The sequence below is a fragment of the Ylistrum balloti genome, unplaced genomic scaffold (genome assembly GCF_031769215.1).
Source record: "Ylistrum balloti isolate Yb309-2 unplaced genomic scaffold, AGI_CSIRO_Ybal_v1 Utg369656, whole genome shotgun sequence".
NCBI classification, from domain to species: domain Eukaryota; kingdom Metazoa; phylum Mollusca; class Bivalvia; order Pectinida; family Pectinidae; genus Ylistrum; species Ylistrum balloti.
In genome coordinates this window covers 291,114-435,292 of record NW_026781909.1, presented here as the reverse complement: position 1 = coordinate 435,292, position 144,179 = coordinate 291,114, and the positions used below count along the sequence as shown (strand labels likewise).

General features: G+C 36.4%; 6 protein-coding genes across 6 annotated transcripts; 2 read left to right on the top strand and 4 right to left on the bottom strand.

Annotated features, from left to right (window-relative positions):
* The first annotated feature begins 25,663 nt into the window (after positions 1 to 25,663).
* LOC132557793 (uncharacterized) lies at positions 25,664 to 41,219 on the top strand. Its single transcript, XM_060222324.1, has 6 exons — positions 25,664 to 25,739; positions 26,218 to 26,327; positions 26,705 to 26,863; positions 27,580 to 27,676; positions 28,496 to 29,992; positions 32,631 to 41,219. The coding sequence occupies exons 1-6, from the start codon at positions 25,664 to 25,666 to the stop codon at positions 39,770 to 39,772; spliced, it is 9,081 nt and encodes a 3,026-aa protein (XP_060078307.1). The 3' UTR covers positions 39,773 to 41,219.
* Positions 41,220 to 43,071: 1,852 nt separating this feature from the next.
* Positions 43,072 to 48,521, bottom strand: LOC132557660 (NADH dehydrogenase [ubiquinone] 1 beta subcomplex subunit 5, mitochondrial-like). The gene is made up of 6 exons (XM_060222183.1): positions 48,360 to 48,521; positions 48,029 to 48,114; positions 47,492 to 47,558; positions 47,290 to 47,351; positions 46,384 to 46,490; positions 43,072 to 43,337 (listed from the first exon to the last, which is right to left on the bottom strand). The coding sequence occupies exons 1-6, from the start codon at positions 48,463 to 48,465 to the stop codon at positions 43,202 to 43,204; spliced, it is 564 nt and encodes a 187-aa protein (XP_060078166.1). The 5' UTR covers positions 48,466 to 48,521; the 3' UTR covers positions 43,072 to 43,201.
* A 238-nt stretch (positions 48,522 to 48,759) lies between these two features.
* On the top strand, positions 48,760 to 58,201 carry LOC132557573 (sperm-associated antigen 7 homolog). The gene is made up of 7 exons (XM_060222076.1): positions 48,760 to 48,843; positions 51,231 to 51,298; positions 52,188 to 52,276; positions 52,785 to 52,869; positions 53,749 to 53,838; positions 55,666 to 55,822; positions 56,453 to 58,201. The coding sequence occupies exons 1-7, from the start codon at positions 48,765 to 48,767 to the stop codon at positions 56,617 to 56,619; spliced, it is 735 nt and encodes a 244-aa protein (XP_060078059.1). The 5' UTR covers positions 48,760 to 48,764; the 3' UTR covers positions 56,620 to 58,201.
* Positions 58,202 to 60,735: 2,534 nt separating this feature from the next.
* LOC132557554 (uncharacterized) lies at positions 60,736 to 74,084 on the bottom strand. The gene is made up of 3 exons (XM_060222054.1): positions 73,491 to 74,084; positions 65,265 to 65,533; positions 60,736 to 64,635 (listed from the first exon to the last, which is right to left on the bottom strand). Exons 1-3 carry the CDS (start codon positions 73,584 to 73,586, stop codon positions 61,068 to 61,070), a joined length of 3,933 nt encoding a protein of 1,310 aa, XP_060078037.1. The 5' UTR covers positions 73,587 to 74,084; the 3' UTR covers positions 60,736 to 61,067.
* A 7,335-nt stretch (positions 74,085 to 81,419) lies between these two features.
* On the bottom strand, positions 81,420 to 98,240 carry LOC132557487 (cyclin-dependent kinase 11B-like). Its single transcript, XM_060221981.1, has 17 exons — positions 98,223 to 98,240; positions 96,167 to 96,349; positions 95,201 to 95,358; positions 94,528 to 94,699; positions 94,136 to 94,251; positions 93,564 to 93,698; positions 93,017 to 93,220; positions 92,425 to 92,517; positions 91,412 to 91,678; positions 90,500 to 90,621; positions 90,097 to 90,202; positions 89,508 to 89,629; positions 88,341 to 88,448; positions 87,473 to 87,589; positions 86,964 to 87,112; positions 83,734 to 83,923; positions 81,420 to 83,016 (listed from the first exon to the last, which is right to left on the bottom strand). The coding sequence occupies exons 2-17, from the start codon at positions 96,343 to 96,345 to the stop codon at positions 82,912 to 82,914; spliced, it is 2,343 nt and encodes a 780-aa protein (XP_060077964.1). The 5' UTR covers positions 96,346 to 96,349; positions 98,223 to 98,240; the 3' UTR covers positions 81,420 to 82,911.
* Positions 98,241 to 111,385: 13,145 nt separating this feature from the next.
* On the bottom strand, positions 111,386 to 132,192 carry LOC132557957 (sodium- and chloride-dependent neutral and basic amino acid transporter B(0+)-like). The gene is made up of 15 exons (XM_060222488.1): positions 132,145 to 132,192; positions 122,283 to 122,469; positions 119,850 to 119,981; positions 118,678 to 118,805; positions 117,757 to 117,962; positions 117,071 to 117,209; positions 115,903 to 116,037; positions 115,472 to 115,575; positions 114,692 to 114,816; positions 114,131 to 114,243; positions 113,756 to 113,884; positions 113,288 to 113,387; positions 112,501 to 112,607; positions 111,965 to 112,135; positions 111,386 to 111,514 (listed from the first exon to the last, which is right to left on the bottom strand). Exons 1-15 carry the CDS (start codon positions 132,190 to 132,192, stop codon positions 111,386 to 111,388), a joined length of 1,953 nt encoding a protein of 650 aa, XP_060078471.1.
* Positions 132,193 to 144,179: the final 11,987 nt, after the last annotated feature.

The following is a 144,179-nucleotide window of genomic DNA, read 5'->3' as shown; positions in this document are numbered from 1 at the left end:
AATAGTACCTATATATAAACACTACGTTCAGTAGTAAGTTAGGGAATTGACCTTGTATTAAAGAGGAGACTATAAAATTAATAAATTGTGTCTTATTGGATCTTTTTAAAAAAGGTCTACAAAGTAGATTTTAAATAATGGTAAGATTTACATCCAACAGGACCTAGACCAATTAAAAGTTACTGATGTAGATTGAATTCTTATTACTTTTAATGTTTTAAGTGCTTTCTTTATTGGTTTAAGAAAAAACAAGCACAGTCAAAAAGCTCTGTAATCCCTTCACTATTTTAAAGTAAATAGTGGCCTGTTAAAAAAAAGTTAAGATTATTAAGATGCTGCTAATGCAAAATGTTCTCTCACTTGTATTAGTATCATTGATATTTATCAGTGTTGATGTTGTAATCTAATGTTATAAATTTCCGTGATATTTGTGGAATTACATACTGCAAGAACTGTCTACATCTAGATAAATAGATAGCGTTGTCTCCTTTGATTTAAACATCCTGATCAAGAATTACAGAGATTTGTTACAGAAATGTCAACCAAGTAGAAATTCAAATCTGTGGTAAAAAGAAAATCAGAATTAAGTACAATTTCGATCTCTTGGATAGATTAAATATTCTGCAGTGGGTTTTTTCAGATTTGACCAAACCCCTAAGTTTCACACAAAAGGTTAGATAAACTTGTAAACAAAAGCAAGTGGATGTATATATAAAAAAGGAAAAATTGTGAGAATGTCGTTGAACTGACATTCGTCAGAGACAACGCCTTGTTATAGGAAGAGTCATGGATACGGAAAACCAGTAACCTACCAATCAAAAATTGGGATAAATTTGGACAGAAAAGCATCAAAGGAAAGAAACAGAAATACTGTTTTGTTTAGCCTGGACTGTGGGTGAGCTAGAAATAGAGACAATGTTCACTGGTGAAGTCTGTACCAGAAGCCTGATTAGATTGTAATTGGCTTCACAACTCATCACTGTAATTACGTCAATTTTTACATGGAGGCTATTTGTTGATACTATCATCATACACTACTAATAACTAAGGCAGATGTTTTACAAATATCATATCAGGAGTAATTACTGAATTGATACTGTCTAAGGCTACTGTTGGTCAAGATCATGGCCATCAGATTTACCTGATACAGAGGTCACACAGATGGGTGCATGGAGGTCAACAATTTGACTAATGGAACTAATGCTTGGTCAAGGTCACAAGTGATTGTTGAAGGTCAAATACTTCAATACTGAAAGTTCAAACATTCGTTCACTAAAAATAAAAAAAGAACAAAAAAATCACTCAAAGTCAGATAAGTGATAGCTGTAATTTGATTTGCTGTTGAGGTGAAACTATAGTGTCAATTTGATTTCAAACGATTGTTTAAATACGATAAAAAAATGGAGTTGTGATATTTGATGATGGTATGTTAGTTACAAGTTTGTGGGCAGAAGAATTAAACAAAATGATTACATGGAATTCATTGATGGAGTTGATAACACAACTGTTAAATTCTAACGGAGAATTAATCAGGATGTCAAACACTGCATTGTTGAATATTGTACTGTTGAATACACAGATTTACTATCAATCACAGTTTGGTATGTGTTTGTCTGTAGCTGCTGTATTGTGCCATATGTAGGGGGCATCTTTGGGTGAGATTAAGGGATTTTTAACCATGTTTTAGCTGAAAATCACATTGAAATTCTCAGAATGTGCTCTATGATAAAGGAAAATCTCTTTCACTTTCGCTTTCTCCAAAAGTAAGAAATTTTCCAGTAATGTATTTGACCCAGAATTATCACTGCATATGTATGATGAGTTCAGGAGTTAATTTCAATCCTAAGCCAAGGTCATATAAAGTATGGATTTTCCTGTCTACTAAACTGACCCAGAACATGGATGGCATTCCCAGTCAGATACTTTCTAAATTTTCAGATCTAACAAGAAAATTATTTAATGTGCTTATGGTTGCAAAATAAAGAGCTTTACATCACTGAATTGATTCGTACTTGAGTGACAATGGTGTTCACAGAGGATTGGCTACTCAGCAGCCAAGGTCATACAACAATGGTGTGCATTGATTGGTGGGCACTCATCAGCCAAGGTCATACAACAATGGTGTGTATTGATTGGTGGGCACTCATCAGCCAAGGTCATGTGGCAATGGTGTGTATTGATTGGTGGGCACTCATCAGCCAAGGTCATACAACAATGGTGTGTATTGATTGGTGGGCACTCATCAGCCAAGGTCATACAACAATGGTGTGTATTGATTGATGGGCACTCATCAGCCAAGGTCATGTGGGAATGGTGTGCATTGATTGGTGGGCACTCATCAGCCAAGGTAATGTGGTAATGGTGTGTAGTGATTGGTGGGCACTCATCAGCCAAGGTCATGTGGAAATGGTGTGTATTGATTGGTGGGCACTCATCAGCCAAGGTCATGTGGGAATGGTGTGCATTGATTGGTGGGCACTCATCAGCCAAGGTAATGTGGTAATGGTGTGTAGTGATTGGTGGGCACTCATCAGCCAAGGTCATGTGGCAATGGTGTGTAGTGATTGGTGGGCACTCATCAGCCAAGGTCATGTGGAAATGGTGTGTATTGATTGGTGGGCACTCATCAGCCAAGGTCATGTGGCAATGGTGTGTATTGATTGGTGGGCACTCATCAGCCAAGGTCATGTGGCAATGGTGTGTATTGATTGGTGGGCACTCATCAGCCAAGGTCATACAACAGTGGTGGGCATTGATTGATGGGCACTCATCAGCCAAGGTCATGTGGCAATGGTGTGTATTGATTGGTGGGCACTCATCAGCCAAGGTCATACAACAATGGTGGGCATTGATTGATGGGCACTCATCAGCCAAGGTCATGTGGCAATGGTGTGTATTGATTGGTGGGCACTCATCAGCCAAGGTCATACAACAGTGGTGGGCATTGATTGATGGGCACTCATCAGCCAAGGTCATGTGGCAATGGTGTGTATTGATTGGTGGGCACTCATCAGCCAAGGTCATGTGGGAATGGTGTGTATTGATTGGTGGGCACTCATCAGCCAAGGTCATGTGGCAATGGTGTGTATTGATTGGTGGGCACTCATCAGCCAAGGTCATGTGGGAATGGTGTGCATTGATTGGTGGGCACTCATCAGCCAAGGTCATGTGGCAATGGTGTGTAGTGATTGGTGGGCACTCATCAGCCAAGGTCATGTGGCAATGGTGTGTATTGATTGGTGGGCACTCATCAGCCAAGGTCATGTGGGAATGGTGTGCATTGATTGGTGGGCACTCATCAGCCAAGGTCATGTGGCAATGGTGTGTATTGATTGGTGGGCACTCAGCAGCCAAGGTCATGTGGCAATGGTGTGTATTGATTGGTGGGCACTCATCAGCCAAGGTCATGTGGCAATGTTGTGTATTGATTGGTGGGCACTCAGCAGCCAAGGTCATGTGGAAATGGTGTGTATTGATTGGTGGGCACTCATCAGCCAAGGTCATGTGGAAATGGTGTGTATTGATTGGTGGGCACTCATCAGCCAAGGTCATGTGGCAATGGTGTGTATTGATTGGTGGGCACTCATCAGCCAAGGTCATGTGGCAATGGTGTGTATTGATTGGTGGGCACTTATCAGCCAAGGTCATGTGGCAATGGTGTGTATTGATTGGTGGGCACTTATCAGCCAAGGTCATGTGGCAATGGTGTGCATTGATTGGTGGGCACTTATCAGCCAAGGTCATACAACAGTGGTGGGCATTGATTGGTGGGCACTCATCAGCCAAGGTCATGTGGCAATGGTGTGTATTGATTGGTGGGCACTTATCAGCCAAGGTCATGTGGCAATGGTGTGCATTGATTGGTGGGCACTTATCAGCCAAGGTCATTTGGCAATGATGTGAAATATGATTGGCCACTCGTTAGCCAATGTCATGCGACAGTGGTGTGTATTGATTGGTGGGCACTCATCAGCCAAGGTCAAGTGGCAATGGTGTGAAATGATGATCAACTGCTCTTCAGCCATGGTCATGTGACATAAATGTGTATAGATAATTGGCTACCTATCATGGCCATTCATCGTCATGTGACCATGGTGCATACAATAGAGGATGTAAAATGTTTGTGAATACACGATCAAAATTTCAGATAGCACATTTCCGCATTTTTGCAAATTTTACATGATGAATTAGCATGCCACAATTATTGCTAAATACAACATACAGAAAATACAATTATGTTTTACTTCAATAGTTTCACTTTAAAAATGGACTAAAATCTGATTAATGTATTTAATGAATGTTATGGATCACTACAATACACGTATCATTATTTCTTTCAGTAGGTATGACATTGACAAGTATAACCTACTAACATGGTTATGGGTAGAATTAAATATTTAATGAAGGTTAATCTGAATCACTGTCACTAATGTATTCTACAACTGATTACTGGAGACATGTAGACATGTTAGGTTGACTGTTCTGTGTATTGATCAGGTTTAAGTAACATCATTCTAGCTGCTATTGTCAAATCTTTACTATATTGCACCAACTTTGTTTATTTTTTGGCGAGGATGATGGCAAAAGAATTCATAAAAAAATGCAAAATGAAGGAGTTGATAAATCACATATTACTTACCAGTAGTTCTCAATATGCTGTATGATATTACTAGACTTATCAATATGCAAATGAGAAAGAACACTATGGACTTGATTGCTATTGATCTATAGAGACTGGGGAGGGGGTGATTCTGATGACAGCGCAGAGAACTGCTTCAGAAATACCATTCTATCTACAATCAAACCTGTCTATAAAGGTCACTCAAGGAGCGAAGAGTAGACAGATTACCTCAGAGGCTCAGTCACTGTGAATTGTAATATGTTGAGACTGAAATGAATGGCCTTGATATTAGGCCAATAATCTTTTTATAGAGGTAGCTTAAGGCAGGTTTGAACTTTTTCAAGTTTTAAAAATTTTGATTCTCATACAATTCCTTTTCATCGGAAAATGATGTTTGTTGTTACTTTTGATACACCCCCCCCCCTCCTGCCAACCTGTACTCACATCATTCTCCATTTAGCCAAGGGGAAATAAGTACTAAGTAATCAGTCTGTGTGTCTGTGCTTGCATGCAATGCTTGTGTACAGGATATCTCATGATTTTCTTCATATTTACACCTTAGCATCACATCATGAAGTACTACACCTGATCATGTTTAGTGGTTATCAGTCTAGGTTAAAGGTCAGCTGTCACCCTTTACCTCTATGGAGGGATGTTGTCTGTTTTTAAACAGTTCTTATCCCCTAATTGGAGGTTGATTAATGGTCAACAAATTGTCATAATTTTGATGGCTGCCATTTTGAAACATTAATGCTATTCCTCCTGATCAAAAAGTTTAACCAAAACATAATTACTTTGCTAATGAGTTTTAACTGTTCCACAGATACCTGTAATCAGACAGGTACTTTGGCCTGTGCCACATTCAAAATGGCCACCATTGCTGTCATCTTGAAGACCTTGTAAGATTATCAGATGTTGAATTTAATTTTGAAATGCCTAATATGTTGACACTAAAATCTGATGAGGAAATCATGTTTGACAAGGGATGAATATAGTCGAACATTGTAGGAATTACACGGTCATACATGTACATTCATATATTGGCAGACAAGCTATTTAAAAAAAGACCAATTAATACAAGTGAAGCATTTTATCCGAATTGTGCACAAATCATCAAGTACTAAGTGCACATGACTCTGTGCAGCTTAATTTAATGCTCTGATGTAAAATATAAAAACAATGTAGAATCTGGAGCTTAACTTGGAACAAGGGAATAAACGTCTAACAACTTGCAGTACTGATGTCTGGCAGGTCTTGGCTGATACATGTATCTAATTTCTGTTTTGATAGCATGTATCCTATTTGACATATGTAAATTCAGGACTCTTGTCTCCTTTATGTACAGGTCTTCCAGCATCTGTACGAGCCAAGGAGTCATATATAGAAATGAAATCAGTGTAGAACAATTTATATTTAGATGAATGACCTAGAATCAGTTCAGTGACCTTGATGCTGTTTAAGATGTAGTTAAATTCACACTGCATAAGGATGGTAAGCTGCTAATATTATGTTAATGATGTCCTATAGCTAGCTTTACCTCCATCAAGTCTGTGTTGTAAATCAATAGTACAGAGTCTGGTTTTATTTGTTTGGTGTGAAATAAGGTGTATAAAGCAGGGACAACTTGCCTCTGTGGTGTGTCACAGAAAGGAGGTTGAGGACACGTCCTGAAGTAGTAATCCTGATTATAAGATGAAATGTTCATTGTGTACTGGGTTATATTACTGGGTACAGTTGATGATCCTGTTTTGCTATATTGTATAACCGTTTTCCAGTAGATGTATCGTGTACCCTGCCATATACTGGTTTTTGCTTTTCCATTTTGATTTTATTCCATAATTCATAACTCTTGAACCATGTTTTGCTTTTTGATATTTCATTCTTTAGTGTTTTTCTAAGAGTCTATTATTTCCTTTATGGTCTAAAGATGTAGTGTAACAAGGTATTTAGATAGGGGAATCTTTGAAACTGGGATTCTTTTATGTCTTTATAGTCAAAATCTTTGGTCGAGGTTGGGGCAAGTCAAAATACTTGGTTGAGGTCGGGGCGTGTCAAAAAGTTTCGGCTGAGGTTGGGACGTGTCAAAACTTTTGGTTGAGTTTGGGGCATGTCAAAATCCTTGGTCGAGGTTGGAGGGTGTCAAAAATTTTGATCGAGGTAGGGACATCTCAAAAATTTTGGTCAAGATTGGGGCGTGTCAAAAATTTTGGTCAAGGTTGGGGCATGTCAAAAGTTTTGGTTGAGGTTGAGATGTGTCAAAAGTTTTGGTTTAGGTTGGGGCGTGTCAAAAGTTTCGGCTGAGGTTGGGGTGTGTCAAAAATTTTGGTCAAGGTTGGGGAGTGTCAAAAGATTTGGTTTAGGTTGGGGCGTGTCAAAAGTTTCGGCTGAGGTTGGGGTGTGTCAAAAATTTTGGTCAAGGCTGGGGAGTGTCAAAAGTTTTGGCTGAGGTTGAGATGTGTCAAAAGTTTTGGTTTAGGTTGGGGTGTGTCAAAAAATTTGGTCAAGGTTGGGGAGTGTCAAAAGTTTCGGCTGAGGTTGGGGCGTGTCAGAAATTTTGGTTGAGGTTGAGGTGTGTGGTATTACCTGTATATGGGGCGGGGTTGGGGGTTGGTACTCATTCAGGGGTCATGGAAAACACTGACAGCTTGATTTTACTAGAGCTTGACAGGTGCCATCTGAATAAACTAGTCTTCCTTTTGAAGATGAAGTGATAATTTTCAGATAAATCCGTCGTAATCAAATTTGCATACCATTAAATTCATACAGCTCGTGTTCAGTAATAAGTCTATCTGTATCTATTAACATCCAGTAGCATTTAAAAGCCCAACATCCTACAAAATACTGGGCGTAACTCATTTCATTATGAAAAGTAGCAAATTTGTTAACAAAATTTCGAACTGGCACAAAAGATGTTGAGATAGTGATATTTTCTCATGTATCTGGCTTTCTAGCAAACCTGGTAGTCAGATTCATTTTACTGTTGTTTCCATGGTCTAAGGCATTATACCTTACCTGTCATGTTCTCTCCTGCCCTAGCATGTGCAGATTAAATGTTAGACAAAAAAGGTCTTCCTGAAATACTCGAATGATGTACCTTTAGGTCAGTATTATCTGCTTTTCCCCCAAAAGAATTAATGCCACTGCATTATCAGGTAATAAGCATACCATCCCACAAAATACTGTTAGTGTCTACCTGGAATACAGGTAAGTTATTTCAAATTTCATTGAACTATTAACTATTTAATCAAAGTTCAGCAAGAATACATGTAATGTCATGATATTTAAATTTTTACTCTGCCAGCATAAGAAACAGGAAATAACAAGATTTAGTTTTTATATGCAATAAAAAAGCCAGAATTATAAAAATGCCAGACGCAGAACTGTAAAATGGTATAAAAAGCTTAATTTTGTCCCAACATTTTAAAACAGTAACAGATTTTAAATACAGAATATCAAATCAATGATTGTTTTGTTTAAACTTTGATTTATTTGGGGGAAAATAAGTTTGTAATTTTCAAGACAAACACAGAGGATATGGGAACCAAAAAAAATGGAAATCGGTTTCCTTTAAAAAAATGTATGAGCTGTCAGAACTGATATGGTAAAAACAATGTACATAAAAAGAGTACACATTTTTATCCTGAAGAATTAGAGATGTACTAATTAACATATATATACCTATATTAAAAAAAGAATTAAACACCATATGTTCAGCTTTGAAAGGAAGTATTAAGATTGTTAAATAATTGCTGCAGAATGGGATGATCATAGTGATCCCATATACAGAATGATATAGAAGGTAACAAACTTAATCCACGTGATAGTGAGGCAGCCCTGTGTGTTCTGTGTGTGGTAAATACCATATCTATAGCACCTGTACTACTGGGCCGATGCCTATATATAGAGATGAAGACCTAAATCAATATGGAACACCCTGTCCCTCATTGCAATTGGCTGGCTTAAGGTTTTGCTGATACATGATTTCCCCTGTAGCATCTGTTGGCTTCACCTGCATGTATCCTATAAGCTCCTGTTAAATACCATTAAACTTTAATTGTGTAAATGTAATAGGTCTCTCATGATGGTCGTTATAAACCTGATATAAATATGTGTATTGACTTTCTGCTTAGATTGTACAAACAGATTCGTTCACCAATTCAGGGTCAAGAATGCTTCACATTATCCAGCATAACCTTGTTTACAAGAATCGCGAGACTCATTCACATGAATTTAAAAACACTACAGTGAAGAACTGTAGATTGTTATTGAGCTATTTTGTGTATTTTTTGTAAATGTTGTGTTCATGTACAACAGTATAGTGAATAAGCTGAAGTAGCTTGGGTTACACATGTATGATAATTCATTTAGTTATGACCTACCAGAATGTGGTACTATATTGAAAATGTATCAAGCTTGATGATGAACATGACTGAAGTGTCAGTCATTGATGTTCATTACCACTATATTATTATTAAAACCCAGTATCTCTGTGTCGTCGCATAAGATCTCAGTTTAATGTCATTGAAATTTTGATTTTACGCCTTTGCTGTGAAACCATCTGTATAGAGTAGTGTTGAGATTAAATTGATGTACAATGTTATGGACTACAGCTATATTTGACCTATTGTTATACTGTGTTGTACAGCTAGTACTACAGGTACATGGTGTATGACGCGCTTGCTTTGTGTGGTGTGAGCTACATAGCCGTTTGTACCTGGTACACTATGAGTAAGTTGACTGGTAGGATGGGGTCATAGTCACTCTGGCTTATCTGATCCGATGGAAACACTGACCACTGGACAAACAATTGATTTAAAGGTGACCAAGGAATGATCATTGATAGGACAAGGAATAACATTGTGACTGACATTAAAAAAAAACTTTCAGTGAAAACTATTACAACGGGAAGGGAGGTAACTCCTACTGTGACTACCACCATATACACATGACTATACATGTATATACTGTCGTTTACATCATTGCACACATGCCAGATTACCTTTATTGATTCTGCCTTTAAGGAAAACATAGGCCACCAGCTGTTGTTAAAATGATAAAAAAAAATCCTCTTCATAAATAGCCAAGTGTTACCCTGGCAGAACAAGTGAAGTTACGTAACATCACCTGAAAATGATCTGTTCCCTTTTTGAACTTCTTTACACAAATCTTGAAATGCCCATGTATCCTGTTAATACTAAACATATGTAGCAGTTTGGAAAGAGAACACCTAATATTATTTGGCTGTTACATTATACTTTTTTCAATTTAACTCTTGCTGTTTATTGACAATTGATAATGGTGTCTTTGAAATGAAACCTGTCCTTATATGAGACCAGCTGTGTTATAAGGTGACCTGTCTGTCTCCATTAATGATGAACCACCTGTCAGGAGAGAGACGTAATCAGCCCTACTGGTGATGTGACCAGACTACTGCTCCATGTTTGCAGATTTGAGTATTGCATTAACAGAAATGTGAATCATAGCCAGCCTGACTTGCCTCCCACTACTGTATATGTGAACGTATTTCCATAGAAGATAACTTCCAGATTTGACTGTTTTTTTACAGTCATATGAAGAAGGTTATTCAGTGTAGTTTTATTTCTAACAATTAAATCTTTTACATGATCATTGATCCAAAAGTTTCTGAAAATCTTCTATTATTTCTGATTTGTTTTGGTATAGCTATTGTTTGTTAATGAATGTTAAGTTTATCCAGAACCAGCAAGCCGAGGAGTACTCTAATGCACTTGCATATTTATTAATTTTTCTGTAGTTTGAACTTCATTGTTTATCTAATTGTCAATTTCATCAAACTTTCACTCAGTCACCGCCTCTGGTGCAAATAAATCCACATCTTTGGGTCAACATTGAGGTCTTTGTGATGGAAATTTATTTAAAATTCATAATAATTAAATCGGGAAGGCTTTTTGATGTAGTAAATTGGTTATAAAATTGGCTGACAGTGTGGTCACTGTTCTGGTATATTTGCAATAATGTTTTTATAACTTTAACCTGAATTACCTCATTAACCTAGAATTTATATAAGAATGAATATTATTGACAAAGGGCACCTTTGTTATGCATAATATGAATTTCATATATATATATTATATTATTTATTATAAAACATGAGAAAATATTAAGGCACTGATGATCTGTTATGAGAAATTACAATCGATCATTGATGATTGGGGTTCAATGATTTGATGTTTTATTATATCCTATCCTTGTCCCATCGCCAGTAACTGAAATTTTTTTCTTTTTCTACTTATGTTTTTCCTCAATAGTCCTAAAACTTGACGCATTTTGTTAAAACCATCATCTCAGGTAGGTTTCCTCTTGTCCTCTTACTCTTCAAGGTCAAACGGAGGTCACTGTTAATGTAAGTTTGACATCAAATAACATTAAGTGGAAACTATGATATCTGTTATAATTGGTGAGTGATATTTCTAAATATTTTCAATTTCTAAATATGTTTTGTTATTCTTTTTTAGAAAAATTCATTGAGCAAAGGTATTCATTATATTTGTGATGCAATATGAAAGCCCATCCTTTTTACTATGTGGGGGTGGAGGGAAATTTATTTAAGGAAAACTCACTTAAAGTTAGAAACAAGTTGGTAATTAGACAAGCCAGGATTACTGTGAAGACCTGTCCAATGTTCTCTGCCTAGAGCATATTCAGCATACTGAATCAGGAAATCTTCGTCGAATGATTGGGATCTAGTGTATACAGAGACATGTCAATATCACCGTATCATTATGTGCTAAAATCAATGGGACCTACCATTGTATCATGTACCGACTGCTGTAGATGTTGGCAGTTCGTACATGGTTCATGTACGTGGCTTTGAGTCTAGGTGATTACTGGATTGTGTGTGTATTATATTACATTGCTATTATGTAACCAGAGCTGATTATGTCAGTATATTTACTGTTATTTTTATGCATTTTTCCATGTTTATGTACATATATGATGTTAACGGTTGAAATCTGCATTTTAAGATAATTATAACTAGGTGACTCTGTATGAAAAGTACATTATATTTTTAGAGACACAAAAAGTAGAAAACTTTAATAATTCAGGAGATGGTAGCCATTTCCCATAGAGCTCTTACGGTGAATCCAACATTGATAGGTTATACACTGAGTTGAATGCCCAGATCAGTCAGCCATAGTGGGCATTTCCCCTATCAACTTACCATTAGGCAGGGTCATTCTACAGTTACAACATGGGTTAACAGACAGCAGGAAATATTGGTTTAGACATGAATGGAAGTATCATCATTGTAACACTATCATGGTCTGTCACAGATCTATCAATGCTAGGCCAATTTCAATCATAGATGTATCATTTCCTGTTTATAAGTGTAAAACTGGATAAAAATTGTGATTCATTAATGTTGGAAAAAATGCTTAACTGGCTTTTTGAAAAGTATTTGTAGCAAATAATGTTTATCATAAATTGTTTTTATAGATCCCTTACATTTGTTATCAATATATATGTTACTGAAAAATGGATGTTGATCTGAACCTAAATAGTTTAAATCTCAGGATACTGCTCGGCCCAATTCCAGGAAAGTGCTGGATTAAAAGTTGGATAATGAGTTACACCGTATTACTGTAAAATAATCCCACAGGCAACACAAAGTTTCAAAGTGCTTGTCCAGGAATGTTGATCTTTGAAGGCAGCAGGATTGAGGATCCATCACAAGTGTTAGCTCAGGCTTATCTTTACAGTATGTTATGTATATAGACAAGGCTACAGAGTCTTTAAAAATGTATTGACAATGTTATAGAGTTTTACTACAGGTTTGGGCAGAGCTACAGTATCTGACCACAAGTTTGGAGAAGGCAACAGAATCTTTACACAAGTCTACAGTACCTTAACTCAAGTATAGTCAATGCTAACTGATTCTTAAAACAAGTTTGAACAAGGATATAGAATCTAACAGGCTGTAAAACAAAAACAAGGACAAAATCGAAACAGGCAGATTGTGTGGTCAATAGCTGTGCGAGTTGCCTTACGATGGTGGAATATTTTGTGGTTTTGTCTAAAGCGACAAGAAAGAATAATGTATGAATACTTATCCCACCTATTGTTATTTTGTTACACATGAAAATCTAAAAAATCAAATGACAGGGTGTCACTTTGTAATATGATATGATGTTGTATAGAAGCTCCAGAGCTATTTGTAACGCTGGGTTCCATTTGAAGAATTAAATGAGAATGGGGATGTGTTTGCTTTAAGTATTATGCTATCTTCAGATTAAGTCAAGCTAGATATAGTTATAGTAAAACTTTCGTATAGATTAGACGTAGCAATCTGATCCAGAAATGTTTACTGATGTAATTTACATGGATTGACCCTAATTAACCAGGAGTACAGTAGTGGGGAAACAATTGGATCAGAGCACGTGGAATCAAAATAGGAAAGTTGGAAATTAATTGGATGTGGTCACATTACAGGAAGGTGACTGGGTAGGTGTCAGGAGGTACATGTATATAACAAAGTTCTAATGACAAGATGGGAAATTTTCAGAGGGAAACATTTCAGAGCTGAAGGGGGAAAAAAGAATTGAGATTTGGATTCCTAAAAGAAGAGACAGTTTTAAAAGGAAATTGATTTATATTTCAAAGAGGAAAAAAATAAATGGAAAAGTAAATTGGAAAAGTTCTGAAGGAAAGAGGGCTAAAGGGACGAAAAGGGATTCAGAAGGGACTTGAAATAGCTGAAGGTATTAAAAGTAAAGCTTGTATTTATATGTAAATGCTTTGAGTATCAGAATGTTTCACTTGAACATGAATGCTTAGTGGTACTGATCACATAGAAACCTCTGTCTTTGTAGGATCAAAACTCTTTGCTAGTAATTTTTAGTATTGGATTTTGCCAAGGTTGATGCCTGTGTGTGTGGTGATATTGATTTACATAGTAATGCCTATAAGGATGTGCTACCTTGTAACAGGCTTTGGGTGTTCGTTCTAGAGGCAAGGGGGGAGCTTTGTAGATCAATGTCTATACCAATCCAAGCACCTGTAGGTTATAGTCCATCAGTGTTGAATGGTGGATTGTATGAATGGTCAAGAGGAACCAAATTCTCTATAACAGGAGATATTGAGGGGTTCTGTACTGTTTGGATTATAAACTGCAACAATTTTTTTATACGTGCAACTTTATACCATTGCAATTTACATGTAGACAAAAAAACTTGGGAGAATGAAAAAAAATTCAGATAATGAAAACAAAAGTTTTTATGCAACTTGCTCACTATAAACATTAATTTCAAATCACTCCTGGAAATTGTCTGTATAAGAATTACCCAGGTATAAGCATATTGATACTGCATTTTTAAGAGTACCTGCCCAGCTTGTGTTTGTGACGGAAACAGATCATGTCGCACCATCACTTATGTACTTGGTGAATTGAAAAATGCAAGAAAAATAACAATCTCATGGATTTCATTAATCACACCGTTTACATATGTTTAAACCTACTGGTAATTTGTCTGTCAAGGGTAGAAACTTTTGTGGATATCACATTAATTTACAGGTAATGCTTTCATCAGAAGTCTTTATCTAATTTGTTCTCATAGTTAGCCTGTAACCAAAACAAGGCGGCGACTATATGCTCTCACGAAAGTTTTGAGGAGTATAGCAACAAAAGTTTCCGCAGAATAAACAGGAAGTATAGGAGGTTGCTTTTGTCCCAGTGTCATTGTAACAGAAGACAACCCCTATACTAGATTATTTTCCTTTAATATCATCTGAACAAGTTTTCTAAGTAAAGGGAAGTACTTTTGTCTCAACCTACGAACCTTGTACAGTCAAATTTTTATATTTGTATCCAAAAATATGGTAGGTAATCATAATGATGTGCTTTTGGAAAGTTCAGATCCAATGAGATAGATATAACAGCACAAATGCTGGAGAATTATTATAAACTGAAATATCATTAGTGAAACTATCTAGAAAACTAATAACTAACTTTCAGATCAGTTGATATTCAAAATCCTCATTTGAAGTACTTTAGGTGTAAAATTGTGATTCCTGTGCATGTCCTGAAGAGGCCCAGAGTAGGGTAAAACTGTTTGACAAATAGATGATCTGATCAACCTCCCCTTCCTCTGTTGTGACTGACTTCTGTTTACTTAGAATTGTAAGTGAGGCTTTTAGTGTAGGTCAGGAGACTTATTTCAATATCTATGTTGGAGTAATAACAGATCCCAGATTGAGACCCCGAAGTTATATTCCAGTTGAAACCTGTACTTTGATAAGGCTACCTTGAACGCTGGAGTGATAATAGATGTGCAGAGGGACAGACAGATACATGGGGTTGGATAAACAGACAATGAGACATACCCATCTGTACATGCACCCTGTATATTTACCATAACTGATTAAAAAAGGGACAGACTGGTGCATGATTATATATGGATTACTGAGAGTAGGAGTGTTTGATAATGGCGATTTGGAAAGAAACAGATACCTGTGATTACTGAAAGTTGGAGAAAGGGACAGACATGTGTTTACTGAAAGTTCGAAACATAAACAGACATCTTTGTTTACTGAAATTTGGAGAGATGGACAGACATCTGTAATAACTGAAAGTTGGTGAGATTGACAGACATTTCTGATTACTGAAAGTTGGAGAGATGGACAGACAGGTTTGGTTGCTAAGAGTTGGGGAGATGGACAGACAGATGTGGTTGCTAAGAGTTGGGGAGATGGACAGACAGATGTGATTACTGAGAAATGGATTGACAGTTATGAATGAATAATGGATAACTGAAAGACATAGAGATGGACAGACAGTTGTGATTACTGAGAAATGGATTGACAGTTATGAATGAATAATGGATAACTGAAAGACATAGAGATGGACAGACAGTTGTGATTACTGAGAAATGGATTGACAGTTATGGATGAATAATGGATAACTGAAAGACATAGAGATGGACAGACAGTTGTGGATGACAAAATATGATGTAGATAGGTGAACATATGTTTACATGTAGAAACTCAGACATGCTCTCAAACAGATGGATTGTTCATTATACATTACATACACCACATACCAAACCTTAGGTAAAACAGGACAGACAAGGTGGAAAGCTACCTATGCAGATGAGCACTAGTTAACATGACACGGTATATGAGGAAGTGATGATGAATTTTCTTTAGTGTTTCAGCACATTAAAGATATGATTGACACCACTGAGACACCACTGATGTTTATTAAGACTCTGTTTAGCAACAAGAGAAAGTATAGGATTTTAAAATGCTTGTCAATTTGATTGATTTTGTTTTGTATACGCATGGATACCCAGGCTATATGATATATAAACTGGGAAGTGACTGTGTTTATATTTTTATATACTGATATATATAGCCAGCCTGTTGTTCCATGGCTGTGTGTTGTTCAATGGGCGTGTATATAAAACTGTTACTGAAGCTCTGTTGGTTTGCTCCGACTCCCATTTCTGTGCAGTATGGTTGTCTTGATGACCGACAAAACAAACTCTTATCAGAAATACTTTAAAGAAATTCAGAGCTCAAATTATATTAGTTACAGAAGTGTCATAACCACAAAGTGAACAGGAATGAACAAACACTGTTTTTATTTTAAAAAAATTAGAAAAAGTAAATATTTAAAAAATTTTATTGATGATTTGACAAGCTAACATGGATGTTTCTAAAGGACTTGCCCAAGGTATAGGTATCTTGTATGTACATAGTGATGTTAGCAAGGCGAACAGGTTCACCTGAGGCAGGTGTGACGTTGTACTCTACCTGTAACAAACGGTGAACACACCTGATAAATACACCTGGTGTATAGCTGTGTAGGTACAGACCGACCTTATCCTCCCATAGTCATATAACGGATCATGATAAATAGCAAAGAGTATATCATTTTCTCTCAGTGTTTTTAAATAAGCAGGTCTTCTAGCTATAATATTTCATCATTAAAATCTAATGTCTAAAGCATTTATTGAATCCTGAACATTTTCGAGGCCTAGCTTATATTCCTGTATAATATCATTTCTCACATAGAAATGTTTAAGACGAGTATTGATTACTTCCAATCTAACATTTGAAAGGACGTGACATTTAAGGATGCTAATTTATGCTTTAATACTCTTCTTCGTTTAAAAAGAGTTCCATACTAGGAAACCTGTAAAATGGGTTTTTAGGCTTGACAGCTTTATCAGTGCAGGCAATTTAAGATTATCAATGAATTTTAAAATTAAAAATTGTTAAAACATAGATAAGTTATGGAATCAGCATAACAATGTAGTTGATATGGTGGATGGAAGCTTGTAATCTTGTTGTTATCTGATATAAGATCATTTTGGGAGTCTGAATCCGTCTGAGAGACCAATCCATAAGATCCGTCTGAGAGACCAATCCATAACATCCGTCTGAGAGACCAATCCATAACATCCGTCTGAGAGACCAATCCATAACATCCGTCTGAGAGACCAATCCATAACATGTTTAAAGTCGTCAAATTTTTCCATTTTAGTCTTACCTCTTAAGGACCTAATTAAAATTTCATGACGAAGATAACTTTTAAATTACTGATGTAAAGCACAGGGGCATGAAGCAACATTTCTTGGGGAGGAAAAACATTTTTACATGTCCCTGTGATATTATACAGGGGCATGAAGCAACATTTCTTGGGGAGGAAAAACATTTTTACATGCCCCTGTGATATTATACAGGGGCATGAAGCAACATTTCTTGGGTAGGAAAAACATTTTTACATGTCCCTGTGATATCATACAGGGGCATGAAGCAACATTTCTCAGGGAGGAAAAACATTTTTACATGTCCCTGTGATATTATACAGGGGCATGAAGCAACATTTCTTGGGGAGGAAAAACATTTTTACATGCCCCTGTGATATTATACAGGTGGCATGAAGCAACATTATAATCTTTAAATTTTAAAACAAGGGAGGAAAAACATTTTTACATGCCCCTGTGATATTATACAGGGGCATGAAGCAACATTTCTTGGGGAGGAAAAACATTTTTACATGTCCCTGTGATATACAGGGGCATGAAGCAACATTTCTTGGGGAGGAAAAACATTTTTACATGTCCCTGTGATATCATACAGGGGCATGAAGCAACATTTCTTGGGGAGGAAAAACATTTTTACATGCCCCTGTGATATTATACAGGGGCATGAAGCAACATTTCTTGGGGAGGAAAAACATTTTTACATGTCCCTGTGATATCATACAGGGGCATGAAGCAACATTTCTTGGGGAGGAAAAACATTTTTACATGTCCCTGTGATATTATACAGGGGCATGAAGCAACATTTCTTGGGGAGGAAAAACATTTTTACATGCCCCTGTGATATTATACAGGGGCATGAAGCAACATTTCTTAGGGAGGAAAAACATTTTTACATGCCCCTGTGATATTATACAGGGGCATGAAGCAACATTTCTTGGGGAGGAAAAACATTTTTACATGTCCCTGTGATATCATACAGGGGCATGAAGCAACATTTCTTGGGGAGGAAAAACATTTTTACATGCCCCTGTGATATTATACAGGGGCATGAAGCAACATTTCTCAGGGAGGAAAAACATTTTTACATGCCCCTGTGATATTATACAGGGGCATGAAGCAACATTTCTTGGGGAGGAAAAACATTTTTACATGCCCCTGTGATATTATACAGGGGCATGAAGCAACATTTCTTGGGGAGGAAAAACATTTTTACATGCCCCTGTGATATTATACAGGGGCATGAAGCAACATTTCTCAGGGAGGAAAAACATTTTTACATGTCCCTGTGATATAAAGTATCATACAGAATGAGATAGAGGTCTGTGTGATAGGAAACAAAGAATTGAAATAGCACAAGTCTTATTCTCAAGGCCTTTCACTGTTTAACAGTTCTTCAGGAGGATGCATGTATTCATCAATGTAACATCTTCCATACACGCACAATCCACCATGCTTATCACAATGTACTGTGTGGTGTAGCAATCTCAACATCAAAAATTCGAAAAATATATAATTTTTAAATTTTAAAACAAGTTTTGGTCACATTTTATACTGGGTGTATATGTTACATGTTTAAAAGTAGTTTTGGGTCCACAATGGCCCCTTATTCCAAGCTTCCATACACCTGGGTGTATACAGGATATATTTAGGATCTTAAATCAGGTACCATTTCATATTAGATTTTATCTTTTAACTCTTTTTAGTTGCATTTTGATAGGTTTAAAAGTAAAAATGTGGAGGACAAAATCCTATGGTCTATGGTAGTTGATTTGTTACACAACATTGCTGTCAATATTATAACGTCATTATCAATTTCTGATGGGTACAACCAATGAAAAATGCTCCAGTGTATACTGTACACTATTGCCATATACACAAAAACATTACAAGGGAAAACCCACTGGATAACAGTTGGACTAAACATTTGTCATCCTTAAGGTATTCTATTCACAACAAGCAGAAATCTGTCTTTCAACCTGAAAGTCTATTAAAATTTCATTAAAAAAATTATATATTTCTCTACAGGTGTGTTAACAAATGTTAGATACAGTAGGAAAATTAACCCGTATACATAGAAAGCTCTTATTTTACTGAAAATAAGTCTTTATGTCCGGCAGCAAGAGTCAGTTCTTCTGGGTAGACAACTTTGTGTTAAGTAGATATAGGTGTTGGAATGCTATTGTACACATATGTATGGAGCAGTTCCTGGTGTGTGTATGAATTATATATATTATCCGACATTTACTTCTTCGATGTACCTCTTATTTACAGGTCTAACAGCTATAAATACACACATGTATATATTGTTATTCTATGTAAATTTTGTATAGAGTGTATATCATGTTTGTATACAGTTAAAGTGAGATAACTTTAAATGGCTCTACTACTTGTTTTTATACCCCATTATCATATATAATATAGTTTAAGCAATATCTTTATTTAATATGTGACTATTTAACACATACATATGATAGGTGTGGGAAAGCAAGCTTACAGGTTGTAATTAGTCCTTTTTCCAAAAATTAATGGATAAAGGGTGATCCAACACTGCTCATGTGGAACTTTGTGGTACTGTCCTCAGGTGGATCTGTATAGGATTCAATTGAGTAGTGTCCTCAGGTGGATCTGTATAGGATTAAATAGAGTAGTGTCCTCGGGTGGATCTGTATAGGATTAAATAGAGCAGTGTCCTCGGGTGGATCTGTGTAGGATCAAATAGAGTAGTGTCCTCAGGTGGATATGTATAGGATTCAATAGAGTAGTATCCTCAGGTGGATCTGTATAGGATTAAATAGAGTAGTGTCCTCAGGTGGATCTGTATAGGATTAAATAGAGTGGTGTCCTCAGGAGGATCTGTATAGGATTAAATAGAGCAGTGTCCTTGGTTAGATCTGTATAGGATTAAATAGAGTAGTGTCCTTGGTTAGATCTGTATAGGATTAAATAGAGTAGTGTCCTCAGGTGGATCTGTATAGGATTAAATAGAGTAGTGTCCTCAGGTGGATCTGTATAGGATTAAATAGAGTAGTGTCCTCAGGTGGATCTGTATAGGATTAAATAGAGTAGTGTCCTCAGGTGGAATAGTGTAGTGTCCTCAGGTGGATCTGTATAGGAGTAAATAGTGTAGTGTCCTCAGGTGGATCTGTATAGGAGTAAATAGTGTAGTGTCCTCAGGTAGATCTGTATAGGATTAAATAGTGTAGTGTCCTCAGGTGGATCTGTATAGGATTAAATAGAGTAGTGTCCTCGGGTGTATCTGTGTAGGATTAAATAGAGTAGTGTCCTCGGATGGATCTGTGTAGAATTAAACAGAGTAGTGTCCTCAGGTGAATCAGTATAGGATTAAATAGAGTAGTGTCCCCAGGTTGATCTGTGTAGGATTAAATAGAGTAGTGTCCTCAGCTGGATCTGTATAGGATTAAATAGAGTAGTGTCCTCAGGTGGATCTGTATAGGATTAAATAGAGTAGTGTCCTCAGGTGGATCTGTATAGGATTAAATAGAGTAGTGTCCTCAGGTGGATCTGTATAGGATTAAATAGAGTAGTGTCCTCAGGGATTAAATAGATCTGGTATCTGTATAGGATTAAATAGAGTAGTGTCCTCAGGTGGATCTGTATAGGATTAAATAGAAATAGAGTAGTGTCCTCAGGTGGATCTGTATAGGATTAAATAGAGTAGTGTCCTCAGGTGGATCTGTATAGGATTAAATAGAGTAGTGTCCTTGGGTGGATCTGTATAGGATTAAATAGAGTAGTGTCCTCAGGTGGATCTGTATAGGATTAAATAGAGTAGTGTCCTCAGGTGGATCTGTATAGGATTAAATAGAGTAGTGTCCTCAGGTGGATCTGTATAGGATTAAATAGAGTAGTGTCCTTGGTTAGATCTGTATAGGATTAAATAGAGTAGTGTCCTCAGGTGGATCTGTATAGGATTAAATAGAGTAGTGTCCTCAGGTGGATCTGTATAGGATTAAATAGAGTAGTGTCCTCAGGTGGATCTGTATAGGATTAAATAGAGTAGTGTCCTCAGGTGGATCTGTATAGGATTAAATAGAGTAGTGTCCTTGGTTAGATCTGTATAGGATTAAATAGAGTGGTGTCCTTGGGTGGATCTGTATAGGATTAAATAGAGTAGTGTCCTCAGGTGGATCTGTGTAGGATTGAATAGAGTAGTGTCCTCGGGTAGATCTGTGTAGGATTAAATAGAGTAGTGTCCTTGGGTGGATCTGTATAGGATTAAATAGAGTAGTGTCCTCAGGTGGATCTGTATAGGATTAAATAGAGTAGTGTCCTCAGGTGGATCTGTATAGGATTAAATAGAGTAGTGTCCTCGGGTGGATCTGTATAGGATTAAATAGAGCAGTGTCCTTGGTTAGATCTGTATAGGATTCAGTAGAGTAGTGTCCGCTGGTGGATCTGTATAGGATTAAATAGAGTAGTGTCCTCAGGTGGATCTGTATAGGATTAAATAGAGTAGTGTCCTCAGGTGGATCTGTATAGGATTAAATAGAGTAGTGTCCTCAGGTGGATCTGTATAGGATTAAATAGAGTAGTGTCCTCAGGTGGATCTGTGTAGGATTAAATAGTGTAGTGTCCACAGGTGGATCTGTATAGGATTCAGTAGAGCAGTGTCCTCAGGTGGATCTGTATAGGATTAAATAGAGTAGTGTCCTCAGGTGGATCTGTATAGGATTAAATAGAGTGGTGTCCTCAGGTGGATCTGTATAGGATTAAATAGAGTAGTGTCCTCAGGTGGATCTGTATAGGATTAAATAGAGTAGTGTCCTCAGGTGGATCTGTGTAGGATTAAATAGAGTAGTGTCCTCAGGTGGATCTGTATAGGATTAAATAGAGTAGTGTCCTCAGGTGGATCTGTATAGGATCAAATAGAGTAGTGTCCTCAGGTGAATCTGTATAGGATTAAATAGAGTAGTGTCCTTGGGTGGATCTGTATAGGATTCAATAGAGTAGTGTCCTCGGGTAGATTTGTATAGGATTCAATAGAGTAGCGTCCTCAGGTTGATCCCAAATTTGTACAGGTATGAATCAGTCATTTGCCTGAAATCTTCCTGAGATGGTCTTGACCATTTATGTTTTGGACCAATCTGAAATCCAATACTTGTAAAACACATTTTCTCAAATTCTGGTACACCTTGAGCTGAACATTTGCAGGATGTTAAGGAAAGGAAGATGACAAAATGTAATAGTTTTTCGGCCTATCCAGAACTTCTTAGCTCCATCTGGGAGATTTGTGTCAAATGTGCCTTAAGTCCAATATGGCTGCAATGAACGCCATTTAAAAAATATGTCTTAGATTTTTTCTTCAGTTCCACTGGTGACATTGAGTTGTAAATTTTTGAAGATGCGAAGAACGACAAACATAGTAATGCTTTCTCTAAGAGCAATTCATGCAGGTAGAAAGGAAGAGAATCATAATTTTTGTGACTCAGTTCAACCTGTTGAAAGTAACACATGTTGCTATGGTAACAAGTTCCAATGTTATCTTATTGTCCTTTGTTAATAAACCATGCATGTGCTGATTTTGTGTTTGAAATGTTCAGTTATCAAACCACCATCCACCCCTCCCCCATCTAACTTAAACCTGTAAAATTCTACTATACATGGACATGGTCCTATTGTGAAGTAGTTAGCTGTTGTAAGTATGTACATGTGTTTCAGCCGTCTGGCTACCATGTAATTCATGACATCAGTATATTGATGGAAGTGTAAGATAACCCCTGACTTCCCCATCATCCATATTTAGATGATGTTTATATGAGATTCAGAATGTATAACCCTGGACAAACTAAATTGATGAATAAGATACACAATAAGCAATTGAGTGTTATTATTACCCTAGTGTCAGTTAAATGTCAACTGGAAATATATGGTCTTAGCCTGACTGATAAAATGACTTGGTGTGTACACACACCAGAATATTCGATCCCTAAACACTCACACTAAAGTACAGTTGTCAGTCAGAAATTATGTTTCTTATGGCTGCGAGTGATCATGATGGCAGATTTTATCCTCACCACTACGACTGTAGCTATTAGTACTGTTGTAAGTCTGAAATATCATGTTTTAAACTGCCTGCCTGCACCAGACAATGAAACCTGTGGATGAGTAAAGGCAGATTTGATCCCCAACAATATTAATACTGTTGTCCGTCTGAAATTATGTTTTAAACTGTCTGCATGCACCAGACAATGATACTTGTGGGCGAGGGATGGCAGTATGTGTAATATATATACTTGATTTGTCTATTGAGAAATCTTACAAACTCTTACCCTATACCGATAGTATTGTTCTGATGTATCGATCATATATTTGCAATATGATTGATGACGCTGGATGGAAAATACTTGGCATTGCTACAATACCACCGTGTTGATTTCTATATATAGTCATGTATACTTACTACAATACACAAGATGCAGGTTTTAATGTCTCTTAAAAATCCACAATTCTCACCCTAACAGTTAAAGAGGAGCTCACTTAACTTGTTCATACAATGATTGAAATGTAAAATAAAAATTCTCATCATCAAAATATGATAATAAAAGAGGAAGGGGAAGTTGATGAAAATATCTTTGTTGTAATGTTTTTAGGTTGTTATCTAAACAGGTTGATTTGGGGTAAGATTGACGTCCCTGTTGTTTTTTCCTGTTTGTAAATACATTAGGAGATGGGACATGTGGTGATACATTGTGATGGCCTCGGGGAAAGCTTATGAACTGACCAGTGTATCATGTGCAAGTTACCTGTTGTAGGTGTGATGTCATGTCGAGAAGTATCACAAAATCAGCCAGGTTTTACCTTAGGCAGTACACAGCGAAATGTAGCTACACAGCTTGTGAGGGTTTAGCTTCCGTGTGACTTACTATCAAAATAGCTTGATGTTATAAGTATAGTAGTGGATTCATGAAAAGTCAATTTGCTGAAAAAGTATGAAGTTATGGTATTTAAAAGATCTCTCATTGTGTATTCAAGTTGATAACAGTAAGGCTGTATTTGATAGATTAGAAATAAACTGTCTGGTAGTGTGAAAAAGTGTGCCATTTTTAAAAGTTAAATCATTGAATTCCATCTGGCATTTCAAACTTAAGTTATTCTGATCCAGTAATTCTGATCCATATAATGTAATTCTGATCCATATAATGAGTAATTCTGATCCATATAATGAGTAATACTGATCCATATAATGAGTAATTCTGATCCATATAATGAGTAATTCTGATCCATATAATTCTGATCCATATAATGAGTAATACTCTATAATCAGTAATTCTGATATATAATGAGTAATTCTGATCCATATAATTCTGATCCATATAATGAGTAATACTGATCCATATAATCAGTAATTCTGATCCATATAATGAGTAATTCTGATCCATATAATTCTGATCCATATAATGAGTAATTCTGATCCATATAATTCTGATCCATATAATGAGTAATTCTGATCCATATAATTCTGATCCATATAATGAGTAATTCTGATCCATATAATGAGTAATTCTGATCCATATAATGAGTAATTCTGATCCATATAATTCTGATCCATATAATCAGTAATTCTGATCCATATAATGTAATTCTGATCCATATAATGAGTAATTCTGATCCATATAATGAGTAATTCTGATCCATATAATTCTGATCCATATAATGAGTAATTCTGATCCATATAATGAGTAATTCTGATCCATATAATGAGTAGTTCTGATCCATATAATTCTGATCCATATAATGAGTAATACTGATCCATATAATGAGTAATTTTGATCCATATAATGAGTAATTCTGATCCATATAATGAGTAATTCTGATCCATATAATTCTGATCCATATAATGAGTAATACTGATCCATATAATCAGTAATTCTGATCCATATAATGAGTAATTCTGATCCATATAATGAGTAATTCTGATCCATATAATGAGTAATTCTGATTCATATAATTCTGATCCATATAATGAGTAATTCTGATCCATATAATGAGTAATTCTGATCCATATAATGAGTAATTCTGATCCATATAATTCTGATCCATATAATGAGTAATTCTGATCCATATAATGAGTAATTCTGATCCATATAATGAAATGGAGTTCACTATGACTATTTTTGTGCAATATATATCTTCAATGGTATGGTCATCTAAATTACCTTTTATATGGCAAAACTATTTGACAGGTTATATAAGAGTTGAACTCTTACTGAACTGTTCAGGAAGTTTATATTAATAAGCATACATCCTAAAGTCTCTGCTTTACAAATTCAAATGAAAGGTTGCATACACCCTTAAGCTTTTTACTTGTTGCCTACAAATTATCCAAATTACCTGAACAATGTCAATAATTAAACAAGAGTCTATCAGTTTTCAATGTTTCTTCTGTTCCAGGTCAAAATGACATAGCTGTCTCCATTACCAGTCTTTACAGTGTTGAAAGGGACATTTGTTACCAGTGGCAACTAGAACATCGTTACCAGGGTAACTTGTCGCTATGGAGATTCCAAGTCATATTGTTGCTCCAGATGGGATAGAACTTAGGAGATCTGAGGTCGATACTTCTCAAATAGGTAACAAATTAAAGTTTAGAACTAGTGGTTGTTTTAATGAAATTTATTTGAATATATTTTGTCTTCATTATCAAATGTTTAAATTTTGAAAATGTAGATAAATTGTAAATCTACTGAAATAAAGAGAGTCTACTTAATTATTCAGAGAAATTACCACCACTATTTGAATATGAAAATTGAAGACAGAATAAAAGCAACTACATTTTACCTTGAAAGGAAAATGTTATGAATAATGAATATTTTACTAGATTTAGAAAAGATTTGAAAAATCAAGGAGATGAAAGTTTAGAGAGAAAAAAATCCATGAAGAATTGATTGGTTGCTGAGATTCTAATAATATATCATGAAGAAATAGATACAATTCTGCAAAACTACAATGTGATGGAGCTGTATTTCTGTACAGATAATATATTGGACTTGAAAGTAAAAAAACAAATAGATTGCTTATAAACAAACCTTTCTGTTTTATTTTGTACAGGTGCTTGGTGCGTGACACCCATTGCCAAGGGAACAATATTTGGCCCATTCGTCGGAGAGATTGTTAACAAATACAAAAATAAAAACATTGATTACAGATTCGCTTGGGAGGTACATAAATAATTATTTTTTGGATGAGTAAAGTGTGATTAAATAAATGTTATGGTCAGCTTGGATTTCCTTATTGAATAGTAATTTTGTTCATTGTGGCCCCCCATATATATGGTAGATGCCATCCAGTTGAAGAACCAGGTTTTAAGTCCAAGTGATATGCTTGGAAAAATTATTTAAATTCCTTCAGATTATACCAGAATACTAAAATACTTGCTATTATTCTGAAATTTCTAGATGAACTTTGTAATTATTCCTCCTTTTCAATTTTATTTGAAGTTGATCTGCTTGACATTGATTTCTCTGGCATATATTTTTCTGCTTTTTAGCACTTTTCGTTTTTGTTCGCTCACTTACTTAGCATTGTGACTTTGCAGGTATTTGACCTTGAGAAGAATGAATTATCCCATATTATAAATGCCACGGACCCTATGAAGGGAAACTGGATGCGTTATGTTAACTGCGCCCGCTTCCTGGAGGAACAGAATATTGTGTCGGTTCAGGATAATGGCGAAGTCTTCTACAAGGCAATTCAGGTACATCTCAAAAACTGATGTGATTTTAAATGCTCCTGCCATTTTATGGATGGGGGTATACAGTGTTACTCTTGTCTGTCTATCCCATCCCTCACGGACAGCGATAGCTCAATTACTATGGGCTGGTCTGTGCTATTGGGCTTTTGTCCATAAGCAAGAAAATTAACCTAGTTGCTCTGCAATGGGCCTCCCATATGTTGTTCTAAGATGTAGTCACCAGCTACTTCAAGGAAACCCATGTCAAATTTACCCTAGCTGTTCATGTGACGACAAATATTTAAGCCAACAAATGAACAAAATGTCCAATTCTGTCATATTGTGTCATATCTCACCTCATTCTATCTGATCCTAGATCAGTATTACATATTAGAACCTTTCATCATATTTGCTCATTATACTTACTCAGCAGTATGATAGCATTAAGTTTAACAGTTTGTCATATTAAGGTGACTTTTGGTTAAATCTAAGGGGTTGGAGATCACATGTCTTAGACAATTCCTAGATATATATAATTATTCTGTTTTATCTCTTTTACATTATTCATATATAAAGTCAATATGAACACACTTTGGGGTAATAGATTCTTTTTCTCAATGCATTTTATAAAGAAGCATGCAATATTTTCAATTCCAAATTCTTAGTTTGAGTGAATAATCTCCCTTGTGGCAATGTACCAGGAAGACTTGATAGAATTTTATCTCTGAATTCTCTTACAGGATGTAGATCCACAAAAAGAGCTGCTGACTTGGTTCCAACCGTTCAAGAAACGACGAAGGCGCAGGAAGACCGCGACTGTGGAAGGTAAATTACCAGGTAATTAACTGTATACTGTATAGCCGTAATATACCACTCAGCTAGAGAGAACTTCTCTTTAGCTTGATTGGTGGAGCGTCAAACTAGTAAGCCAGGGGTCCTGGGTTTGATTCCTAGCGGAGGCATTGAGATGAAATATGACCTATGTCACATTCATTATACCTGAGTGCAGCCAAGTAACGAGTGAGGTATTCAGTAATTTCTTTGTGGACCTGTATTGACAGTTTCTGCAACTCTCCATTCAATGCAAAAACATGAAACAATTTTTTCAGCTCATACATCTGAGTAAAAAAGCATCAAGTTCTCCATTAAGATAAGATTTTGTGGTTTAATTATTTAATATAAAAGTCAAACTTTTCACTTGTAAAATATAACAATTTAGTATTAGATACATCAACAACCAAGCATCAGAACATCAAGTTCTTCACTAGATTAGGACTTTAGATTAGGCGTTTTTATTAAGGATATAGAGTCCAAGGTCACATCTCACCTCTCTGGAAACCATTTCTAATGGGCATCTGTTGATGGGCATATCTCTGTGAGACTCTTCTTATTTTGTTTTTAAAATGGGCTTCTTTACTCCATTTAATGTGAAATCATTTGACTTGTTTCAGGCTTATGTTCGTCCATCTTGATTGGAGTAAATTTTTTTCTCCCAGAAACACTACTTAGTGATGTAAAAATGAAGTAGCATAAAAGCTGATTATTTTAGAATTCACTAGTGTGTTGAATAAATCATTTAAAGTATGAATCAGATTTATTTTTTATGCAAGAGTTTAAATTTGTTCTATTAACTTCATTTTTATTCATATTTTTCAGATGCTGCTGTTCAAGTTAAAGCTAAATCTCAACCCAAGGTCAAAACTCCCTCCAAGGTTAAATCTTGTGCTATGGAAACGGAACCCTCTAGTAAAAAATTATCATCAAAAGTCGTGAAGGAAGCATCAGTATTAACAGAGCCAGCCTCCGAAGCATCTGCCATGGCAGCAACAGAACTGGTATCCATGATCCCAACAGCATCTACAGGGAACTACATAGATTCCCCTATAGAGATTCTGGACACAAAGAGACAACGGAAGAAGAAAAAATTGTTTGATGAGGAAATACTTCTGACAGACTTAGTTTTCAAGAAGAAAAGACGTCGGCGAAGCAAGGAAGAGATAGAGAGAGATGCAATTGAGGCTGCATTAAATGCTCAAAGCAAAGGGAAACGTAAACGTGGAAGAAAAAAGAAATCTGATACAATAGGCAAGGAAGAAATTCCTGAAGAGTTTCAAGTGAACAATGATGAACATGGAGTTCGGGAAGATAGTCCGATGAAAACTTCTCCAGTTCTGGAAAATCTTGAGGAGGTGGAAGGAAACACAGTTGAAAGCTTGGAAAAATCTTGGAAGTATCCTGGTAAACATCTTGAATACCAGTTTTCACTTCATTCACACTTTGGCATTACACAGAATGGACGACGTGCCTATAGGTGTGATGTCTGTGCTGGGGTCTATAAGCATACATTCAGTCTAAAGCGACACTACCTCCGTAACCATATAAACTGTCGCTACCTCAGTCGCGCTGACATCACAAACTGTATGATTCTGATTGGTCAACAGCAACTGGCAATTCTCAAATCAAATGGGAAAGATGTACTTCAAAAAATTGATGAAACAATGTCCAAGACTTGTAATGAGAATGAACTTAAATTGAAGAAAGAATGTGAGACTGAATCACAAAATTCCAACCAAGGAGAGACAGCGATTGATTCTAAGGAAGAAGAAATGGAGGTTAGCAACAACAGCAATACAACAACTGATTCTGTGCTTCAATCAGTGACTGACCCTTCAGAACAGAATTCGCAAAGTTGTCAGGATGAGCAGTCAGCTGAGCAAAACATGCAAATCAAAATTAAAAAAGAAAATTCTACAGAGGAATCTCCAGATGAGGAAATGCAAACCACTGTTGCTCAACCTTTACCAGCTATGGTGGGACTTTACAAATGTAATGTATGTTATAAACTATTTGATGATGTAAAAGCCCTGAAACTGCACACACAAGACCATCCAAAGGTTCCGGATGAAAAAGGTTTTTCTTGTGACAAGTGTCATATGCGATTTACATATAAACAAAACCTGGTACGTCACCAGATGGTTCACAAAGGTGAAGCTGACAGGCCAGTAAAGTCTTTATCAACTATGCCAGTGAAGACGAAGCAAAAGCATGGAGAGAAGAAAGTGCCAGTGGTTGGGAAACCTTTTAAATGTCCTCGATGTCCCATGAAGTTCAAGTACACCACAAACTTGGAGCGCCATGAAGCCTTGCATTTTGGTTAGTTGTACATCCTATACTTTTTCTCTTAATTTGATGAATTTATCGGAATTGGTGCTTCAGATATTGTGGATTTCACATATAAAATAAGAATGTGTGTAGTATATCTACTTTATCTTTTGTGTTGATTTGTAAATTACATAACATCTTTACCTCTTTTTTTTTTTTTTAGGAAATAGGTTGTAATAATTTGTGTGATTCCCACAGGAAAGACACATATCTAGGAAATAGGTTGTAATAATTTGTGTCATTACCACAGGAAAGACACGAGTCTAGGAAATAGGTTGTAATTGTTTGTGTGATTACCACAGGAAAGACATGAGTCTAGGAAATAGGTTGTAATTGTTTGTGTGATTACCCCAGGAAAGACACATATCTAGGAAATAGGTTGTAATAATTTGTGTCATTACCACAGGAAAGACAGGAGTCTAGGAAATAGGTTGTAATTGTTTGTGTGATTACCACAGGAAAGACATGAGTCTAGGAAATAGGTTGTAATTGTTTGTGTGATTACCCCAGGAAAGACATGAGTCTAGGAAATAGGTTGTAATAATTTGTGTGATTACCACATGAAAGACATGAGTCTAGGAAATAGGTTGTAATTGTTTGTGTCATTACCACAGGAAAGACATGAGTCTAGGAAATAGGTTGTAATTGTTTGTGTCATTACCACAGGAAAGACACATATCTAGGAAATAGGTTGTAATAATTTGTGTGATTACCACAGGAAAGACATGAGTCTAGGAAATAGGTTGTAATTGTTTGTGTGATTACCACAGGAAAGACATGAGTCTAGGAAATAGGTTGTAATAATTTGTGTGATTACCACAGGAAAGACATGAGTCTAGGAAATAGGTTGTAATTGTTTGTGTCATTACCACAGGAAAGACACATATCTAGGAAATAGGTTGTAATTGTTTGTGTGATTACCACAGGAAAGACACATATCTAGGAAATAGGTTGTAATTGTTTGTGTCATTACCACAGGAAAGACATGAGTCTAGGAAATAGGTTGTAATTGTTTGTGATTCCCACAGGAAAGACATGAGTCTAGGAAATAGGTTGTAATTGTTTGTGTCATTACCACAGGAAAGACACATATCTAGGAAATAGGTTGTAATTGTTTGTGTCATTACCCCAGGAAAGACATGAGTCTAGGAAATAGGTTGTAATTGTTTGTGTGATTAGCACAGGAAAGACATGAGTCTAGGAAATAGGTTGTAATTGTTTGTGTGATTACCACAGGAAAGACATGAGTCTAGGAAATAGGTTGTAATTGTTTGTGTCATTACCACAGGAAAGACACATATCTAGGAAATAGGTTGTAATAATTTGTGTGATTAGCACAGGAAAGACATGAGTCTAGGAAATAGGTTGTAATTGTTTGTGTCATTACCACAGGAAAGACATGAGTCTAGGAAATAGGTTGTAATTGTTTGTGTCATTACCACAGGAAAGACATGAGTCTAGGAAATAGGTTGTAATTGTTTGTGTCATTACCACAGGAAAGACACATATCTAGGAAATAGGTTGTAATAATTTGTGTGATTAGCACAGGAAAGACATGAGTCTAGGAAATAGGTTGTAATTGTTTGTGTCATTACCACAGGAAAGACATGAGTCTAGGAAATAGGTTGTAATTGTTTGTGTGATTACCACAGGAAAGACATGAGTCTAGGAAATAGGTTGTAATAATTTGTGTGATTACCACAGGAAAGACACATATCTAGGAAATAGGTTGTAATAATTTGTGTGATTAGCACAGGAAAGACATGAGTCTAGGAAATAGGTTGTAATTGTTTGTGTCATTACCACAGGAAAGACATGAGTCTAGGAAATAGGTTGTAATTGTTTGTGTGATTACCACAGGAAAGACATGAGTCTAGGAAATAGGTTGTAATTGTTTGTGATTCCCACAGGAAAGACATGAGTCTAGGAAATAGGTTGTAATTGTTTGTGATTCCCACAGGAAAGACACATGTCTCGGAAATAGGTTGTAATTATTACTGATTGCCACAGGAAAGACATGAGTCTAGGACTATTAGAAATATTTGAGTCCCAAAAATCACTGCTGTAGTTTGTATGTTATGAAGTATAGATGATGTGGTGTAGTTATACAGGTTTTCTGTCTGTAAATTTGCACAACAGTTAGTGGAGAAATACAAAACAATAACTGTAAAACATTTATAAATAGATCTATTCAGGAGAAAATTTTCTAGGCACTATGCATATATCATTGTTATTGTTAGCTTAGATATCTAGCAAGGTTTTTGTGAACCAAAGTGATATAATTGTGATATGTAGTATGTAACATGTCTATGCCATTCTGTAAGCTATATATCTTATTTATCTAAATCAAACCAAATACTCTATATTTGAGTTAAGTTCATTTCATTATGTTTGCATTAGTTTAAAGATAAAATTTGATACCTAGCAATATTTTCATAGTGAATTAAAATATCAGACAATACATCTTACATGCCTATGTTTATTAATTACTCCCTGTGAATAAATCTGACCTGGGACAATTTCAAATTATATAGCTTGCAAAATTAATCAACTGTATAGAATAGGGAAAATTGTTTGATTTTTCTGAGTGATATTTACCATTTTAAAATATCTTTATTTTTATTTACAGCGGATCGCTCCTTCATTTGTTCCTACTGTGGGAAAGGCTTTCCTTCTGCTACAAACATGAAAAAACATGAGCACATTCATTTAGGTAGTCGTGTTCCGTGTAAGTACTGCACAGCTGTTTTCGTCCATGTCGGAAGTCTTCGAAAACATATTCGATTGGAACATCCTGACATTCATCGTCAACGTCTTCTTAAATTATTGGAAAAAAGAGGGAAACTTGGATCGAAGGCTGCACGTACCCTACAGGAAAGTTATAACAAAGAGCCAACATCTACTCTTCAAGACAAACAGCCTCCTTCATCTTCTCAAATTGCACAACGCATGAAAATAATGAAAGAAGGAAAAGTGCCTGTTAGAGACGAATCTGATTCCAAATTTAAATTTTCTTGTTTGATTTGTAAGAAGAGATTTTCAGCCTATGTAAATCTGTGTCGACACAGACGATTGGCTCACAAAGATGATGGCAAGTTGTCCAGAATTATTCCAAGTGAATCCACCATTACAGAAACATCATTTCCAAGTACAGTGAAGCCAAAACGTCAGTTGTCAAGGCTACGGATACTGATGGGTAGTCCAAAGAGAGATGAAGAACCAATTGTTTTTGAGACAGCAAATGATCCAATCGATGATTCCCCTGAAGCTAATTTAAATTTTTATGCAAATGTTGCTGCCAACATTGCTGAGAATCTCACAAGTTACATTGATGGAGGAGAGGACTCAATAGCTCACTTCAGACAACACATCAGAATAAAGGATTATGACTCGGTTTTTACTACAGTGAAAGATGAGAAAAGTGAAGAGCAGGAAAAAACAGATGTTAAAGATGAGTTTCAATGGGAAAAATTCAACTTCCCTCGCAACTATAACCCAAAAGTTATAACAGAGGATTTTATGGATGTGACAGAGTTAGTTCCCTTAGAAAATGACAGGAAAGTCGAACAGGTTACAGATGAAGCTTCTTACAAAAACAAGGTTCCAGCTCTCTGTACACGGCGAAGAACATCAAGGGAGGGATTATCTTCTGCAGAAAACTCTCGTGATGGACTTGAAACTGGACATTTCCAACAAAAAGAACTTCATCAGAATGAAACAAAAATGGATATCAAAACTGAAGTAAATGATGACAAGAAAAATGATGAAAACAGAGAAGACAAACATCGTAACATGGAGAATAAATTAGATGTCAAAGGTGATGACAAATATGGTGAAATGGAAAATGCAAACAAAAAATCAGATGTGAAAGAAGAAGTGACAAAAGCAGTATTAAAACTTCCTCTCAAAATGAGCTCAAATGCATTAAAAACTGACTTAGCACTAGAGAACCATGACCAAAATTTGTGTGATAATGTCAAGGAACATTCTGAACAAAGAAACATTGAGGACTCTATACATTTAAGTCTACAGCACAGAAACAGTGATAGTTTGGAATCTAATTCTGGACCATCTGAAAGCATGTCAAAAGGAGACCCAAATTCTGTATCATCTGAAATCTTGTCAAAAGGAGAACCAACTTCTGAATCATCTAAATGCTTGTCTAAAGGAGAACCAAATTCTGGATCATCTGAATGCTTGTCTGATGAAGAACCAAATTCTGTATCATCTGAAATCTTGTCAAAAGGAGAACCAACTTCTGAATCATCTAAATGCTTGTCTAAAGGAGAACCAAATTCTGGATCATCTGAATGCTTGTCTGATGAAGAACCAAATTCTGGATCATCTGAATGCTTGTCTAAAGGAGAACCAAATTCTGGATCATCTGAATGCTTGTCTAAAGAAGAACCAAATTCTGGATCATCTGAAAGCTTGTCAAAAGGAGAACCAAATTTTGGGTCATCTGAAAGCTTGTCAAAAGGAGAACCAAATTTTAGGTCACTTGAAAACTCGTCAAAAGGAGAATCATCTTCTAAGTCATCTGAAATCTCATCAAAAGAAGAAACAATGGAGACAAAAGAAAATGAAGATATAAGCATTTGCCCTGGAGATGCTGCTAGTTTGCATGATACAGACTCGAAAATTACTGTGTCAGAGTCAACAGAATTGATGAAAGCAGGAAGTTCAGAAAAAGCAGAATTGGTGGAAACAGAAGATGTTAGTGAACAAAATGTTGGTGTGGAGAGCATATCAGATAATGAGGAACCAAAAGAGCATGATGTACCATCTGTTAATGTGGAGAAAGAGGGAGCCAACAAAATAGCAACAGATTCCAAACCAGAAAAGGAAAATCACCAAGATTGTTTGCAAAATGATGGCAGTTGTGTAACAGTTACAGATGTGATAAATGTTGAGAAATCTGCGAATTCAAATGGATCAGAATTGACAGAAAAGGATAAAAATGACGGTAGCATTAACAAGGATACAAACCCTGGGTTACAAATATCAAATGGAGCAGATGTGGCAGAGCTTTGGTGCCATGAGACACTCAGCAATACTGAAAACATAACCCCTGACAGTAACATTGACATGAACAGTAATAATAACAACACTGATGATTTAAATTTATGTCAGAATGATGACAGTAACAACAGCGGCTACAGCAGTCCAGGTGTCTATAATCCTCCACTCTCGCCCGATTCCGAGTCTGACCTTGATCTTGATCATTACGGAGGTGCTGTTTCAGCCAGACAACTTATTCAAGGTCTAAACCTGGCTAAGGCAAGGCAGAACTGGCAAGAAAACAACAACATTGGATCAAAGGATGACAGGATAATCTCTGCAGAACGTATCTATCGCAGTCTGCTCAAACTCAGAGAGGACCCAGATCAGTCACCTCAGCGCAGTCCATTACACAACTTTGATTCTATAGCATTTGGGAACTTTGGGAAGCGAGCGTATGTTTGTTCAGTGTGTATGCGACATTTTGCTGATAATGAGGCTGTATTGAGGCATCAGTGGAAAAAACACCCCTTGGTGGCCTGTCATACACTAGAGATTGAGGATGGCCATGATATAGAGTACCTGTATTACACACAGCCAACCAATGTCGGAATCTTGGGCGCGTGTGGAAAGGCACTAGAGAAGGTGATGGATCGTAATACTTACACCTGTACGAGATGTAATGGCAGTTTCAAAAATATTGATCGGCTACATATTCACATCATGAACTGTGCCCCAAAACCAGCCGTATCATCAGAAACACAAGAGAAGTTGCCACGGAAACGAAGGAGAAAATTTCCTAAGAAATTGATTGGGATGGAACTTGAGACACAAGATGCAGAACAGCAAGAACGAGAAAAACTGGAAGAACTCAGCAGAAACTACATTGCAAAATTAAAAGCGCAGAAAAAAATATTCCTGGGTTGTAGGAAACGAAAGCTAATTGATGTTCCAATCAATGAAAATTCCAATGATACGAAGATGAAGCGTCGTCGTAGTTACGAAATTGGTTACAATCCTGGAAATCATGTACGTCGGCGTGAGATGACAGAACTGCTCGATACACATCAGTGTAAAGGATGTGGGGTGAAATTCAAGTCCATTTCACTCTTAGAGCGACATGTACGCAAATGTGATGGCAAAGAAAAGTTCAAAGACTTGAAGGTCATGAAGTCTACTGTCAATGAAAGTTTTCACAAGAAGCACAAACAGACCTGTCTTTATTGTCAGAGAGGCTTTGCCTACCCCAAAACATTAATGAACCACTATCGAGCTTTTTGTGTTGTGAAAAAGGAGAAACTTATCAAAGGAACATTGAGTGAAGCAGAACGTAAAACAGAAGCAGAGATGATAGTGAGGCTCAAACAACAGGATGAGGATCGGAATGAGGCTGTATCTGTTCATCATATGGAAGAAATTGAAGGTCACAGAAAGGGTTGGCCAAAGGGTCTCAAGAGAAAATCAAGACGTAAAAATCACTGCTGGACATATATCAAGAAACGCAAGTCATCAAATGATGCTTTTGAAAATGATGATGATTATATGTCAGAGACCCCTTCTCGGATCTCTTCAGATTCACCATCAAAATCTAACGATTCATTTTCCTCAAAATCTGAATCTGTATCATCACAACAAATGGATCCTATGAAACGTTTGGATTTTTCTAACAAAGCAAACGAGACAAGCTTATTAAGTGAAGAATATACAAATACCTCTGCCTCAACAGACAGTAACGAAAAGCAGCAGAATCCTGTTGTAATAAAGATTGAAACATTTGAAAACTTGGATGCTGCAGTGTCTGAGGACTGTGATGAAGAAACAAGAAAAGAAGGAGAAAGTCATAATAATGGAATGTGTAGTAGTCAAACTTTCAAAAATGTTGAGAAACAGTCTATTGACAATTCTTCAGTGAAAGGAGGTAGTGGGACTAGTATTTCTCATATAGATGGAAGTAAAGTTGGACAAGAAAATTTGGAATGTAAACTAGTCAAGTACAATGTTGATACAGTATCTCCTGGTTCAGATCAACACATGCTGAAGCTGAAACCAGTTGTTGAAGGAATTTTGTCTCAAAATGATGAAAAGTCAGCTTCCACAGTATCACAAGGACGTGATTCTTCTCTAAACAAACCTGGTAGCAAGTCTCCAAAGAAAGTGAAAAAGAACAAATTGTCTCCCCTTAGCATGACAACCCTTCAATCAAGTGTGTCTAGTCATACAGCATCAACTGTTTCATCGCAGCAAAAGGAGGGCTCAGATTTATCCTCGGTAAACATGGTCTACAGTCAAAAGACAGCTTTGCACACAACAGGTGATAGTGGAAAACCTCAGAATAACGCAGCTGTGAAATCTCCAGCAAAAAAGCCAGGAAAAAAACCAGCTGCCACAACACAAACTACAAAACAAGATTTGAACAAGCAAAATGTGAAAGATATGTCATTTAATGAAGAAAAAGGCAAAAAGGGTCTCAACAAGGCTAAAGGAATCACATCTGGTGACAAAATGCAATCTACAACAAAACGTGCTCCCGTAGTTCTCAATTGTCCGGATCTATCAAAGATGATTGGGAAAGGAGATCTGCCAAAAAAGACCAGCATGAGAAAACCAAAGAAATCTGTATCGTCTGTGGAGATCAGGACAATATCACAACAAAATCAAAGTGATAGTTCTTCAACTCTCAATTCAGAGATACAGCAGATATCTGCAGTTACAGGTACACAGAAGTTGGGCAAAGTTGAATTTGCACAAAAAATTAACAGTGGTTCTCTACATATCGCATGTAAAACAGAAATACATAATGAATCAAAGGATTTGTCCGCAGTTTCTAGATTAAAACCTTCGTTAGAGGAAAATCCAGGTATGTCAAAGAGGAAATCTTCGGAGTTAAGCAGTACATTCGAACAAAAAACAACTGATAGTCAACCTAGAATGAAAAATGACTTGGTCAACAATGAACTGTCACAAAAATCCTGCAGTCCCAAGTCATTGGAAAGATATGATATGGTTCAACCAAAAGTATTAAGTAAGATGGAGAAAACAAGGAAGCTGAGTGAAGATGCCTTAACCAAACGGGATGAGGATGTGAACACATGTGATTCAAAAACCCCGAAAGTGATTGTTCATTTAGGATCCGAAAAATTCTGTGTGTCATTACCCAATCCTGCCATATCATCAGTTTTAAATAGTACATCTAAAATTACTAAAATTATAAACAAGACTGAAACAGAATCTGTTGCTAATCAGGACTCAAAGGAGACAACTAATTTATCTGAAGAGGAGAAAAAGGGAAACAATTCAAAAACACAGGGCAGCGCTGCAACAGCTCAAGGACATCCACTGAAAACGGTACCAAAAATGTCAAAGGTTCTGATGGATTGTGGGAAAATTTCCAATGTAAGGTGGCCGGTAAAAAAACCACCATTGGATGAAGGAGGTTTGGTCAAAGTTCACTGCCAAGAAGCAGCTACTGGTACACAAACTGGAAATGTCTTATCTTCTTGTGATGGTGGAAAGGACCTCCCCTTTGGTACAAAAATATTTGTTGATAAAACTCCAAAGAACATTTGTGTAGACACAACAGAAAAATCACCTAAAAAACAACAAAGACCAACAGTAAAACCAAAACCCAAGCTTAAACAACAAAAATCAAAACAACAATCGGAAAACATTTCTAATGAATCCATGGAAACGATAAAGAAAGGCCCTACAAGAACTTTGCGAGTCAAATACGACGGTGACTTCATTAATGTTGAAATTCCTGATTTTAATACATCTGTAGGAGAACATAGTGATCAAACACATGGAGAGACGCCCCGAAACAGCCTAGTGTCTGTGAGCAAAGTGCAAGGATTTACAACCCAAAAAACATCAATTTCCAATTCAGTTATTAATGTACCACAAATACAGTCTGATGCAATAGTAAAATCCCCACGAAAACGTCGTAAAACATCACCAAAAATAAATCTATCGCCAGAAATAAAAGCCACCAAGTGTGTTCAAGACAGTGCTAGACTCTCTATGTCACCTGACAAGATATCACATGACCCTGTGTCAACTGACAAAGTAACGAAGGTTACAAGGTCTACAGATGAAATGCCAAAGATAATGATGACCCATGACCAGATGTCAAAAGACAAAGTGGAAACTGAAGCAACATCAAGGGTCAAAGTTCAAGGTAACAAATTAAACAGTATTGTGGAGGACTTTGACTCTCTAGCTCCTATGAACAACTTGCTACAGCTTGCATGCATTGCTACAGATGTTCTGAAGGGAGTTGTGGCTTCATCTGATGAAGAAGAAAGAACATCTGTGTCGAAAACAAGTCCATTTCACAGTGAATCTGTTCAAGAGACCTTAACTCCCAACTCAATTTCTCCCTCCCATCTTCCCTCTAAGACAGTTTCGGCTAATGCAACTCCCAAGCTGATGGATCCATCTTGTGTGAACAGGAAAATGTCCAATATTGTGAATAAGGTATCGAATGCTTCTTTGAGTGTTAAGCCAATTAATTCAAAAGAAGCACCTGTAAAGTTAGACAGCCATGGTTCCAAGGCTGATTTAACGATTATTCCCATCTCTGCAAAACCACTGAAGCCAAGTCCCAGGAAGAAACGTGTAACAAGGTCCCCAATGAAATTGGCAACAAGGGAGGAACTTCTTAATAAATGTGGCTTATCTCCTCATACTGTCATGTTCACAAACACAATGCTTGTCAAGGGAGATAATTCAGAAATAGCGACTAAGGGTGATAAGATGAAATCTTCTACCTAACTTGGGCGAGGGGGAGAGCTGAGATTGAATGATGAGAATGATATTATTTTGATAATATAGAGAATTCCTCAAATGTTCATTTACTTGCATATCAGAATTATGAATTGTGTTCCGTTTCATTTTTTATTGTTTAAATCTTGGTCTGTTATGATTGTATTGACTGTTCTGTAGATGCCTGGTCAGTATTATCAACCTTCGATGAACTATATTACTGTATTCAGCTGTAGGTCCATGTCCTGTAATTAGTCCTCTCACATTGCTGTCTTGAGAAATTCCAGCAAATTTTATTTCATTATTTATAATACACCCACCCTCTTCTTCTTGTCAGGGTAATCTGGTATCCATAAGTGGCCTGGGCTTCAGCAATGTCAGTACATAGGATATGTTCAATGGTAAAGGGTTTTTTCACTCTCCACAGTATAATGTGGTATAAAACAACATGCAGTCTTTAATTTTAGCGGGGAAAAAAAGACCAGCTGCTCAAAAATATCAAATAATTTGTATTATTAAAATAAATATGATTGAAACTAATTTGGAAAAGATTAAAATAAATATTTAAAAAATGAGCCAGGTATGCATTTGTATATCTGACCAGTTGGATCTACGATGGTTATTCTAGTAAATGGCCAAGTTGATTAACATGAACATCAATCCAGAATGATTCTTGTGTTAATTGTGTTTCCTTCAGTACAGGTTTCATCATTCTTACCTTGTTCAAACAAAGGTGAGCTCCACGATCCCTGTGATTTGATAAATTCCAATTTCTTTTACTAAATTAATTAATTTTCAAACAGTTTTATATCCATGTTACTCCGAATTTCTTTTATGTATGTAGCTTTAGGTTTTGACAGAAAATTCAAAATAAAAAAAATTGATGGCAGGTTGATGAAGTGTAGTAATGATAAATATGTTGGATTTGGATGTCTTCAAAATATGGTAGTTATAAAATGCATACACAAAGTGTTAAAACACAGAAATCTCTTTATCTATTCAACGGATTTAACAGTTGAATTTTAACACAGACAACCTTCGTCTCTCTATATAACACAAATCTTCTCATTTGTGTCACCGTATTTATTCAATTACAAACCCATGCCTGGCAAGAAGTCCATTCATACATATAGCTGTTAAGTGAAATTATAAACCCATTCTTCATGTTATTGTTATAAAACAAGCCCATGTATCCCGTCTCTGACCTATTGAAGGTTTAATATGGTATATACCATAGCATTCTCCAACCCTGTGTGTTCCATTAGATACAAATGTATCCTTGTGTTACCATGGTTATCTGATGTTATGTAGCAAAGAAATCTGTTCTCTCTCTGTATATGCTGCTTGTGAGTTGTTATGAAGGTGCATTTTGATTACTGTTCATTTTTGTGATTGATGAAGAGATACAACTGTGAAAGAAAAATATAATGTTGAAATAAAAGTGAAGGATTGCCACTGTATGGTGTTTGCTGAATTATTTAAGACATGGTCTTGAGCTGGTAGTAGTTTAGTCAGTTCAGTTTTCCTTGGAACTATTGTCTGTAATTTGTTGTCGAGAGCGAATAGAGAGGGAAACCATCCACTAGTCCCAAACAGATTATCTGGTCAATTATTAATATCACATAAAGTAGCAAAGGAAGAGTGTGACATCTTATGATGATGATGGAAGTAAAAGAGTGGAGGAATAAAAAGATTGGTGATGAGTGATGTTAGAGGAGAGTGTGACATCTTATGATGATGATGGAAGTAAAAGAGTGGAGGAATAAAAAGATTGGTGATGAGTGATGTTAGAGGAGAGTGTGACATCTTATGATGATGATGGAAGTAAAAGAGTGGAGGAATAAAAAGAATGATGATGAGTGATGTTAGAGGAGAGTGTGACATCTTATGATGATGATGGAAGTAAAAGAGTGGAGGAATAAAAAGAATGATGATGAGTGATGTTAGAGGAGAGTGTGACATCTTATGATGATGATGGAAGTAAAAGAGTGGAGGAATAAAAAGAATGATGATGAGTGATGTTAGAGGAGAGTGTGACATCTTATGATGATGATGGAAGTAAAAGAGTGGAGGAATAAAAAGATTGGTGATGAGTGATGTTAGAGGAGAGTGTGACATCTTATGATGATGATGGAAGTTTAGGATAATTCAGATTGGTGCTGAGGATGACGGTAAGAGAGTGTAGGAATAAAAAGATTGGTGATGAGTGATGTTAGAGGAGTGTGATAATTCAGATTGGTGCTGAGGATGATGGTAAGAAAACCGGGTAATAAAAAGATTGGTGAGGAAAATAATGTTAGAACAGAGTGTAATAACTAAGATTGATGATGAGGATGATGGTAAGAGAGTGGGGAAATAAAATGATTGGTGATGAGTGATATTAGAGGAGAATATGATAATTAAGATTGGTGCTGAGGGTGATGGTAAGGAAGTGTGGGAATAAAAAGATTGATGATAAGTTCCCTTATTGGACCCTTAGGGTGAGGTCAGATAAGAGTCAATTATTCAAAATCCTACTTCTGTAGGAGTGAAAGGATATTACTCAAATTTCTGAAGTATTCTTTGGTGAATCGTTATCAGTTCTGTATAAACAGTTGATTCAGGCCCTGTGAGGTGGGGCACCAATAGGTGACATGGAGTACTCCTGTAGGAATGAAGAATGGATATTGCCCAAATTTGGTTTGAGGCATTCTTGGATTGAGGGGAATCAATTTTGTATAAATGGTGGATCTTCACAGGATACTTCAGATCAAATTAGGACAAAATCCAGGCATTTCTGCAAAGAACAAAGATTTAGAAGCATTGGCCTTATGGGCCCTGCCCCTTCAGCTTCGGGGGACAGAGATCCAGTGTTAAAAATTTAATCCCCTTAACCCAGATATACCACATTGCAACAGGATGCAGGTATTCCACCAGAAGCACAATTTTAAATAATTTACCCCATTTGTCCTATTGAACTCTACCCATCCTACGTCAGATGTTTTGACACAGTTTTTACCATCACCCAAGGATGCTTCAGACGAAATTTGGACAAAATGTTATCATTCCTACAGAAGGATTTTTAAGAATTTGCAAAGTTTCCCTGTTGGGTCCCATCCCTGTGGCTAATTTATACAACATTAAATACTTTTACCCCTAATATGCTTCTGACCAAATTTAGTTAAAATTCACACAGTTGTTCATGATGAACAAGGACGGAAAACATGGCCCGTGATATGCTATAACCTCACTCAAGTGAAAATGTCAAAAATGAAATTCTAGAAACAATTTATTTTTTCAAAGCATGTGAAGAATGTGACAACACTGAGTCAAGGTACAAGAATTTATTACTGATAGACATCACAAGAGCATGTGAAATCACCAGATCCAATTTAGTCTGTTGGAAATACAAAAACAACAGCATGCTCACTCGCTCACTCACTCAAATTAATAAAAGTCTTAGGAAGGTGTTCCTATCTGTTCGCCAATATTATCAGCTGATATCTGTCTAGCATCAGTGGCTGCTTGGAAGAAATACCATCCACGAACATCCTGTCGGTCCAACATCACACGTTTTACCTGTCTTTCAAGTAGCCTGAAAATAAAACATTTTATCCCATCATATTTATACAAGTAGTTATAGCCTCATTCTGAAAGAAACACAAGAACTTGACTTATTAACACAGAGATGAACCCATAAACCAAATACAAAGATTCAGTGATGCATAGGATATTGAGTCCAGACAATTTTATGTTTGATGATGGTAAAAGGTCAAAATGTAGATCAGTGTGACCTACTTTTAATACATGACGCACAGCCTTATTAAGATGAACCATTCCCAAAGTACGAAGTTCTAGTGAATAGATGTGAAGAAGATGAAGCACAATATAGAAGGTTCAAGGGCTGAATCTCCTTCACTCCTTTTCGCTGGAACTTTATACTTGGAGTCTGGGTCCATCTTGGTTAGTAGGTCACTCTGACCAACAAATGTATAGTTTGACCTTTGACTTAAATAAAAGCTTGTCCAGTCTCCTACATTACTGGTAACTCTGACCAACAAATATATAGTTTGACCTTTGACTTACATCAAAGTAAAAAATTGTCCCATGTTCCTACATTACAAGTCACTGACATTTCAGACTTCAGGTGTGAGCTCAGATGGGTGAGGCTGTGTGTCATGTACAAATGTAGGTCACTCCGACCTACATTTTGATCTTTGAACTAACTATAAGGTAGTAAAGCAAAATGTATTTCTAAACTGAAGAACGTGAGGCCTGGATCTCAGATCCTCCACAAGACTGAAAACTATATCATTATTTATAACTTCATATCCTGTCAAAGCCAGCAGGGTTAGATGATAAAACATATTATTTAATTCATTAAACTTTATAACTCAGTATTTATTTTAATATTTGAATTATGAATGGTAATCCAGTACAGGTTGACTTGTGTAGGTTGGGTACTTGGACAGAAATCTTACAGTATTTCCTACAATCATTTTTAACATGGTGGGAGATAAACCAATTATTTATACAGATAAAAAAAACAAATTAAACTACGCCATGTTAAGCAAATACTCGACCAATCACAACGAAATATTAAAACAATAAAATCTTCTACTGTATATGAATCACCAAACAAAAGGCTGTGTTTATCAGACAACTATTTCAATTGATGATTGAAAATATTTAAGTAAAGCTTCCTTTTTTCATCATCATAACATGTAAAATTATTTTACAATGGCAACTTTCATATCAGTGAAGTCACAAAGTTAGGTTATGTAGAAGTCATTGAACATTAATATCAGACACAAAATGTACAGATAGAGGGAAAACATTTCATAATATTTCCAAGGGGGACAGACAGACAATATCCCATTATATCTCCTAGGGGACAGATGGACAGACAATATTTTATTACATTTCTCCGGGGGAAGGATGGGTAAACAACATTTTATTACACCTCCCAGACAGACAGATAGGTAAACAACATTTCATTACATCTCCCAGACAGACAGATAGGTAAACAACATTTCATTACATCTCACAGAGGGACAGATAGGTAAACAACATTTCATTACATCTCCCAGACAGACAGATAGGTAAACAACATTTTATTACACCTCCCAGAGGGACAGATAGGTAAACAACATTTCATTACACCTCCCAGAGGGACAGATAGGTAAACAACATTTTATTATACCTCCCAGAGGGACAGATAAATGGACCGTGTTTCATCATATCTCCCAGAGAGACATATGGACATCATATCTCCTATGTACTTCTTGTCCAGTGTTAAATGTTCAACGTTCAATGAAACTTTCTGAGGTTATCAAATATTCAGTGAAGTACAGTAGTATACCTACACATTTGAATGACTGTCAAAAAACCCCTTCAGTTTAAGTATTAACTGTTAACAGTTCATGGAATGTGTGAAGATAGCTGGAAGAAAGATTGACACTGTACCTTTTAACCCACCATCATCAGATGGTTGACTATTCCAATCACTCTACATCAGAGGTCTGTTGTCAGTGTATTTTTAAACTACAAACATTTCTTGCTATTTTTTTAGAGTACTGTTCCAAAATGAATGTCTTTCATATTTCATACATACACGATGAAGTTCCCCTTTGGTCCCTAGTTGTGCCCATTTGATTTTCAGACTGATCAGGAAAGTAAAGTAACTGATAGGTGGCCATCTTGAATTTTGACAATGAAAGTTTGTTATTGCTATTTCTTGAGAAGACCTAAATGGATCTATCCCAAATACTATAGGTACATTCCCTTTGGTCCTTACTGTGTCATTTTGATTTTGGGACTAATCAGCAAAATAAAATGGCTGTTTGCATCTGCTTAAGCCAGTAAAATGGCTGACTGGAGACCATTTTGGATTTTGACAGTTGAAGATTGTTATTGCTATTTCTAATAAGTTCTTGTATAAAAGATCTTTCATATATTTTATAATTTTATATACAGGATTCCCTTATTAACAAAGGATTAACAGGTATAGGGGAAAGATGGGAATATTAAAGCAAAGATCAGACTTGCATAGAACCAATAAAGATCATCAAAATGTGGGCACCAAGATACCTCTGGGATAAAGTTTCTTTATGCAATCAGTAATTTGGCCATGTGCAGGCTAAATTATCAAAGTCAATATAAGTAATGAACAGAATGGCAATGAAAAAATATAACAAACATTTCTGAATATAGCTTGAACATAATCTTCTTGTATTATTACATAACTTAGATAGAAGATTATTTGTACTATTGAGTGAACTTCAATGGACAAGAAACATTCTAATGATCAGAATTAATGTAATACTAAGCTAATTTAGAGTTCAGAAAAATCTTTTGGTGTCTCTGATGTACCTTTATAAATATACTTCTAAATTAACGTTTGAATATTGTTGAATAAAGTTAGTCCTCCCTACACCAGTCAAATGTTCATGTCCCATGCATCTTTAATGGAGAAGTTTCATTGTACTTGCAAAAGATAAGTCACCTATAAACATAATTCCTTACTGACTGAGAAACAGACTTACAAATCCTAACTCGAGTATGAAAAGACAGAGTGACAAAAAGACGGACATCAAATGCTATATGACCCTGCCCATGATATGGCATATTTGATTCCAAACCTTAATTTCCTCTTCTGATCCTGTTTATAAAGGGCGGCCATTTGTGTTTCATACAGCTTCTCAGGAGAACGCACAATATGCTTGGCAATGAACCTGGTGATGGGATGCTATAAAAAACAAAGACACAATGACCTTAATAATCACTACAATGGTAACACAAAAAAAGGCATGATTTCTGAAATGTCATGTGAACATCGTGCACTTAAAACAGATATATTACTTATAATTTCAGCATGACAAATTGCAATTAAATTTCTTTCTTTCTCTTTCTTTCTTTTCATTTCCACTGGACATAAATGTCCAAACCACTGATTAAATATTTCTATCTTATCCCTGAAGGATAACTAGCATGAAACATTAACCTGCATAAACCAAATGTTACTGAAATGAATGTCAAATACAGACAAAATTACACTAACTTGTCTGCTGGGAAACATTAAGAAATTTACTTCTACATGTGATGATCTCACAACACAGAGGAAAAGGTACAGATACATTCTGTCTATGCTTTATTCTAGTCAACATCTATATACACACGGTACAGTACATAACCAGGAAATGAATTATTGACCACAACAGAACCTGTGTGGCACTTACTCCATCTTATATCATCAGGAAATATAGTGTAGAACTTTACATGTTTTTAAATGAAAATGGAGGCAAAAATACAGTGATAGAACAGAAATAATTCTAACAATTTGAATGTATATAATCATTGTTAGAACCATCAAGTTAGGATAATAATACATGATCTGACTAACTGTAGACTACTAAAGAAACCCAAAGTAAAAAAAATGGTTGATGGACAGACAGACTTCTAGATGGACAGACTGATGCAGACAGTATACTATAATATATTCCTTCAAAATTTGAAAAATATATTTTTAAAAATCTGACATAATTTACCTGATGAAATTCCCAAGTCTGAGGGTTGTGATCTTCAGGTAAGTCTGTTAATTCACCTTGAGCTGAAAAATACAATTAATTACTGATTAACTTACTTAACAATGGTACTTATTTATAGGTATAAATGAGACTGATGTTGATACATCATGTTATATGTTCATCAAACAATTTTGAACACAAGTTTGATTAATGTGTGACTTACCCATAAATAGATTGGCAAATGTGATCGCCATCAGAACTGGTAAAGTTCCCAGTAACAGGAAGAAATGCTACAACATTAAAGTAGTAACAATTAATGGGAATTTATAAAATATTTATGTATAATGTACGTTAAAAGATAACTTCCATCATTATCTGCTACTGAAATTTTTGCCTGAATAACTACATTGTATATAAGTGGTTCAAAAATGGAACTCATTAAAAAGAGGGCAAAACAAGAAACTGAAGTTCTGTGGGAGCATCAATTAGTATGGGCCTTAATGATCAAAGGTATGTGGTTCAACGCTTGCTACATGTGACAGTTTGTGTTTTTCAGGAAACTGAGAAACAGATCGGTCTGTGCTGACATGGTTGTGTCCTTGAGCAAGACATTTTACACTAATGGCTCTGAACAGCATGCGAGGTGCCTCCCATATGCTGTTCAGTGAGACAGCCATCAGCTACTACAAGATTTCACCTCAGAATGACCTTTACTGTTCATGGGGCGATAAACCCAGTAAATACATCTGAAGATACAAACCACACTATCCCTCCATTTCCGATCGAGGTAAATGCCAGGCCGTAATATCATTCTTCTACCGGCTGCCCCTCGGATCGACATGACAACTGAAACAATTTGAAATAAAACCCTGAGAACTCTCCACGTAATTTTTCTAGTAAGGTCTGGAAATTGAGTTTTGCATTGTGTGATTTTAAAAAGATTGCAGTCACTAAGATAATAAAACCATGCGTTTTGATCTACAATATCAATGCAATTACTGTAAAAAGTTACTTTTGTCAAAATAGTGATATTATATGTGTTTGAAGCTTCAAACCCATTTGGAATTCGTTTGAACATGTGACAAATTTACCAGGTCCTGTTTGTTTTAGAGTCGTTGTCTCCAATGAATGTCTCAAAGCTGGTATGACTGCATTTATTCCCCGTGCAGCGGGACGAAGAGAGCTGAACACGACCATTGTTGCCGATCGTGTTATTTTCCACAATCGGCAGGGTCGAAACAGGGTCGAAACACAAGGTGATTGAAGGACCGCACAAAACAGGCGTTGATACGCCACTGAATAATTTCCCACTTTATATAATAACACACTCATAAGAAAAATGAATTGAAGGAGACTAAGATATGTATTTAATAGTTACTTCCATAATATGCATAAATAAGAAAAATTGTCTCTATATTTTCAAATAATTTGATAACATGAAATTATATGTGGAGTACATCATGTGAAATCCTCGTGTTGTTCTAATACGCATAAACATGGACCTGTTAGGGTCTATTTTAGGATCTATGCAGAAACCACCTACAATGGGTGATGCAGAAAAAAAGAAAGTCAAAGGTACATTGGTGTAGTGAAGTATCTTATTACGGTTAATTTAGGAGCACCTGAACGATGAGTATGTAACAAATATTGATCGGGAATGTTCACCGGTATAGTGTTAAATTTGGACGTTTCGTCCCACCCCAGTTCGTCCCCACTTGTGACTGTTTATGTCGGTTCAAAGAGTGTTATAACAAAAGTAAACAAGGAACCTGCCATACACATATGAAACTGTGGACTCAAAACACAAAATTATATGCTTTCTTTGCTAGTTACAACCTTACTGTTATATAAAACGAGTAACTGTCCACAGATGGATATCTCTAGATCTGTAAATTTAAGCCATTATAGGCCTATATACACTGAGTTAACCTATTTGTATATAACATAGGTCATTATTTATTTCAATGTTTCCTCTAGGATTCGAACCTGGAACCCCTGGGTTACTAGTCTGACACTCAACCAATCGAGCTAAGGAGAAGTTCTCTCTAGCTGAGTGGTATTTTGCGGCTAGTATTTTACCATGGTTACATACTCCCTCTGTAGGAAATAACTCGTCCTCGAGTGTCCAGGGGTCACAGTGGTACTTGTGAAAGTAACGCTGGTGGTCCTCGAGTTTCCAGGGGTTACAGCGATGCTGATGGGGCATGGCTAAGTACTATTCCCGGGTCCCCACATAGGCGTCAATGTAACAGAGGTCATTATTTTCTCTAGGCGAGTGGTATATTGCGGCTAGTATTTTACCAAGGTGACACGTATAACTATTTTTCTTTTGAAATCAAGAGTTTGAAGCTGAGCATCTTTCAAATTGAACATGCTAACTTTTATAACAAAATCTTTAATTTCTATGGACTCTCAATTTTTTAAAGATAATCTACCAATAAATCATCGAAGTAAATCTTTTTTTTTAAGTCTGTACATATGTATTACAATAACACAAGCCAAAGGTTTTTACTACTGACTATACAGTTTAAAAACGACCCTACTTCAGAAAGAGTCGTGTAATTAAAACTGTAAAGCATCTTTAACTCGATGTATCGTAAATTTATATGGCAAGAAATTTTCGTTAATACGTTTGCATGTTGGGAATACTACCAACTGTGGAAAAAGGCAAATTTTTTGTCTATTTTCAGAAATGGGCATCCCTTTGGGTCATAGTTCAAAGAAGGGATAGAGGCAAAACTTTAACCTACATGTAGATGTAACATTGAGTTTAGATTGGCATTTCCTTTTTATGATAGCCTGAATCGAAAATATGTTAAGTAGAAATATACTAATTAACACTGTTTTTGGGCAAATTTTCACATGTTTGCATTTTGTTTTATTGGTGGGGAAATTGTTTATATTCAGGTGGAAAATATATCTTTTGAGAAATACTTCTGTTTTCTCGGCCTCCACCCAGTAAAACTTATCTAGAGTAATCCCTGATATGCTATTTTCCAAATGAAATTCCATATATATTTTTTGTTACAAGCAGACTGCACCATTGTAACAGAGTGGGTCCAGAAGAAGTCCAACAGTAAGGATGAAACCGGTAGACAGACTATCTTATAAAATATTGAAGAACCGGTCTCCAGCCTGTTGAGATTGATTTTGCCTGATTTTAGCTCACCCTTATTAGTCAATCCCCTCGGGTATCCAGGTGAAAGGCGAAACACCTTTTTATTTATTTACCACTTCTAGCAACAGTGTCGTTGGCTGTATTTTAGATATATTAGAGTGGAGTGTTGTAATGGAGCAGACAATTCTGATTGTTTTGTCCTTAAATGAATTATCTGCAATCTTGTATTGTGTATTTTAATGTCACTGTCAATGTCATGAAAGAATAGTGAACAGTGCAGACACATTTAGAGTGTTGTATGATGCAAAAGATTAACTGAACAAGGTTGTTTTCTTCACATGCATTTGTGCAACCATGTTAAGAGAAGGCTTTATATTATATCTCTGTCATCTATATGTTAATTAGCCTGGTATGTATGGCAATTCTGACATTGTAAAAAGGAATATTTGTATGACTTCATGATATTATTAGAGTAGTCAGGTGGCAAAATGGTTACATACTTGCCTCTCTCCTAGACATGTGGTGTGTGATTCACAGAGTGGACCTGATCACCTGCCTACTGCAGTTTCCTCCCACAGTGAGACCCCTCACATGCTTCTTGGCCAACAAGAATGATTAATATAGGCTTATGGCTTAATTGTCTCACAGTTATTGTAAAATAAAGATTATATTTATAACATTATTTCTTTTGTCATGTACGTCTGAATATTTTATGTTTGACACTTTCAGTTGATAAAGTTTACAGGTGATGTATTAGATACACGTATGTGATTGATAAAGTAATAGCTAACAGACAAGAAAACTATCAAATTTATATATAACAGTATGTGATTTATATTTCCAGAACAGAAAGCAAGGTTAGAAAAACATCAGCAGGCTGAAAAAAAGAAATTAGACGATTTCAGGGAAAAGGTAAGTAAGGGATTAAAAGTTCACATGGGGAATTGTGTATTTGTTCAAAGACATGTTGTGAAATGTTGTTATTAGATACTTTGATTCATTTATACTTTGATGAGGTACAAAATTAAGGGCTGTGTTAATTTTTTAAGTCGTCTGACCTGAAGGGGCAGGATGACCTTTTCCAAGCAGTTCATTTCTTCAACGTTCATCATATCAAGCATGGTGCATAAACCTTGTCTCTATTTCAAGATCTCCATAAAGAAATAGGCAAGCTAACTTTAATCATATTTGCCGAAAATATTCCTCAGGAAAGGCAGTTCAAAATGATGAAGTTTACGGGTCTGGCCCACCAGAGGGAGCTGGTCTAAATTCAAAGGGACATAACCAACGCAAACTTTCCTTTCTAATCACTTTTTCTCAATAACCAGATAAAGGACTCCCAGGTTTGTTAATATGATGACCTTGACCTGCTTTCGAGGTCACAGGGGTTATATATGTTAAATTGTTTAAACAAAAAATTGTTTAAACAACTTCATCTCAATAACCATAAGGCTCAGGGTGCTGAAATTGGACATGTAGCATGATGGAATGAAAGGCTACGAAGTTTATTTATATAAATGACCTTGACCTGCTTTCAAGGTCACAGGGGTCAAATATGTCAAAATTTATTTTCCCTACAAGATATTGTCCTTCTGATATAAACACAGATTAAGTATCACATTGAAAAATGAAATCATACCCAGTACCTCACCAGCACATGAGAGTATTTAGGTTTAGGGATGAGTCATAGGTCTGACCTATTACTTTTTCTGTTATTGTGATTATCAACATAGAATGCTGAGTATTTATTGGTTTACTTTTCCATGGTAACCGTATATCAACTTTTATACTTATTTTCCAGATTAGGAAGAGGATTCATGAGTTTGTAAAGGATGGAAGCAAGCAGAAGTATAGTTTTGAACCCATGGACAAATGTTTTCGAGCTATAGTGTGAGTTTTGTTTTATATGACATCTAGATAACATGCTCTAATGCTTCTTAGTTTCATTATCCCTTTATAATCCACATTCAGCCAACATGTGTAAATGTGTAATTACTACCTTATAAAGTACTATTAAAGTCACTTTTTGATATGGCATTCAGAGGAAACAACAGAATACAGATAGATCTGGTTTGTGTGGTTTGAGCATTTATTGTGGTTATAAGAACACATGCTTCTGTGTACTGGAGTTACACCCTTAAAACCACATACTTTTGGAGCGTTGATTTGGTCCTGATAAATTTTAGGTTTACAAACAGCAATAATTTGGAAAGATAAGTAAACAAATGAATGACAGTATTGAACAACAATAATGGCTACTTGAGTCATACAAACCTGATAACCAATTATCGAGAAAGCTAACTCTCGAAGTACTAGGTGTATTTATGTATTTTCCTGCAGAAAAGAAAGATGATACAAGATGGAAAATGTTTGAAGTCTGTTTTATTTTTGTACACAGACATGAGATTGCAGATGTGGCTGGAATGACTTCTTTCTCATTTGGACTGGAGGAGGAAGATCGTTATGTCATGTTGTGGAAAAAGGTAAATAATCTGAAATGTCAGAATAAAAAGCTACCAAATAAAGTATTTTTTAAGTCATCTGACCTCCAGGGTGATGATGACCTAAAGCCATTGTGCCTTGTCTGTCGTTTTCTACCGTGCACAATCCGCCATGCACCTTCTGCATTGCATAAACTTTTAACATTTTAAACTTCTTCTCAAGTTCCACCAGTGAGATTGATCTCCAACTTTATCGCAAAAAACCCACTTCTCCTCCCCAAAACTACCATCTGCATCATGGGAAACAGCTTCATAGTAAGATTTCATTAAAAATAGAAAAAATAACCCTTCTCCTTGTCAAAAGTTTTTGTGGTCAGATGATCGTTTAGGCCTTTGGGCCTTATGTTTTTAGTTCATAATAAAACTCTGTTGATAAGTGGCCTATTTAGCAAGTTATATAGTGTAATGCATTTATGTAAGATTTTCATGCTGTAAGCAAGCATCTGTTTCCTTTCAAGTAAGTGCCCCAATCGTCTCCATGGGTTTTCTTCTTATTCCAAAGTACCATACACATGTTTATTGTCATGAATCTCTCAATGTAAAACACAATCATTTTGAAACTAACAGAAACAAAATTTTCAGAAAAAAAAGATTGTTACCAGCGTCATTTGTTTGGCCAAAGTAATGATAATTATATACACAAGATTCATAAGTAAGACAAAGTCACTAAGTATCCATCAGTACATGAAAATCACCGATGAACTCCAACTCGCTGATTTTAACAATCTGGGTTCTGGAGTTTGTCTAAATTACCTGACCATTCAACCGCACTGTACCTGTCTTCGTCTTATTAATGAACCTTGAACCCTCTATCGGTGATACAGCATATATTAATGTTTAAAGTAATGTTTTGGTTTACAGGAGTTTGCACCTTCTGATGAGGAACTAGCTGCCTACAGGAAAGGAGAGGATTGGGATCCAGATAAAGCAAAGGAAATAGCCAAACAAAAGGTAAGAAGTGTCCTTCCAAATATATGTTGGCAAATAATTAACAGCTTCAAGCTTTTCAACAACAGTTTTCTACTGGGAAAAGATGTCTGAACGGTTTCATGTATTCTGTATTAATAGGAAAAAAATATGTATGAATGAACATAGGGATGTTAATGGTGGTCGTGGGCTCAAAAGGTGACCAGGACCTGTGTATCCTAACATCACAAGGTGACCAGGGCCTGTCTATCCTAACATCACAAGGTGACCAGGGCCTGTCTATCCTAACATCACAAGGTGACCAGGGCCTGTATATCCTAACATCACAAGGTGACCAGGGCCTGTCTATCCTAACATCACAAGGTGACCAGGGCCTGTCTATCCTAACATCACAAGGTGACCAGGCCTGTATATTTAATATCACAAGGTGACCAGGGCCTGTGTATCCTAACATCACAAGGTGACCAGGTCCTGTATATCTAACATCACAAGGTGACCAGGACCTGTATATCTAACATCACAAGGTGACCAGGACCTGTATATCTAACATCACAAGGTGACCAGGGCTGTATATCTAACATCACAAGGTGACCAGGGCCTGTATATCCTAACATCACAAGGTGACCAGGTTCTGTATATCTAACATCACAAGGTGACCAGGGCCTGTATATCTAACATCACAAGGTGACCAGGGCCTGTATATCTAACATCACAAGGTGACCAGGGCCTGTCTATCCTAACATCACAAGGTGACCAGGGCCTGTATATCTAACATCACAAGGTGACCAGGTCCTGTATATCTAACATCACAAGGTGACCAGGACCTGTATATCTAACATCACAAGGTGACCTGTATATCTAACATCACAAGGTGACCAGGTCCTGTATATCTAACATCACAAGGTGACCAGGACCTGTATATCTAACATCACAAGGTGACCAGGTCCTGTCTATCTAACATCACAAGGTGACCAGGTTCTGTATATCTAACATCACAAGGTGACCAGGACCTGTATATCTAACACCACAAGGTGACCAGGGCCTGTATATCTAACATCACAAGGTGACCAGGACCTGTATATCTAACATCACAAGGTGACCAGGGCTGTATATCTAACATCACAAGGTGACCAGGGCTGTATATCTAACATCACAAGGTGACCAGGGCTGTATATCTAACATCACAAGGTGACCAGGACCTGTATATCTAACATCACAAGGTGACCAGGACCTGTATATCTAACATCACAAGGTGACCAGGTGACCAGGGCTGTATATCTAACATCACAAGGTGACCAGGTCCTATATATCTAACATCACAAGGTGACCAGGACCTGTATATCTAACATCACAAGGTGACCAGGGCTGTATATCTAACATCACAAGGTGACCAGGACCTGTATATCTAACATCACAAGGTGACCAGGTATCTAACATCACAAGGTGACCAGGGCTGTATATCTAACATCACAAGGTGACCAGGACCTGTATATCTAACATCACAAGGTGACCAGGGCCTGTCTATCTAACATCACAAGGTGACCAGGGCCTGTATATCTAACATCACAAGGTGACCAGGGCCTGTATATCTAACATCACAAGGTGACCAGGACCTGTATATCTAACATCACAAGGTGACCAGGACCTGTATATCTAACATCACAAGGTGACCAGGTTCTGTATATCTAACATCACAAGGTTACCAGGGCTTGTATTTATCAACATCAAAAGTTGGTTGTTGGTGTATTACTGTGAATCTATGATTATGAGGAGATGATGTGGGACTATTTGTGAGAATATTAATACAACTTGTTGCACTATAACATCACTATATGTCATTTTCCTTTGCAGGAGATGGACAGATTGTCAGAGGAAGCAGAATCAAGAGTAAAACAACCAAAGATGATGCCTGCTTCAAATTACCAGGATAAATATCGCCATCTTATTGGTGACGAGGCTGCGAAAAAGGCTGCAAGAACCACAACAGCAAACAAAGCTTATGGATTTGGTGAGTCATTTATATAACAAATGTATTATGATACATAGCAAAGGAATAAAAATTAGAAATTTGAATATATGAAAACTTGCAATAAATGGTCAGGAGAATATCTATTCAAAATATTCCTGATATTGCTCCAAGTAAGTTATTACTATGTAGTTGATAGTACATACGTTTCCTGGGGGATTTAAATGTGCTTTATATGTAGTCATTAATGATTGCCAAATTTTGCTGCAAAACATCATAAATGTAGTGTATATACCTGTATATTTGGATACTTATGGAGACACATGTTTGAGGTTTAGTCCCAGTAAACTGAGAGAGTCACGCAAATTAGTCTGTTCACCATAAAGCCAAAATATATGTACATGTAGATTATGTTTATCAATCTATGATAGGTCTGTGATCAGATAAAGATTTTAACCTCAAAATGTCCTTGAACTAATATATGTAATGAAAGTGATATCCCTTTTCATGTTAGAGAGTGGCACTCAGTATAACTACTACAGACTAACCTTGACCTTTGAAGTGATTCCCAAGATTAACCATGACCTCTGAATTAATAATCTAAACTGACCTTCACAGAATCTATATTTAGGGACTATGAGTTAGATCTCAATTTGTCTCTGTATTTTTCAGTGCCAAGTGAAAATAAGAAAGACCACAGGACAATAGAACAAGTACTTGCAGACACAAGAGCAAAGAAAAAACAGAAAACAGAAGAGGGACAAGATGTCTCATCAGGCAACCAATCAGACGACAATACAACTGATGATAAAGACTCTGTAGATGTGGCAGTGTTATGACCATGATGTAGTTAGATACTCAGAATGTAGTTATAATGTTTAATTTTGTATACCTGAACCGTTTTTTTTTAATTTTTTTGTTGTTGTTTTTTTTTTTTCATTTTTTTTTTCAGTTTCAAAATCTGAATAACAATGTCACGCCAAGTCTGTATCAGTCCATTTTGAAATTTCAGCAAAATTGAATTAAATTTTCCCATGGAAAATGCTGAAGACTTTAGAAACCACTTTTTCATCTCATATACATATAAGGAAGATTTGAATATTCTAATGTCCATGATTTTTTTATTTCAAAAGCAGGGGAATGACAAGGTAACAAAGGGACATAACTCTTCAGACCTGGGAATATAGTGGCTATCAAGCTGTGCAAGTTAAATCAGGTTTCTGTTTTAAAAAATGACAATTAATATAATATACTAAATAATTTGAAGAAAAGTTTACAAGTTGTAAAGAATATTAATAATTTCTGGTAATGACAACAATAATTCACTACTGATTTGTACCTGTGTGTGTTGTCTTCTTAACGATTCCTAAATCCTGAAAAGGATTACGAAACATACTTCATTACCTCAAATCACATTGATTTTTGAAAGTGTGTAAAAAATTATAAATTCATCTTTATTTATTTTTCTAATAGTATCACTTTGTATGAGTCTATCCTGTGTTATCTGATATTTCTTACAGAAGTATGCAGTGGTGTTTTGTGTAACATAATTCATAGTAATAGATAAGGCAACACAAAAATAACAAATGCTTTCTGATAACACTGTTTTCATATTAAGGCAGAAAATCATGCAATTATGAATATCTACAGATTTTTATCTTTTTGGAATAAACAATAATCAATGTCCAAATGATCACTACCAGTAAGACTGCCCCACCTTATCTAGTTATACATTGAGAACATATTTCTACACTGATATCACTTCACGTGTACAAGTGACCAGGTGATTAAGCTGTCTCAAAATACAATTAATTGAATTCCGATCAAAGTACATGTATATCCTTGTTAACAAATTGTGTGTGATCAAAATATACTGTATGTGAACTGTTTTAGCAGTATTCTAACATTTCATGTTCAAGTCATGTTGTCAAGTCAAATTTGCAGTAAAAGTTCTCAGTTCTGTCACTGGGCATAAAAATACAACACATAAAGCATTTTAGAGTTGAACACTGTATAATACACACAGTACCATGTACTGTTGGTTAGTTAGAATGGTTTTCTCACTTATATAGTAAAGGATGTTTCATAATAAACACGACTCGTCTTACCTGTATTGTTGCTTTTTAAGGTCACATCAGAAATTACAGGGCGTATCAGAAAAGTATATTACTGCTAATTTGAAAATTACTCTTGCTGTCTTTGCATGAATTTAAGGTGGTGCTAATAAATCTAACCCTACTCAGAGTGCTAGAATTAAAATGCTTTAATTCAAATACACATAGCATTCACAATCAACATCTTAATATCAGTAATTATATTAAAATGTTTTGGAAAATAATTACTGAAAGTAGTATACAAGTCAATGGAATATTCAATTTTCATTATCCAATTCAATATCCTCAATTGTTATGTTTGTATTTTTTTCATAAATAAAATGTAAAAAAGCGAAAAATTGTTTATAGTTTTGCATTGATTTCCACCTTTTACAAGTCCTCTCCATCTTTCTGTTTCTCACCTATGAGAAGTATTGCTCATTCTGTAATATATCTGTCTGGAAACCTAATTGTCCTTTCTATATGATGAAAAATGATAGCAATGACCTCGACCCTACAAACATGAAATTCAAATACATCGGTGTTAATATGGTTCATTTTAAAGTGTGTGATCAAATCCCTGAAACAATGAAGCTACAGTGTGACAAATCTAGGCGTTTTGTGGCATCACTCTCCAACCTACATGAAAAGTAAAGCCGTTATACACAACAAAATAAGTACTTTCCTTAAAAAATGTTATAATCATTAAGGAAATATTAACATGGAGACTCCGTGAGAAAATACATGAAGAATAAGACCAGGTGTTCCGGAAGGGTAAATCACAGCCCACCATGTAAATGTTTGGCAAGTAATGTCACGTTCTTAAATGAGAATAAGGTATACAACAACGGAACCAACCGGCAACCTAGCGAGCATCAAGCACGTCCAGCTTCGTATCGTACAAAGAAATAGAATATTTCTTAATGTTATCACTGTTATGACCGTAAATCTTCCTCTTAATTTCATCAACCTACATCTGTTGAAACGCTGTGTTACGAGTTTATACTGAAATTGTGATGATGGGAACATGCCTTTTAACACTAAAGATTGGGCAGACAGGGTTGTTGCTATTCAGAAATAGAGAATTCACAACAAACAGCGGTGAAATGGAAATCGTCAAGCTTATCATACAGCGTGAAAGAAAGCTGTCCATGTTGGAACGGCTGATGAAGAAGAGTCTGTTATGGTGGCTGATTCTGGACATCGAGATTGCGATATTACGATAGAACGATGCGATACTACGATAGCACGATGCTATACTACGATAGCACGATGCGATATCGTGGTATCGCATCGCGCTATCGCGGTATCGTGATATCGCAATATCGCTTTCCATTAAACGAAGCGATATTACGATGTCCCGAATCAGCCACCATAGTCTGTCGTGTACTTGATTTCTGGTGGGTAAGGACGATGAACTTGGCAAATAAATTTCTTGTTACTTAAATACAAGACGCCATCAATATATCTAAGTGAAATAAATCGTCTTAACAAGATCTTGTTTTACTTGTTTTGACAAGCCTTGGATAAACTCAGCCTCGGATGAGATCAAAACATGTCAGCCAATGAGGGATACAGCTAGTTCCGATAGGTATGCCAATAGTCTGTTGGGGTATCCTATCACCAAACTCGTTAAAGGTGTTGTCAAACAGAAACGCGATCCTATTTATGATTTTGTCCTCCGTGTATTTCCTTATTGTTCTAGACGTATCTTATACAAATTCCTTTTTAAGTATAGTTCCCAACCATATATGTGTACTGCCATTCACCGTTCTAAATTTTAGTAGTGCTAAGAATGGTAGTAAACAAATTTGACATTGGTTTGGTTGAACAGCTAGACTAGCCAGCAATAAAACGTTGTACATATGGATTCTTGTGATGTTTAGGAATCCAGTATAAACGGGGGAGGTCCGTATTGTAATACTGAAACATGATTAGCCAGTATTTCTTCCGTGTGTTTTGTTTTTATTTTAGATTTAAAGCTGCTAATTCTTTAAATAATACTAGACCGGATGAATTTTATCCACTCAGAAAGTGAATCTAACACAGCATGTTCTCGTTTGATCCATTCTCTGGGATAGCTTTCAATGGAATCCATAAGTATTATGAAATTCATATTCCAATTCACGGACACGGACGGGTTTCATTATATTTAGGACCCTCCACTCTACCTTACAAAAATACCGTTCTATGACATACGTAAAAAAATCTATATCATACAAATTAGATCTGTTCTATATCATACAAATCAGATCTGTTCTTTACCCAAGCAAATTATATCTGTTCTACACCATATAATATATGTTTCTTGAATACGGGCCCTGGTCCATATTTACAGTTTATTGTTAAAGTCATAGATTTTCGCATGTCAGATCTGCTCAGCCCTATAGTTGCGATATTTGTTTATGGAACTGATAGGAAGAAACGAAATGGCCGACAGATGGCAGTCTTATTATTTTTTGAGTATTAGAAGCAGGTCATTCTCAAATATCTCATGTAGAATATACTGGGGTGCATTTCTGATGGGAGAGATGGCGTACTGGCCGACAGGTAACTATCTTAGATTATCAAAACATATAGTTCGCTATTGTTGTTTCTTGAAAAATACCAATGAATAATTTTCAAATTTCAAAGGTATGTTCCCATTTCTCCCTTGTGCATTCCTCACTTTTAGGACTGATAATAAAAAACAAAATGGCTGACCGCTTTTCCTTGTTTAACAATGATTGATAAACTTACACATACAACATATTAGAATGTAAGACGAAAGACCAGATGTGTTATAGAAACAAATTCACGAAAGTCTAGTCAGTGTGTATCAGCTTCAACAAGCAAACACAATGACAACTAGAAAACATTAGATAACTGCTAAAACATTTATTCCATAGCAGCAGACATTGTTCCCTGAGTCCGAATTGTCACCGTATAATCACAGAAGCCTAAACTATTCATTGTCCATATGAGGTGGTTTATCGATTAGTCAGTCATGATGATCAGGTATCTTTCATTTCTCGTCTCGGTTAATAGCATGGCAATAGAGCATTTAACAGAATCATAGCCAAGTGTTCATTCTCCAAGCAGCCCTAATTCTAACGAATATGCTGATGTTTCGTAAACGTTTGAATTCACGATAATAACTTCACATATTTTTTATGACCCTAAGTTTTCTACTGAATCAGAATATCCGCTGATAACTACTCGACGCCATTTTCCTCGCCAGGTGCAGAGCTTTCCGTTGAGCCTGATTGTGTGTATGTCATGAGGACGTTTGAAGCTTCTGGATGGTGTTTACGAGTGTGCCATCCAAGAGCTGTTCTCTGACGACAGCGATAGTCGCAGAAGTCACATTTGAGAGGTTTTTCATCTCTGTGAAGCAAAAGGTGTACTTTCAAATTTCGTTCTGTCTGAAATTCCTCATCACAGCCGGGCCAAGAACACGTGTAGCCTTTCACTGTAAACTGTCGGTATTGGCTACGACTACCTCCGTTCTTTTTACCTCCCTCCGTACTAGAGGAGGGAGAACCCTGTCTATTAGTATGCCACTTTTTCATGTGCAGCTTGATCCGAAACTTTGAATAAAACTTTTTCTGACATTCTTCAACAGGACATAAATACACTTTCAGTTCATGTGATTTCGGATTCGAGTGAGATTGGTCCTCCGAGTGTTTCCTGATGCTCATGAGCTTTGCTTTTTGCAGAGCATACGTTCCAGGATGTTCTACCTTGATGTGTCGTTTTAATGTTCGTCCATCTGGGAAACTCTCCTGACATATTTCACACTGGACAATAGTAGAAAGAGGTGGGTCAGAAATGTCCATCTCAGATGACCGTTCACAATTGTCACATTGCATATGTTCTCGCGCAGAATCGGACGACATTTGTTCCTTAGTCAGAAACTTGTGACAAGTTGCGGCACACGTGACACACTTTAGTTTCACACGCGCGTGCTTTTCCCAATGCTCGTTTTTCTTTTCCACCGGTATAATTTCATTGCACACTTTGCAATGAAATAATTTTGAAAACATATCGTTAGACAGACAATCATTATCATCGTTGGAACTCTCGTCGCGCTCAAGGTCGCAATCCAAACCAACTTTTTGTTCTCGATTCAAACGAGCTTCATCATCATCGCTAGAGAAAATGAAGCGCCCTTGAGATGTATCTCGAGGTAAACATCCATCTGATAGCGATCCTTCAACACCGAACTGATTCCCTAACAACGGGTTGTCATAGGTGCTATCAATTTCTCCGTCAAACAGACGTGGTTCTTCTGAACTGCTCAGGCTTCTTGGACATTGGTCTAGGTGGTCGCCTCCAGTCAAATTTAGCGCGGTTTGTCCAATTTCTGTTGGTGAGTGCAAGGCGTCGAGATTCGTCTCGCCGTACAATTGTGCTATTGATTGAGAGTCTGAAATTGGAACTTGTGAAGCTAGTTGGTCAGTTGTCTTCTTGCCCATACTTTCAGTTTGGTGGTCAAACATTCCCATTACTCTCCTTTTTGGCGGTCGACCTCGACGTTTCATACCCGTGACCACAGCCGTTCTCTTTTCTTTTGCCTTTCCCGGTGACGATCGAAGACGGAAGGAGGTGCATATAAAACTGTCGGCTCCGGATTTAGATTTCAGGAGTTCTGTGGTTGTTTGACGTCGCCTAGGTTTCACATTCACCAACGCTTTGGATGAAAGGATCATTTCTTGGTAGAGGGCGCCAGAGTCGTTTTTCGCGACGCTTGTAGTGGATATAGTTTTTAATTCTGGCTGAGGAGGTTGTGACTTTGGCATCAGATCTGGTGAAGGATTTTGAAGAGTCGGACTGGAAACATCAGCATGTGTCAATGTTCTGTAGCGCGGGTCGTTGTCCATCGCATGAGCAATTGGTGCAGGGGTAGCTATATCCGGTGTTTGAATTTGCTGGACGGGAATTTGATTGGACAAAACTGGCAATGTTTGCTGTAAATCTAGAGTATGGGGCTGAATTGGGATCTGCTCGATTGGAACGGTATCCGTTGGGGCGGTAACAACAGCGGGTGGATTACTGGGTGTGCTTGATGACGACGTCACAGGATTGAGCGTCGTAATTGACCCAGGCACGGCCGGATTGACCATATTGTTTACATTCAAAACAATAGCCGCCGGTTGCTGACATGCTGGAAAGTTCTGGAAAAAGTTTGGAATCTGTTGCATGTCTAAAGCGGCTCTTTTGTTTGCTTCAGCTAACATCCGGGCTAACACGGGAACTTTCGGCGGACGACCTCGTTTCCTCACAGGTTTATTTACAGTGCCAAACGTGGCATTGGGATAAACCATCATCATAGGTTGGGTTGTAGTTGGTGTGGCTATAGGTGTGATCGCAGGCGTGGTTACCGTCGAAGTCATAACAGCGCTGTTCACAGACGAATCGGTAGGGTTTGACATGACGGTTGGCATGGAGAAATTTGTGGCGGGAATGAACACCCCAGCTTGGGAGGACGGTAAATTCGTTGTGGCCACGGGTAGCAACATGAGAGGTTGTTGACCTTGCTGCTGTTGTTGCATTAACTGTTGTTGTTGTTGTTGTTGCTGTTGTTGCAGTTGTTGTTGTTGTTGTTGTTGTTGAAGTTGTTGTTGTTGTTTTAGCAGTAATTTTTGCTGTTGCTGACTGCTTTTTTCGTTACTCTCCGTCTTCGGTGTTCGTGTACGTCGACTCCAAGGCAATTTTAACACGCTAGTGTAAACTCCGTGGTGGGATGTGTTCTCTGCAATCAGTTTCATTTGCCCAGATTTTTTGTTTACATTCTTAGATTTTCCCGATACTTTAGACGGCTTCTGAAACTCCTGCAACTGCAGTTGAGCAGTCGCAGCTGCGTAGTTCTCGGCAAAATTCATATTCGAAAGTTCAGAAGGGGTCATTACCGTCGGAAGAACGCCAGCGATTTGGGGAGCTGATTGTTGCACCGATGACAAATTTGGCATCATTTCCCGAGTTGTCGGAATGGCTGCTATTGGTACCGGTGTCGCGTCCGTTGGCATGACAACGGCAGTGGAATCTGTGTTACTTCCGTTCGCGATCAGTTTTGGCGATACAGTTTGAAACTGTAAGGAAATTTGTTCACTTTCGATTGGTGTGTTTTGACCACTTTCTGTCAAATCACCAACTTGAATTTCCGGATGTAACTTAGTGCCTTTGATTTTAACTGATCCATTTTGAAACTGAACTTCTCTGTAGTTCTCTGACTGAAAATTACTTTCCGGTTGTTCGTTACTGTTTATCATGTGATGTTGCTCTGGAGATGCTGGGTTTGGGTTCTCCGTCTGTTCGCGATCGCCTAGAACAGGTTGGTGCATCACTGTCGGAACCTTCATTGAAGCTTCGGGTACAGATAAGGGATACTGTGCATTCGCGCCAAAAAATGGATACAGGATCATGCCTCCAGGATTTCCATCACCATAGGAAGGTGGCGATTTCTGTGTCTCAATATTGGTAGGAAAAAGTGTTGACCCATGACGGACGTTGATCTGTTGCGAGAGGTCACGAGCCAAGGTCACCGGGGTCATACCAGTGCCATAGTCATTATACTTGTCTTGTTTTTCGGTTTTGATAGTGGACAGATCCAGGGGTTCGTTCACATCAGACTGGTACGATATTTCATTGTCAGATTTCGTGACGTCATCAGCCTCCGATTTATAATACTCGGAGAGGCTAGAGACATCTTGGTTCTGTTCCATTGAAGGTGACTTTTTCTGATCGATGTTGTTGCTGCCCTCTGCATCAGATTCTGGTCCACTGTAATATAAACCAGAGGAGCAGATTTAATCATGGATTAAATGTAGGTTTATATTAATGGGCTTCTCTAAATGACAGAAAGATAAAAAAAATAATAAGTCTTAAAACACATTTGGATCGTAGTAACTTCACGTTTTAGAACTCATACCTAAGTTATTGATAGCTAAAACGACAATATATTTAACATCACTTTCTAATTTCATCTTAACTTTAGCAATACTAAAAAGTACTTGATTCGATTTAAAATCGGGAAGTGTTTTGATATATCCATGTTTGATCGGAATTACTCTAGTCTTGTTAAAGAATCTTATAATCATCTTTGTATGGACATATGTCTGCTCTATCAATGTATCATCAGTTATGATTTCAATGTAAGCGCAGTTTTTAACATAAAATGCTAATAAAAAGACCATGTTTGTAAAGCACGCATATACCTCCCATTCGAGGTTCATTGAAATTTGATCTAAAGTTGAAGTCTAGCCAAATCAAGTAGATAAAGGAAGCTGTATCAATCTTAATATTAGTGGAATGTTTGGTTGGATTTATTCAAAGGTTTGATGGCTGTAAGTTCTAATATCCAGCCAAATGTTGTAGCGTGGACCAGGGGGACAGTTATTCGTGGCTGTTACCTTGTGTATTCCTTCAACAATTTTCTCATCAGTTCGGTAGTGTCGAGATGAGTGGCACTCTTCAAGGCTTGAAAGTCTTTAAATATGTCATCTGGGATAGCGATGTTCTGATTGGATGAATCAAGCAAGGCATTGAATGATGATTCGCTGGAGCCGTCAGTTGATACAGCTGGCGACATCCGATTGGCTGACGGACTTTCATTTGACTTGAAAAGCTCTTCCACGGTCCCTGGTTGTTGGACAGCATCCTTCTCTCCGGATAAAAGAGCCTGGAAAAAACATGTTCTATAAGTAAAACAGCTGCATGGTAATGAATGTTCATTTTATATACTGTAGGAACTAAAGTTATGTACAAACAAAATTATGGTAAAGGTGCAGTAATAGACAACAATAATAAATAAAGAATTAAATAGGGGGGGGGGGGGGGGGGGGGGCTGTGTGTGCAATAAACAACTCCATTATACCAAAAGTATATCGTAACTGTAAATGTTAAATAGTGGGCTGTTCCGTCTAATAACTAACTGAATTATCTGAAACATTTCTATCATCAAAAATTCGGTGTCCACATCATGACTGGAATACCATCACATTGTGAAAATGTAAACTAATTTAGTGACAGGCGAATATAAGGAAGTGTTCGAATACACATTTGTAATTGTCAATTAACTAAATCCTTTTTATGTAGCCTCCTTAATGCACAGACTTTGAACTTTATCTAAGTCCGTGCTTAAATGCACATGTTAGGTAACTAGAAAACCAAGATTTTTCGCTTCCTGCTTGGTATAAACTAAATGACGCACGAGCATAGATACGACAATATGGCTACTAAATGTTTTATGGCTTATCTACAATACCATATATGGTAGTTGATATCGGAGTAGCCACGTCACAACCGTTAACAAATGAGTTCTGGACGGCGCGCCCTGTTGTGTCATTTTTGGTACACAGATAGCCTGTCAGTTATGTACGTGCAAACTAATGCACGTGTTGGTAACAGACACGGATACATGTATATAAATGTTGTATACATCACCACTAAAATATGTCTACAGTATGTTGTCTAGCAATGTCTCGGTCCACGGTACCGAACGTCAATAATTAAATGTGAGCACTTGTATAGGAATTTTCAAGACATTTGAAAAACGATACATGTAATTTATCATATCTGACGATCGCCAACAATAAACACAAGCAGAAAACTAGGTGACGTAACATGCGAATGGTGCGAAGATATGCTTATCTGTGTGATGGTAAAGATTTAAATAATGGAATTTATTTCCTTTTAAGACGTTTGTTATTGTCATTCTGTAATATTCACGTTTCTGTTTGAGGAAAAGATTAAATATATCATTTCAATTACAAAATGTAAATTGTTCCCAAAACCTTTAAGCATGACACAGCAAATAAATAAATGAATATTAACCAGTATTGAGAAAATATGATACCTACTTCCACAACTCCTAAAAAGATGAGAGCAAACCTTAGACAATTACAAATCTTTTTGCTTACTAAATTAGTACTTCCATTTGAATCCCTTTTTACTGAAGCGTATTCCGGCCACGTAGTGTTTTATTTTATCTCGAAATTTCGAGATAGCAACTCGAAATTTTGAGTTAGTAACTCGAAATTTAGAGATAACAACTTGAAATTTCGAGTTACTAACTCAAAATTCCGAGTTGCTATCTCGAAATTTCGGGTTAATATCTCAAAATTTCGGATTACTAACTCAAAATTTCGGATTACTAACTCAAACTTTTGGATTACTATCTCGAAATTTCGAGTTGAAATAAAACACAACGTGACCGGAATACGTTTCCGTACCTTTTCATGGTAAATAAGAAGCCAATTAAACATTGGCTAAGTCGTGTCCTGACATTACCAGCTACACCATATCTCGCCCATGTAGTTTTAAAAAGTATGGATCTATGATATTTCACTATATAGCCTGTTTACACTGGAACGGTACGTAGGGTCTCTACAACCGAAATTAATACCTATTAATATCATAGTGCTTATTATTGAAATAAAATCTTTTATTATTTTCTTCGTAACATGAATATCAAACTTGTATCTTTATTAAGATGAGTTCCTGTGTACTTCCTCTGCGGTAATATCTCCTGTAAGTGTACGATAAGTGGCGGTATCTACCCTATACTAATAAGATAAATTGGCAGGTAAGTAAATGTAGGTAATAAAAGATTATATTGGAATTAATTCCTTCCTGCAATAAGTACACCTTCTCCATGTGTTGGGGCACGGAAATGGACGTGTACACAGAAACAGCTGTGTGATGAAGTGCTCTGTTGTATGTAATTTGTATTGAAAGACGATATTCACTTGTGTGTCTTTTATACAAACTTTGTATTGAAAGGCGATGTTCACTTGTGTGTCTTTTATATAATCTTTGTATTGAAAGACGATGTTCACTTGTGTGTCTTTTATATAATCTTTGTATTGAAAGACGATGTTCACTTGTGTGTCTTTTATATAATCTTTGTATTGAAAGGCGATGTTCACTTGTGTGTCTTTTATACAATCTTTTGTATTGAAAGGCGATGTTCACTTGTGTGTCTTTTATACAATCTTTTGTATTGAAAGGCGATGTTCACTATGAATATGTGGACACAGACCTGATTGTCATAATCATCAATGAATTGTGAACAGCGCCATATGGAAGGACAGAATATCTACAAATATTGGCATTATTTTCGAAATGTACTTTCTATATTACGTGTACTTTTATTTCATTACGACCTCTTATTCCTGTTGGAGCGAGGAATCTTTCAATCATCGATTTGGGATGAAATGAGTATAATTCAAGCAGATTTTACGTAGCATTCATTTTCTGATAGCGATACATCAAAGTCATTTCATGTTGAAAATTAAACATGATTCCGTTCGCTGTTGGTTTCTAGGCCAATCTCCTGCCGTGTTGTTTACAGGTGGACCGATATTTACATGCGGTTATGTATGTCAATGGTTTTACACAGTGCACGTGTACTCTATTCATAAGCTATATGCGATAGCCCAATATGAACAGCACTAGAGTATTTTACTAGTGTATTCTGCTTCGTTTACCTGATGCATCCATCACCGAATTAAGCAGTTATACTGTTGTCGGTTTGTGAGGGAAAAAACAACATCAAATACGCGCCAGTTTGTCTGCAATTAGAACTCCCACAAGAGACAGTCGTGCAGTCTAATATCTATTAACTTACAATCAAAATAAAAATTAAAATGGATTTGTTAGATCTTGATCCTGGAAGGTAAATTCATATCAGATCGATTTCAGTTACAGAAGTGAATACAAATGTTCATTATAGGTTGTATTCTCTTTACTGTTTACTTTATAAGGTTACTATATAAAGTAAACTCGCCATTGTTCAAATCTTGGCATTTCCGAAAGTTGTTTAAGTCTCAATTCATCTCTGATGATTTCAACATTCTACAGACAGCCTAACTGCTTACATCTATACGACACCGCAAGATTATGTTTGTCAGTTGACCATAAATGCCATAACGAGATAGTCCTATGCCTAAGTATTTATATTAAATTATCTGTTGATTGCTTTTACTTAATCATTCACAGGAAGATACATAACTTTATATTTCACCTTGATTAACGTTCGATACTTTTTCAAACTTTTGACGTTTTGAACTTTTGTTCAAATCACTGATAAAAAAATACACATTTATTCTAGGCATATGGAAACGTCCGCTCTATAAAAAGATGAATTTAATTAGAACATCATGTAAGGAAACTAATTAAAACAACAAATTGAATTAGTGCTTTTCTCTCTTATTTTACCTCATCCCCATCTCATCAGTCGGCAGTAGCACTCGACTTCCCGCTGTCCTTCTCTTGCACCCTAACCATCCAACCCCCTCCCTCCCAGGCAGATATCATGGAAAACCTCTATAAGAGCCAGCGCACGTGTGATTCATGTATATAAACAAGCGATGTATACAGCAGACGAGGTAGTTAACAGGGGGTATTTGTTGTGTACCAATCCCCCGCTGTCTCTCTCTCTTAGTTCTAAAGCACACTAGTTGAACCGAGGTCAAACTGACCACTGTAGGAAACATGTGTTATCCCTAAATATGTATCAATCAACAGGCCTGTCAATGGCTATCGTGACCCGTTATACCCCCTCCCCCTCCCTCCCCGCCCCTGCCGACCCCGAGTGGGACATCTATAAACTGTCGAGGGAGACCTAAAAGGACATACTTGATGAATGTTCTCATACTTTAGACTTCCATTGCCCGGGATAGTTTTGTGGTGAATGTCTCCCCACCTCCACCCCTCAGCCCCACCCCACACAACCCCCAACTCCTCACCCCACCACCCCACCTCCTTCTCTACAAATATTCTCCTTCAATAGAAGTATGTAAGGCTAACCTCCTAAATCTAAAATAACTTAGAATGGCGCCTTTTTCTGCTCTACTTCATGATTTAGAAAATGAGTTTAATTAAAAGTAGGTCTTTTTTTACACAAGTATGTCTACTAGACATAGCATGTAGTAACATCACATGATTAAGGCAACCGACGCCCAGCAGCGCAGAAAGTGACAGTTTTAATATAATAATTTGTAGCTTAAGTACAGATTTGCCCCAGTTTCTAGGATGTTTAAATAATAAATAAAATTGAGTATTTTAGCACTTTTTGCGTTTATATATCTTATTTCAAGTTTCACATGAGAGGGAGATAAGTTTGAGGCTGGTAGCCATTCTTATTAAAGTATAGCGGTCGAGGTGGAGAGTTTTATGGAAATTAGTAAAAAATATACAAACAAAGTTACCCCCACCCCTGCACGTGTCTCTTCTGATCAAATGCTATGGTCAAGAATGACCTTTGACTTTTAACCTTGACCGATGACCGGGGTTGGGGGTTATATCATAAATTCAGTTATAACCTGAACAAGGACACTACAAACTTGATCAGCTCTCAATCCAGGAATTCACTAAAATAAGTCTGTTGCATCGCACAAAATACCTGGAATCCATTCGTTTTTTCTTTCGAAACTATTTGTTGTGTGGAGAGTACAACTCTAACATACGTCATCAGTGGCCTCTGCCCTACCGACTGTCCGTTAACATGTATTTTTTCACGTTGTCTCTTTTTCTTTTGTCCTTTCCCGGCCTCCTTTCATATGATAGTATTTTCACTCCCGTGCACACTGGATCTAAGATGTATGTACTTGTAAATTGTTGTTAGGTACAACGTCCTTGACCTATGAAATTTGTAGGTATGAACTTATAAATAATAAATAATGTAAATAAACTATTTGTGTACCATTCATAATTGATAATAAGCATCTCACCCATTTATTGTCATACCCAGCACCAGGTCTGAATCAATTGAAGTGTCGTCCAATTTAAGATACTTTCAACTCGTTTTTTTTCTTACACTGGTTGGAAGTATTTGCAACGGACATACACATTGTATTTTGAAGTTTTCAAGCACGGCCATATCTAACACCGACACGTGGAAAATCGGCTTTTATCGTGGGTAGATATTGATCTAAAAGTTTATTAATTAATTTCTTACACTCAGAGTCACTACACAAATATTGAACCAATAGTGTGACATAACCATTCATTTTTGCGTGAGATAAATATCACGTGCAAATACGTGAAATCATTCAAATAAGGAAAATTTATGAATTTGAAATTTATCCCTATATAAATGAGAATAAGGAATACAGGAAAGGAGAATTAAACATTTGAAATTTTGACTCGATAAGTTTTTTTTTTTTTTTTTAAAAAAAAATACCGTCATATTAAAAGTAAACTAGTAAAGATTTAGCAATGCTCATTTTATTTCGGGTCATGAAAGGATTTGAAATTAGTATGATGTGGTTTTCAACTTGACCATGTCCAAACTCTGGACGATATCGAAAGCGGGAAGAGGTGTTAAGGAGATTATATAAATATATACATGTACGTATGTTATCTGTTATAGATAACATACTTATAGACATTCGCTATTTTTTAACGCAGACAAAAAGAAATGACCAAATTGAATGTGTTCCTTTTTTAGTATGTAAGAGACTATGATAAATAGGTTCTGAGTATACTACATTACAGTAAGTATGTTTCGTCTGTATGCACGTGCTTTCTATCCGATGGTTTCAAGAATTGTAACAAAATAAGGGTCAATTACGTAATATATACAAACATATATTCCTTATATACGTATGTATCTTATATACAGGAAAGTACACACAGGTCAGTCGGTGTATCCCATAACGACGCACCTGAGATCGCAGGTGGACTGGTTAACTCATTATAGGGGAATGTACATGTGTAACGTGAGGGTAATTACAGAAATGGCTATTGAGGCCTTTGATATTGACTATTAGAATTGGGATGTCAAACTTCGTTACGAAATTGAAATCCTGACCAGGACCGCCTAAATAAGTATGTATCTTCAAGCTTTGTTCTCAAGTGTTAGTACCTGGCCAAAATCACATAAATTGACCATTAGAATTGGTAGGTCAAAATTGGGGAGAGGATGGTGAAGTATCGGGGGGATGGAGTGGTCACATGATCAAGAAATACACAACTTATGCCCAAATATGGTCACATTTCTTATCAGTTTCGTGTCAAAGGTTAAATCCGTATGGGCAGTGTGATCTATAAATCGATGTAGTTTGTTACTCAGAGAGTTTTGGGGAGAGCGACTGGACCGGCAGCACCTCTATACACTTTCTCTCCTCAATTCTCACTATTCGGCCCTGAAACCTAAAATTGTTTAAGTCCGTAGGATTATTTCACTTTTCGAACTTTTCGCCTCACCTGTGTATACTTCCTGGGATGATGCCTGTTGTGTAATTTAACGTCGATGTGTAAATAAAACTTTACGTTATAACCAAAAGAACCTGGGTTGGAACTTTATTCAAATTACGCCTGTATGGTGTTACAGAATTTACGTTTCATTTTCACATTTTACACCTACCTTTGTCTTAAAGAAGTACCTTTATTACGACCCAAACCTCAAATAATTACAAAAGTTAGCGATTGTAGTCGGAACCCAGCGGGAAATAAATTCTATCTGTATCAAATATGTATCTAAACACTGATTATAACTTATCTGAATATAAGCTATAGAGTTACACATATATTGGTCATAGCATTAAGTGATTGAACTTTCACTTACTGCATAACACTCTAATTGCCTACATCCGTTGCTGTCTCATGCATCTCGAATTAAATTGTAACAAATTAAAACCCAATGATTGGTCTTAACTTTTTCTTGAAACTTTATTTTATCTAAAATAAATTGCAAGTGTCTGATTTCTCAAGTGAATTCTTAGCTGATAACACATCTAGTTGTCAGTTGTCAGTTTTTCAGATATATAATCACCAACCTATATGTGTAATGGTAAGGGTATCTGTTGTCTCAGAGTTGAATAATGACCTGTCGCAATGGACAGAACACACACTGGATAGTAACACTACATCCAGAGCGATAAAATACAGAATATAAAAATTCCCGGTCTCGAGCAAGGCTAGGTTATGTGTCGATGTGAATCTGAAGCAGCTGTTGTAAATAATGTGAAAGCACAGCTTGGAGTCTAGTACTTGTCCCTAATAAAACGATCGGATTATTTTCTAAAATTAGCAGGAATCATTGCTTTGCTTCTAATCAAATACAGTTTGATAAAGATGCATTGATAATTTACTAGAATGTGATATTGTTGTCATAGTTTCTGCATGAATAAAGTAAAAAAAAATGGAATTGAAAATGTATTAAGTATAGTCATACTAGATATTTACCTGAAAAAAAAACCAACAACACAGAGTGTTTTATCAATACAACAGGATTCCAATAATGCGTACATGTTAACATTAAAATTCAACTATTTATGATGACGTCCGGCCGGCCGTGCAGTTTGCTGGACATTGTGACGTAATTAACGCGAGAGTGAAGAGTAAGAGTTATATACACCATAAGCAACACTATAATCAAGGAAAGTTACAATGTGAAATAATTCAAATAAATTCAGATTGAAGCACGTGACAGGAAAACACGGTCGCTAGATCGACAGACAGTGCACGGCCTTTAAAAACATGCAATGTTTATATTAGTAACGATATGGTCAATTAGACGCTTCGTGCACGCACTGTGACGTCACAGAATATAATATTTTGTGTTATGATTGTACTCAGTCTTGCCTACAGAGGTATATATATATATATGTAGATAAAAACAATATACGTACGTATTCTCGTGTTTTTGCGGCTAGCACTCGGTCCACAACACTCCCAATCCTTTTCTGCTTGTTCAGGGGGTGAGCACTTTTCCTTCGATGAGACATGGTAAATGATACAATATTATTTTTAACTATAATATTTTAAGCCTTAGTTGTGTGTAATTCCTTTCCGGTTTGATGATCACAGCAAAATAAAACTTTTTGACTTGTAAATCCGTTGTACACAAATCAACATCGTTGTTTAACGCCAATCCATTGTCACGTTACAGAACTATTATCAAACATGTATATATTCCAATGCAATTGTTAGATATTCACTTCCTTTGTGATTGTAGCCATTGTGTATATAAACTAAACTACAACCAGCCGATCAGCTGATCACCAGAGGAACATCAGAAGTTTTCAAAAGTCTCCAAACTTTTGTCGGAGACGTGCCTTGCAATCTGTCTGTTGTAAAACTAGAGCACATGTTGCCAAATTTGTGTAAAAACGGGACTTGATGAGATAAAACGCAGATTTTGTGGCCCCCGTGTGCCATATAAGGAGGTATTCGGTTAGTCAGAACGGAGATCGGTTTTCACTGAGGCGGGGGGTCGTACATTGGTGGGGCTCATACAACAACACTGCCAAAAATACACAGTGGTAGCTACAGCAGCTGACTCGCCCTATAAGGAATCTGGAATTTGGTTGCTAGGGAATGTCTCTCTCTCAAGTTTATTCGCCCGGCCCTTCTAGATTTGGCAGATGAGCGCTGACGCTCTGTATACGAGACTGTATACTGATATGCATAGGAAAATTGTTTGGAGGAGGCTTGGAGCGGATATATAATAAGACATAGCTATAGACTACTATATATATTATGTATGTAAGATGTGCGCTCGTGGGACGCTCGTGGTGTACACTTAAACTGAGTTATAAATAGAACACAGGATACGGGACCGATATATATGTATATATAACGGAAACCTACCTACAGTTCAAAATCTAGATTAATAGACATTGTAAAAACTGAATCTGTGTGCGATGACTGTTACTGTACACGTGTATTACACATACTGAATTTCACGTAGTTGTGTAAAGATACAGTTATGGGAAAATATAGCAGAACATTGGAATGACGCCAGATTAGCTGTGGAAATCTAAAGAAATTCAAAACTGAACTGTACAAGGAATCGGAACGACCATTTTTAGGATATTTGCTTGTTTTTAATTGGATCTTCTACAATTTCTAAAAAAAAAAAAAAAATGAAAACAAAAAACTTATCAATTGCAAAAGAATTTTACAAACAATTTACCCTTCAAACGCTTAATTGTTGGTTGACAAGTTGGGTTTGACTACATTTGAGACACAGACTACAAACACAAACGTGCAGATCTACTGTTGAGTAGGAAGTTTGCTGTCACGAAGAACTGAGAGAACACACATCATAATCAGTATAACTGTCAATTTTGTTACCCTATATCGCCATAAAACGAGTCTAATCAATCAATCAATCAATCAATCAATCAATCAATCAATCAATCAATCAATCAATCAATCAATCAATCAATCAATTAACTTATCAATCAATCAATCAATCAACCAACCAATCAATCAATCAATCAATCAATCAATCATTCAACCAACCAATCAATCAATCAATCAATCAATCAATCTGTTTAGACACTGACATGTAATTTATATTAAGATACACATGAAGTGACTTACGAGTCACACGCCTTCTGTCCAAATACTGATGTTAGAAGTATCTGGTGACTTCAATTAAAAGTTGGTTACGGGTATATGGTGACTTAACTTGATACAGGTATATGGCGACTTAACTGGTGGATACAGGTATATGGTGACTTAACCGGATACAGGTATATGGTGACTTAACTGGATACGGGTATATGGTGACTTAACCGGATACAGGTATATGGTGACTTAACTGGATACGGGTATATGTTGACTTAACTGGATACAGGCATATGGTGACTTAACCGGATACAGGTATATCGTCACTTAACTGGATACAGGTATATGATGACTTGACCGGATACAGGTATATGGTCACTTAACCGGATACGGGTATATGGTGACTTAACTGGATACAGGCATATGGTGACTTAACCGGATACAGGTATATCGTCACTTAAACGGATACAGGTATATGGTGACTTAACTGGATACGGGTATATGTTGACTTAACTGGATACAGGCATATGGTGACTTAACCGGATACAGGTATATGGTGACTTAACCGGATACGGGTATATGGTGACTTAACTGGATACAGGCATATGGTGACTTAACCGGATACAGGTATATCGTCACTTAACCGGATACAGGTATATGGTGACTTAACCGGATTCAGGTATATCGTCACTTAACTGGATACAGGCATATGGTGACTTAACCGGATACAGGTATATCGTCACTTAACCGGATACAGGTATATCGTCACTTAACCGGATACACTCATATGGTGACTTAACTGGATACGAGTATATGGTGACTTAATTGGATACGGGCGTATGGTGACTTAACTGGATACAGGCATATGATACGGGTATATGGTGACTTTACTGGATACGGGTATATCGTCACTTAACCGGATACCGGTATACGGTGACCTAACTGGATACCGGTATATGAGCGGTGACTTAACGGTATGTGAAGGGTATATTCAGGTTAAGGATATATGGTTCGATACGGGTATATGGTTTATAAAGGCTATTTGGTATGGTAACGGTATGTACAGGTTAAAGGTATAATATGATGACGATGTATGGTGACTTAAGAATATATGATATTTAAAAGTGTACATGTCTTGTATGTTAACACCCATTCCAAAAGAATTTTGATCTTTTTGAAAGATATCTTTTGGGCAATTTTTGGATTTGGTGATTTACAAAGGATTACATTTGAAAATCCCCAGACAAATACACTAAAATTGAAAAAGTTAAAAACAGCAGAAAGGATCTTTTGACTTTCACGATAAAGTCAAATTACAGAGAAGTTCACATTATTCCTTGGAGACGTTGTAACCCATAGAAATATACGTGTGTGGTAATTAGGCTTACCCTTAGTGCCTCCGGTAAGTATCAGCTGGGAAGAGATGAATAATTCGACAAGGATAATCAGAGCACGGGGTGTAGCTGTCATAATTCAAATCACGTGACCCCATTAATAGGAAAGTTTTGACATTTCAGCCTGGCGAAAATAAGCATACGTGTATAGCAATGGTGCCTATTACAATTTATTTTCCGTGATTAGTTTTCATACACGAATACAGACAATTAACAGTACCCTTTATCAAACAATCCGACTGTTACACAGCGATTTCACCCATGTACTATTTTTGCGTGTATGTCACTTGTGTTACATACCATGAAGCGTTTTTCATTGGCTGCGCCATTTTGAAATTAACCGTGATGTCATGACAATGAATTACCACCACAAAATGGTTGCCGTAATTTTGTCTTCAGATTTGAACTTTAAAAGTTGTTAACATGTAATTTATCTGAGGTATACAAGATGTATATAGTATATAGTTTTTACTTGCTATATATGCAGGTAATTTAAAATTTTCATTTTACGTGAGATTTTACAAAACTTCTCTCGAGTTTTTTATTTTTACACGCCAAGGCTCGGAAAATTAAAAAAAAACATGATACGACTCATTTCATAAAATACCATGTGACATGAAAACTCATTTAACCTTCTATGTATGTAATTAAAATATTTTTAAGACATCATTTATTACTTAACAGCAGTCAACCCATTTGAAAATGAATTGTGACCAGTTCCTGTACGCGAGATACTTATATAGACCAAACCATATGGAATTCGACACATTCAACTGTGTTCGTCGTTTTTGCGGTCACGAAAAATATGAAAGCTAGCTTATCTTTTAAAATCTCATTTGGATGCCAAGACCTCTTTGTACACTAGGTTATACGATCCAAAACAACTTTGTTGACTGCCAGTGTTCCTTTATATTTTTGACACATTTTTGGGAGAGTATTGCAATAAAAAACCTACCGCCTTATTGCTCTGCGTAAAAAATTCCCAGATCTCAGTGTGGCCTAATACTTCAAAGAGTTGAGGAGTTGTGTTCATAAGACAGTTAACTGAAGAACAATGAAGTAATTACAACACCAGCCGTACGACGTGAACATCGTCATGCTTTGGTACTAATACTTCCGAATGAATTGGGTCTAATCGTCTGAAAGTAAAATGAAAAGGGCAATAACTCTGACAAACCCAAAGACGGCGATTATGTAACGAAACGGATCAAGATCACGACTATGTGATGTCGTATTTTGGAAGAATTGTATTAACAGGGCCAAACTAACTGACTGACTGAAAGATGGATGGAAATATAGCGCTCCTTCCTCTGCCGGTGTGTCATTTTTATATGTGAGCGTTTTCAGATGTGACAGGATTTGCCATTTTAATACATATAGCTGTCAAGCCGTATCGCATTCCCATATTTGATTTACAATTTGGTATAACTAGCTCCTTCTAATCTTACCCCTTTACCACACTTCCTCTTACTTCCTTTCTTCGTGTTAGCATACTGACTGGTATGTGCATATTTATGACTATTTTTCCCGTTAGAGGCTGCTACTAAAGAATTAATGTAAAATGGAGAGAGATTTACAGAAATTTGAAAGCTTGTCTCCTAACCCGGTTGCCGATTATTTATTTATACAATGTAGAGTTATTCTTGTATACAAATAAGTTTCCTGGTAAGTAATTTGTTAGATATGCACGGGAACTTGGGAGTGACCCTAAAAACGAGAAGGTTTAGCAAGACGCGTGATTTACTAGTATCTGAACCTAAGTGTGTAGTTAAATTGACGTCGTTAAAGGGTTTTTTTTCTACAAGAAGATTTTCAGCAATTAACTCACGTCAAAACCAATCACGGAGGGAGACGTACACGTGTTTCCAGTTTAGACTAACAATCAGCGTAGTGATGCGATTTTCCTCCGCGGTGGGCGAAGTGTCCTGTCTATATATCTCCGTGGAAAATGAGCTTCTCTCTCAGTTTGTTCGATTTTTGCATGTGTACCAAGGGGTTGGGGATTATATGAAAACGTCAGGGACTAGATTAGAACGCATGGCACACACATCACTGTTAGCTCAATGGTACTGACTTCGCGTGTTTTTTTGTGTCTATCTTTATAATTTCACTTGATAGTGACTTTGTACAATATTACACAGAATAGTTAATAGGTACGAACTCGCACGAACTTTGAAACATTTTCTCAACAAAATATCTCACTAATCTTTCTGACTCTAACACTGCAGTGGGAAGAACATCGCAAGCCATTTGTGCCTCTAAGTTTTACCGAGTCTTGGGTCATTTGAATAAGAGACGGAATCATATCACGCCCAAACAAGGAAACACACGAGATCTGTGTCGCTATGGTGGATACGTGGTATCGCAACATTCACCTGAAAACATAAATATGTACAATTATATAGTGATATTTCCCCCTAAAAGACGAGGGTTTTAAAGCTCTACACTGAAGTTTGACTAAATACCTTCATATAAGCAGTAAAAAATGTTTGTAAACTCGTACAACTAGACTTTACGTACAAATGAGTGTTCAGACCAAATTTGGACAACATTCTGCCATTCCCACTGAAGAAAGATGTCTAAGAATTTAATTCCTTTTCGAGCCCAACTCTAAGACCCCATGTGACCAAGACCAACCATTTATACAAACTTGGTTTCCTTTCCCATTAAAATGCTTCCAATCAAATTTGATCAAAATATCTTCGTCCAACCATAAAAGAAATACTCTGATCTTGATATTTAACCTTCTTGGACCCCGTCTCTCTATCCCTAATGAAGTTAGACTCGCCGTCTATACGATACTGATTGCTTATCACCCCAACGAATGTTTCAGACCAAAATTGGACAAAATCTTGTCATTCTACAGTAACAGAGGGATTACCAAGAATTTGCTAAGAATTCCATTTTGGACCCTTCCTCTCAGCTCCCAGGGAATCTTCATCTTCTGTGAACGGTTCCAGAAAATACGAGCGATATCGAGTGCATTGTTCTAGATATGGAGCAATAGAGTCCACCCCAACCTGGCAAGTTGGCCCTGCCCGTTCGCTCCATCCCTTGTACCATTTCGTATTCCCACAACCTCGGGTTGCTATATGTCCAACACGCCTGATATCCATTTCTCAGTCCCAGCTAGTAAGCTTAAACCAATATAGCACTTTTTGGCCCTGTCCCGCAGCCCTATAATTTGTACAGTTTTAAATCCCCGCCACCACGATATACTACCAGTTCGAAAAATGATGACCGGTATTTAGTTCATGGGAAGTTGTATAAACCATATCATAATCGAAAAGCCATGTATGACCTGCTCATCCATTTGACCAATTTTAGATCTTCACTCCCCTGAAAATGTCTTAGCAAATCTAAGTGTTACTCGGTGTGTAGTTCTAGAGAAGTTATTTAATGCAATATAGCCAAATCCCGCCCCCCTCTGTTTCAGACCAGAAGATTTAATACTTCAATTTAAAATCTATAGCTTCACCGTATGGTTAACGACAACTAATGTATTTCCGGCAGAAATCGGATTTTCTTGTCTTCAACATCTACAACAGAACGTAGCAACCATATGCTATGTATACACGAGTTTCCCTTTCCTTATCTTATCTCTAGCCACTGACTTCCTAATATCTCTCGAATGTGTCGGACTATAGAACATCAAACAAAAACGATACAAAATTCATGTACCACTGATAACGGGCACTAAGTCTTCACAAACATTTAATGTCTAAATTAATGACTTGTAGCAAGTTAAAGATTTGAAGGAGAAATTAAAGATTTGTAGGAGAAGTTAAAGATTTGTAGGAGAAGTTAACGATTGAAGGCGGAGTTTGGTCTAAAGAAATAAAAGATTGAAGACAGAGGTAAAGATTTGTAAGAGAATTGACGATTGAAGGTGGTGTTAAATGTTTTTAGAAGTTAACGATTGAAGGTGGTGTTAAATGTTTTTAGAAGTTAACGATTGAAGGTGGTGTTAAATGTTTTTAGAAGTTAACGATTGAAGGTGGTGTTAAATGTTTTTAGAAGTTAACGATTGAAGGTGGTGTTAAATGTTTTTAGAAGTTAACGATTGAAGGTGGTGCTAAATGTTTGTAGAAGTTAACGATTGAAGGTGGTGTTAAATGTTTTTAGAAGTTAACGATTAAAGGTGGTGTTAAATGTTTTTAGAAGTTAACGATTGAAGGTGGTGCTAAATGTTTGTAGAAGTTAACGATTGATGGCGGACTTAAAGATTTGTAGAAGTTAAAGATTGAATGTGGGTTAAACATTTGTAGAAGTTAAAGACTGAAGGAGGAGTGAGGTTTGTAGGAGAAATTAACGATTTAAGGCGGAGTTAAAGATTTGTAGAAGTTAAAGACTGAAGGAAGAGTGAGGTTTGTAGGAGAAATTAACGATTTAAGGCGGAGTTAAAGATTTGTAGAAGTTAAAGACTGAAGGAAGAGTGAGGTTTGTAGGAGAAATTAACGATTTAAGGCGGAGTTAAAGATTTGTAGAAGTTAAAGACTGAAGGAAGAGTGAGGTTTGTAGGAGAAATTAACGATTTAAGGCGGAGTTAAAGATTTGGAGGAGAAAATAAAGAGGACTGAAAGATTTGTTGTAGTGAAAAATTTAAGGTAGAGTTAATTTTTTTAGTAGTAGTTAGAGACTTGTGGAAGGAGTTAATGCAAGGAATGAAAGACTTGTATCTATTCTTATGTTGAATTTCCAAATTTCAGGAAAAACTATATCATATTTGTGAGAAGCAAGGCGTATCACTTGAACAACTACAGTTAGTGTAGCATTTTTGGGAATGAGACAAATCAAAACGGGAAAACTCCTTGTCTCAGGTGCTGTAATACTGCTGTATCAATCTTACTAAACAACAAACAAATAGAATTTCTATGTCTGACATTTTATTTCTCTGTATTTAAGAAAACATTATTGAAGTTTACAAAGAACCACTTTCTCATCATTCACTTTCAAGTCTCTCATATAATGTACAAAACAAATGGGTTGTGGGAAAAATTCCTAAATACTAGTAAATGCATTTTAGTTTGTCTGAGTTCACTTGTAAAGAAACACAATTCCATTCTGTCTTTAACTATAAGCTTTGGACTGTTAACTACATATATATATGTAGACCAATTTTCCAGACCTTGTTACGGGTTGGATTTCTGCTTCATTCCCGCTTCACTACAATAACTTTCCTAAACTGTGGACCAATCCAGCGACGTCGTTTTAAATGCTTTCTATCAGAATGTAAGTTACTTTTCAAGTTGTTATCGAAAACATTTTCAGAAATCACGCAATCACCTTTCCCTTAAAAAGTAAATAAAGAGGTGAATTAGTTGAAATACTTTGGTACCTAATTAGATTGAACACATCAGGATATGTCAAATCATCGTTTGACAGAATTCGCCAGAAAACCGCTGGTTGTTGTGAGACTATGACCTGTTTTGATTGCACGGATAAGAAATCTTGAGAAATCCATCTCAGATAATTTCCATTACTGTCAGAAGATACACAGAGACACCAAACCTAAATACATGGGAGATAATCAATATATAAACTCTACAAGTTAACAAACATGAATAATGATCTCTTCCATCCTCACGTACATACAATCACCACCCTCACAATTTTATATCAGTGTTTATGAGCAGTCATATTTTTCCCAGTTAAATAACATGTTGGAACCAGTGATAAATATGACAGTGATGTTGTAAATATCCGTTCCAGATGTAGAGACTGAGTTTGGGAATTTAGTACTTGAGATATACCTTACAAGTATTACTTGGCATGTGTAACATAACAAATTTTTTACCATGCTTTTGTTCCGAGATATTTGCTCCTGTGTAATCACATCCTGACCACATCAAAGCAAGATTTTAGAGGTCTTCATTATGGCACTTACAATGATGATTAATGAAAGTGATCACTCCTTATGAAGCAGAAAGATGTGTCAAAGTGTGGAGAGGATCTCTCAGTTTTCCACACCAACATGTTTCTAAGTCCTTGAAAATGAGAGACTATATACATGTAAATCTTATGCAGAATTTGAATATTTCTCCTCATCACTCATTTCTGAGTTTTCTGTTTTATCTAAAATTATTAATTAATTTCTGACATCCAAGATTTGTCTAAAGGGCAGTGTTTTGTAGCACCAATTTAAACCTGGTTTCACTGTATCCCTGTCCTTAACACAAGATGGATATGAACAAATTTTATTTGAGATCAAGCAATGCAATATCATATAGAATTTCCTATATGTATCCATGTATTTGTAAATTTTCCCCTTAGCAGTGCTGTAACATGATCACAATTTTCAGAGACTGGTCTGTATTCCTTCACTAGCTCTAGATGAGAAGGAAAATGTCCTGCTTCTTCTTTAAAACTTAAGGCTGAAACCCATTCCCACAGCGGAGGCTCCCTTAGCAGCATTGGTCAGGTGGAACCCTCTAGATGCTATCACTTTCTCCACATCTTCATCAGCCTAAAATCATACAGCAGTACATTCTAATGTTTGTAATGTATACTAATTACCTGAGTCAGCAAATAAAATCTCATATCTCTGTTAATTTTCATGGGTCAAAGATTTTCTTTTAAATGATGAAATTATATTTTACTTTTATAAAGTTAATGTACCGCGAACAGCAAAATATTATTTCCACAAAAGTAACAAGCTAGACAGTAGTTCACAAAGATAATGAAATCTACATGTCACATGATGATCTCCATGTCACAGGGGTGTGTAGTACAGGTCACATGACACTGTTGTACTCTACCAGGTTATCAGACAAAGGGAGCTAAATGTAAAATCTTTGCAAAATGCTTACCTCATACTGACAGAAAATTACAAGATAAGACAAACACTTAAAGACTCCTACTGTTTAGGAATATATCTTTATGTAGTACAATCATTTAGAAAATTTAAAATGTTCAGTGACCAAACACGTTATACACCAGATAAATGACCAGTAAAGTACCTGAACACCAAGGTGAACACAGGATTAAATTGAAGCCAGAAATATTAGTTCCACAGAAGAGTCATCCAATCATCACACATGAATTTTTTTGTGGTACATCAAAATTAATTTACATATGTACTTACCAAACCGGAGAAAATTTTTCACAATAATAACCTTCTGTTACTGGGAAAAGAGAACTATTGCATACGTGAAGTATTTATCTGGGGTCTAGAATCACATACCATGAGTTTGTTGTAGGCATTGCCACCTGATGGAGGTTTTGGAGAGTTCTGATGTTTCCGTGGCTGTTCACTCTTGGCTGGCCACGTTGGGAACATGGATGGATCAACTGGGAGTGGAGATTCTTTGAAGTAAGCGTGTGTGTTGGCTTCCTCCGCAGTAATACGTTTCTCTGGGTTATATGTAAGGAATCTAGAAGAAGAAGAAACAAGATCACCAAACCATTGATTAGTCACCCTCTAAATCAATCAGATTTCATATGTCACGGATTCCAGTCGTGGATTTCACTTCATAAATAGATGAACACTCCATTCCATTGTTCTGTTCTGTCTGAGGTATTATTTGTAATTTTCTATAGTACATAAATATCCCTGTATTTATCCTGTCATTAGCTCATGGTGCCAACATATTACTTCTTACCCTCAGAGTCTCGGAGTGGGCTTATTAAAGGACAATGAATCAATTTTTTCCCACAAAACAGGAACTTTATCAACGAGGCATTTAAAGGTGATAGTTTGTGACTTCAGAAACATCAACAGCATTACACCAAACCATCAAGAACATGTTCTTTCCACAAGGATGTTTTCTTTATAGAGGTTCAGCAAATGCAAAAGAAGTTTAGAATTTCATTTATCATAATTCACTGGACATCAATAGATGTTGACAAGCTTATAGCCAGTAAGGGGCTTATAGTTGGATAAAGACTTAAGCTTATCATTTCTGTGAAATTTACTCTCAGTTTTCACACTGATCACTAAAGTGGTTCCTATGAAATCTTAATAAGTGTTATTTCACACCAGCTAGAGACACAAACTGACAAATTCCTGTATATCTCTCACCTAACACAAGGTATAGAAATCTGAAAACAAGTACGCCTTGTATTTCACCTAACACAAGGTATAGAAATCTGAAAACAAGCACGCCCTGTATCTCACCTAACACGAGGTATAGAAATCTGAAAACAAGATAGCCCTGTATCTCACCTTACACAAGGTATAGAAATCTGAAAACAAGATAGCCCTGTATCTCACCTAACACAAGGTATAGAAATCTGAAAACAAACATGCCTTGTATCTCACCTAACACAAGGTATAGAAATCTGAAAACAAACACGCCTTGTATCTCACCTAACACAAGGTATAGAAATCTGAAAACAAACATGCCTTGTATCTCACCTAACACAAGGTATAGAAATCTGAAAACAAACATGCCTTGTATCTCACCTAACACGAGGTATAGAAATCTGAAAACAAACACGCCTTGTATCTCACCTAACACGAGGTATAGAAATCTGAAAACAAACACGCCTTGTATCTCACCTAACACCAGGTATAGAAATCTGAAAACAAACACGCCTTGTATCTCACCTAACACCAGGTATAGAAATCTGAAAACAAACATGCCTTGTATCTCACCTAACACGAGGTACAGAAATCTGAAAACAAACACGCCCTGTATCTCACCTAACACAAGGTATAGAAATCTGAAAACAAGCACGCCTTGTATCTCACCTAACACGAGGTATAGAAATCTGAAAACAAGCACGCCTTGTATCTCACCTAACACGAGGTACAGAAATCTGAAAACAAACACGCCTTGTATCTCACCTAACACAAGGTATAGAAATCTGAAAACAAGCACGCCCTGTATCTCACCTAACACAGGTATTGAAATCTGAAAACAAGCACGCCCTGTATCTCACCTAACACGAGGTATTGAAATCTGAAAACAAGCACGCCCTGTATCTCACCTAAAACAAGCACGCCCTGTATCTCACCTAACACAGGTAAAAACAAGCACGCCTTGTATCACGCCTTGTATCTCACCTAACACGAGGTATAGAAATCTGACGCCTTGTATCTCACCTAACACGAGGTATAGAAATCCGCAAGCGCCTTGTATCTCACCTAACACAGGTATTGAAATCTGAAAACAAGCACGCCCTGTATCTCACCTAACACGAGGTATTGAAATCTGAAAACAAGCACGCCCTGTATCTCACCTAACACGAGGTATAGAAATCTGAAAACAAGCACGCCCTGTATCTCACCTAACACAGGTATTGAAATCTGAAAACAAGCACGCCTTGTATCTCACCTAACACGAGGTATAGAAATCCGAAAAAAGCACGCCCTGTATCTCGCCTAACACGAGGTATAGAAATCTGAAAACAAGTATGCCCTGTATCTCACCTAACACGAGGTACAGAAATCTGAAAACAAGCACGCCTTGTATCTCACCTAACACGAGGTATAGAAATCTGAAAACAAGTACGCCTTGTATCTCACCTAACACGAGGTACAGAAATCTGAAAACAAGTACGCCTTGTATCTCACCTAACACGAGGTACAGAAATCTGAAAACAAGTACGCCTTGTATCTCACCTACCACGAGGTATAGAAATCTGAAAACAAGCACGCCTTGTATCTCACCTAACACGAGGTATAGAAATCTGAAAACAAGCACGCCTTGTATCTCACCTAACACGAGGTATAGAAATCTGAAAACAAGCACGCCCTGTATCTCACCTAACACGAGGTACCGAAATCTGAAAACAAGCATGCCCTGTATCTCACCTAACACGAGGTACAGAAATCTGAAAACAAGTACGCCTTGTATCTCACCTAACACGAGGTACAGAAATCTGAAAACAAGCATGCCCTGTATCTCACCTAACACGAGGTACAGAAATCTGAAAACAAGTACGCCTTGTATCTCACCTAACATGAGGTACAGAAATCTGAAAACAAGCTACCCTGTATCTCACCTAACACGAGGTATAGAAATCTGAAAACAAGGACGTCTTGTATCTCACCTAACATCAGGTATAGAAATCTGAAAACAAGTATGCCCTGTATCTCACCTAACACAAGGTATAGAAATCTGAAAACAAACACGCCTTGTATCTCACCTAACACGAGGTACAGAAATCATACTCATTTTAACAAGCCCTTTACCTAAGTATGCTACAGACCAAATATCTATAGAATACAAACTTTGTGTGAGCCTCTTTTAACTTGTTAAAAGAAAACATTTGACAAGACATTATGCAGGTAAGATAAAGATATTGATATACAAAAGTGAATTTTGTAATTTTTTTTTCTTTCCTACTGATGAAACTTCATTGTTTAAAAAAAATAATGAGACTGATCATACACAACTATTTAGCAGATCAAATCCTACATCTGTGAAATAGGAGCCAAATTTCTATAATGAGAATGATCATACACACCTATTTAGCAGATCAAATCCTACATCTGTGAAGTAGGAGCCAAATTTCTGTCGTATTGTGTTGTAGGGATAATCTGTAAATGTACACTTCTTCATTCCAGGTAACTCACTCACACCTGGCCAGATTTTCTCGTTAGGGGTTCCCAGGTCCTGAAACACATGAACCTTCCTTGTATTGTTTTGTAAGTATTTGAAACTATACATCAAAATCACTTTACATACAGACAATGCATGACTTGTTACTGATAAACAGTAAATGACACAAATATAGGATTATTTTAGAAATGATGAATGGCGTTATATGGACCACTTTGAAGCATTAAATGATCAGTGAAAGCTATCCTCATAGATCTGTGATATACAGGTATTTGTAAGTAATTAGATGATCTGTTACATGCTGAAATTCAAATTTGATTTGAAAGTGTAAAAAATAAATAATGTGACAGACACAGAGGAACACAATATTTAATCTGGTGCAAACAAAACCCTTTTTATCATAAAGTACCTTACCTTGAATATTCTATTCAATTCATCAATCTCCGACTTCCCTGGCCAAAGCGCTTTCATCATCAGGAACTCGGCAAATATACAACCCACAGACCACATGTCTATCGCAGTAGCATATTCCTGTAACATAACAAAACTCTTGTTACACTGACACCTCCTGTTGAAAATGTAGGGTTTATAAAGAGGGTCTACAGTTATAGGGAGGGTAATATGTAAATGGAGGATGGACACTGTGAATTCAACATTTATCTATAAATATATCTATATATAGATATATAATCTTTATGTATTTGATGTATTCTGAATTACTGGGAATCATTTTATGACATATTTTTTGCTAGCATCTCATTTTCCCTGTTTCTGTCATGAGATTGTACAGCTAAGGAAAATAGGACAATGTTGTAGATTTGGCATAAACAGTTAAGTTACCTGGTATAACAATACTTTACACAGCCATGTTATCTGATATTACAAGAATTAACTAATCTCAAGTTACCTTCCATATTAAGGATATTTTGTAATTGCTGATGAACTGTAAATCAGTTTGATTTCGGGAACACTTTATTTTGCGAACTTATGCAAATGCATGATTTTGCACACAGTGATATAAGATATAAGACTCTGATATCGGTAACTGAATCAGCATGGGTGTCATCAAAAATTATTTCTGGACAAATGATTGTAAGGAATTTGGTATCACATGTTGACATCCATTTTGCCAGTGCTGTTAATTACCTCAGATTTGAATACACTTGTACCCATTCAACTCTTATATCAATATCATGAATTAATTATTCTCTATCACACTTTTATTTTTTAGTTTTAGTTATTGTTCATTCGTTATTGAGTTTGTGAAATTAACAACACCTACCTTACAGCCCAGTAAAAGTTCAGGTGCTCTGTACCAGAGTGTAACAACTATAGGTGTGTATTGTTTCAGTGGAGAACCATACTCTCTGGCCAGTCCAAAGTCCCCAATCTATAATCCATTAATGACACAAAATGATATTAATTCCACTTAGTAATTGAGTCTAGTCAATCACATCATACATTAGTTACTTTGAGAATGCTGATGTTCCACATTCTTTTCCAAGCAAAATCACATTTTCTTGAGCAAAACTTTGTAAAAGTCAAGTGTCACTTACTTTACTAAAGGACTAAATGGTTAGATATTCATTTCATAACTGATAAAAAGCATTATAACATTTAAATATCTGTTAAAAATTGTGTACTTCCTGATGATTATAATAATTTCAAGTTTGCATAATTATTTTATTAACAATGTCGAAAAGAAAACTAAAACAGGAGCAATCCAACACTAATTCATATCATTCGGAGAGTGTAAACAATGTCTTAGCGCATGCAATTTTAGATTCAGATAAATTCTAATTATCTTATTACGCTCTGTCACACGTAAAGTATGAAACAAGAAGTCATTTTAGAAACTAAGAATTGAAACATGGCTGGCAAATTAAGTTTTGGCTAATGACATAATTACACATAGTAAGAAATCACATCAAAATGGCGGGTTAAAACAACACACTAAAAGTCACATGTAAACTCTCTGTCACAAGTCATGTGTACAGTCCGAAAGGTTACGTGATGAACTAGAGAATAGGTTCATTCTGATCCTAACTACAGACTGATAAGCACCACCACTACATTACAACAAAATTTGACTGCCTGCTGTTGGAGATCTTACTACACTCGGTGACACTAGTGCCCTTGAATAGGAGAATATCAGTAAGACATGGATGTTCACACTCCTATACATACAAGTATCATATTTTGCTGAATTTTCAGAAATTGTCAAATGTGACCATTTACCCTCTAACGTTAGATAATGACCATCTCAAAATAAAATGTAGATGATGTTACAGTAATATGGGGTTAATATGACTTAAATCTGTTGAGGGATTCTCAAGATATAACACTTATTCAGAATAAGATGCACCACGACAGGACAGAATAGATTGGATGGATGGGAAACTTTGTCAAAAAACAAAGAATTTGTTTAGAATATTTAGAAGGTACCTACCTTGAGGATGCCTTTATGACTCAGAAGGAGGTTGGAGGTCTTGAGGTCCCGATGTATGATCCAGTTGTCATGGAGATGATCCACCCCACACAGAAGCTGTTTCAGCAAAGTCTTCACCTCACCTGATATATCGAAAATATCATCTTATTGTGGGATATCTACGAAATTTCAACACAAACCAATGCAAGATACTGCAAGGGGAATAATCAGGAAAAGAAAATTTGTCTCTTTTACTGAATTTGAAATTCAAGAAATATTGAAACAGTTTGCATGTCTAAGGAGTCTCACTAAATAGCAGTATCATTATCTTTGACAGGAAGAAAGACTGACAATGGAAGACCTTTGATAAGTAAGATGATAATAAATAAATCGAGCGTCTTTCACGAGATTATGATCTGTCTTTCACAGATCAGAACTAAAATGTTGACAATCTAGCAATCAAAAATGTATTAGAATGTGAAGAAACAGAATCTGAGTTAAACTTATTATTTGTTGAAAAACCAGAATGTTCTATGACATGCCCCTGTTAAAACTGACCTTGGATTTACATCCAACATGTAACATGTTAATAGAACAAGCCCAAACTCACCCACTAGGAATGGCTGCTTCATAGTCTCCATCAGGCTTTTTAGATCATGTTCAACATAATCCATGACTAAGTATATTTTATCAATATTGCTACCAACCACAATTTCCTGTAAACACAAAAAGTTCTATTAACAACCTCTATTCTCTTTCTTCTTAGTCCTGTTTGGTGTAACGGGTATGTAGGAAGGAATCGTTTCTACTGCATACAGGATTTCTAATTCGACAATACCAAGATAGTTATAACTTCACATAATTTTTTTTAAGAGTCAGTGCTTTTTGAAATAATAAATACATCAAGTGATGATTGAGTGATGACAATGATTCAGGCCGTGCCCACCAGGACATGACAGACAAGGTTATACCAACAGTGGATAATTATTCTTCCTCTTATTCATCATCCTCACCCTGACAGTAACAATGTTTTGGTGTTGAGCCTTCAGCAAAGTGTTGATCTCTCGTAGACTAGTGATGGGAAAGCCTTCCTTCTCTTTTTCCATCTTCAGTCGCTTCAATGCCACAATTTCATCTACAAGAAATAGACAACCAATTAATCTCAGCTGTCAAATCTAAAATTATATTAAAGTTATCACTTTTTCCCAATTGTATGGAAAATATGTTACAATTTACTTAATAAATAAATTACTAGAAATGAATTGCTCACCTAACATGAAGTACATCTGCACATTATGTACATCAAATGAATTCTTTTTAATAATTGGGAACAAGATATCTTTTCCCTTCTTTCCTCTGTTTTTGCTTTTAATAATATCAAATTTTAAATCAATCTTCAAAAGTAGTTAAAATGATTTGTCAAATTCAAGATGGCCACCTCTTAACCACTTTGTTTTGTTTTCTGATCAGTCACAAAATCGAATGGGCACGTTTAGGGAGAAAAGGTAGTGATATGAGAAATGTTTAAGAATGGACAGAAGAAAAGTGATTTGAACAGCCCACCATCTGGTGATGGTCATGAAGCATGCAGTGTGCCATGGGAATTATGTCCTTAGCCTAAGCCCAATGCTGGATAAAATACTGTCAAAGCTATTTATTCATCTAGAAAATATCTACTTTTCGAAGTACAATTTCACCGAAGCCACATTCAAAGAAAAGTCATTTTCAGATATTTTCACTTTTGTATGATATTGACACTTATCCTTTAATATCAAACTTTCTGCTTTATCAATTTATATCTCATGATCAAAATAAAATTGATTTTGGAAAATTAAATTGAAATTGTATTCAGAAAGTTTTACTACTACACAAGGGATATTATTGTCTTTAGGGTTGATACTGTAACTTTTAAATGATTGTATAACCTGTTTTTTTGTCACGTGCTCTATACACAACACCGTAAGTTCCTTCTTCAATGCGATTGAGACAGTGAAACTCTTCAACATTACGACATCCCTGTATTGCTGGGAGGTATGGTGGAAGATCTGGTGCCAGTTCTACAGGAGACTGTGGAGGTGTATCCTGTAGGTACATTCGTTCGTCCTGATGTTCTGACACTTGCATTGAAGAGGCTGCACTTTCTGGCTCTGATTCTTCTTCATCGTCATCATCAAATATCGACCTTAAATTTTCTATAACAAAATGAAAAAAGAATGAAGAAATTTTCCATATGCCATAATATAAAGGATGAACTTAAGTCCTGTTAAAGCTATTCAACCAATTACTGTACTATTTAATACAATCTGTCAGGCAAGTCACATGTAAAAAAATCTATTTCAATATTCATATAGTATTTTTGTGAAAAATCCTTTCCCACTACTCTGAAATGATTTATCTATGCACTTAAATACCCATAATACTCTGTTATTGTGATTTTGGTGTTATTTTGTATGTACACATATATAGTATACACAAAATATAACAGCCATCATAAAAAATCTTTTTTAATCATTTCAGAAGTATGTTGACTTGATAAAAGTATTCAAATGCACAGTTGTATTGGTGATGAAGAAACATAGATATTAATTTGGTGAAAATATTTGTCAAACTAAACATCAGGTGAAAGAAAAACTAGGTCTGCATCTGATGTATCCAAGATCTTCTAGGTGTCACAATAATTTATATATGAAGAGTATCGTATTGAACACCCTTGGTTCATGAAAATGTATTTGATGATAGTGAGATAAAAGTGGATTCTAACAGTCAGTTTTTAAGCTTTTGCCTAATGTAGTCTGAGAATAGGATCAAGAAGATTATTTTTACAAAGTTTGACATTATTCATAGTTCACATCTAATTGGCATACATTGATCTGACCATTCTAACCATTGTAATCAAAATACATCTATCAGAAATGTCAAAGGGAGATAACTCTCGAACCATTAGAAGGATCCTGATGGTGTGAATCTTCTTCCATGTCACTGTGTTTTTGGTGGCTGTCGTCACTTCCAATGTTAGAGTTACTGCCACTTCCTGAAGGAAATCAAAACCTTTTCAGATTAAATCAGGTTAAATTTTATGGGAAGCAATGGAAGAATGACCTTCCTTCCGCTATAAATTTTTTGGGAAAATTCAGAGTTTGTTGTCTGAATTTTACAAAACCACTTCTCTATCCTTTACCCTTGATTTCTTCCTTGAAATATATGTAACAAAAATTGTGAATTAAGTATTTTGATAGAAGTGAAATTTAAAAAGCTACAAAATGCAAAATTTGAGACTTCTAAATTCTTCTCCAAAAATCATCAAACTGACAGTTGACAAGTAGTTGTGAAATAAGATTTCTAACATCGTTACAGGGGATAAAACAGAATACTAATATCATTAAAATCGAAATTCACAGTTCTATTTTTGGTAATTTTTTTTCATAACCCTTATGATAAAAAAGAACCTCATTTGGAATAATGTATTTTTTCTGTATTCATAGTCATAACTTACTAACTACATTTTTTATTTGGCCCTTTAAAGCTTCTACCTGACTCAGAATCCGAATCACTATCCTCCTCCTCGACTGACACATCAGATTCCCCACTGTGGATATCACTGGCCTCAGCATGCTCCTCATGTGACACATGATCTTCCTCTTCCTCCTCTTCTTCCTCCTCCTCTTCTTCTGACTCCTCCACTACATGTGGGTAATCTTCTTCAGGTGTGTGTGGACCACGAGGCCTTGAACGTTCTAAATTTATACATCATAAAAAGTTTTCACTTCATTACAAGAAAAATTGGTTAAGCATTACTTCTTTTAAAATTCTTTATTTTAAGAACTACTATTCAACATTATAATTACCTTTCCAACATTACAAGAATTTGGATTCGTATACGCTGCATTACCTCTTTCTATCTAACACCATAACTATAAATGCTATTGACACAAAATACAAGTAAATATCAGAACATGGCCATTAAAGAATTTCTTTCTGCACCCACTACATTCCATTCTAGTTTCTCCTTTTACTTTATTGTTCTAAACAATATTCCCAAAGTTGCAACTCCCCCTGAATCCATTTTAATAATTTTACCTGGTTCTGGAGATTTTACACGATGGCGGGATTTTTTGTCTCTGTGCGAGTCAATAGCAAACTGTCTTTCTCGACTTCGACTCCTTGCTCGGGACTGTTTGGCTGTTTTCTTTTCTTTCTCTCGCCTATATAGAGCTTTAAAAAATAATTTCAAAACAATATTTTTAAACTGAGGAGTTAAAATCTAATTGATTCTTTAATCCTATAGGTACCTGAAAACAAGACAAGCTTTCGTCTGACTCTAGACAACTCTGTTAGCATTAGATTATTATGAGGTGATGTAGGCAAGAAGCTATTATTTGTGACCTGCATCACTTGTGGGCCGACATATTTAAATCTATATATATGACTCATGAATGAATACTGTTTGCATTTGAAAGCATTTATGTTAGATAATAACTATTCCAGAGATGTAAATATCAAATGTGTGACTGATTTTTTCCCTGGGCATGAGAAAGAGCAGAAATCATTGGGTGATTTCTTTTTCCTGGAGAAAACTCATTGACAGGGATGTCAGAATAAACTAATAAACCTGCATTAAAGAAAAATCCTTTTGATATAAGAATGCATACCTTCTGCCCTTGCTTTTTCTCGTTCCTCCTCTCTGCGTTTTCTTCTTTCTATCTCCCGTGTTTCTCTCATCCTTCTCTCCCTTTCCTTTTCTCGCTCTATTCTTTCTAGTCGTTCTCTGCAAAAAGTTTTAATAAGAGATGAAAAGAAAATAAAGGTCACATGCACATCTACGTCGAGAAAGACAGAAACACAGAGATAGAGTAAAATAAGAGATGAGCGGTGCAAAAGTCACATGCACATCTACGTCGAGAAAGACAGAAACACTGAGATAGGGTAAAATAAGAGATGAGCGGTGCAAAAGTCACATGCACATCTACGTTGAGAAAGACAGAAATAAACACAGAGACAGGGTGATTCCAGTACATCCCTCCAATTTTGATGAAACAATTACCTCTCCATACGAGATTTTTCCCTCTTCTCTTCCTCCTTGGCACGGCGATCTCGTTCCCTCTCCTTTGTTTCACGGTAATTATCCCGGACATCTCTAGGTTCTCGTTCCCTCACATCTTGCTTCCTGGATCGTTGAGACTCCCGACCGTAACCGTGGCCACTGCGTGAAGACCCTGTAAGTACAAATATTGTTTTGTAATGAGTTATCAAATATCATTAGAAAATCTAGCCTCTCATCTGTGTGGTTCAGCTTATCTCAGCAACATAGATTTTTTACATCAAAATTTTGAAAAGACCACTATTTGTAATCACGCTACCATCATATAACATCTTAAATCTCAACACACACACACTTCATGGATTATTAATGATGGCATGATATATGCATTTCATATCAATTTCCAAAGTTTTACAATCAGATAGTGTTTGATAAAAGCCATCAATCACCTCTATGTGATGTAGACAGAGATATCCTAACCCCCAGGATAATACTTTTAGAATAAATCACATGGCAAAGACTCATACTACAACAGTAGACATATTGCCCTGGTGTTGGGATATCTCTGTTCACATCTGTAGGAAGTGAAGGATTCTATTACCCATAATCTTTCATATCAAAATTTCATTACATGTACAAAGTTGAAGTTCTGGAAGATGAAAAAAGGGTCACTTACGATCTTTGTCTCTTGGCTGTCGATCGCTCTTGTCTCTTGACTGTGTATGTCTTTCTTTGTCACGACGGCGCTCATCTTTATGTTTGTGTTTCCGTTCTTTTCGTCCAGCCTGTATTTGTGGGGGTTTTATGTCTAGTCCAACCTCATCTTCAATTCTACTACAAAATTCAATTATTTATCTGTGATTTGGATGTACTTGATTAGACAAATACAATTTCTGATAATACCAAAATTTACATCCAACCTGTTGTTTCCTAACAGTAGATTGTTGAAAGAAAAACATGCAAACAGATAATTTAATCAGCCAGCTTTCAGTGGAAGAATTCATGTATATATATCACAAATTTTAAGTGTCACCTACACCTTTTGAACAGGGCTCAGAAAATTTTAAGAGACCAAAAAATCTAACCAAGGGTTGGTCTAGAAAGATCAGAACAATTCAACATTCAATTCAACAGAGTATAAAGAATAAAATTCTCCTAAGTAATCTGGAAAATTTATCAGTGAGGAGAAGGGAAATTTTATTTAGAAAATGGGGAATATTTGTTTATTTCTGAGGAGCAGAAACTACCCATCAACGGAAACAAAATGCACCTAGATTGGGCCCAGCACAAAATGAACCTAGATTGGGCCCAGCACAAAATGAAATAGCTCTATAACATTGATAGTTGTCAGTTTGGCTTATGTTTACTGTCAGAATTCAAGTCAGCCATCTTCATAAAAATTCAAAATACATGTACTCTAATAGGACTTCAAATGGAGAACCTCACTAAGTTGTCTGAGAAAAAGATAGATTGATCCTGACCTTTCATTTTTGACAAAAAAAAAGGAGGATATTGTCAATAATTTCGGAATGAAAGTACATGTAAAGTAACTACAAATCTACATAGATGGCTAACTACTTTAATGTTCCTATCTGTTGATGGACTGAAAATTTGGTCACTTTACACATGTACAGATACCTACTTGTCTTTGCTGGTATGTGCAACATCTTCATCGTCATCTTCGTCATCATCTAAAGCCTCACGAGATTGTGGTGATAGGGACAGCTGACTATCAGGGTCATCATCCTGCTCTCTGTAATCTGGACTTGGGGCCAGTTCACCCTGCTCATACGGGCTACTGTCGTCTTCAACATCAGACATAGCCCTATTGAAATGTTTAAAAAACATTAATAATTTTCTGTAAAACACATTTATTTGCTTTGAATACAAAAAGTTCCCCCAATCTTGTCATGATGTTATATGCAGGTTAGGAACCCCTTTACTTTAAATACAAGATCCTAGGATGCACTAAACTATAAGACATGGAAAACCTCAGAAAAATCAGGAACAGGTGATCATGACCGAGTAGATCTATTTTTAGAATGTTCTCAACAGTAAAATGGTTGGTCTAAATGTGTTTTATTAATTATCTATGAGGCTATGAATGTGAAGACAGAAAATACATATCCAGTTACATTGATACAAAATGTGTGAAAATATGATTGGGGATCTACAGAATATACATTTATATATAAAAATAAGGTAATTAGCTTAGAACTCTGTTCCATATGTATAAGAAATAAAAACAGTAATTTCAATTGGCACCATACTTATGTAACATTCATGATGTTGATACAAGACAACTATATATTTAGTTAAGACTCTGCCAAATGACTTGAAACTAGTCTGTGGTCAAATAAGTGACATGCCATTACAATTAAGATCCTGAAGAAATGTAATTTTATTAAAATGAAATGTACATTTTCTATAAATATCCTTTAAAAGAAAATGTTAAAAAAACATGTCAATAAAATGGAAGTAAATATGCCAGAAAATGTAAACATCTTGTCATTTTGTTAAGTAATAATCCTCACTCTGAGGTTATATGAAGAATGTATCCATTAATAAAACTGTCATATTAGAAAGGAGTAAAAAGGATGCAGTAATAACCTAATATACTTATTTCATTAAACTGTGTTGTATGTTTTTGATATAATGCTATCAAATTGCTGATGTAATTAGAATTGTTATTGTAAGAATACAATTGAGATGACAGACCCTGGCTTTGAGACGATGCTTATGACTCGAGTTTAAATTGTTGGATTTATGTCTGATAGACCCTTCATATTTATGAGTTGACTTCTGAAATTGCTAAATATAAGCGATTATTAATAGAACATCCTGAATATATATTTATTCTGTCCACTCCTTTGTAGCCATTAAATAAGTAACTCCTCTGTACAAGCCCTTGTGAATGGATCCACCATGAACCATTGTTTCCCACGATTTATTTGTTGAGATTTAAGTACGTAAATCTGAAATACACTGGTATAGCCCACTGATAAATCTAGGTGCGAGTTCCTAATCCTGTACTCATACAATTTGGATGGGATTTAAAGAATTCTTGAAAATACTTAATATGACGTTTTGGAATCCATTGTTGTTAGCAAGAAATCTGAAAAGGATAAACTAGTTGGACAACTGATATTATTTGGCATAGTAATATTGTGATGAACATTAACGACCGTATACTGTATATTTTTCATCGTTGTACCCCCAATTCATATGTTCATTATATATTCCGATTGCCTGGAAATTATCTGCATCAGTCCCATCGAGTTGTTTGCTGATATACAGTTAGTCTATTTTTTGCTATGATTTTTGGGATTCAAATTTTGAGTCCTGACCTTATACTTTTTCTGTAGGATTCAATCAGATCTTAAGAACCCACAATAACTCTTTGTAATCGAGTAAGTGAAAATTTTGGAAATACGCTATATAATCAGAAAGAAAGGAAAATAAAAATAAACAAAAACAAAATAATTTACACTGCCGAACGATTGTAATACACGTAAATCTAACAAGTCTCCGGATCACTACCGCCAGTACCGGCTGTTTGTGTGAAACCAAAATCATTTACTGATCGGAATATTTGTAACCAAACTCTGCCTCAGTTATTTAGTACATATGACACATGCCTAATGTATGAATCAAATATGTAGGATATCTGAAATCATACATCAATTTTCTTGACTTACCTTCTTGACAAAGCCCCCAAAACACGATAAAACGTTTTTTGTAATTTACGCAAAAGAGTGTGACTCAAGGGAGACAATAAAGTTTCCTACCACGAGTCGTCGTTCCTTACACTCGCTAAGCACACAGTTTTTTTGGTATGGGTCAAACTGTATATTTGTTAAATGCCCGTATTGTCCGATATGACACCATATTGGTGAGTGTGGGGGAAATAGTATTCCTACTTTTACTGGTTAATGACAAATTTCATCATAAGGAAGATTATATCACGTGCGCTAGGAAGGAAAGGGAACAGAATTTATGCAACATAAAATTCTAGATGTATGGCAAAAGTGAATGTAAGCTCGAAAGATTTATGTAACGACGACAACGACACAAACATGCTGACATAACACTTAAAACCACAGTAGATAATGGTGAAAATTTATCACAGTTACAGCAACGTATTACAGATTAGCAATTTTAATGAACACTGAGCAAGACGTGGATGCAGTATTGCTAAATATGAAGTAAAAATATTTGAGATAGTGTGATGTACACACATGCTATAACAAACGGTAAAAATTGCCAGAAAACCAGAAATGAACGCAATTTGAATAATCAAGTAGAAAAGGCAACATCCTTGACAAAGCGGTGAAAAAAGCAAAATAAAACCCACACACCACAAAGCACTGTAAAAAAAACCCAAAAAAACCCACAGATATGTACACTACAGGGTGTGATGAAAACCTTGAGTATCAGCACATAATGTACACATAGAGTCGGGACCATCCGACATACAGAGCAGTTTCCGAAACTCGATGTAAGAGATGCCTCCTACCTGAAGTACTGCTTACCGTACCCATTCTGATCTCTCAGAGTGAACGTGACGCTACCAAAATTGATACTCAAATTGATATTTTTTTACAGAATAAGTGCCCGTCAAGCCTTGCGAACGAACTATGCAGGAATTCACGCTGTTTATATAAAAGTAACAATATGTAACTGTTTATTTAACTGTTGTTTATTATAACTGATTTATTGTACAAAGCATCTAAGTTTCTCTGCAAGGTCATCTGAAATGGGACAACATATCATAAATGTTCCTATCACAAATCATACGTTCGTATGACGGGTATTTTTCTAACCCTTCCGGGGATTTTAAACCATAACCAAAGAATCAGTTATTACATGATTAACTCGGAAAAAAATCACTTTCGTGTAGAAAATTTTTAAGTGTTTCAATTTTGTATCGACGAAAACATTCACTATCAATTTGAACAAATATTCCGACAAATAAAATCTTTAAATTTTTGCACGATTAAGATTAAACATAACTTTATATTCTGTTGATGTTGAATATTTGTTTATTTTGATGTGAAGTGTTTTGTTTATTTTTTGAAAAGGATATGTCACTGGAATAATTTCCATACGTGTATATTTAAGAGATACCTATATATATATAGCCTAATTTCAGTTTAACAAGATTTGATGAAGGATTAAATTTATGACATGCATTGGAATGTTTCTATGCCAGTTGACCATTACCAGTAAAAGAACCCCGAAACAAATATATATATACCTAACTCAGACATGTAACACGTACCATTTGGTGCAGATACAAAAGTGTTAAAATTTAGTTTTCAAGGATAAAGAACTGAGCCATGTGATCGTCGGATGTCGTTTAGAAGTCAATCCTGTCACTTTGTAACAAGCTGAGGATGGGCTCCATAACTTAGATACACGTGTCACAGCCAGGAGACATCTCTGCTGTCACTGTGGCTAAATCAAGACGTAATTCTCAAAGAAACACTTCCTTTCTTTTTCCGAATCTGAAAGCAACAGTGAAATATCTTGGTAAGATAATGTGGTCATTAACTTTCATCTTTACATCGTATTAATACATGTACTTAATCTTTAAAAACGGCTTAAGATTTCAATATAAGGCTTTCTTTAATATTACAGATTATACCCATACAAGATTTTGACTCTAACATATTTACCAGATTTTGACTCTAACTAATTATCCAGATATTGACTCTAACTAATTATCCCGATTTTGACTCTAACTAATTTTCCAGATATTGATTCTAACTAATTATCCCGATTTTGACTCTAACTGATTTTCCAGATTTTGACTCTAACTGATTTTCCAGATTTTGACTCTAACTGATTTTCCAGATTTTGACTCTAACTAATTATCCAGGTTTTGACTCTAATTATCCAGATTTTGACTCTAACTAATTATCCAGATTTTGACTCTAACTGATTTTCCAGATTTTGATTCTAACTAATTTTCCAGATTTTGACTCTAACTGATTTTCCCGATTTTGACTCTAACTAATTATCCCGATTTTGACTCTAACTGATTTTCCAGATTTTGACTCTAACTGATTTTCCAGATTTTGACTTTAACTTATTTTCCCGATTTTGACTCTAACTAATTATCCCGATTTTGACTCTAACTGATTTTCCAGATTTTGACTCTAACTAACTTTTGAATTTATCCCGATTTTGACTTTAACTGATTTTCCAGATTTTGATTCTAACTGATTTTGACTCTAACTATTTTCCAGATTTTGACTCTGATTTTCCAGATTTTGACTTTAACTGATTTTCCAGATTTTGACCTAACTGATTTTCCCGATTTTGACTCTAACTGATTTTCCAGATTTTGACTTTAACTAATTTTCCAGATTTTGACGCTTAATTAACTCTAATTTTCCAGATTTTGACTCTAACTGATTTTCCAGATTTTGACTCTAACTGATTTCTTTTGACTCTAACTAATTATCCAGATTTTGACTCTAACTGATTTTCCAGATTTTGACTTTAACTAATTATCCCGATTTTGACTCTAACTGATTTTCCAGATTTTGACTCTAACTGATTTTCCAGATTTTGACTCTAACTAATTATCCCGATTTTGACTCTAACTGATTTTCCAGATTTTGACTCTAACTAATTATCCCGATTTTGACTTTAACTGATTTTCCAGATTTTGATTCTAACTGATTTTCCAGATTTTGACTCTAACTGATTTTCCAGATTTTGACTCTAACTGATTTTCCAGATTTTGACTCTAACTAATTATCCCGATTTTGACTGATTTTCCAGATTTTGATTCTAACTGATTTTCCAGATTTTGACTCTAACTGATTTTCCAGATTTTGACTTTAACTGATTTTCCAGATTTTGACTCTAACTGATTTTCCCGATTTTGACTCTAACTGATTTTCCAGATTTTGACGCTAACTAATTTTCCAGATTTTGACGCTAACTAATTATCCAGATTTTGACTCTAATTATCCAGATTTTGACTCTAACTGATTTTCCAGATTTTGACTCTAACTGATTTCCCAGATTTTGACTCTAACTAATTATCCCGATTTTGACTTTAACTGATTTTCCAGATTTTGACTCTAACTAATTATCCCGATTTTGACTCTAACTAATTATCCCGATTTTGACTTTAACTGATTTTCCAGATTTTGATTCTAACTGATTTTCCAGATTTTGACTCTAACTGATTTTCCAGATTTTGACTTTAACTGATTTTCCAGATTTTGACTCTAACTGATTTTCCAGATTTTGACTCTAACTAATTATCCCGATTTTGACTTTAACTGATTTTCCAGATTTTGATTCTAACTGATTTTCCAGATTTTGACTCTAACTGATTTTCCAGATTTTGACTTTAACTGATTTTCCAGATTTTGACTCTAACTGATTTTCCCGATTTTGACTCTAACTGATTTTCCAGATTTTGACGCTAACTAATTTTCCAGATTTTGACGCTAACTAATTATCCAGATTTTGACTCTAATTATCCAGATTTTGACTCTAACTGATTTTCCAGATTTTGACTCTAACTGATTTCCCAGATTTTGACTCTAACTAATTATCCCGATTTTGACTTTAACTGATTTTCCAGATTTTGACTCTAACTAATTATCCCGATTTTGACTCTAACTGATTTTCCAGATTTTGACTTTAACTTATTTTCCCGATTTTGACTCTAACTAATTATCCCGATTTTGACTCTAACTGATTTTCCAGATTTTGACTCTAACTAATTATCCCGATTTTGACTCTAACTGATTTTCCAGATTTTGACTCTAACTGATTTTCCAGATTTTGACTCTAACTAATTATCCCGATTTTGACTTTAACTGATTTTCCAGATTTTGATTCTAACTGATTTTCCAGATTTTGACTCTAACTGATTTTCCAGATTTTGACTCTAACTAATTATCCCGATTTTGACTCTAACTGATTTTCCAGATTTTGACTCTAACTAATTATCCCGATTTTGACTTTAACTGATTTTCCAGATTTTGATTCTAACTGATTTTCCAGATTTTGACTCTAACTGATTTTCCAGATTTGGACTTTAACTGATTTTCCAGATTTTGACTCTAACTGATTTTCCCGATTTTGACTCTAACTGATTTTCCAGATTTTGACTCTAACTAATTATCCAGATTTTGACGCTAACTAATTTTCCAGATTTTGACGCTAACTAATTATCCAGATTTTGACTCTAATTATCCAGATTTTGACTCTAACTGATTTTCCAGATTTTGACTCTAACTGATTTCCCAGATTTTGACTCTAACTAATTATCCCGATTTTGACTTTAACTGATTTTCCAGATTTTGACTCTAACTAATTATCCCGATTTTGACTCTAACTGATTTTCCAGATTTTGACTCTAACTAATTTTCCAGATTTTGACTCTAACTGATTTTCCAGATTTTGACCCTAACTAATTATCCAGATTGTGACGCTAATTGATTATCTCCCTGTTATCTTCCCTTCTACGTGTACCAGGTAATAGGATACATAATATATGGAGGCAGATACTCTACCTCTATATCTAAAATATCATACCTGAATTATTTCATACACATTATAGTATTATGAGTTTGATACCTATGCTATAACTGTATGTGGCACTTTAGGACAAGGTATACATCAGTAATGACCAAATCGATCTATTAAGAACAGCTTTTCAATACATCACATTCAGCAGCTACCACATACATGTATTTGTGTCAGGAGATAAACTTTTTACCAACTTTGTAAGTTATAAGAAGGGAGAAAAATAGAGACATTAAGTATGATACCTGAGGTATGAAAGGTATCTATACGTGTAGGTCTCTGATATTTGGCATATGCTGTATACATTAGAAGAAATTAAGCATTTTTCTTATCTGCTATAAACAACAGTCTCTAGGTGGAAATACTAAAATGATACAAAAACGTTATACCTGTTTGTACTTAGTTTTGGTGTGGAAATGTTGGATTTGACCATCAAGCATGCTATCAAGTATACTGAGACGGTCCCTCTCTACCTCATCTCTGTATCTCACTCTCTCCAGTCACTTATAGTATAGATAGCCCCTCTCTATCTCATCTCTGTATCTCACTCTCTCCAGTCACTTATAGTATAGACAGCCCCTCTCTACCTCATCTCTGTATTTGACTCTCTCAAGTCACTGATAGTATAGACAGCCCCTCTCTACCTCATCTCTGTATCTCACTCTCTCAAGTCACTGATAGTATAGATAGCCCCTCTCTACCTCATCTCTGTATCTCACTCTCTCACGTCACTGATGGTATAGACGGCCCCTCTCTACCTCATCTCTGTATCTCACTCTCTCCAGTCACTTAAAGTATAGACAGCCCCTCTCTACCTCATCTCTGTATTTGACTCTCTCTAGTCACCAATAGTATAGACAGCCCCTCTCTACCTCATCTCTGTATCTCACTCTCTCAAGTCACTGATAGTATAGATAGCCCCTCTCTATCTCATCTCTGTATCTCACTCTCTCCAGTCACTGATAGTATAGATAGCCCCTCTCTATCTCATCTCTGTATCTCACTCTCTCCAGTCAGTGATAGTATAGATAGCTCCTCTCCACCTCATCTCTGTATCTCACTCTCTCCAGTCACTGGTAGTATAGACAGCCCCTCTCTATCTCATCTCTGTATCTCATTCTCTCCAGTCCCTGATAGTATAGACGGCCCCTCTCTACCTCATCTCTGTATCTCACTCTCTCCATCTCTGTATCTCACTCTCTCCAGTCACTTATAGTACAGACGGTCCCTCTCTACCTCATCTCTGTATCTCACTCTCTCCAGTCACTGATAGTATAGACGGCCCCTCCCTACCTCATCTCTGTATCTCTCTCTCTCCTGTCACTGATAGTATAGACGGTCCCTCTCTACCTCATCTCTGTATCTCACTCTCTCCAGTCACTTATAGTATAGATAGCCCCTCTCTATCTCATCTCTGTATCTCACTCTCTCCTCACTCTCTCCATCTCTCTACCTCATCTCTGTATCTCTCTCTCTCCAGTCACTTATAGTATAGACGGCCCCTCTCTACCTCATCTCTGTATCTCACTCTCTCCAGTCACTGATAGTATAGACGGTCCCTCTCTACATCATCTCTGTATCTCACTCTCGCCAGTCTCTTATAGTAGAGTGGGCCCCTCTCTACCTCATCTCTGTATCTCACTCTCTCCAGTCACTGATAGTATAGACAGCCCCTCTCTACCTCATCTCTGTATTTGACTCTCTCCAGCCACTGATAGTATAGATAGCCCCTCTCTATCTCATCTCTGTATCTCACTCTCTCCAGTCACTTATAGTATAGACGGTCCCTCTCTACCTCATCTCTGTATCTCTCTCTCTCTCCAGTCTCTGATAGTATAGACGGCCCCTCTCTACCTCATCTCTGTATCTCACTCTCTCCAGTCACTTATAGTAAAGACGGTCCCTCTCTACCTCATCTCTGTATCTCTCTCTCCAGTCACTTATAGTCACTCTCTATATCTCTGTATCTCTCACTCTCTCCAGTCACTTATAGTATAGACGGTCCCTCTCTACCTCATCTCTGTATCTCTCTCTCTCTCCAGTCTCTGATAGTATAGACGGCCCCTCTCTATCTCATCTCTGTATCTCACTCTCTCCAGTCACTTATAGTACAGACGGTCCCTCTCTACCTCATCTCTGTATCTCTCTCTCTCTCCAGTCTCTGATAGTATAGACGGCCCCTCTCTACCTCATCTCTGTATCTCACTCTCTCCAGTCACTTATAGTATAGACGGTCCCTCTCTACCTCATCTCTGTATCTCACTCTCTCCAGTCACTTATAGTATAGACGGCCCCTCTCTACCTCATCTCTGTATCTCTCTCTCTCTCCAGTCACTTATAGTATAGACGGCCCCTCTCTACCTCATCTCTGTATCTCACTCTCCCGTCACTGATAGTACAGACGGTCCCTCTCTACCTCATCTCTGTATCTCTCTCTCTCTCTCCAGTCTCTGATAGTATAGACGGCCCCTCTCTACCTCATCTCTGTATCTCTCTCTCTCCAGTCACTTATAGTATAGACGGCCCCTCTCTACCTCATCTCTGTATCTCACTCTCTCCAGTCACTTATAGTATAGTCGGCCCCTCTCTACCTCATCTCTGTATCTCATTTTCTCCAGTCACTGATAGTATAGATAGCCCCTCTCTATCTCATCTCTGTATCTCTCTCTCTCCTGTCACTGATAGTACAGACGGTCCCTCTCTACCTCATCTCTGTATCTCTCTCTCTCTCTCCAGTCTCTGATAGTATAGACGGCCCCTCTCTACCTCATCTCTGTATCTCACTCTTTCCAGGCCCTGATAGTATAGACAGACTCTCTCTACATCATCTCTGTATCTCACTCTCTCCAATCACTTATAGTTTAGACAGCCCCCTCTCTACCTCATCTCTGTATCTCACTCTCTCTAGTCCCTGATAGTATAGACGGCCCCTCTCTACCTCATCTCTGTATCTCTCTCTCTCCTGTCACTGATAGTACAGACGGTCCCTCTCTACCTCATCTCTGTATCTCACTCTCTCCAGTCACTGATAGTATAGACGGCCCCTCTCTACCTCATCTCTGTATCTCACTCTCTCCAGTCCCTGATAGTACAGACGGCCCATCTCTGTATCTCACTCTCTCCAGTCCCTGATAGTATAGACGGCCCATCTCTGTATCTCACTCTCTCCAGTCCCTGATAGTATAGACGGCCCATCTGTGTATCTCACTCTCTCCAGTCGCTGATAGTATAGACGGCCCCTCTCTACCCCATCTCTGTATCTCACTCTCTCCAGTCACTGATAGAATAGACGGCCCCTCCCTACCTCACCTTTCTATCTCACTGTCTCCTATCGCTTCATACATTTCCCTCTCAACTCATTTTCTGTTTTTTTTTTCTCGTCCGCTGAAGGCCGAAAAGCCGCAAAAGTGGACGTAAAATCCGTTTAATAGAATGAATAACAGTGTAGAATATTTTAGTATGACAACAGCGTTGATCTGTTTCCTGTATGAACCGCCCTCCCTCTCTCGCCGTCCAGTCTAAAGTAACATCAATACGTTGTATGAACCGCCCCTCCCTCTCTCGCCGTCCAGTCTAAAGTAACATCAATACGTTGTATGAACGGCCCCTCCCTCTCTCGCCGTCCAGTCTAAAGTAACATCAATACGCTGTATGAACCGCCCTCCCTCTCTCGCCGTCCATTCTAAAGTAACATCAATACGTTGTATGAACCGCCCCTCCCTCTCTCGCCGTCCAGTCTAAAGTAACAATACGTTGTATGAACCGCCCCTCCCTCTCTCGCCGTCCAGTCTAAAGTAACATCAATACGTTGTATGAACGGCCCCTCCCTCTCTCGCCGTCCAGTCTAAAGTAACATCAATACGCTGTATGAACCGCCCTCCCTCTCTCGCCGTCCATTCTAAAGTAACATCAATACGTTGTATGAACCGCCCTCCCTCTCTCGCCGTCCAGTCTACCATCAATACGTTGAATGAACCGCCCCTCCCTCTCTCGCCGTCCAGTCGAAAGTAACATCAATACGTTGTATGAACCGCCCCTCCCTCTATCGCCGTACAGTCTAAAGTAACATCAATACGTTGTATGAACCGCCCCTCCCTCTCTCGCCGTCCAGTCTAAAGTAACATCAATACGTTGTATGAACCGCCCCTCCCTCTCTCGCCGTCCAGTCTAAAGTAACATCAATACGTTGTATGAACCGCCCCTCCCTCTCTCGCCGTCCAGTCTAAAGTAACATCAATACGCTGTATGAACCGCCCCTCCCTCTCTCGCCGTCCAGTCTACCATCAATACGTTGTATGAACCGCCCCTCCCTCTCTCGCCGTCCAGTCTACCATCAATACGTTGTATGAACCGCCCCTCCCTCTCTCGCCGTCCAGTCTACCATCAATACGTTGTATGAACCGCCCCTCCCTCTCTCGCCGTCCAGTCTACCATCAATACGTTGTATGAACCGCCCCTCCCTCTCTCGCCGTCCAGTCTACCATCAATACGTTGTATGAACCGCCCCACCCTCTCTCGCCGTCCAGTCTAAAGTAACATCAATACGTTGTATGAACCGCCCTCCCTCTCTCGCCGTCCAGTCTAAAGTAACATCAATACGTTGTATGAACCGCCCCTCCCTCTCTCGCCGTCCAGTCTAAAGTAACATCAATACGTTGTATGAACCGCCCCTCCCTCTCTCGCCGTCCAGTCTAAAGTAACATCAATACGTTGTATGAACCGCCCCTCCCTCTCTCGCCGTCCAGTCTACCATCAATACGTTGTATGAACCGCCCCTCCCTCTCTCGCCGTCCAGTCTACCATCAATACGTTGTATGAACCGCCCCACCCTCTCTCGCCGTCCAGTCTAAAGTAACATCAATACGTTGTATGAACCGCCCTCCCTCTCTCGCCGTCCAGTCTAAAGTAACATCAATACGTTGTATGAACCGCCCCTCCCTCTCTCGCCGTCCAGTCTAAAGTAACATCAATACGTTGTATGAACCGCCCCTCCCTCTCTCGCCGTCCAGTCTAAAGTAACATCAATACGTTGTATGAACCGCCCCTCCCTCTCTCGCCGTCCAGTCTACCATCAATACGTTGTATGAACCGCCCCTCCCTCTCTCGCCGTCCAGTCTACCATCAATACGTTGTATGAACCGCCCCACCCTCTCTCGCCGTCCAGTCTAAAGTAACATCAATACGTTGTATGAACCGCCCTCCCTCTCTCGCCGTCCAGTCTAAAGTAACATCAATACGTTGTATGAACCGCCCCTCCCTCTCTCGCCGTCCAGTCTAAAGTAACATCAATACGTTGTATGAACGGCCCCTCCCTCTCTCGCCGTCCAGTCTAAAGTAACATCAATACGCTGTATGAACCGCCCTCCCTCTCTCGCCGTCCATTCTAAAGTAACATCAATACGTTGTATGAACCGCCCCTCCCTCTCTCGCCGTCCAGTCTACCATCAATACGTTGTATGAACCGCCCCTCCCTCTCTCGCCGTCCAGTCTACCATCAATACGTTGTATGAACCGCCCCACCCTCTCTCGCCGTCCAGTCTAAAGTAACATCAATACGTTGTATGAACCGCCCTCCCTCTCTCGCCGTCCAGTCTAAAGTAACATCAATACGTTGTATGAACCGCCCCTCCCTCTCTCGCCGTCCAGTCTAAAGTAACATCAATACGTTGTATGAACCGCCCCTCCCTCTCTCGCCGTCCATTCTAAAGTAACATCAATACGTTGTATGAACCGCCCCTCCCTCTCTCGCCGTCCAGTCTACCATCAATACGTTGTATGAACCGCCCCTCCCTCTCTCGCCGTCCAGTCTACCATCAATACGTTGAATGAACCGCCCCTCCCTCTCTCGCCGTCCAGTCTACCATCAATACGTTGTATGTTGAATTTCATTATGCTTCGGGTTGATCTTTATAGTGTCATTTAAGCTTTCCTTAGTTAAAAAAATACGATGATGAAAATATCCCAAGTAGTTATAAAAGTAATGTGTCTTATCATATTGCCTATTATTAACATAAGATCAGGTCTCTAAGTTCAGACTATCCATTAATGGGTACGAGAAGGTCACTTCAATGAAATTTTATCTAATATAGATAAAAAAACAACCACACAGTAATCGATTAAAAATTTAATGAATATTATATACATTGTACATATACAAAATAACGACATTTTTCTACAGGAAATAGTAAATAGATCTAGATTGTGATATGTGTAATGAGTTGACATTGCCCATTGGTATTACGACTGGTTACTGAGTTACAACATTCATTCGGCTGTTTATTTGTAGATTATGTACCAGAACGTGCAAACACATCACTAAAGCGAATAACAATGATGTTTACACATGTAAGGTAGCTATAAGAACTCTGATCTACAGAAATACATGTCCACCTTTTCATTGGTGTTGTTTGAACTTTAAGTAGTGACCTGCCATATGTTACAGAGGTCATTATTTATTTCAATGCCTCCGCTAGGATTTGAACCCAGGATCTCTGGCTTAATTAGTCTCTGACACTCAATCGATCGAGCTACAGAGAAGTTCTCTCTAGCCGGGCGGTATTTTGCGGCTAGAATTTTACCAGTTTGTCGAACATTCCATATATCTTTGTGTTAGAATTCCCAAAACGACAGGAAACCATGGAATGTAAATCATCTGTCTTTATTCACATTAATGCACCATTACAAATGTCTGGTGTCGTTCGATTAACGTCGGTTTAGGAATCCACTAAATGTTTATAGTCAATATATTTTTTGTGTAAGTTAATTTATTAGGGGTCACAGCACGTAACTACAGGAAGCAATTAATCAATAGTCAGATGCATTTTCATATATGAATGAATCGAATCAAAAATGAAAAATACCACGGAATGAAGTATCAAAAATCATAGACACCACGGAATGAGGTATCAAAAATCAGAGATACCACGGAATGAAGTATCAAAAATCATAGATACCACGGAATGAAGTATCAGAAATCATAGATACCACGGAATGAAGTATCAGAAATCATAGATACCACGGAATGAAGTATCAAAAATCATAGACACCACGGAATGAGGTATCAAAAATCAGAGATACCACGGAATGAAGTATCAAAAATCATAGATACCACGGAATGAAGTATCAGAAATCATAGATACCACGGAATGAAGTATCAGAAATCATAGATACCACGGAATGAAGTATCAAAAATCATAGATACCACGGAATGAAGTATCAAAAATCATAGATACCACGGAATGAAGTTTCAAAAATCATAGATACCGCGGAATGACTTTTCATCGTTGCGTCAAATACCTTTTGATAACATCTTTCTGCAAAGTCGCAAACACTTGGACGTTTTAGAATTCAAGGTAAAGTAATAACGTGTTCCTTCTTATACTTATTATACGATACCTACTTACAAAGGTGGGATTTTTCAAGATATACAATGGATGACTTAATTATCATATTAACAATATGAAATACTCAGAACTTATCTAAAATCTTAACAATAACGAAATTTAGAAATGTTGATGAATCACGGACATTTTTGATATTGTATTAATAGTCGGTATGAATGACACCGCTTTTCAAGAGAACATTTCACGTTTGTTGTATTATTTGATGTCACTGCAATGCACGCTAAATGAAGTTATTTATAACCGGCAGCACGAGCCATTTAACATATATACACAGTCTCTTTTTCCTGGATTCCAACAGTAATATCACAATGATCACGTGAGCAATGCCATTAAAATTCTAATGCCACTGGTGTAAAGTAGAACATAATGATGTAAAAACAAAGCGATTACGTACTTAAGATCATAATTTCACAGAAATTAACAGGCTGGTAATTTTGCCTAGGATCTGCTATAATCCAGACCAAATTTCGATATGATATACTGCATACTTAGATATGTATATTATAGATAGCTGTAATCTGTGGTAAATATTTTGAAGAATGAAGCAGGGTCTATGGATGGCGAAGACTTGGTATTTAGTACTTATTTATTGAGCACAGGACACTGCATCATGGAGCTCCTCATTTTCTTGTCGTTTTTGTCCTGTCCAATGTTTAGGAGCACTGATGGTTACGTAACTTAAAAAGTTCACAATACGGGTTAAGAAATGAAGAATTTGACAAAGAACATAAACACAAACGTCTGGTTACCATTCCAGACAAAACATTGATGTTAACTGATATCACATGCTGTCCCTATATCTTCACGCTTACGAAAGACCTCATCTTAATAAATAATCATAAGGATATTAATGGTTTGCATAGAGTTTGTAAATGTCACAGAACTAATTCTTAATCTCGTCACATGTGTGTTGATATTGGGTTGTCGACACCATACTTCCTAGCTGGTTCAGGCTCGTACATCTTCACTTTATCACTGCCGTCATTGGGACCCCAGGCATCAGTTGGTGTAGTTATCTTTCGTAATTTCTACAAATAATAACAAATATTTCATAACACCTCTAAATTATCATATAAAATTAGAGTATGTCATTGATTTACTCTTTGTCACCTAAAGTTTCTGTTGACACGATAACGCCTTTAAGCATCACGGAGGTGTAATGGTGATTAATCAATTAATGATATTTAAGTCTTTAAATAGCATAAAGGTAAGATTTATCCGTTTGAATAAAAAAATCGGACACATATTTCAGAATGTAGTTGTATAAAAATATTAGAAAGTTATTAATAAATCGTCATCTTTTATTACTATAAAAAGGATTTCTTTCGATGGTTCAAATGTGTGTATTCTCGAAATATTCACATTAACTATATAAAGTTTAAGGAAAGCAGATTTTCAAATTTATATACAATTCCTCTGAACTTATCGCTATTCATGCCTGATAATGGAAAGACTGAAACAATGTGACGCTGACTGACCTTTACAAAGGACCCTTCCGTGCGTAGGAATTTGTATACGAAGTAGATGGGGATAGGACACATGACGAAAGAGGTCAGTGCCCAACCAATGGACTGCGCATACTGTGGGTAGGGCACGCCATCCGATATCTCAATAGGTTTGTACTGTACCATACGGTATATAAACAATGCCTGTAACATAACAGATATGTATATAGATCTCTTATTACTTTTAATTCCTTTATTTCATTGCACAACCATGAAAATGATAATTTTGGCGAGCATCTATCGATCTAAAAAATGACATGTTTCGTGAACAAATTCCACAAATTTTCACCTCAATATCATCTAATATTTCTCATACTAGACTACATTATTATATCAAAATACCATTTAACGTTATTTTACCACGAAGCGCGAATTGACCACTTACAGCCAAAATAGGGATATTTCAAAATTTAGATGGTAAACAGGAAAAGCATGAAGCGTGAACACCTAGTATATATTTTGAAAGTTTGAGTAAGTTGCGATAACTGTGGATTACAGGCGATACCTACCGCGATAAGGATGGGCGAGCAACCGATCCAACAGAACAGCCAGTACCATGTAGGACGTGGAGGATATCCTAACATGTATTCCACATTCTTCATAAATCTCTTGGCACCTTTAAAAAATATCAGGATAGATCACACAATATAGATGATACATTTTCTCATACTGATAAAAAATCTACTACGTTATTGTTTAATGTGACCATTATCAGCAACATCCCTAACCTATGATGTTTACATACCGCAGTTGATTCGATATTAAAGGGCCTGTTCCTATTATCACGAAATTAGTGCAAGAAGTCATCATCTATTATTTGATGGATAAACGCGTAACACAGGGTTTCAAACGATGGAGATTGATGAAAATGATGCGGAAGTTTTACAGTAGTTTTAGTGATCTCATTGAGAAATATTGTTTTTCTTTCTATGACATAAACCTGGACGTGTTTGATACTCTTTAGTTTACATATCGGTTAAATTGCTGTGTGCCTTGTTCCCATTTGCGAACGTGACATCACCTACTTGGATTGACCAAGATTTACATGGCGGGTGTCGACGATGAAGTAGAAGACGTTTACTTTTCCGGAACAACTGGTCTTATTCGCCTTATCCTTATTAAGGAGTGTCTGTGTAAAGTTTTCTTTTGTTCATATTTTGCACTAATTGTATTGAATTTGAGTTTGTATTATGATTATGTTAACATGGTGTTTTCTTGTTTATTTTTTAGCCCTGTAACGAATAATGATTTGTTACTTAAAACAGCTGATGGTTAATCGGTATGAGGTCTACTTACCATACACCCACATGACCGCCACACATTCGCAGGAAGCAACAAATAGCACTGAAAAGTCAGCTCCGTAATGATCCATCAATCCCACGATGTAGTCCCCGGCCTAGTAGGAATGAGGTAAATTGATAAAAAAAATATTTCAAAGGGTCTTTGTTCCACATAGCAATAATACTAGTGTAAAGTAACATCAAAAGTAAATGATATATAATGTCTTTTTTTCTGTTTGAGATATATTAAACATATTGCACACTGATATCTCTCATTAGCCCCAAATAGTTCACGTTAGAGGAAACATATGTACCGATAAAAAACTTGTGTAAAAGATTTCACACTTTTTTTTCAAATTTAAGATGGAATTGGATCCCACACTGTATCATTTTAACATAATTGATGAAAAATAAGAAACAGTGCTACTAAATATTTGGAAGATTCAGAAACTGGTTACATCTGGTAAAATTAGCGGAAAATTACCGGTGTTACACATGGTAATGCGAGGAAGTATAAGGCAATTCCCAGACCAACACACATCTGACTTTTATACTTCCTCAGATGTGGGAACTCGTCCTGGATACAAGTAAGTACGGTTTCTAACAGAGCGAACTGCAACATTCAACATTATGTATCCATCATTGACAACTGCTTGTAAAGAATAATTTATTCATTTCATGTCCAATATCTCACAAATGTATTATTTCCAATATAAATACGATAAAAATTCGGTGCAATGGAATGTAATCACATTTATATGTAGAAACATGAATAAAATGTTTCATTTATAATTTCATGTAATGATTGTTACAACTACAGAATAATGATTACACAGATAAAACGTATTTTCCTGCCTACCTCGCTGTCCAGACCCAAGGTAAATAACATAAAGAAGAACAGGACAGACCACAGTTGGGACGGCGGCAGATTGGACAATGCTTCAGGATAGGCGACAAATGCAAGACCGTATCCTACAGATAAATCAAAACTCATATACAACATTTTTACCTAAAAACTGGATTAAGGTTGATCGGTTCCTTTATAATACATAACAGATATGTGAATATATGTGGTTTTAGAAGTGCACTTTATACCTTTTGTACTACAAATGATTTACATATCATGCACATGTATGTTTTTTTCCCATGTTATGTTCGCGGAGGTTTTAATTTCCAAGAGAAACAATTCCAAAAAGACGCACTAGCCCATTGATTAAATAAATATCTGACAAAAGCGTCAAGTACATGTATATCCAGAATGGTGCCAATAGGTAGTGGAGTAGTAACAATTTCCTCGGTGTCCTAGGTAACAAGGACACATACCGGGTATCCTTTAAACAAGCATCCTCTGTAGAAATTTTCAAACATTTTCTATCGGCCTGATATAATTAATGAACCAGGCATAATCGTAGGCTATTACCTGACTTAGCGACGTCCTCCACACCCACTCCGATCTCCTTCGCCATTCCTCCAAAGGTGGTAAAGATAACGAACCCGGCAATAATGCTGGTTACTATATCCATCACGGCAATCAACATGGCGTCACTGTCGAGACAATAGACAAAGTTAAATGGCAATATGATTATATTAACTATTGTTATTATGTTACGGAGGTTTATCACTCATTAACAGCCAAGGTTATCCTGAAGCCCAAGTTTGATTTTCCTCAATCTACTTCTAGGCTTCAACATCTAAGTCCTTAGCATCATTGATGAGTCATGGAATGACCATATTACTGTAGGATGCGATTTAATTCGTCGTTTGGCTCTACCCGATCTTATTCTGAATTTAATTAAAAGATGCTACCGACTCGGTTTAAAGTACATCACGTCATGGAAATTCCTCGTTACTATATTTAGACGAGATTATCAATTTGCGATATTAACCTCTCTTGCAGAAATTTGCCTGTTTCATGTTAACATTGCATTTTATCGAAACCTGTGGGCAACTGAAGAGAGGAGAGGTATTTTCCCGTCATATAACAAAATATAATTAGAGGTAATGATATTTGGTTATCTTTTGGATATCAACATACAGAACGGGTAATACTTGTATTAGTCTGCCAGTTCTGAACAACAGTTGGACTAATATTTACTTCGGTATGTCACAATTAACGTTTTACAAAACACATTCACATCCAAATATTTCATAACGAAGATGTTCATTCATCTATAAACGCCCACCGTCTGTGTGAACTCACCCGTAAACGTTATTGCTGAATTTGTTATAACTTCCAAACATTATTATACCTCCAAAAGATACACTGAGAGAGAAAAACATCTGACCAGCTGCTGCAACCCACACCTGCAAAATTGAGTAGAAATATCAAAATGTACGTCCAGAAGCGGTTACAATGACCGAAAAAATGTTATTTCTGTGTGGTGTATTACATTTCAAAACATCCCAATTTATTTAATATAACGATATAACTGACAAACGAGTAGAAGATTGATTCATATTATACTTCTGAAAAATAGTGATAGTTTGATTTTTATGTGGTTTTGGTATTCTCTATTCTGATAATGACACATGTCTATTTGAGCTTATAATTCTATATCATTCTTCGCTCTACTATTGACAAATTAAAATGATCTATTCCAGTTGATTTCATTAATACGTTATGACCCTTACGTTGACATCCAATAACTTTTCCCACTTAGGGACGATAAAATAGATAACACCGTCAATAGCTCCATCCAGGGTAGCTCCCCGAACCAAAAGGATCAGCAAGATAACATAAGGAAACGTGGCTGTGAAATACACAACCTGAAAATAAAACGTCCATAGTGTCAAATTCATAGTTAAGATTGGTGTGGACATTAACAGTCATTTCCAAGGCTTTACGATGTAGGTCCTTAGCGTTAATGATGTGATCTTAACTGACAAAGGCTGCTGTATGATGCAGTAAAGTTCTTTTATTGGTTACGTTGTACCTTACCTAGAACTATTTGTATTGACATGTTTTATATACTGGTGTGTCGTTTGTACAATCCTTTGATAATTTTAGCGGAACTTTGTTTCCACAGGTTTGATGTAACCTGCATGTCCCGTTTTTATAAATATATGTATGGTGGCGCTGATCAGAATACATATTCTTTTAGAATGATTCGATATCGAAAAAAACTATATTTATTGAAACATATGGTTAATGCAGCTCCCTATCTGGTTTTGGAAATTCATTCCAATCATTAGGAAACATCAGTACGATTCAGTTTTAGTTCATTATTAGGCTCTACAGCATCTCCACATTTGTTGTGAATGGTGTGTTGAATTGTGTGGGCTTTAAAGTAACGAATCATGTAGTCCAAGTTAATAAGACTGTTTTGTAGGTATTATCAACAAAGTTATAACCGATCTTGTTGTAATGTTCGGTGTAAACATTAAACATATTAGTCAAAAATAAGAATGTTCTAAGGACAAACGCACGCTTGCACATAACACCGTTTGCTGATTAATTTGATTCGATATTTTGTAAACAGAGAACTGACTAGTAAGGTTACATCCTACATATGTTTTGATTACATTACATTAAATATCAAAATATGATATATCAAAATATTGTTAATATCTAGTTTAGGTATTACAATGACAACTATGGAAGAATTGGTGAAAAAGTGATATTATAAAGTTCATTATGTGAATAAAACAACCGAACACGTCAAAATTAAGTATGCATAATCGTCATCTTTTAATAGTATCAATGGAGTAATATAACTAATATATGTAAGTCAGATAGGTCCTGGTAACAAGGCGACAGGAAAGCCATGGTAAAGCAATATTTCATACATTCAATACGTACCTTGCCGGAAGATTTAACTCCTTTGATCAGACAGAGGACGACAATTATCCATGACATGAGAAGACATAGGGCAAGCTTCCACAAGGGGGCGCCGATGTTATCGTTGCTCAGAGTTGGAGTCTTGTCGAGAACATCACGACTACAGAACACCAAAACATAAGATTATTTACTTCGAATATTTAGTAATATAAATCGGATATATAGTTTAACATGTTATAGAGGCGTCCACAGTAAGTCACGAAACGCTGATCACAAAGCACACAAAATGTATTTGGAATTCCTCAAAGACTTGTTTTTATTATATATTGACCAAACAAAATGAAGTACATCATGTGAACACAAGTATTTTAGCGCTTTGTGTTGTGAAAGTATTGTGGTAAGTTAGGCATGCGCACGTCGCATTTTCTGTCTGTTGCTTATAAAGCAATTCTCGTGCATAGAGAAATTTATTATTGTGCTAATGTTTCAAAAACAATAAAATGTGCTGAAATTTAATATCGCCAAAATAAGTTATAACCAGAAAAGAAATCATTTGAGAATGGAAGAAACAAATATGGTATAAACTACAATGGACATATCTTTTACGCATGATACAAGCTACATTTGGGCACAAATGGCCAAACAGTGATTTACAAAACATGTTTTAATGATTCAGGGTTATTTTTGTCGTCACGATGACAACTTACTCGAAGAAGAACTGTGCTACAGGGATGGGTGAATCGCCTTGGTAGGTGGCATTAGTGCAGTTAAATCCTGCGTCATATAGGCTGGTGTCGAATGTGGAGTTGCCAGTACAGCGACATACTCCCAAAGCCTCATTAACAGTCACGTTAGACACACAATAGGCCATTTTCTTCACCGTCTGCTCCACACATCCTTCTGGCAGCCATTCCTGATAACACACATTGTAAATTCAAGCTAGAATAAAGTTGATTATTCTGATTGGTTTTAATTTCTGGTTATTTATTAGAATGTTATAAAAACAAGTAGACTTAGTAAAGAAAACTCTTGTCCATGTTATGACTGCAGTTCTTTTGAAATTCTCAGATATATAAAAATTAAGTCATGCATTAAATTATGGAGCATGTGTATCTCCACATTCTAAATTTTGGATTTCTTAGTCGCCTCAAAATAAAGACCCTTAACCTATCTGACGAGTTCTAGAAGGATGAAACAGCTGTATGATGCAAACCATTATTATCGGACTTAATTGAGTATAATTCTAAATTTTTATTGAAAGGTGCTATTCACTTGTATCTCCTTCAATCTGTTGGTAGAATTGGGAAACTTTGTACCATTGGATAACATTCTTTACAAAACATAAAGTGTTGTCAATGCTGTATATTCAGTATTTATAAGAAAAGGATGTTATATTCCTCATACACAATTCTTGTAGATTACGTATGTTTTTATTCAATATGTGTTTTAAGAAATTTGATAAACATATCGAGACCCAGATTTCACCATTCTGACAATAAAGGTTGAACGAGCGTCAGAGAAGTAATTATGAACATATTTAAACCAAAAAGGTCGCTCGATATTTTCAATCAGGAAACATTTCCTCAAGAGAATATTTCTCCGAAGCTGGAGGTTAAGTTTCTACTTACTGGTTTACAGACTGTCCACGGCAATGTCTTCTGCATTGAGGAGAAGAAGTAGAAGAGGGTGTACGCCATGATGACGTTGTAGTATATAGCAACCACCAGTGAAATAAGCGCCATAGATATACCAATACCTGTTATCAAATAAATTATCAGTTTCTTAGATGATTTCAACAAGGTTCTTTTTAAGTATATCGCCAGGAGGGACATACCAAACACATATACAATTTTACATGGAGCTAATCATCTATGTTGTTAAGTGAAGATTTATTTTCATCACAAAAATATTTTCTGTGCTACGGAAACGGTCGTGATATGTGCGAGTATTGATATTTTCAGCAATATTGTTATCCATATGAATAGGTTAAACAACGTGCAACCTCTTATCATAATTGTTTATATGTGAACGTGCCCACTTCAAATGGACGACTCGATGAATTCTTCCAGATTACAAATGTAACAATATATCTATCTGTTTCTGAGGTTCGAAATTAAGCTGGATCGTGTGTACAATAATAAAACCTAAAACGTGCTATGTTTACAACACAAGTTGTCATGGTTTTCGTCTTGTTTAAACAGTCCTAGATGTTAATATTAAACTATTGATTTTGTACGGTACATCCGAATGTCACATCTGCTATGGTTGGTAAAACCCTTCAGGCAAATGAAAATTAAATATCTAATACACATGTACATCAGCTGTCAGATTTTGATCAATGCTGGAGAGTACAGATTAATCCGCTGTCATCTATTAATCTATACACTTATTATGCCAACTACAATTTATTAAAATATAATCTTGATATTTTAATTACATACATGATTAACTCGTATGCGTCATATGCTAGTTAGATGATTTAAGAAACAATATTTGATCTACTGGCCTTACTGCAACATTTAGGACATATTTGCAACTTTATTTTCACTTTCATTCTTTTCAGTTTAGTCTGTTTTGTTTATCTAATAAAGATAGTTCATTAACTTTTTATCGATATCTTGTATCTGGGAATTTGATTTGGAAAATATCTATGGCATTGCTACAAGCAGGTGTGTATTTCGATAAATAAAGACTGTGGTTTGTACTCATCCCTTTTGCGTGTTACATCCTGGTATTTTGGTTTTAAGGGGCTGTTTCACAGTACTACTATTGTACTGACGTAAAACCGATGTACTCATACCTTTGGCACACGGGTTCATGTTCCAGACGGCTGTGGGCCCCTTGCCAGAATACTGTCCCATCACAAGTTCCATAAAATACATAGGCTTTCCAATCAGGAACTGAAGCACCAGATATGCTATCACAAAGGCAGCTGTAAAACAATAGATAGTAAGTAAAGGAGAATTTGGCCAACATTCGTGAATCGTAGTAAGTTTAGAGACATAATTTTCTTCAGTAAAATACAGCTAGAAAATAAAAGTCATTTGAAATGCAGACAAGAGACAACAATAAATACAGAAATAATTATTCTTGGGTTACCATAGAGACAATTTCAAATTCGATGATTTAAGAGCAATCGTTTCTGATAGCACCAATATATCTGTTGATTGTGATAGAGACTAATATATCTGTTGAAGAAATTCGGTTACATTCTGTAAACGTCTCCAGTGGTGACTGAAATTTCTTAATACAAATAATGTAAACGAAGTTTTTATTAGAAGCCAAAATACTTTTTTTCTAGAAAATTTAGATAGTAATAAAGATTACTTGTCAGAAGAATACCGGTATTCCTATGAATATATTATTGCATGTTATGATGTAGTTATAAATAGATCGTTACAATGTCCAACACAGAGAAGGCATGGTAACAAATGGCTTTGTAAACACTTTATAGGGATCTATTTCATGCAAAAGTTTTATTTGGAAATCAACTTCTTTTTCATTGCTTATGGTGGAAAGGGTACAAGCAACAATGCGAAAGTACAAGTCAATCACGTGATGTAAGATTATAAACAGGACACCGTATAACACTACCTAACTTGTATTACTGACACATCAGTTCATTAATTTACAAGGGCATGCGCTAGTTTATATTTTCATTTCCCTGTGAAATCCTCAGGTAATAATCCTCAGACTATTTCAAACGTAATATAATGTATCAACTTGCGTCACATTTTCCTTCATGTTAATTGATTCGTTTTATAGAGAATTTCTCGTGAGCTTTTATTCATATGAGATTTTTGAAATGAGTCTGAGCATTTTCAGAAATCTTATTTTTTGCTATTATCATAATATTAATGCTCTTTGCAAATATTTGAGAACACAACCATTTATTGGAATGAAACAAAATCTAATATTCCCACTTTACACAGTTCTCTTTGATGACGTCATAATGCAGATGACGTCATAACGTTATGACGCCATAATACTAACAGAATGATAATATCGAGCCAATAAAAGGTCCAAAGGTCATATTACACATGTGTACTTGCAATACAGTACACATGTATCTATTTTGTGGGTGCCAACAGAGCAGTTTTAATCATGTACGTTCTTGTCTGCTTTCAATTAGCTCTAATGCTGATTGAGTGTCCCTCTTAAACGTTAATGGCGAGTTCTTGTTTATATATAGCACTGTTTGTATCATGCTAGATAAATGTCACATACATGTCTGAAAGATGTTAACTGATCAGAAGAATAGACGGTATCGACATCTTCCGTTGTCATGGTTCGCTAAACTGCCTCCGGCATTTGGCAAAATGATAAATTGTGGATTTGAAAAAAAAAGAAACTTGATGGAAATAGTATTGTTTACGTGCGTTGGTCTATTGTTTCGTATAATTCCACGATTAAGCCTAACATTGCCCGCGGATGTTTATAATAAATGTTTACCTTGGCTTTGTTTGACGTGTGGAGTAGAATACCAAGCATAACTGTACAGTCTCGCCTTTATCTTAATTTTGTATTGTGTTTTGAATTGAAAAAGTTTTAAACTTCTTGAAGCACAATAGATTACTAAATAAAGAATTTGATATTTAATACAAACGGTCGACGCTATCAATAGTTGACCAATAGACCATCACTCCCTGTCCACTGTTGAAAAAGTACGTTTTTGCACGTGCTGAATATCCAGGGACATATTACATGTGTCTAATATATCCACCGGAAGTCAAAATATTATGAACGTACAAACATATACTAAATTTCACGCTATCAAATTTCAGCGCATCATCACTTTTTGGCAAATCAGCGCAATGATGAATTGGCGCATACACAATAATTGTTATGCAATCGTTAATCAAAGACTAAATTTAATGCAATCATACTTTAACTCAATACATTCAGAGGAAAGGGCGCTAAAATAAGATTACCGCTGAAATTGGTGTGTTTACAGTAACAGTAGCTTGAGATAGACCACTATTATCACAAGAATCACCCAGTGTAATGTCGACAGAGATATGTCTGGGTCTCATATCAAGAAAGATTACGAGGTTTTCCTACGAACTGAAGCTCAAAATTCTTATCCTTTTTATCATCATCGCGATTTCTCTGTCTAAATCATCGGGAGCGATGAACTATTTTTCCTTTAGTTCCGTTCCATTGATATTCGGCGATTTAGTTAAGAAAGTGATTCATGTGCTGACAGATTGACAAAGTGATGGGAACACTTTACCTCCGCCATTGTCGTATGCTAGATAAGGGAACCTCCAAACATTTCCGAGACCCACAGAGAGACCAATACAGGACAGGATAAACTCCCACTTGCTTCCCCATTCTCCACGATCCTCTTCCGGTTCACCAGAACCTGTGAGGTCACCACTTGACTCTGTTACCTGACTTCCATTGTAATAATTGGAACCCTGAAAAAGACAAAACAATAGAGTTTAATGGAATGAACAAATAGATTACCAATGTAACTGTGTACTCTGTTGACCTATACTAGTTAGGCATGTTACAATGTTTATTATGTTAAAATATTTGTGGAGATATCATCACCTATATTTCGGTGCTGTGGCATTTCTGAATCGTCTAAAATCATTTGTGGGTAATTGTTGTCACTGTGTGATATTGTTTGTGGTCATTAGACCTAGGTCCTGTTGATTTGTCACTTGTAACATAGAAAAGGCTGCTATTTTAAAGGATTATGATTTTTCGCGTTTTGGAGCTTAAACAGCGAAAATTTTAACAAGAAAAAAACCCTTAGCAGTAGGATTCATTTCTCTTCCTTGATAAACGTCTTCAGTAAAATATTTGAATTTCCTTCCTACGCCGTTTATAAGATTCGTTTGTCATAGGATTACTGATATTTTCCCTCCGATATCACCCATCTTCAGATGATTGCATTGTACATTACATTGCATTACATAGTAACCTAAATTATAACGCAATGCTTGAAAACATTAGTGATTATCATCGGAAATCTTAATTGTCGCGTTAATATTTTGTTTTTAAAGTTATATGTACGATACACAAAGCGATATTATACAAAATAGAATTAATACAAACGCTTACAATTTTTTTCAGTGCTCCACGGTCAGACTTGAAAGACCCACAAATGAAGTTTATATCATGCAATCACAAATTGAATGTATATCAACAAAAATCGGCAATAGTATTCATCGTCATCATGTTACTTATTGTGTAAATCAATTCATTAATCATTCCTGCACATGCATTTTTTATTTCGTGTGAATAATCTCCTTAGTGACGACACGAATGAGCAGGTGTCTTTTTGTTCATGGACGAGCTACCTGTACCTGTTGTGACGTGATGTATGTATCTTTCAATCAAATGTCGTTTTACTTTTATGGCTTAGGGAATCATTAGCATTAATGATATACTGAGTAGGTCACCACGTGTCCCTGTACTGTCTTAGTTTCCTTTACTGATTACTCTAGCTAAATACACATTAGGAAACATATCTGGTGATTCCGACATTTCTTTCTGTCATTATTGTAAACCGTGGTAATTTCTCATTTAGTTTGCCTAGCATTCAGTGAATATAACACTGAAATGTCTTTATAAACGAATTTGCGTAATTCTACCTTTTCTGACGCCAAAGTAGGACAACGAAATGACGTCGAATGCATTATGACATCACAATGAAGACCATAGCCATAGCTTCAAGATTTCTCCAAAAATAGAACTTCTATCTCAACACACTGAAGAATTGTTCAAGATTGATGGTAGAGTTTTATCAAATGGCGGATATCTTTCTTTTATATATATATATATTTGTTATTTGTTTGTTGTGATTGATCATATCTCAAATGATCTAATTAAGCGATAACATCAAGTGAATTAAGATCTTCGACTCCGAAACTACCTTACTCTGTAACACACTATAAAAATCACCTAAAACAAGTTATAAAAATACGTTAAGGGTTTAGTACTTTCGTTCCTCTACTTTTTACATATGTGGAAGACGAGTTGGATTTGTCCCTGGTGACAAGGTAAACGAACCTGATGCCATAACCATGTAAATATTTTTTTATATTTCAGTCCTGAATAATTGTTACTATATCAACAGATGCACTTTAAGGACAGTTGATATGTACCTAACAATGATCGCAAATATAGACTCTCGACAAATAGTTGACGGTCGGTCTTGTCAACACTGAACATCTGAACACACATCTTGTTGGTTTCAATGTATGCAAAGTCATGTGTGTTGTGTACGTCCTGTCTCATTGACGCCTTAATTATGCATGAACACACACCGCTACACCCAAATAAATCCAAACCGATGAAAGACACGTATTAGTCACGGCTTAACATTCTTCCTAACTTCCTTACCACAGGTCTGCTGTATTTCTTCATGTTTTTGTTCTTACGAATTTCCATCATGATGTATGACCTAATATACAATTATAGCGATCAATCAGATTTCGATAGATCAAAGGATCTTTAACTCTATTTCGTAACGTGTTTATTTTCAACAGTTTCAGAAGTTTGTTGACTCGATTTAAACTCTCTTGGTTATATGAATTATTGTTTGTTTGTAAATCTTGGCTCTCCTAAACTCTCTACCCCTCCCCTACACACACACCACAGGTCTTCGAGACAGTTTTACAGTTTTAATGAGAAAGTTCATAATATAACCATGGTGAATTGATATGTTCCTTATAAACATACGGCTGATCATTGTAAACATTGAAGAATCGGTTTTGCAAACAATTAATGATGTCTGCGTATAAAATTTCGGACACAATAAAACCAGTGTTATTTGTAAACAAAGAAATAATAATTTGGAATCTATACATCAAAGAGACAGCTAGACAGGTGCTTTTATTGTCATTCAGAACATCTCCAATCTTTCTTTGCATTTGTGCGAGTTATTTTTTTTCTATTTTACCCGTGATATTCCAAATACATACCACGTTATCAGCTTGAACTGACCATTGCCTTTGTCAAAAACTGCCCATCTAATTTTTATTCAAGACTAACTTTGTAGTTTAGATAAAGGTCATTGTGTCCGGAGGCTAGTCAGTTTAGAGTCTTAAGAGAAGGGAACCTTGTGGTCGACAAAGGTAGTTAACAGGTAAAATTACTCCTATCAGGTGACCATTAGGTCCACCAGAAGAATATAAATGCCGAGATTTCCAAAGATACCCTTGAAAATAAAGAAACTGTTGGTTTTACGAGTGGTCAAATAGAGGTTATTTCTTACCATTACAATTCTTTCTGACTCGTTTATTTTACCATCACACGTTTTCGGTTTCCGAATAAATAGTGAAGAGAGACATTAAATAGTGTGATTTGTAAATAAAGTCGTAAACCCAACATTAAGATGTCGGTTTACCAGAGTCGCTTTTATTTGTTTACAATTCTTACCGATTTAGAAACATGCTTCACATTACTTTGTAAAAGCTGTAAATAAAGATCATATTAGAGATTTTCAGGTGGACAGTTTGCGCCTTCTTAACCCCCCCCCCTCTCTACTCCCCCGCCCCATTCCTCTCCCAATAATGATAGCGAAAATAAAAATAAATTTCAAAACATCGGAATATAAACATGGATGCCTTCTGATCTTTTCTTTTTTGTCTTTTTTGAAATACAATTACACTGCTTTAGGTGAAAATCTATTTGTTGATAAATTAAGTATACCAACATACAGGCCTAGCTTGGATTTCAAAATCAAGAAGCATCAAAACTCCTTATCTGATTCATCTTGACAGTAAAACGACTTGATATTCAATCGAATTTATCAATAAATTAATTACAAAATATTTCTAGAATCCTTCAATGCAGCAGTGTATTTGATCTGAGTTGATTTGTGTCTGATCTCTCATACATAGGCATAGTCTATGGTAGTTTTGTGGCTATATTTACACTGCGTTTTTACGCTTCCACTTTACATATACTATATACAGATATCACTGAATAATGAGTGAAGGAATATCAATATAATACAATTATGTACCTGAATTGGTAAAATGAACCTTGAAATATTGGCATGAGACGAATATACTGATAATGTTTTATTGAAAAGTATATGTATATTTGAATATACATGTTACTTTCAGTCTTGTTCATATTATTGTTATATTTTTCTCTTCACTTCTGTAGCTCTTCATCATTCGAAGAAATAAAGGAAAATAGCTAATTTCTATGTTTATTTCTTCCAATATCTGAAATATATATGTCGACATGATTTCTTTAATAGTTTGACGGAAAAGACAGAACGGCGCAAATTTGAAAACAGATAGAGAAATAGATACATAAAGTTAAATAAATAAAACACGATCAATAGTTCTCAAAATCATTAAATCGATAGAAAAACGCTAAAAACAGAAATGTTCGATATGAGTGTTTTTTTCCCTATTTTTGTTTGTGTTTGTAGGTTGTTTAAGAACGCGCCGTTGCGCCTGTTGTCATTAGTTTAGAGAACCAGGTATCAGACATCGGTCACACTGCCCCACACCTTTATTAATGTCACTGACACATAGCTATGGACAGGAACTCAACAAAGCATTCGTTTGATCTCTGTGAGAGACGATAAAAGAAAATGACGACTGTAAAATAGTTTATTTCTTTTTTACAAGCAGGCCAATATTAGGTACCCGTCCTATATAAATACGTTTATTACCATTTTGTACACAAATACTGCCTCGATTCGTCCAATATAACGTTCAAACTGGAGTAAAGGGATTGTGACGTACTGGTGTCTAATTTGTAATGTCAAAATTTTCTTCACTGTAGCAAACATCCATATAGTCTTGTTATGACACGGGGACACGAGTACATGACCATCTGACACTGAAGTTACTATTGAAGAAGGAAATGTACTCAGACCTTACAATATTTAAGAATCATGTCACTATAGTAGTCAGTTATACAAACTACGACCCAAGTGTCTTTAATTTTGAAGTCAGGACATTATATAACTTACCCAAGGATCAGAGATTCTGTCCTTTCATGTGATATAGAGCGAAATTTCTCTTGTGAATATCATATTTATACTAAAATCCGTTCTGATTTACATGTATGTCTTCAAGCTGGTTTGTTATTTAATGGATGTTAAGGTACCTCCTGTCTAAATCGATCCATATATAAAAAAGTTTCATATCTTTAGCATATTTATCTAACACACCTGAAGTAAAAGCCAGAGTTGCAGTATATTTAGACACTGCCAAATCAAGGATGCTTTTTCTGACGTATACTTAGTTAATGCAAAGCCTGCAGTCTATTTTCCATTCACTAAAAAAAACCCAAAAAAACAAAAAAACCAAACATACAGCAAAAATAATGTATTTATGAATAATTGTATCATATTAATGTTGTTACAACGTATTTTACGCGGTTTCGCGTTTCTGTAAACCGAACACCTGTATATAGCGGCTTATAAGACAGGCACTACTGAAGAATAGTGATAAAACTGTCTAGTGACATATACCGGTTTGTACCAGCAACGATAACTCTGATATTTAGCCCTCGGTATAGCACATCATTCCTGTTTACCAGCGACTGTAGTCTGCCCTGTCCGGCCACTGCCTTCGGACATAACCTCTATATTGATAAAATGACTATATGTATACTGTAGTATTAATTGATAGTCATATGGGTTCATTTGGGTACATGGAATGTCGATCGATTAATGAACTGAATATGAATACAAAACTATTTTAGAATGAGTTTGACATAGTAAAGGGTTTGTATGATTCGGCACGAGATATAATATTGAATATTTTAATAATAAATGATTTTGAAGTGTCTTAGCACAGTATTTAATATTCGTTAATGATAAGGTAATCACCTGTCTCCGTGTATACGAATAGATCATTATGTATCATTTACTATCTTGTGGTATGAATTATAATCTCTATTTACATTGATTCATAACGAACTATTACACGTTCATCCCCTTGTGATAACGTATAATTAGCTTTTTGGTTCTGAAGAAGAAGATAACATCTTCATTTTGACCTGTTGATTGGTATCTTACCGTGATAAGGAGACACATTTCTTAATGTTTTAATTTCAATGTCCTGACTTCCGATTTAAACTCAAATTTTGATAACTTTAAGGAAGAACGAACTCGTACATACTCATACATAAAAGTTACCGGTACAATATCAAGTCCTTGGTCCTTTGAAAACTGAACAGATTGTTAGTGCCAAAGGATATTGTTGATGTCGTTATATCTATATATATGAAAGACATCAGATGTTTTAATTATAAAAAATACAAGAGAAAGGAACAAAAGCTGGTAGTTAGTGGTCACAGAGAAAGAAAAAACTGGGAGAAACGGGTGATTGGTGACAGAGGTAAAGTGAAATTACCTCAAAAGGAAAGAAAACTGAGAATGAACATGATGAACAAAGAGAGAAAAAACATAGTGATAAAGTAAAGACCTCCACCAGGTAAAACCACAGTCGCCCTGAACCCTCACAGAGCCTCTGCCCACCCAAAGTCGTCTCTGCTAATGTTTACTCACACCACACTGGTTAACCCGTAGCATACAAGCCCCAACAACATGGAGAACATGGCGGTTTGTCAGTATATGTAAATACCTCAACAATTACTGGGAAGAATCCTTACATAGATATTAGAACATTCCTGGGCATTGTTATCACATTTATTCAATATATGCAAACATAAATGTCTTGCACATACACACTGACAAGGCGGAGATCGTGTATTGGAGGTTAAGTTACAAATAACACTTTTATATAAGGTTAAAGAAACTTCAATGGTGTCATTGAACAGCCCTGCCCCCCTCCCCTCATCACAGCTGTCGAAAAATGTGCCATGTTATACAATGATTTGAAATTGTGTATAAAGTCATTCTCTACAGAACACATTGTCGTTAGTTTAATTCATGACACACTCTACAATAACAGAAAACATCTCGTTTCAACGTAACAACCTAAAGATAACTTTAAGGTCATACAAGTTTCCGAGAAGAAAATAGTTCTGTTTCATTCCAGGTTGTACACACATTATAATACAAATACATCCATTAGTTTGAATAGTATCTAGGCCGACATCGAGCTAAAACGGTGTTTGTTTAGAAGTCAAAAATTACACTTAACCAAGCGTTTGTTTTCAGGTTTTCGACCCAAATATGTAGGTTTTTTTTGGCAAAGGAATTTGTCCTGGCCCACGTCCTGGTCCGTAATTACTAGATGATAATTAATCATCATAAACAATGAGGTCGCTCTTCCCTCAGGTCACATGGAGTCGGCATCTGTTTCTATCGTAGATGACACAGCAGTTGTTACGTTGACATTTTCAATTTTCCTCCATATCCAGTCATTGTCCTATTACCCAATCCTTGGATAATTAGTCATTTCTCATAAGTATGATCATTTCCATGAATCTCTTTCTTTTTAAAACGTGTTTAGTGTCTTTCAAAAAAAAATATATAGTTACCTTTCCGATTTATCTCCTCCCTGCTTGACCCATACTTATGACAACAACAGTCCTACATATCATGTTAAGTTCACACCTCTTCATATCCCGCCACATTCCCAATCAACACACTAATATCATCTCACCTCCAAAACATACCCTGTCAAAACCCCTCTGCCATCACACCTCTTCATATCCCGCCACATTCCCAATCAACACACTAATATCATGTCACCTCCAAAACATACCCTGTCAAAACCCCTCTGCCATCTCTACCTTATAAAATCCATTGTCAATGGATGTCAATACCCATATATATCCCGTCACCTTCACTACATACCCCGTCATCTCAACCTGTACCCCGTCAACAACCTATATCCCGTCACCTTCACTAGTTACCCTGTCAGCTCAACCCGTACCCCGTCAACACCCTACATATCTCGTCACCTTCACTACATACCCCGTTATCTCAACCCGTACCCCGTCAACACCCTACATATCTCGTCACCTCCGCTACATACCCTGTCATCTCAACCTGTACCCCGTCAACACCCTACATATCTCGTCACCTTCACTACATACCCCGTTATCTCAACCCGTACCCCGTCAACACACTACATATTCCGTCACCTCCACTACATACCATGCTATCTCAACCTGTACCCCGTCAACACCTAATAAATCTCGTCACCTTCACTACATACCCCGTCATCTCTATCTGTACCCCGTCAACACCCTACATATCCCGTCACCATCACTACATACCCCGTCATCTCAACCTGTACAACATCAACACCCTACATATCCCGTCACCTTCACTACATACCCGTCAGTTCAACCTGTACCCCGTCAACACCCTATATATCCCGTCACCTTCACTACATACCCCGTCATCTCTATCTGTACCCCGTCAACACCCTATATATCCCGTCACCTCCACTACATACCCCGTCACCTCAACCTGTACCTCGTCAACACCCTACATATCTCGTCACTTTCACTACGTACCCCGTCATCTCAACCTGTACCCCGTCAACAACCTATATCCCGTCACCTTCACTAGTTACCCTGTCAGCTCAACCCGTACCCCGTCAACACCCTACATATCTCGTCACTTTCACTACATACCCCGTCATCTCAACCCGTACCCCGTCAACACCCTATATATCCCGTCACCTCCACTACATACCCCGTCATTTCAACCTGTACCCCGTCAACACCCTACATATCCCGTCACCTTCACTACATACCCCGTCATCTCAACCTGTACCCCGTCAACACCCTACATATCCCGTCACCTTCACTACATACCCCGTCACCTTCTGTATATGTACCGTCCACATCCCTTAGATACTCTGTCACCTTTTATAAATGTATCGTCCGTACCGGACCTATTTAAATATATGTATTTTTGAACCTACATCTCCTCACCTGGTCATACCTGAATCACACCCTAATTACCTGTTCCCTCTCCCGACAAATCAAATCATCTATCTGTATTTGTTAATTGTTATGTAAAACTGCGTAAACAACACCCACTCCTCTCTCTTCCCTGCGTCACAGAGGCACAGAACCGAAACAAAATTTATAAAAATATATCTTTAAAGTCGTCATGATATCAACCTCAGCAATCTTCCCAGAAAAAAGTTTGTTTTGAGCTCTGCAATACATTAAGTATTTCTTTGATAAAGAAATTACGCATGAAATATTCTGTTTGTAAAGTTTAGGATTTACCTTAATCCTAATATGTTTGTGTCTGGCAATAAATACCACTGAATGGCATTCATGATTGTATGAATGAAGTTAATGTTACATTCACGTATCATAACATTTTAAAATTATCCAAAGGTGAACAATATATGATGTTGTATCTGACGTTGGTGACATATTCATCACACATACAATGTATTAGAACGATGTGAATTTCATTACGTTTCGTACATTGTGTGGTACACATAATTCTGGATACAAACATCTTGTTTAACTATTTTAAGTAATACAGACCCAACATTAATTAATCACCAATAGAAAGACCAATGATTCTAAACTGTATTTGTTTTACAAAAAAAGTTATTTATTTATTTACGTCAATATCATGGCATTTCAGCAGACGAACCAAACATGGTATACCTTTGGATTGACCTTGAATATTAACTTAACTCTGATTGATTATAGTCATTGAAACATTGACGTAATATTGGAACTCTCTAACATCCGTCATGTTTAGGTATTACTTATGAGTATCCTTAAGGACTTCTCGGTTGACCCATGAAGTAGATGTTGGCCACAGGTGTGTTATATCTGATTATGTGGGTCTTACCTGTCATTAAACATAAAGGTTAAAATGTTACCTGTCGTTGTCTGAATATCTCAAAAATAAAATCAAATTTGAAAAAAATAATATGAAACGTGCAATAAATAAGAAATAGCAATCTACCTGCTAAACCGTCAATGTGTTACCGTTATATTCAAGTATATGTCTTTCAGGTAAAGTAGTTAGAAATACAAATTTGAATTAGTCAGCCAACAGGCCAAGCAGCAGTTAATTAAAATACGACGTGTGTATTCGTACCGCCATTTTTGAAAGATATCTGACGTAACAGAAAGCGATATAAATTTTTAAAAATGTAATTTTTGTATAATATCGTTAATTTCGAGAAAATGCTAAGTTCGAAACTCACCCCGTCGGTTCCGTTCTTTTCATTCATTTCATAAGCTGAATTCTTCATGATTTTTATATAAAGGAGATAGCTTTATCCTGTTTGACACAAGGGACTCCGTAAGTTATTACAACAGAATCAGCTCCACACATCCACACACTGTCCGTTTTCGTCACAATTTCTGTGAATGTATATGTGCTAAACATTAAGTTAGACCTATTTATACTACAAAGTATACTGTTTGCTCTCTTGGAATGACTGGAGGGCAATACCTCATCATAAACGTTCCTAACCTACACTGGCCCAGGTAGACGTTTCCGACCGCCTACAAGCGCATGTGTACTCAAGCGGAAATCTAAATATGTATGAGTTATCGTTAAATTACACGTAGCTTTAAATACTTATACTGATGAGTATTGTGTCTCTTTGCTACGTATCTTTTTTCCAAGTGATTTGAACCTGAAATCAATACTTGCTGGTTTCCTTTTCTCACATACTAAATAAATTCAAATCACGTTCAAATTTATGCAGCATGACCACATTCGAATATAAGAGACGGGGCATGTGTTACAAATCTTGTTAAAATTGAAATACTGGTTTTGAGAAAAGCCTATTAATTTACATATTTGAAAATGTCAATAGTTAATCCAGTGTTAACACTTTCAATGACAGTGACAATTGGATATGAACATTTCAGGGTTATATGTGGTCGCCAGGAAAATCTGAAAATACAACGATAAGACGAATAGATATTTATGAAATAAACTGATTCTCAATCTAACATACTTGCAGTAATGTTTTGAATTTGGAAACAAACACGGAAAAAGTGTTTGTCCAGATTTAAAAAGTAAAATTCATTCAACTTGATATCCAATGAAATCGTCATAGACATTTAATGACAACGTGGATACATACAGATATAGATATAAATTACTCTTCATAATGTCAGGTACTGGGTTTAAAATTATAGACAGAATTTTAGAACGTTTTACCAGTCAGCTAACAATATAGAATTTCCGACATCACCACTATACATCTATATTTAATTCAAAGAACGGGCTTTGTAGATTGTATTCTGCACAGACTCCAGAAAGGCGACAAAATACCTTTGATTGTAATTGCTTGACTCAGAGACTTTTACACATTTACTTTAATAGAATGTTTTCTTCCCTTCCACTAGTAATTTCTCACATTTCGTGTCATTCCATATCTAGTACAAGTAGATTGATCGTTATAGACACCGAGATCCATTTTAATTAAGTTTTAGTCTTGTATTCCCCTCCTTCTATTCTGTTTGTCAACTGGAATACCTGACGGATCATTCACTATAAACATATGTATTTTGGTTTTATCATCTGCAAATTACAACTTATTTTATCACTTGTCGTAGTTCTTAAATGGCTCAATATTCTTTTGGGGGTCCTTGAACCTAAACAAAAATATGTTAAGTCGTGTCAATAGTATTTGATTAAAACGCATATGAGACCATGGAACTTTGTTGTGATTGACAGCTGCATGCCACGCCTGCAGCAGTTGAATAAATCATGATAGTCATATCAACTGGTCAAACAAAACCATAACAAAGAGACTTGCTATAGAAACTAAAACTATGCTCTCATCGAGAACTCCAAGCACCGACAGGATAACATTTTGCAATTTGGGACAATAACTTTAAATATATACATAGTGAAATATATATGGTGCATATTCAATCTTATATAAGTTCATGCCTGTACAATATAGCATTCATACACCAGTATGTTGACAAAACACGAGCGCGTGATATACATACCTTCCAGCAAAGAATCTAATAAGATCAGAGATTTCAATCGCCATATGATGTGTTATTTAACATATAACCTGAAGGAGATAAAAGACATATTATTTATTGTCAACTACAAAGAAGAAGAAGAAGAAGAAGAAGAAGGAGAAAAAAAAGGAGAAGAAGGAGAAGATGATGATGAAAAGAAGAAGAAGAAGATGAAGAAGAAGAAGAAGAAGAAGAGAAGGAGGAGGAGGAGGAGAAGAAGAAGAAGAAGAAGAAGAAGAAGAAGAAGAAGAAGAAGAAGAAGAAGAAGAAGAAGAAGAAGAAGAAGAAGAAGAAGAAGGAGGAGAAGAAGGAGAAGAAGGAGGAGAAGAAGGAGAAGAAGAAGGAGAAGAAGGAGAAGTAGGAGAAGAAGAAGAAGAAGAAGAAGAAGAAGAAGAAGAAGAAGAAGAAGAAGGAGAAGAAGTAGAAGAAGAAGAAGAAGAAATGAAGAGAAAGAAGAAGAAGAAGAGAAGAAGAAGAAGAAGAAGAAGAGGAGGAGAAGAAGAAGAAGACGAAGAAGAAGAAGAAGAAGAAGAAGAAGAAGAAGAAGAAGAAGAAGAAGAGAAGAAGAAGAAGAAGAGAAGAAGAAGAAGAAGAAGAAGAAGATGAAGAAGGAGGAGGAGGTGGAGGAGGAGGAGGAGGAGAAGAAGAAGAAGAAGAAGAAGAAGAAGAAGAAAGGAGAAGAAGAAGAAGAAGAAGAAGAAGAAGGAGAAGGAGAAGAAGAAGAAGAAGAAGAAGAAGAAGAAGAAGAAGAAGAAGAAGAAGAAGGAGAAGAAGAAGAAGAAGAAGAAGATGAAATGAAGAGAAGAAGAAGATGAAATGAAGAGAAGAAGAAGGAGGAGGAGGAGGAGGAGGAGGAGGAGGAGAAAAAGAAGAAAAAATGAAAGAAGAAGATTTCTGTTTGCTATAGGACATTGTCGTATGATCTTGAAGTACATGTTCTAGTCCTTCAGAATTGTAAAACATTGCAACATTCCTCTTCTAGACAAATACGTTCTCAATTCTCATTATGTGTTGTTTATGTTTTCATTTTCACGTTGATGTCAATATTGTAAGTAATCTTATTGGGAGTTAATTTAATCGACACTAACATGTTTTCCTGAAAGTTAAGATGTTAAAAAATCTTATATGGTGTGTGTGGTTTTTATTTCAAAGTCGGCGACCCTAATTATTACTGTGTCTGTGGGGATAAATGTTTTTTGTACAAATCAGTCTTTTAACTTGATAAAAAACGATATGAAATCGAGGCAATCACGATGGACATACAATATTAGAAAAGCTCGCCGATATAACAATAACACATCCAGTTAGTCGAATATTCGATTGTTAGGTTCACAGTAGTTGTATCTTCAGGGATTCCCATCAATCATAAACAATATGTACATGTATGTATCTCTTATGACAAGAAACATCTGTAAAGTTCGAAGGTACGTAATACAGTTAACTCATACTGATAAACAAATATATATATCTATTGGAAAACATCTTATATACAGGGTGAAATACACGAACTTTGGCGCATCATCATCATCATCATCATCATCATCATCATCATCATCATCATCATCATCATCATCATCGTCGTCGTCGTCGTCGTCGTCGTCATCACCACCACCACCACCACCACCACCGTCGTCGTCGTCGTCGTCGTCGTCATCGTCATCATCATCATCATCATCATCATCATCATCATCATGTTACAAAAACTAAATTAATTTGTTGAAAGTGACATGAATATTGATGGATCGCTAACCTATCCGTTCGACATCCGTTTACGATCATCTAGTTTTGTTCAACGCTACTCGTTTTTCGATTGCTATCAACAATTCCTCACTGTAGTTACGAAACTGACGCCAATTAGAGTCAAATTGTATCCGAAGTACCCCGACTGATCTCCAATAAGAAATAAGAAATAAATGTCAAAAAATACCCGATTGATCTCCGATAAATCAGTCAATTCATACTGGAGTTACGGGACTGCTCTCCGATAACAATCGATACACGGTGCCGAGTTTCTCGCTTGTCACCCACCTCCTCCGCCCACCAACAAGTCAAGACTTGCTAGAAATGTTCCTGCTGCACTCCAGTGTTGATGTAATCAAGTACACAAATATTCCGATATTACATTGTTATGTAATAAATGGACCACCATATCCATTTATAGCTGTGTTTTAGCCTCCAATAAACGAGTACTTTTTGTTAACAATCAATATAGTTATGTAATGCCATTGATAAAACTACGGTAATGTTATCAATTTCGGTGCGAAGCGGATTTAATGTGTTCATAGCACAATATAAATGTCAATATTACACGAAAGGTCGATGTACTGAACACACCTGATTTATTTTTTTAAAACTTAAGGTTCTTAACATTTCCTCTTTTTTCCGAGACACTGTTTTTTTCTCTCTAACGTCACACTTCCACTCCCTTTTCGTCTTAGACAGTGTCCGTCCAGACCAAAAATATTATAGGTTCTGTCCCAGACCGTACCAACCCACAGCCTCTAGAATTGGTATTACTGCCTTCTGGTTGACGTTCATCTGCACGTCACGTTTTGAATTAATCTTATAGTGTCACGGTTCAGAATGTAAAAATCTATGTGACGTTTTTTTTCAGAAAATAATTTAACATTGAAATCAATGATTTTGTTTTGCAGTGATGAAGCTTTATGATAGTGTTTCTCCCCATTTAGTTTTGGACCTTTTCTGTGACGAGTTAGGGATTTCCTTTTCCTACTACGTAAGTCTATCCAATTTGAGCCCTGGGCACAACTGATGGATGCTAAAGGGCGAAGCAGCTGTATGATGCACTTAAGTCATTATTTGGCGACAGTGTATAAAACACAGAATTTGAATTGACATGTCCTTTTTACTTTTGTGTTTTGTACATTCTTTGGATCAGTGATGAGAACTGACTATCCGGTCGCCAGTATAATGTGACAAGGTTGATTACCAGACTACCTTGTCCAGGCCCCACTTGTATAAAATATCTCAATTTCAGATTTCCTCAAGCCGAGATTTTCCTCAGCTAATATCTCCTTGAAAATATCTTGTATGAAAATTCCTCAAGGAATTTCAGGATATCCTAGCCGAGGACTTCCTCCTGTTCCTTGAGAAAATTTTATACAAGCCGTTTTTGAGGAGATATCAGCAGAGGAAAATCTCGACTTGAGGAAATCTCAAGTTGAGATGTTTTATATAAGTGGGGCCAGGTTAATTACTTAATACTCATAAAAGGGCACCCGAGTGGCCCCATCAAGCCGACATGTCTTCATAAATCTCAATAACATTAAGCTCACTGACTGTATTCAAGACTATATATCAAACATTAAGCTGTAGAAATTAACTGCTGGTATTTTGTAAAGTTATACATTTCGGAGACCGCTCAAAATCATTATGCCAGTAGGCGAGGTATGTAGGGAACGAGAGATGTTAGAATTGGTCAGTTTGATATTTACAGTGATGGTGTCTGCGAATGGTTTGGTCACATCAGACCTGTTTTATAGTGCCATCAATATGAAATGTCATTGTATGGAAATCATAGCGTGATATTCCAACTACCTTGATACACGTGCTATTGGCAACCTGCTTCCTGTCAGTTTGTTTTTAACAATTTTATACAAATTATATTCACCCCTGTAAGTTTGAAATAAACTTGGATGACACCAATACTCCCCCCCAGCTTGAGCGAACGTGGAGCACCAAAGAGCAAAACATAAATATAATAAAATGAATAATGAAGAAAGAAATTCGACTTGTCTAAAATGAGGAAGCAGATTACTTTTGTATGTTTTTGTGTCCAAAGGGAGAGAGCATAAAATCATTCCCTAAATGAAGTTTTTATATTCGAAGCCAACCACTTACATCTTTTCCCATTCCGGACTTTTCGTAGTGGATAGTTTAAACGAGTGGTTTTAGTGTACAACACAGAAGTCGTAAATACACCTTCACATATTCGTCAATGAAAATGTACATATTTCTCTGCTCAGTGTAAACAGCAGTGATAACATTAATATACGCTACAATAAATCCAGAATGGTTTTTATTATTTTTTCATATCAAATTATCAGCAATATTAACATTTGTTGAAGATAGTCTCTGATGCATAAGATGTGTGTATATTAAAGTCAGAGGTCGCACTTACTATAAATACAATGTAATGCGTTGTTTGTGTTTAGCATGTATAACTGTGCTGAGTGATTCAGTGGTATGACACAGATAATATCTAACAGGACGCGCCTCATTTTAACCTGGCGTGTCATTCTGACGTTTTCATAATTAATAACAAGTCGTCACTTCATTGAGTAAAACCTTATTAGGAAATAACCAATTGTCATCGGAATAACCAAGCCTTATTTTGTCTTTGACGTAATAATGCATCCGACAATAAAATGGAAGCTATCAGAAGCAACTACAACACAATGTTTACGATTGTATCGCACCGACCGTTTCCGCTACATAAGTAAATACAATGTTTACGATTGTATCGCACCGACCGTGTCCGTTACGTAAGTAAATACAATGTTTACGATTGTATCGCACCGACCGTGTCCGCTACATAAGTAAATACAATGTTTAGGATTGTAACGCACCGACCGTGTCCACTACATAAGTAAATACAAGGTTTACGATTGTATCGCACCGACCGTGTCCACTACATAAGTAAATACAATGTTTACGATTGTATCGCACCGACCGTGTCCGCTACATAAGTAAATACAATGTTTAGGATTGTAACGAACCGACCGTGTCCACTACATAAGTAAATACAAGGTTTACGATTGTATCGCACCGACCGTGTCCACTACATAAGTAAATACAATGTTTACGATTGTATCGCACCGACCGTGTCCGCTACATAAGTAAATACAATGTTTAGGATTGTAACGCACCGACCGTGTCCACTACATAAGTAAATACAATGTTTACGATTGTATCGCACCTGCTACATAAGTAAATACAATGTTTGCGATTGTATCGCACCGACCGTGTCCGCTACATAAGTAAATACAATGTTTACGAATGTAACGCACCGACCGTGTCCACTACATAAGTAAATACAATGTTTACGATTGTATCGCACCGACCGTGTCCTCTACATAAGTAAATACAATGTTTACGATTGTATCACACCTGCTACATAAGTAAATACAATATTTACGATTGTATCGCACTGACCGTGTCCGCTACATAAGTAAATACAATGTTTACGATTGTATCGCACCGACCGTGTCCGCTACATAAGTAAATACAATGTTTACGATTGTATCGCACCGACCGTGTCCGCTACATAAGTAAATACAATGTTTGCGATTGTATCGCACCGACCGTTTCCGCTACATAAGTATATACAATGTTTACGATTGTATCGTACCTGCTACATAAGTAAATACAATGTTTACGATTGTATCGCACCGACCGTGTCCGCTACATAAGTAAATACAATGTTTACGATTGTATCGCACCGACCCTTCTCCGCTACATAAGTAAATACAATGTTTACGATTGTATCGCACCTGCTACATAAGTAAATACAATGTTTAGGATTGTAACGCACCGACCGTGTCCGCTACATAAGTAAATACAATGTTTACGATTGTATCACACCTGCTACGTAAGTAAATACAATGTTTGCGATTGTAGCACACCTGCTTCATAAGTAAATACAATGTTTACTATTGTATCGCATCGACCGTGTCCGCTACATAAGTAAATACAATGTTTACGATTGTATCGCACCGACCCTTCTACGCTACATAAGTAAATACAATGTTAATGATTGTATCGCACCGACCGTGTCCGCTACATAAGTAAATACAATGTTTACGATTGTAACGCACCGACCGTGTCCACTACATAAGTAAATACAATGTTTACGATTGTATCGCACCGACCGTGTCCGCTACATAAGTAAATACAATGTTTAGGATTGTATCGCACCGACCGTGTCCGCTACATAAGTAAATACAATGTTTACGATTGTATCGCACCGACCGTGTCCTCTACATAAGTAAATACAATGTTTACGATTGTATCGCACCGACCGTGTCCGCTACATAAGTAAATACAATGTTTACGATTGTATCGCACCGACCGTGTCCTCTACATAAGTAAATACAATGTTTACGATTGTATCGCACCGACCGTGTCCGCTACATAAGTAAATACAATGTTTACGATTGTATCGCACCGACCGTGTCCGCTACATAAGTAAATACAATGACCACGAAAGTACAAGTAATGGAATGAGAAGGACAAATGTTAGCAACAGATAAACAAGGGTTATTTACATATCTATTGATAATAGTGACGTCATGTATTATCAACATGACCACATCTGCTTATACACTGCTTTGAAAGACACCCCTTCATGTTGTTGTGACACCATCAAATACATACAATTTGAAGTTACACAAATATGAAATCAAAAGAAACTTTCCAACGTTTTGCATCATTGAATACAAAATTGCATTAAATCACACACTGTCTTTGTTAATCTGAAAGTTCATTGACGTGTTACAAAGGAAACATATGTAAGTTTTGTGTGAATGAGATTTCCCAATCTCAATGAGACAGAGTATTTCCCAATAAGGTCATTTTAATACCTGTTTTTTTTCTTCCTGTTCATTTCACACTTATATCAGATACAAAAGACAAGTATACTGTTTGTAAATGTACACAAATAGGATTGATACCACTGCATGTGACTAGAGGTTGAGTAGTAGTGTTACTGACACACCTATGTTATTACAAAATACCTTCACCAATTAAGGTACATTCCTCGCTGTGAATCATCTCTCTATCACATTTAGTGTAAAGACATTACAATTTATATGACAAAGATCCGGGAACGTTACATTATGACTTTACAGCTATATATCTAAAACAAACAACACGTCCCCTTCTTGTAATATACGTGTAAGTTCATATTTCACTTTCAGAAGGAAATCATGATAATTTCATTGAAAAAAAAACAATATTTTTATCTGTAATGATATCACGTACATCACTTCCTATTATAGTAAATACGGATTATTTACGTAACGGATTGCGCTAGACTTCAGAACTTACATCAAATTAAGATTAATTTACCTCCGAGAACAATATATAGTGCACTGTGTAAAGGTCTAATGTCATTATTTGTTCTTTTAAACAACCACACAACAGCTAGGGTCAGACAAGGCATGATTTACTGGTGTAGAAACAGGATGCAGAAAATAATGAGTAATGGCGATAACATATGAAAGACTTCAATGTCTTTTACATAAATATACATGAAAAAAAAATCAAAACTTCTCGTTGAAGGACACTAATTATATCTGAAATTTCTAACACCCTCCTCGCTCCTAAAAAATACATAAACATTCTTATTTCAAAACATTTCTGATTTTGTTTTGTCTTGTTTTAAATATTCTTCACTTCAAGAATGTAAGAAAAAAATTGATTGATGTTTGTTGTTCTTTACTTCACACAAAGAATTATTTTAGGGGCTGTCGTGTCTGATTAGTCCACTTTCACTATAATATGACAGGTTTGCTGGAGTGCATCATCTCACCATGTCCACGTTAAGGCATTTCAGTGGAATGATGCTTTAAAATGGTTCCACTAATCTGTGGAAAAAATCTTCCATCTACATATTTGATAACATATAATAGTAACAGTGACTTATTATGATACCATTGAGAATAAACACACATTTTACCGAGTAGAAACCGAAAACATTTGGGTCTGGACTCCTTGTCAATGTTGTGCTATGGGAAGTAAGAAAATACAGAAATGCGCATGTTGTTTCAAAAAACAATTTTCAGAATGCCTGCAATAAGTTTATGAAAATTGACCTAAAAATTTGTGATTCAACCAAGAAGAACTAGGTAACATTGTACATAAAGAATACCACTCGTCAATTAGTCAAACATCAGTGCTTCTGACGAGTCTCCATTTGTAAAGTAATTTATAAGTACAGCCTAACTTTGAACTGTTCAGGTGTTTATCTTGATATGATGAAGTGAACATAAACAGGTTTATAACGGTCAACAATCGAGAGTTGCCATTAAAATCTCAAACTTTTATGGCAGACTATCAATAAAAAACAATACCAGCGTGAAAAAGAAATGCAATGTTAGGTCTGGTATAAATCCGGACATTCTACACACCACTTCAAACTATATGACATTCGAGACGGATGACAAGGCTCTGTTTTGTGAGGACTTGTTAACTTGAAAGTTGAAATTTGGGACCAGTGAGCGATTGATTACTACACTGGATTTTTGGATTTATCGATGTTTATCAAATACAGTATAATTCAAAATAAACAGTATATACCATGTTATCATAATTTGGCTGGCACTGATAAAAGTCTTAATAACAATTGTTAACTAAATCTGTACAAAGCTACGTGATGATTAACAGACGGCCAAGGACCGTAAGTATCTAAACATAAAACAAGGAGGATTACGACTATCTAGAAATGGAAAATACACTACACAGAAAGAATCGTGTTACTCTGAACTGTCTTGTTCTGTTCAAAGGATCAAATTTTAACAAAAACCTTGAAATATTACGGATTTACTTTTCCTTATTCAGTAATGATATACGTACATATTACGATTTCATTTCAATTCCAAGTACAATTCGATGAAACTGGGGCAAAATATTCGTAGAAAGATACATAGACTCCAAAAATATGATGAGACTAAGACCATTTATTCTGTAAGGGTAATAGTCTTCTGCTTCATTGACGACACCCGTTATGTAAATCTTGTTCATTCTAAGTTAATAATGCCGCGTTCCCCATTGAGAACAAGATAAACAACTACGAGCCAACAGGTAAACTAAAAGCGACACGGTAACACCAAGAACTTCCCAAAACGTTTTTTTTCTCTCTCCGATATGCCAGAATGTCAGTTTGCGATCACCATACTAGTTCAACAAGGAAGGTAAACGATATTTGTACTTTTAAACACTACGGTCACACACTACTATCAGTACAGAATGAATGCCCAACCCCTCACTCTGCTCCAAAAAAATATTGTATTAAACAGTTAATTTTGAAATATTGTTCTTTATCCTGTAGACCTAAATTGTCATGATTCTCTGTTAATTACCGTTTTGGTACTACCCACCAAGATCGAACTTGTCCAGATCCCAACTTTTTCATTATTGAACACGTGAATTCCACCTTGAAATAGAAATTAAGCATTAGATAGGGTATTTGTTGTGAATTAAATTAAGCGCCATTATAAAATATATATATATTTGTTTCGGCTAAAGACCCAACCAAATAGTTTAAATAAATGACGAGGTTCATAAATCCATAATTAAGCAGTAAAGAAAATGTTTACCACAACATCCTGCTACTACTTTTAGTATTATTAAACAGCGTTATGAATCATGCACGTTTTAGTTTGTGTGTACCGTGTATGTATGTTAACATTCAGGCGTATATGGGTGTATTATGAATAATATTACCAAACTGACAATGAGGGAAAAACGGGCAATCCAAGAGTCTGTAACTTTATACCAAACTCAAACTATACCGGGAAGTTTTTATCTCCAAGTTATTTGTAAACTTGTTTGGCCATGTTTTTTTTCTGGATATCAGATTGAGCAATATTGTGGTTTCGCAGTAAAAAAGTGAAAGATGACGTAGTTTTGGGGAATGTGTTCATCCTTGGTCATTGGTCCTCTGACTTTAAATGGGTACACGAGGGGGCGTTGACAGTTAAATGTGGCCGACTGGAGAGTAATGTACTTGAAAATTTTCCATCAAACTTTAACAATCATATAACATTTCTATATTTATCAAACGTTTACAACTACATACCATTTCTAGATCTATCAAAATTTTACAACTACTCATCGTTTCTAGATCTATCATACTTTTACAACTACACACCATGTCTAGATCTATCAAACTTTTACAACTACATACCATTTCTAGATCTATCAAAATTTTACAACTACTCATCGTTTCTAGATCTATCATACTTTTACAACTACACACAAACTTTTACAACTACACACCATGTCTAGATCTATCAAACTTTTACAACTACATACCATGTCTAGATCTATAAAACTTTTACAACTACATACCATTTCTAGATCTATCAAACGTTTACAACTACACACCATGTCTAGATCTATAAAACTTTTACAACTACATACCATTTCTAGATCTATCAAACGTTTACAACTACACACCATGTCTAGATCTATCAAACGTTTACAACTACATACCATTTCTAGA

What these genes read in the sequence shown, in the direction of transcription:
- LOC132557487 (XM_060221981.1), bottom strand. Translation starts at nt 96,345, where the DNA reads ATGTCTGATGTTGAAGACGACAGTAGCCCGTATGAGCAGGGTGAACTG. An exon ending in CCATCAGGATCCTTCTAATG is followed by an intron (nt 91,679 to 92,424) that starts GTTCGAGAGTTA and finishes ATTTTGTTATAG; the next exon opens with AAAATTTAAGGTCGATATTT. An exon ending in AATTGAATAGAATATTCAAG is followed by an intron (nt 87,113 to 87,472) that starts GTAAGGTACTTT and finishes CATGTGTTTCAG; the next exon opens with GACCTGGGAACCCCTAACGA.
- LOC132557660 (XM_060222183.1), bottom strand. Translation starts at nt 48,465, where the DNA reads ATGGTCGTGTTCAGCTCTCTTCGTCCCGCTGCACGGGGAATAAATGCA. An exon ending in ATTTGCCAATCTATTTATGG is followed by an intron (nt 47,352 to 47,491) that starts GTAAGTCACACA and finishes TGTATTTTTCAG; the next exon opens with CTCAAGGTGAATTAACAGAC. An exon ending in AGACTTGGGAATTTCATCAG is followed by an intron (nt 46,491 to 47,289) that starts GTAAATTATGTC and finishes TGTTTTTTATAG; the next exon opens with CATCCCATCACCAGGTTCAT.
- LOC132557793 (XM_060222324.1), top strand. Translation starts at nt 25,664, where the DNA reads ATGGAGATTCCAAGTCATATTGTTGCTCCAGATGGGATAGAACTTAGG. An exon ending in GGTCGATACTTCTCAAATAG is followed by an intron (nt 25,740 to 26,217) that starts GTAACAAATTAA and finishes TATTTTGTACAG; the next exon opens with GTGCTTGGTGCGTGACACCC. An exon ending in TCTTCTACAAGGCAATTCAG is followed by an intron (nt 26,864 to 27,579) that starts GTACATCTCAAA and finishes ATTCTCTTACAG; the next exon opens with GATGTAGATCCACAAAAAGA.
- LOC132557573 (XM_060222076.1), top strand. Translation starts at nt 48,765, where the DNA reads ATGGACCTGTTAGGGTCTATTTTAGGATCTATGCAGAAACCACCTACA. An exon ending in TAGACGATTTCAGGGAAAAG is followed by an intron (nt 51,299 to 52,187) that starts GTAAGTAAGGGA and finishes CTTATTTTCCAG; the next exon opens with ATTAGGAAGAGGATTCATGA. An exon ending in AAATGTTTTCGAGCTATAGT is followed by an intron (nt 52,277 to 52,784) that starts GTGAGTTTTGTT and finishes TTTTGTACACAG; the next exon opens with ACATGAGATTGCAGATGTGG.
- LOC132557554 (XM_060222054.1), bottom strand. Translation starts at nt 73,586, where the DNA reads ATGTCTCATCGAAGGAAAAGTGCTCACCCCCTGAACAAGCAGAAAAGG. An exon ending in CCGCAAAAACACGAGAATAC is followed by an intron (nt 65,534 to 73,490) that starts GTACGTATATTG and finishes TGTTTTTTCCAG; the next exon opens with GCTCTTTTATCCGGAGAGAA. An exon ending in TTGTTGAAGGAATACACAAG is followed by an intron (nt 64,636 to 65,264) that starts GTAACAGCCACG and finishes TTTATATTACAG; the next exon opens with TGGACCAGAATCTGATGCAG.
- LOC132557957 (XM_060222488.1), bottom strand. Translation starts at nt 132,192, where the DNA reads ATGAAGAATTCAGCTTATGAAATGAATGAAAAGAACGGAACCGACGGG. An exon ending in CGTGGACAGTCTGTAAACCA is followed by an intron (nt 117,963 to 118,677) that starts GTAAGTAGAAAC and finishes GTGTGTTATCAG; the next exon opens with GAATGGCTGCCAGAAGGATG. An exon ending in GTAGCACAGTTCTTCTTCGA is followed by an intron (nt 117,210 to 117,756) that starts GTAAGTTGTCAT and finishes GGTGTTCTGTAG; the next exon opens with TCGTGATGTTCTCGACAAGA.